The sequence below is a fragment of the Neltuma alba genome, unplaced genomic scaffold, assembly GCF_004799145.2.
Source record: "Neltuma alba isolate B1F8T4 unplaced genomic scaffold, ASM479914v2 tig00011238_pilon, whole genome shotgun sequence".
NCBI lineage: Eukaryota > Viridiplantae > Streptophyta > Magnoliopsida > Fabales > Fabaceae > Neltuma > Neltuma alba.
The window spans coordinates 1-131,594 of NW_021635957.1; the positions used below are offsets into that span (position 1 = coordinate 1).

Below are 131,594 nucleotides of genomic sequence, written 5' to 3' on the forward strand. Positions count from 1 at the left end.
TGAGTACGGGGAGGAAGAGTCTGAAGACTGGATGAGGAGTCCGTCCAAAGACTCAGGGCAAAGCAAAGCGACATCCTCGCTGCTCAGGCTCAGGCTCAGGCCTCAGGGTATGTGGGTGTGTATATAAAGTACGGCTTGATCTAAGTCCTCTCACTATTATTAGCAGAGCAGCAAATTAAACTTAGTAACAGAAGTAGATAATACTGTACAATCTCCCTGAGACAACAACTTCACAAGGAATTATATGCATTTCTGTCTCATTAATTAGCAGTTTAGTACTCTCCCGGTCGGATATAGAACTCAATTCTTGAATTGGTTTTGGTTCTAAATATAAGACCCATTTCTCATATTTATCAATTTTCTCTAAATTATCCCTATGGATACTCCCTCAATCATAATCAAGTAGAAGAAAGAGAGGGGTATTAAAAAAATGATTATAGTGTTTTAAGAAAAAATGTCACTTTTCTTATAATGAACTAATTTACCTAACTTTCTTCTAATCAAATTAGTTAAATAGGTCTTATATTAAGGATCGGAAGAGTACTATACGTGTTCTGACATGGATTACTTGTTAGAATCAAGGTCTGCTGCATTAATTATATTAAAGAATATAGAAGAGGATCATGCGGGAGAGCTTACGAAACATTTTCACATGTAATTTGTTGAATGTGTATACACACACACACACTTTCAGTTCGGCGTCAACGAGGATGAAGCATGTGGGTGGTTCGAGGAAGAGGAGCGGGAAGGAGGAGGGTTATATCCCACTGGCCTTCAGGGAGACCAAGAAAGATGCCTATTATTACTATTAGCTGATTGGACCATGAAAGTGCTTCTGGGTTCGTATTGCATTGTGAACGTGTGCTTATGTGTGTTTATATGTGCATGATTTGCCTAATAATGGTGGTTATTTTTCACTGGTTATGATCAGGTCCAGGCTGGGGAGATTTAGGAACCAGCAGAAAATTTACTTGGATTGTGAAATTGATATATATGCAGTCTCAAAGAAGCTGTTTATGTTTTGTTTGACTCCCTCAACTGATCAAAAATTCAAAATCATCGTTTTGCGTGTCGGAGTTTATTCCGTTTGGTCGTGTCGGCAGTCTTGATTAATGTATATCCTTATTGGCTTTTATATCCCTGTTCTAGTTTAACTTGTTTCAAAAGAATTATACTGTCATCTGGTTATACTTCTAAGGGTTTGGGGATCGATGACGGAATTAAAACTAAAGATATCCGGCCAGATGGTGTCATTTCTGTTACTCCTGTACATGAAATGGCACCACATCAGATCATCTAAGATGGATGGACGTGCATGCGTACGCGCCTGAGGTTTCAGCGCGTCGTCAGTGAGTATGATCTACGCCACGCTACGTCATTGCCATTTGAGAAGACAGCATGGATTGTTGCCACTTACCCTGGCTATAGTTATAACGATGATAAGGTACTTCTAACCTAATTTTTATCATGGTTAAGCGAAGTTTTCAATTTTATATTATCTCTTAAAATTTAATAACTTTTTAATTTTATTTTTTAAAAAAATTATAACAACAGAATAATAAATTAGAAATAAAAATATACGTTCACATAATAAATTGGAAAAATTACAAATAAAGACCCCTCAATATATAAAATAGCAATCAGGGACCCTGAATTTGAAAAATGCTCACAAAGACCCGGTCCCAATTTGCAATTATGAAATCATGGCCAAATTACCAAAATACCCCTCTTTAATTTTTTTTCAAAAAGGAACACCACTGCCTCGCCGGAATCCAGCCGCCAGAGCTCCGATGCCGGCGGCCGGATTCTGGCGGCTTCCTTTTTTTTGTTTTTTGAAACTGTTTTTTTTTTTTTTAAATTGGGGGGAAGTGAGGTTGGGGGATTTGATCCCCAACCTCATATTTCCCAAAATTAGGAATGACCATTGAGCAAACAAAATTTTTGCTAACATTATAATACAAAAAAATATAAGTTAACTCATTTACTCTTGTTCCAGGTGATAACAAGAATACATTTGAAAATAACAAGTTCTGATTATAAAATAACAAGTCTGGGATTAAAATTTAACAACACGTTTTTTTATAAACAACACACTCTGTTTCAGGTGATAACAACAATACATTTGGAAATAACAAGTTCTGATTATAAAATAATAAGTATGGGATTAAAATTTAACAACACGTTTTTTTTTATAACAACACACTCTGTTGCAGGTGATAACAACAATACATTTGAAAATAACAAGTTCTGATTATAAAATAACAAGTCTGGGATTAAAATTTAACAACACGTTTTTTTTATAACAACACACTCTTTTTCAGGTGATAACAACAATACATTTGGAAATAACAGGTTCTGATTATAAAATAACAAGTCTGGAATTAAATTTAAGAGCACCATTTTTTTATATAACAACACATTTTATTCCAAGTGATAACAACAATACATTTGAAAATAACAAGTTCTGATTATAAAATAGAAATCTAAAATTAAAATTTAACAACACATTTTTTATAACAAATTATTATACTTTTGAAAAATAAATTATTTATAACTTATAAAAGTATTTTAAATCTATTTAATTTGCTAAAAAAATAATTTTATCTCCAATTTATAATCAAAACTTGAAGTGTAATTTATTATAGATTAAAAATACTTTTTATTGTTCAAATTTATAAATAAAATTTAGGAAAATGACAACACACTTTTTTAATTTTTTTAAAAAAATTTTAATCTATATATCTATACAACTCATTATAATATTTTATATTATTTCATTCTTTAAATATTAAAATTTATTATTAAGTATTTAAATATTATAGTATAATTTATTATTTCATTCTTTATATTAAAAAATAGTTTTTATATTTAAAGAAAAAAATAGTATTTTTAATTATAAATTAGAGATAAATTTCATTTATAAATTTAAGCAATCAAAAAGTATTTTTAATCTACAATAAATTGTACTATTTATAATTTATAAGAAGTAGTTTGATTTATAATGAGTTGTATAGATATATAGATTAAAAATTTTTTTAAAAAAAATAAAAAAGTGTGTTGTCATTTCCCTAAATTTTATTTATAAATTTGAACAATAAAAAAGTATTTTTAATCTATAATAAATTACACTTCAAGTTTTGATTATAAATTGGAGATAAAAATTATTTTTTAGCAAATTAAATAGATTTAAAATACTTTTTATAAGTCATAAATAATTTATTTTCAAAAGTATAAAATAATTAATTGTTATAAAAAAATGTGTTGTTAAATTTTAATTTTAGATTTCTTATTTTATAATCAGAACTTGTTATTTTCAAATGTTGTTGTTATCACTTGGAATAAAATGTGTTGTTATATAACAAAAAAGGTGCTCTTAAATTTTAATTCCAGACTTGTTATTTATAATCAGAACCTGTTATTTCCAAATGTATTGTTGTTATCACCTGAAAAAGAGTGTGTTGTTATAAAAAAAACGTGTTGTTAAATTTTAATCCCAGACTTGTTATTTTATAATCAGAACTTGTTATTTCAAATGTATTGTTGTTATCACCTGCAACAGAGTGTGTGTTATAAAAAAAAACGTGTTGTTAAATTTTAATCCCAGACTTGTTAGTTTATAATCAGAACTTGTTATTTCCAAATGTATTGTGTTATCACCTGAAACAGAGTGTGTTGTTTATAAAAAAAATGTGTTGTTAAATTTTAATCCCAGATTTGTTATTTTATAATCAGAACTTGTTATTTTCTAATGTATTGTTGTTATCACCGTAACAGAGTGTGTTGTTTTAAAAAAAAACGTGTTGTTAAATTTTAATCCCAGACTTGTTGTTTTATATCAGAACTTGTTATTTTCAAATGTATTCTTGTTATCACCTGGAACAAGAGTAAATGAGTTAACTTATATTTTTTTTTGTATATAATGTTAGCAAAAATTTGTTGGCTCAATGGTCATTCCTAATTTTGGGAAGCATGAGGTTGGGGGATCAAATCTCCCCAACCTCACTTCCCCCCAATTAAAAAAAAAAAAACAGTTTCAAAAAAAAAAAAGGAAGGCCGCCGGCATCGGAGCTCCGGTGGCCGGCGGCTGGATTCCGGCCAGCAGTGGTATTCTTTTTTGGAAAAAAAATTAAAGAGGGGTATTTTGGTAATTTGACATGATTTCATAATTGCAAATTGAGACTGGATTCTTGTGAGCAATTTCTCAAATTCAGGGTCCCTGATTGCTATTTTATATATTGAGGGGTCTTTATTTACAATTTTCTCATAATTAATTAATATAACTAATTTTTTTAATTTTTATGTTAAGAAAATTAAAAAAAAAACTTTTTGGTGAGGAAAATGGAAATCTTCGGGTGACGTCGGGGAGCCCTTGCAAGCGTCTCAGCAATTCTGAAATTCTGGGGTTTTGTAAACACGAAACAATAAAATGGAGTCGCCGGGAGGTGAATCAAAGCATGAATTTTGTGTCACTCCCAATCTAATAGAAGCAAGAATCAATCAATTGCAGAGTAAATCATACTGAATCAGTCAGTCATTTAAGAAAAAGAAAATCCGCCAGCTAATAGCCACTGCCCAATGCGGCCTACTGATCAACTGCTCAGCTGATCCAAGTTAACCTAGATATGGACACCCACTCGTCTCACGCGGCCGGGAACATTCGCTCCCGTAGCTCCCAATCCCCCTCTCCCTCTCACTCTGCTTCTGCCTCTGCCACCTCTACCATCCACAAGCGCAAAATGGCGTCGGATGATCACGCTCCTCCCTTTCCCCCCTCTTCCTTTTCCGCCGACACCCGCGACGGTGCTTTAACGTCCAATGATGACCTCGAGAGCATTTCTGCTCGCGGCGCTGATTCCGACTCCGACGATGAGTCGGAGGATGCCGTTGTTGACGACGACGAGGAGGATTACGACAATGAATCCTCCATGCGCACCTTCACTGCCGCTAGGCTTGAAAACCCCCCCTCAGCTCCGCGGAACACCAAGCTCCAAAAGGATAATACGACGGTCAAGATAGAGAATTCGGATAGCGCTAAAGACGCTGCCGCAGCCGGGACTGCTTCGGTGGGAACCATTCCCACCTCGACCTCAGTTCCGGGCATTATGGTTAAGGAGGACGCAACAAAGATTTTTACTGATAATTTGCAGACGAGTGGGGCATACTGTGCCAGGGAAGAGAATCTCAGGAGAGAGGTAGAGCACTCCTTCGCCCGTGAATGGGAGCAAAATTTCCAGTGCGATTGAGGAGGGCTTTAAGTTCGCATCATAAGTCAATATCATGTGCATTCTCATATCAGCACTAGCCATTTGTCCCTGTTTCTGGATTAAATTTTTAATTTCTTGTCGCTCAATTAATCTGTAGCAAGTATTTTGTTGCATACTTGCATGTTTGACGAGAGGTCTTTTGATTCTGCCATGTATGTTTGCTTCGCATCTTTCCTTTCTGTTTTGCCTTTTTCTCGTTGTCTAAACTATTCAACGCTCCTTTTCATGGAAATCAAGATTCCTAGTTATGACGATTTGGTACCTTGGAGTCTTTCAGGAAGAAGCAGGGAAGCTGAAATTCGTATGCCTTTCAAATGATGGTGTTGATGAGCACATGGTTTGGTATTTATTCATCTTTTCTAAGAACATTCAAGTACCAGCTGGCTGGAGGAGATTTAGCTTATTTTCTAATTCTCTGTGAACATTGATATTAATGATATTCATTCTTACTACTGCTTTTGATTGGTTAGGTTGATAGGATTAAAGAATATTTTTGCTAGACAACTTCCCAACATGCCCAAGGAATACATTGTCCGACTTGTTATGGATAGGTAATGCCAGTAGTCTTTTAAATTTTAAGTACTAAAACATATCCATAGGCATTTTTAAATGGACAAGTTCTGAAATTGATTTGAGATTGTGTTTTGATGCTTGTAATTGTAAATGCTTGCACTTGCTCGTTGGATTTGCAGGAGCCACAAGTCTGTGATGGTTATAAGACGTAATCATGTTGTTGGAGGAATTACATATCGCCCATATGTAAGGTAATGATTCACGTCCATATCTTCATATTCTTCATGTTACTGCTGTATTACCTCATTTTGTTATCGGTTCGTGTAAAGAGAAAATGAGAGGTTGTCACACTTTTCTTTATTACTGTTAAGATGTCAATAGAGTTAGCATTAATTTGTTTTTTCCCCCCTCTTTATTTGCTACCCCCCCTCCCACTATAGTGTAGTCTTTTTTTGGGAGGGGGACCCATAACTTAGCCTCACTTGAAACAAAAAAACTATCATTGTATTTACTGATACTCTTGTGGTTTATGATTCATAGCCAAAAGTTCGGTGAAATAGCCTTTTGTGCAATAACAGCTGATGAGCAAGTAAAAGGTTATGGCACCAGACTGATGAATCACTTGAAACAGTATGCTCGTGATGAGGATGGATTGACACACTTTCTCACATATGCTGATAATAATGCTGTTGGCTATTTTATCAAGCAGGTCTAGTTATCAATATATGACATCCTTGTCTGGCGGTATCCTTTTTTTTTTTTTTTTAAATAAGCTAATCATGAGATATATTAGTTGCTTTTGGATAGCATATTTACTGATTTGTTCTCTTTTGATCAACTAAGGATGAAAGAGGAATATCTGGACATCGTTAGTTGGTATAAGAATTATTAATAACGGACAATCCCCTGGTTTAAACCCCAACCTTCCATCCTTTATTAGAATTTGTACCATTAGGGCCCTAAGCCATTGCAAATGGAGACCCAAATACAGAGAAAAAAATCATTGTGATATTGGAATCCATTCCTATCCAATTGACCTAATTTTTAGTATTTCCGAGAGGAATTTTTTAGAGGAAAAGTGAGGGGGCGCATGGGGTGGGCTTGTTTTAAATATCCCTTCTGTTCAACTAATGGATACAATTTTAGATTTGGCATTGATTTTGGTTTATTTTCCTTCAGGGCTTCACAAAAGAGATTCACTTGGAGAAAGATAGATGGCAAGGGTAATTTTATCTTCATTCTTGTCTGAAACATGGCAGCGGTTCTTCCCATGGCTGTATCTAACGTGAAGTGAAAGAATGTTTTCTTTTTAATTTTATTTGTCACTTCAGTATCATAATTGGTTGGGGTGTAGAGTTACCCGAATTGCAAGTGCTTAATTTTTTTTATTTTTTAACCAAAAAAAGTGATTTCATCTTTCACTATTTGTTTGTTATATACCATCTGGGGGATCATCAAAATTAATCGTCATTTCAGGTATATCAAGGATTATGACGGAGGAATTCTCATGGAATGCAAGATCGATCCAAAGCTCCCATACACTGATTTATCAACTATGATTCGTCGTCAGAGGCAGGTAACATAGTATCCATTTGGCAATTTGTTAGATTTACTTTCATAATGATTTAGATGAATTAGTTTACATGAGAGGTCATCATGTTTCTTTCATTAAAATTTTAACATATACCTGTAAGTATAAAACGGAATTTTTACACTCTAAACTCATTTCATCTTAGTCTGAACTTTTCTTTCCCATATAATATACCTCTATTAATTTTCAATGGCCTCCTCTTAAACGCACGCAAACACATGGAAAAATGGTGAGGAAGGAGTTGCCAAGCATATTAAATCTTAAGAAAGTTGGACAAAAAGAGGCCTCATCAAGGTAGATGTGCATCCACTCCCTGAAGGCATTTGGATGCAAATCCCTGATCCATCCGTGATGAGCATAAAATAAAGTTTGATGATGGGCTGTTGGATTGTTATGCCTTTAACTGGGCCAAAATGATTTTGCTCCCTGGAGGCATTTAAGAGTCCACACTTTGACATCATTTAATTGGTCAATTAGCATGTGAGTGTAACTGTGACCAAAGAATTAAGTAATGAAGTGTGATCACATGCATATTTGAGTATATTCTGATGTACGGTGTAGTGCAGAATTAAGATGCAGTTAGATGGAGTCCCATAAAAAGGGATAGAGAAAGATCGAGAAGAACGTTCAATGACGTCATTGAACAAGACCTCCTAAGGACTTGATTGTTGATAGAATACTCGTGTGAACCATGTAGCTGACCCACTTAGTGGGATAAGGCTTGTTGTTGTTGATGTTGTTGAATCTAATTTAGGAGGGCTGTGTGCATTATTCTTGTTTCTATATAAATTGGAGCATTGGAGCATCTGGTGACATTATTAATTATCTTCTTTACTAACTGTTATTCTGTAGATTTTTCAGATTTTTTTTCCTTGAGAATAATCATTATTGGTTTTACAATATAGGCTATAGACGAAAAGATAAGAGAGCTGTCAAACTGTCACATTGTTTATCCTGGATTTGATTTTCAGAAGGTATCCAACATTATCTAATCTTTTCTTCCTTTTTATTTATTTATTTTTTAAATAATTGCATTCATTCATGACTTGCTTAAAAGTCCGCCACTTTCCTTGGTTGTGACATATGTGAGCAAACTACCTGGCATGTCAGCCTAAGTTGCAAGCCCCCCCCTTTTTTCTATTGTTCACATACTATCATTAATTGAGAAACATATGACTTGTGGAATACATCATGCAGAAAGAAGCTGGTATTCCTAAAAAATCAATCAAAGTTGAGGACATTCCTGGTTTGAGTAAGTACCAAATTCCCAATCCCAGTTTATCTTGCCAATGTTCTTTAGTTGGGGTGCTTCTGGGTTAAATTATGCTTTCCCAGTCCCTGCTTTGAAACGTATGGGCTTAATTAAAATTTTATTTTTGTAAGTACTGGTCATTGTTCAGTTGTTAATAGATTTTACACATGAAGTTCTGTGTTTCCTGTGATTCGTGACATACGAAACTGGGATCTGTTTATAAACTATGTCAAGAACTGATCTGCAATCTCAATTTCTTATTCGGGCGACCCCATGCATGGTGCTTAGTTTCTTACTAACATACTTGGCGTCAAGGGGATTTCATCTTATTTTGCTTTTATCAAATCCTGGTCATTTTACCGATTTATAGATACGTATAAACGTTGGCTTTTCCCGTGGATGCGAGCAAAAAAGCGTTATGTTTAGGAATTCAGATATTGTTTAAAAACTGATCAGACGTCCGTGGTTCATGCAATTGCAGGAGAGGCTGGATGGACTCCTGATCAGTGGGGTCATTCCCGATTTAGAAGTTTAAGTGTTTCTACAGACAGCGCTGCGAATCAGAAACATTTGACTGCATTTATGCGATCACTTCTGAAGGCAAGTTTCTTGAATGCTTTATTACCTTGAATTTAAATTTTCTATTGTTTACCTTCTTCTTCTTCTTCTTCTTTTTTTTCTTGGTGATAACTTGTTTACCTTCATTCGCATCTTGAGTACATCAGTTTTCCTTTTCCCTTTCGGTTCTTTCCTTTTTCAGTCATTGCTGTTATCTTGTATACAGTCAATGCACGATCATGCTGATGCCTGGCCATTCAGGGAACCCGTTGATGCCCGGGATGTTCCTGATTATTATGACATCATCAAAGATCCAATGGGTGAGAACTACCATATCCATATTATTTTTGTTTACTTTTACCTTGCGTTTCTACTTTCTGTAAGCATGGCAACTGCTTCAACTTCAATCTGTGAATTCTCTCCTGTGGTTTTTTCTGGGGATATTTCAAGCTTTTAGTTGAAACTTTTTATATGGTTTCTCATATGGTTCGTAATATGGGGCTTTCCTAATCTTTGTTGCTGATTGTTTGTGTTGGATATGACCTAGAATGTTAATAATCGTCATAAAGGGTCTCATCTTTTGTATGCATTTAATGTGGGTGCAGATCTGAAGACAATGTCTAAGAGGGTGGAGTCTGAGCAATATTATGTTACATTTGAGATGTTCGTTGCAGATGTCAGAAGAATGTTCGCCAATGCACGGACCTATAACTCCCCAGACACGATTTATTACAAATGCGCTACCAGGCACGATGCTCCAAGTCGACTGTTTTTCCTTTCCTTCCCCTTTCCTGTCCAGTTTGATATGTAGATTAATGAATAAATAAGAAGAAATAATTATTGTTAAATAATTAATAATGGTGGCATAAATATTGTAGGCATCGTGGGTTATTGTGGAATGGGTTTGACTGAAGTCAACTTTGGTGTTTCTCACTTTTCATGTATATATATTTCAGGCTGGAAACCCATTTTCAGAGCAAGGTTCAATCAGGTCTACAGGCTGGCACCAAAACTCAGTAGCAGCCTCTGAATTCATTAGGGGTTCCTCTAGCCTTCAGCGGCTAAAGAAAGCTGAATCCCCTCCAATATTTCCTTGTATGTTGTAAAAACTTGTTCTTTAGTTGGCCAAAAAAAAATTGTTCTTTAATTTAATTTTTTGTCAAATGGGTTACCTTTTTTGTACAGTTGAGATTGATTTTATTTTAATATAATAGTAAAAACAATTAAGTTGATATAAAGTTCTAACAAATGTATGTGCAAATCTAGTTGTGTTGAAAGAGAAATACAATTAACTGCGGACACTTTTAAACAAATGTTGATTCAATTAATAAGGATTTCACTCATAATGCTCAAATTTTACTACATAAATATTTTTAAATATGTTCTTTAAATTTGGAGGTATGTTGGTGAGTTCTTGAACTCAATTCACTTAAATTTAACTAGATTTTAAAAAAATCTAATCCAATGTCATATTAAGGGAGAAAAAAAGTGATGAATTAGTGTTGAAATGAAACTCTAATCACCCCTCACAAGTGAAGGTTTGCGCTTCCGTCTTAAGATGCTCTTTAGACAGCATATGAAGGCCTTTTTTAAAATTAAAAAAGAGAGGAGTTTTACAGCTTTTGGGTGAAAAATAATCTATATTGTTGCTATCACTTTTGTTCTTTACTTCAGCGGCAAAATATTATCAAATATTACGCTATTTAAGAATCAATAATAAAATAATGTAATGATATTATCAATGTATATAACACCAAAATATCGCCTTAAATAAATGATAGAAATACGGAGAAAAAGAGCGGCATCTTCTGCAACTGTCGTTCGTTTTTGCCCTCGACGGGAATTTAATTAGAGGTCAGGGCTTGAAATTTTTGGAGTTTTCCTTCAGTTCTCGGCTTCTCGCTGCTAGGTGCATTCGCGAGTCGTTACCGGTTACCGCTTCTTCCCGAAGACTACCGAAAACGCACGGAACGTTGTTGAGCTCCCCGTTCCTTGTCCCTCCAATCATCATTCACCTGCACCCCTTAGATCCGTCGAAAATTAACCCTCAACATTATTACTCATCTCAAAACTCGAATGCAATCATACTGACAAATCCAATCGGATCATTCTGATTGCGTTCCACTCGTTCCTGCAACTCTGAACCCAAATATTTGGTGAGTTTTAGTTATCTGTGATTTAATGATCAGAACTTATCGGTAATGAAGAATTAATGTCGTAGATATTTTTATGTTCTTTGCTTGGTGTAGCGTAATCGGTTAAGCGTTTAGTCAGCTGAGGCTTCAGCATTGTTTTCAATTGACTCGGAGTCTGTTTCTTTCCTATCTAGTGTTTCTCTCACGATGTTTATGCACTTCACCCATCATAATTCGTAAGACTTGGCTGTCGTTTGGGCGTTAAATTGGAATCAGATGTCCTTTAATTATTGATTTCACCTATCAATTTTTCCCGGATTTATCTGGTGATCCTAGGTATATGAATGCATGCTAGGATTGCTGTAGGCTGTACAGCTTCTTTCAAGTAGCTGTCTATTCTGTTGGCATCTGCTTCCAGACAGCCTCCTTGTTTCCTTCATCACATTTTGGTTAAGTGATCATTCTTTGGAATAGTGAAAATCACCTCGAGCTTGTCTAAATTATTGGTGCTAATTCTAGGAGATATGGTTTAAAACGATGTCTCTTGGTTTTGTCCATATCACCGTAGGGCTACCGAGACCTTAAATAAACACTAATAAGATCTAATATCCGGTTTTGTCCTTGGGCTGCCTCCCCTGTGTTCCTTGTTTGCTAGTTGCACACGACTTCGTTCTTTATATGCCAATGCTTCTCTCATCTTTTTTGCGCCTTTTTATTTGAAGTCACATCAAATGGCCAACAGAGTTCAAATCCCCTCAAGAAATTCAGCACTCATCGCCATGATTGCAGATGAGGTGAGAATGCCATGCTTTTATAATGCTTTTCGTGCATGCCTTTTTTTTTTTTTTTTGGGCGAGATTGTCTTGTAGATTATAAACGCGTGTTAGTGGGACAGCGTAGACACTTTTCCAGCAAGTTTACCTCTACACGTATTTGCGACTTATGAAGCTTCAGCCTTAAGCTTTAAAGAGTATGGTTATTTTCGTCCTTAAAACTATGGTTTTCAAGGAAGCGGCGTTTTCTTCCCATATCTGATGGGAGATGGAAGTGAGTTTTCCAGTAGAATTGTTACGGTCTGCCAAGCACACCAAGATGGATTTTCTCTTTCCTTTTCCCTTTCCTAACTCTGTTCTTTTATACTAAACATGCCTTAGGATTTTTGAGATTTTATTTGTTGTTGGTATGCAAATCAAATTGCACCACCCAAGACTAGTCAATAAATTAATAATGCGGGCACCTTAGTGTCTTAAGCTCCTCACCGCGTTATAACTTTCCTGAGCCATTGTAGTGTTCTGCTTGTAATTATTTAACTGAATTTCACACAGGACACAGTAGTTGGATTTCTGCTGGCTGGAGTGGGCAATGTTGACTTGCGTAGGAAGACAAATTACCTCATTGTCGACTCAAGTATGCCATTAAACTTCGATTATTATATCTTATAACATGATTAGTAATTTCTAAATAACGTTTACAGTTTATAGTGGCTACATGTTATCTACTCATCTTAAATGTTGTTTAGATAGTTATATGTCTACTACATGTATTTTGTAACTGCTTTTAAGATATGTTGAGGGCATCAGCTGTGAAATTCCTACGATTAAACCCTGGAGAAGTTCCCAGTACAAAGCCATTTTACCCTTTGCTTCCAATTCAATAACAAAAGTCTATTTGATAACATCAATATTTTGATATGTAAAGCACGTGGCAACTTAGTGTGTGTGCACGGGGGAGGGCGGGCAGATGTGGGTGCATGGGTGGGTGGGTGTGGAAAGAGGAACAACTGTTATTCAAGAAGTGTCCCATTAATGTAGTGTTGGCACTATAGTATTTTTATGATCTATCTCTGCTTGTTTTCAGAAACGACTGTCAAGCAAATTGAAGATGCTTTCAAAGAGTTCACAGCAAGGGAAGACATTGCAATTGTGCTGATAAGCCAATATGTAAGTTATATTTGCATCTTCAGACTAATTCATAATTCGCAAGTGGGTAAGGCTGTTGTCCGTAGACATGCAAATCTAGTCAAAACCAGCAATAGCCACTTGTGGAAGTGAACATGACCCGCATGTTTCTGAAGATCCTCGCTGTATAATAGCTTATCCTGCACAATGATTGGATTTACTTATATGGAAACCCTACCAAAACCTTACATGATATTAGATACTGCGAAGTCTTATTTAATTGGGTCACCTAGACTTTTAATATTTCTCCTGTGCCAGGTCTAGATGCATTCTTGCTCATCAACTTTTGGGGTTTTTACTGGATGGCTCTTTTTAATACAAATTCCCTATATAAGCAGCTCCTTTTATGAACTTGTTTGGTATTTTTACACACACGCACATCATTTGTGGGATCATCTGTTGTTTTGGCTTGTTTTCCTAGAGGATCTATTCCTATCTCAAACCGCTGTCCACTGCCTTCAAAGATGAATAATGATTAATTAGCCAGTGGAAACACCCCCCAAAAAAAAAAAAAAAAACCTTGGAACTGATTTATGATCCTCTGGCTTTCCTTCATAAACTCTAAACTGTGCATGTTTAATTGAAGACCTAATCCTATATCCTTCATTATCCAGGTTGCAAATATGATAAGATTTTTAGTTGATAGCTACAACAAGCCTGTTCCTGCTATACTGGAGATTCCTTCCAAAGACCATCCTTATGATCCTGCGCATGATTCTGTCCTTTCGCGAGTGAAATATCTCTTTTCTGCTGAATCTGTGGCATCTGGCAGACGTTGAACTCGAAGCTTGTTTCATTTCACATTCCCCCTCCCCCTTCCAACGCCCCCGGAAAAAACCTTAAAAAATTCTCTCCTGTTGAATTGTAACTTGGATAATTTAGCTTTCGTGGGGTTGTTTTCTTTCCTTTTTGAATAAATTAGCATGGTGCCTTTGTATTGCATGGAGTCTGAAGAAATAAGATGCATGGTTTATGGTTCATAACTAGTGATTTGTTAAAATTTTTATATTACATAGAGATTATATTAAACAAAATAGATGTTGCTTTTTCTCCGCCTCAAATTGTCAATTTTTCACTTGAGGTTTGGTACACAATGAAGATAAGGATATATCTATATATATATATATATATAAATATATTTTTGTCATCGAATATAAGGATAATTTGATAAGCGAATGCGCGTTTAGTTTAATGAAAAATAGTGATAGCTTAAAAAATGAAGGCAGAAAAAGTGATTACAATGCTCTAAAATATAAAAAATAATGACACAATGTTTTTTAGGTAAATATGATTTTTAAAGGTAAGTTCAGCCCGAGCATAAGTAGCCGTCAGGTTTAGGCTCTTTTGCAGGAAATTACGCAGTAGGGATAAAGTTTTTAAAAAGAAATGAGTGGACTCTCATGAATTATAAATCGTAGAAGGTTCATGAATCTTAAATGTTCACTAATAAATGTTGGAAGCTTAATGATAAATGATGGAAAATTATTTATAAAGTCCCTCATAAATTGTGAAAGTTTTATAAACTTTAAATACTTAATTATAATAATAGAAAGAGTTAATTATAAAAGTCAAAAGATCAATTCGCTGAATTCTTTGAAATGTTTGAATTGTATTCATAATTTACAACTTATCCACAGCTAGTCTTCTATTATTTACCGCTAAAATTTAACGATGTATAATTAATCTTTTAAAATTTATATAATTTTCGCAATTTATAATCTATTTGCAATTAACTTTCGATTTTCAACCAAATTATGTATTGAGTTATGCATCGAGGATATTTTCATTCATTCATTTTGGATAATTTTGAAAATTTATGATATTTTAAAATAATTAATTTTCATAACTTCGCTAACAAAAAACATAAATCCATAAGGAAAAAGGTCATAAACAAAAAAAAAAAGCAAATAAAAACTCTCTAACGCGTGAAATTATGATTTGGGATCTTTAATTTGAAAAATGACAAATAAAGACCCGATCCTATATTGTAAATATGAAATTTTGATGAAACGTTTGAAATGTTCTTCAGCTAAATTATGATTTGGTTTACTGAACTTGTCATTTTCATAGTTAACTTGTCATTTGGTATACCCTCAACTAAATTGTGATTTGCTCTATTGAAATTGTCATTCGCTAAAGTAAACATATCATTTCCCATAGTTAACCTATCATTTGACTGAAGGGTATTTCAGACATTTCATTAAAATTTCATATTTATAATATGAGACCGAGTTTTCATTTATTATTTTTTAAATTGAGAATCCCAAATTATAATTTCATATATTACTAGGTTTTTATTTGCTATTTTTCTTGAACAAAAACGTTATATCGTGACGAAGGAAATTTCTTTCGAATCTCGTTGGATACTTGCTTTCCCCTCCCCTGAATCTTCTCTGCTGCCCTAGCGTCTATTGAGGACCAGAGCATTAGGATTAGCCCCATCCGTCATGGACCTAATACTGGAACTTGGCCCACGATAAAGGATAAGAAGTACAATTCGAAAGAAACTCCTGAGTTGTTAAAATCGGTTGTTTGTCGGTTTCTGAGCTTCGTTATGAACCTCCTTCTTTTGGTGTATTGAATTTATGAAATTGATTTTCGAATGCTACCTCTTGGATTGTTTTTGCAGTGAGTGCCGTAAAATGAAATTGTTATGCTTTTGTGCGAAATGTTTCGTGGCAATTCTATTTTGATTGATCACATGCTTCATTATGTTTCAAACTCCTCTCTTCTCAGAGGCTGAGGTGCCACAAGCAGTGAACAATGCTGGGAATTTCGTATGGAGAGCTGTTTCTGTTGATTGGAGCTACTGCTGCTTTGATCGGTACTTACCCGCATTTATCAAATTTATTTCTTAGCGCAATTTCAAATTACTTATCCACCAAACTGTATAATAGGCCCAAAGGATTTGCCAAGGATTGCTAGAACGGCAGGGAGGCTAGCTGGCCGAGCTGTTGGATACGTGCAGTTGGCTCGTGGCCAGTTCGACTCTGTTATGGAGCAAACTCAAGCTCGCCAGGTGCTCCCTTTTTATCCAAGGCAGTATGATGTGGATTGAATATATATATATATATATATATATAACACTACCTGATCATATATTAGATGATAAATGTGTCCCCTTTGTTGCTTGAGGTGCAGGCGAGAAAATAAATAAAAAATAGATGGAGAATAGGAATAGAAATTGTGGCTGACTTATTCTATGCGCTCGAAATTCTAGCTATCTATTTTCTGGTTTGTTTACTTTTCTGTCTTTTCATTCATTTTGTTCTCTTGTTGTGGGTTCCTATAAATATTCCTGTCAATAGCTGTATGCCAATTCTCTAGACCAGTTGAAGTCAGTTTATCTTGTCAGTGCAGTCTCCAACTTCATCCCTTCCTCTCCTTTCATTCTCTCTACTCCTCCCATCAGTGAGGAAGTGGGGGGTTCAACATAATCTTTCTTTCTTTCTTTAGAAAAGGAAAAAAAGGAGATGAGAACAATTAAAAAGCCTAATTTCTTGAATGAATGTGATGCACTTTGGATATCTTCGATCAATATTTCTGATAAAAAATATTTTTGTTAGGAGCATATCTATATATCTCATCCGAGGATCACCTTTATCCAAACTAACTTTTGGCCATGGCATTCCTTTGCAGAATTTAAATTATATTACGTTCATTTGTTATTTTTTCAGGTTCATAAGGAATTGCAGGATACAATGGCCCAGCTAGATGCCATACGGCATGAAATTCGAAGCATATCAATCATAAATCCTGGTCCTTTGACCCGGAGGCTTGTGGATAATATTGACCTCAAATCTACCTCAGATGGTATTATCTGAACAAATAATTTTAGGCATATTGTTGTATGCACTAGATTTTTACAGACATGGTTGCTGAAACTCTGTACAATTCTGCAATGCTCTTCTTATTTTATTTAGGCAATAGTAAACCAGAAAGCACTAGTTGGGAGAATAACTCAGCATCCACTGTTTCCAAGGTTTATCTTGCAGCTTCAAATAATTATATATAATGCTTTAGGATCTGATTATACTCACATGCCTACCTTTGGTTCTAGGATTCTGCTTCACTGCCTTCAGATCCATGCAATATGCATAGTCAAACTACTATTGGTCTTGCCAATAGGAAACCAGAAAACATTAGCGGAAAGAATGACTTAGTACTCTCTGTTATCAAGGTTTACTTTGGAGCTTCGAATAATTATATTCTGTTTTAGGATCTTAGCATATCACGTGCCTATTTTTGTTTCCAGGATTCTGCACTACCATCCTCAGATTCATGCAATATGCATTGTCAAGCAACTACCTATGCCAGATTGGCTGAGTCTCCTGCGATAAAGAATAACCTGTCAACTAGTAATACTGAAGTGAGGATTGACAACGAACTGCCCCTTGCTGTCATTCCAATATCTGCCGAAGATGCTGGACTGTCACCGAATCGTGGGGGTGATGATCATTTACCATTTATGTTTTCTTGTTGCTTGTCATCTACATGGTTGGCTTTTGACATCATTCTTATTCGGCTACCTCTGGTTTATCTGGCTTAAAATTACAAATGATGAATATCGGTAGTTAATGCATATAAAAAAAGTATAAGTTCTTGAAAAATGTGTGGCAGCTCTCTGGATTTGTATGATTGTGTGACCAGTTTTCTTTTTTAATTTGACTTATTTGGTATGAGGAGAAATGTTGAAGAAGTGCCCTTGTTATTGATTAATATTTAAACTGAGCAGCCCATGACATCATTGTTTTGGCAGCTGATGTGACAGGATCTGACATAGTTTTGGAAGCAATTCTAGAGGCTGAGGTAGCTCATAATGCAAAGGAATTCTTTTCACAGCCCCGAAACCAAATATGAAAGGTATGGTAATACTACGTGATACCTCATTCTCCAAGATATATGTGCTTAGATTTTAGCATCTGCAAATATAAAATTATATCAATTTAGCGGGCAGTTTTAATGAAGGCATTGGGTTAGTACTTTGTGCACGCGCGCGGGCATAGGGAATTATTAGTTTTTGGTGTTGAACTGGAAAGATGTCAGTAATAATTTGCAAACATCAATGAGGAGATGTGATATCAACAAATATTAACTTCTATGTTCAGGATAGGAAACGTCTAGGAATCTATGGGTTAAAAATTGTTGACTGTTACCTTTGAAAGAAAGGATGTGGCTGATATTCGGATATTCCTAGTGACACTGGCAATTGACAAAGTAGTCATTGGGGGCTACTATTCCTGGTGACACTATGGCAATGAAGGTTTTCTGCTTCTGCATATTAGAATGTGGCGAGAAACTGGTGCATGATGAACACATGACCTTATAACTAGCAAATCATTTAAGCAATGTGACGTCAGGGGGCCGAAGGAAGCGAGAAGCTATTCATTTTTCCCCCCGATAGAAAGCAATTCTTTATGTCAGAGTTGTTGAGAACTTTTTATTGACCTAGAATCCCTTACAAAAGCCGAGAGGATCTTATGCTTCCTAATTTGGTGTATAACCAACTTATTCAGTGTTTTGTCTAAAGTCTTGGAGATTGTTCGCATGTACTTGGAGAGATATTGTGCATATTATGTCTTGCTTTATTGCTTGTAAGTTGCAACATTTCCACACTCTCCAGATACGAACGATAGGTCTTTTGCTTGCAGGGGAAAGCGAGATATGGAAGAAGACTGCATCACAAAGAGCCCTTGCAGTACATGCAAGGGATTTGCCTTTCCGGGCTATAGTAACTAGTAGCAGATGATAAACCGTTAGCCAACATGGATAGTTGCTACTGTGATTGTCATTGGGGTAAAGCCTGGCCCATTGTATTTTTTTAATTTATTGGTCACAAGCCTAGCCCCATTAACTCAGGCTGCTGTATAGACGAAAGAAGCTTCTTTGTTATTCGGGCTCAGCCTCAGTGTCTTCTTTCCATTCGGAGTCTTGAGTCTTTTTTGCGGATCACTCTTTTATGTGCTTTTTAATTTATATCATTTTGATGTTTTTCCCCAAAAAAAAAAAAAAAAAAACGGAAGAGGACAAGGACTTTTCTGTCGGGGGGAACCCTGAAAACATTTTTAAGTGATATAGAATGACGCCCCAGTTCTCCCCTTTACCCCACTTCTTTCTACTTGTGTTTCTTATTTTCTCGAGGTGAATCAACATGAAAGTTTGACTTGTTTTTGTCTACTTGTGTCTCTTATTTTCACGAAGTGAATAAACATGAAAGTTTGACTTGTTTTTGTCCGAAGTGAAATTGATTTTTGAAAACGTGATTATTATTAACAATGTAACGGTAACAGAATTGCGTTGTACTCCTCCGGTCCTTATTATAAGACCCAATTTGACTTTTATTTGGTCCTAATTATAAGACCCAATCCATTTTGTCTCTTATATTTATGTATTTTTTTCCAAGATAATCCTTCTAATAATGATAGTTTTAGCCAATATACTTAATTAGCAAGGATATTTTAGGAATGACAACACTTATTTATTATAAATAACCAACTTAACTTACTTCCTTAATCTCCTCAAATAAGTCAATTGGGTCTTATAATTAGGACCGAAGGAGTATAATATTAGAGAAGAAGGGTGACTTTGTGGGTGAGAATTGCAGTCATACCTTTTCTTTCTTCTTTCTTATTCAAAATCGTACGGCCTGAAAAGAAAATGGGTTGGAATTAATTAATTATATTTTTTAAAAAGTGTTACTTCAATTCTAAATATAAGAGTTATTTTATAATATAATATAAAATTTATTTTATAGTGTAATTTAAAGGGAGAATTTCACTGTAGGACCGCAGAAGACAATTAATATCAAAGAGCCCCCAAAACTTTCTGAAACCTCACTGCAGGACCAAGGGACCAATCTGATATTAATTTTTAGAGTGAGATTACAATAATACCCCTCTCTTTTTATTTTATTAAAAAATAAATATTTACCGGAGTTACTGTTCTAGCCACCGGAGGTCGGAGGTTCGGCCACCGGCGCTCAGGTGGCCGCCGTCAGGGGTTCGGTCACCGGTGGCCGGAACAGTAACTCCGGCGAGACCTCCGGTGGCCGGAGTTTTTTTTGTTTAAAACAAAGTGGCCAAGGGAGGGTTTTGAACCCAGGACCCCTTGGCACACCAAAAGACTTGTAACCACCAAGCCAAGCAACCCATTCAATCATAAGATGCAAATAAAACTATATATAACAAAATAAACGCAACAGTCCAAATGTAAGTGAACAGGTGAAATTAGACGATTTACAAGTGGAATTCAAAAATTTGCAACAAAAATTAGGCAATTTACAAATAACATAATAGAAGTCATAACCCAAAATGCAAGTGTTTAAGTGCAAATGAGCAAGTGAAATTTGAAGATTTACAATAAAAGTTTATGGATTTACAACCCAAATTTGGGAAACACAAGAGAATTCACAATCCAAAATATAAGTGTTTGAGTGTAAGTGAACAAGTGAAATTAGACGATTTACAAGTGTAATTCAACAATTTACAACAAAAATTAGACAATTTACAAATAACATAATAGAAGTCATAACCCCAAATGCAAGTGTTTAAGTGCAAATGAGCAAGTGAAATTTGAAGATTTACAATAAAAGTTTATGGATTTACAACCCAAATTTGGGAAACACAAGAGAATTCACAATCCAAAATATAAGTGTTTGAGTGTAAGTGAACAAGTGAAATTAGACGATTTACAAGTGTAATTCAACAATTTACAACAAAAATTAGACAATTTACAAATAACATAATAGAAGTCATAACCCCAAATGTAAGTGTTTAAGTGCAAATGAGCAAGTGAAATTTGAAGATTTACAATAAAAGTTTATGGATTTACAACCCAAATTTGGTAAACACAAGAGAATTCACAACCCAAATGTAAGTGTTTGAGTGTAAGTGAACAAGTGAAATTAGACGATTTACAAGTGGAATTTAGAAATTTACAACAAAAATTAGGCAATTTACAAATAACATAATAGAAGTCATAACCCCAAATGCAAGTGTTTAAGTGCAAATGAGCAAGTGAAATTGTCGAATTTCACTTGCAAATCTATAAACTTTTGTTGTAAATCTTCAAATTTTATTTGCTCGTTTACACTTAAACACTTGTATTTGGGATTGTGAGTTCTATTATGTTATTTGTAAATTGCCTAATTTTTGTTGTAAATTGCTGAATTCCATTTGTAAATCGTCTAATTTCACTTGTTCACTTACACTCAAACACTTACATTTTGGGTTGTGAATTCTCTTGTGTTTCCCAAATTTGGGTTGTAAATCCATAAACTTTTATTGTAAATCTTCAAATTTCACTTGCTCATTTGCACTTAAACACTTGCATTTTGGGTTATGACTTCTATTATGTTATTTGTAAATTGCCTAATTTTTGTTGCAAATTTTTGAATTCCACTTGTAAATCGTCTAATTTCACCTGTTCACTTACATTTGGACTGTTGCGTTTATTTGTTATATATAGTTTTATTTGCATTTTATGATTGAATGGGTTGCTTGGCTTGGTGGTTACAAGTCTTTTGGTGTGCCAAGGGGTCCTGGGTTCAAACCCTCCCTTGGCCACTTTGTTTTAAACAAAAAAAACTCCGGCCACCGGAGGTCTCGCCGGAGTTACTGTTCCGGCCACCGGTGACCGGACCCTGACGACGGCCACCTAAGCGCCGGTGGCCGGAACAGTAACTCCGGTAAATATTTATTTTTTAACAAAATTAAAAGGGAGGGGTATTATTGTAATCTCACTCTAAAATGAGGGGCAGTGGCGTCATTTCGTTTGTGGAACTAATATCAGATTGGTCCCTTGATCTTGCAATGAGGTTTCAGAAAATTTTAGGGGCTCTTTGATATTAATTGTCTTCTGCGGTCCTACAGTAAAATTCTCTCTAATTTAAAATTGGAGGGGTTCATGAGTTGGGCAGTGCTGAAGAATTGGGCTCTGCTGACAAGGATTCTACATCTTCACCCTGCCGTCCTCACGGTTTTTGTATTATGATGACGAGTCTTTTGGTGTGGATGGTTATTTATGTAGCACTGGGCTCTTGACTACAAATTAAATTTTATGTTAAAATAATATTAGAAAGAAAATTAAATTATACTTTAAAAAAGTGATTTTACAATATACAAAATAAATATGTGAATAGAGTTTTATCTCGATTTAAGTGAACAGTATTTTTATATTTTTTATTGTAGCGCATTGACTTTTCAACAGTAATTGTCCTTTGGAATGACAAACATATAAATTTTGTTTTTAAGTTTATCAAGTTTAATTCATTTTCCATCAATTCTGGCAAAATTAATACTTCTCGCGGCCCCATTTGCCACAGTGACTGTAAATGTTTTTCCCTTTTTTTTTAATTAGAATGACAGATAATAACAATATTAAAGTTATAAGTAAAATATTTTTTTGAAAACTTTCATATCATTTTAAACTACGCCATGCGTTATCATATAGGTTTATTTTGGCCGAGACCCCCTGGACTAACAACAACGTCTGATATAAATAAGAGGAAAGGCAGGGTGGACCTGTAAATTATCTAAAATGGAGCCCCTTTTAGATAAAGGGCAGATTTCTCCTAAACTCGGCATAAAGCCACCACTTCCCATTGGTCTGTTCTCCACGCTCTCTGAGAACTGACCAGTACTGCTTCGTGAAAATAAGGCAGAGGAGGAAAAAAGCTACTCTGCGGGGGTTGGAAAAATTCTCTGCGCTTCATGTAGATAGGAATCGAGTCCTTCAATTGTTTCTCAGCACGACTCGTCCCGAGTCTTGACTCATGGCCAATAACCCATCCGAGGCTTCCACCGACGACTTCTTCGAACAAATCCTTGGGCTCCCAACCTTCGCTTCCATTGACTCCGGCCTGGCTGGAGCTGATGGCGGCTTGGCCGGTACGGCTTCTCCGGCTCCTAAGATGCTGCAGCTCAACTCAAGCGATGCCACCGGCCACCCCTCTGCCGTCGGTGCTGCTGGCGGTACTGGTTTTCATGGACCAGTATACCAGTTAGGCCTCAGTTTGGAGCAAGGAAAAGGAGGAAGTTATTTTAAAACCGAGGAGGCTTCGGGCAGTGGGAAGCGCTTTCGCGATGACATCGTTGATGGTAGAACTAAGAATGTAAGATAAGCTTGTTTATTGTTTCCTCAGTTTTCTGTTAGTGTTGGCGGAAATTGACTGCAATTCATCCATAATGATTCTTGCGAATATAAAAATTAAATATTTATTTTTCGTCTCTTGGTTATGACTTTCAGTTGTAAGTGAGCTTAGCGGTTTAATGGTTTTAGTTTAAGAAGGTAGATTCCCCCCCCCCCCCAAAAAAAAAAACAGAAAGTTGGTGATATTATTTCCTTTTTCTCATTTCCCATGACTTCACGGCGGAAAATTGATCATTTCGGTAAAAATTAATCAAATATATTAACTTCTCTTTCCCAATTCCTGAAAGAACAAGACTGTTTCGAAACCTTTAAGACGTAAGGTTTTAGGCTGTGCTTGATTCATTTGTGTGTAGGGAACAGTAAATGAAAATAAAAAAGCTTGTGATGGATGTACAACAAAGGGGAATCAGTTGTTAGGACGGGTTTAATGCTTCACGTACAATTTGATACTAATGAAAGTGGGAAAGCGATGTTATTCTAGAAAACGGATAGGCAGTCATGGTCTGTCTTTTGTACAGGTAAAGGTTTTGACGTGGTCTTCACAGTAATGTATCACAAAAAATATAAAATGTGTAGCAAGTTATATTATTAACATGTCATGTTATTATAAATATCTCAGATGGTCGTGTTTGGTTCAAAGTACAGCCATCGAATAGCCTTATGGTGTGACAAAGTCATACTAGAATGGAATGAAATTAATATTCGTGAGACGGAATAATCTTTGAATTGCAAATTGTTTTAAGCTCATAGAATCGTGATGTGCTAAAAGTTGAGTTACTCAGGCCCTTGCGTAAGTATTTCTGGTCACTTTCTGGGATCTTTGAACCCTAGGACATGTCATTTAATTTGGAGCATCTAAGATTGATTTTTACTAATGGTTAAATAAATGATTTCATATTATAAAAATTAGATTCTATTCCATTTTACTTCAATTTTTCTATCATTGGGCTGGGACGGTGAATCTGTTGATCAGGAAGCATTTTCTCTTACTGATCCAATGAACTGTTTGCAGGTTTTTCATGGGCAGTCTATGCCATCTAGCATTCCTGCTGCTCCACAGCCACCAACAATGCGACCAAGGGTGCGGGCTAGAAGAGGACAGGCCACAGATCCACACAGCATAGCTGAACGGGTGAGTCTCAGGATATTCTCAGAATATTTGCATGAATGCTAATTGTCTGCTTCATCATGTTTAGATCTTAAGCATGAGGATGATTTGTTTAGACATTAACATCATTTGTCCATAGATGAGGCTTATTTTTAATTATTCTTTATGTTATCTTTTGATGACAGTTGCGCAGAGAAAGAATAGCGGAAAGAATTAGGGCCTTGCAGGAACTGGTTCCTAGTGTTAATAAGGTAAATGACTTTTCTTTCATGTTAATCACCATGTAGTTAGAAGCTGTATGTCTTGTAAAACAAAATTGACGTTTCTTGTTAGTAGGCAGTAATTTGATGCCTGTAACTTAACTAATTTATCATTTATATGTCTTCTTGGCAACTGATACCAGAGATAGTGATTACTATTATCACAGGAAAATGCAGAAAATGTTATTATGCTTTGTTTTCTCATAGTGTTTCTCAATATTGCTGCCCTGTAATATTTCATTTGAAAATTAGGTTCAAATTATTTCATTTGTTCTCATGTTATTTGTGCCTCTTCAGACAGATAGAGCTGCCATGTTAGATGAAATTGTGGATTATGTCAAGTTCTTAAGACTTCAAGTGAAGGTAATTGAAGGCGTCTTTGGTTGTTGACTTAAATGTTTCTCCATGATGGAAGCTATTATGTTTTATTCTTTTTCTAATACCAATTTCTCTGAATATGTTAAAAGTTCATTAAATCCCCTAGACATCAATTGGAAAACAAATTGATTGACCTATGATATGAATATCAAAGCGAGATTCTTCACGGGGTCCACTTCTTGAGTTCTCCACAAAGTGTGAGAAACCAAGAGTTTGGAATTCTTGTAGTGACTATTCAATTTGATTCCATTTGTCTTTCAGGTTTTGAGTATGAGTAGATTAGGTGGAGCCGGTGCAGTTGCACCACTGGTGACTGACATCCCATTATCATCAGTTGAGGTATGATTATTATAGAATAAAACGAATAAAAAATTATATACAACTCTTTCTTCTTTACGGTCAGCTTCTCTGATTAGTCCATGATGAGTACATAGGTCTTTAGTAGTAACCTTATGGGTTCTACAGATGACTATAGAATTCCCTATTATCACTGAAAACTATAGAGCAGTCAACTTTTAATTGAAAAATCCGGTAGCAGGTATATAGAACTGTATCTAAATCTATTATTAAAAAATTATTATATATCTCTTCAAACAATTAATCAAATCTAGTGTTGATTAGGAAGATGGAAGTGAAGGTGGAAGAAATGAAGCAGTGTGGGAGAAGTGGTCGAATGATGGCACGGAAAGACAAGTAGCTAAGCTTATGGAGGAAAATGTTGGAGCTGCCATGCAATTCCTTCAATCGAAGGCCCTCTGCATAATGCCGATCTCACTCGCGTCTGCAATATACCACTCGCAGCCACCAGACACCTCAAGCATAGTTAAGTCTGAGACTAATCCTCCTCCATAGAAGACCTCACCCTCCTCCAAGGCCTCACCTAACACTGCTGGGACCCCCCATTTATGTGTGTTTCAAAACCCCCATAATTCCAGTCACTGGATGCAATCAAAGTCAGATGCCATAGTTGTATCTTTTTTGCCTTTCTTTTTCTGCTTTTTTTTGTCAGTGCAGGGGTGGATGTCAATGCCTTGAAAATATGACAGACCCCACCTTGTCTTGCTAAGTTTCAAGTAAAAGGAAAGGAATTGTCAAAGTTCACTTGATAAGCTCTTGCTTTTTTGGATCAATGGGTGGAGTGGGGGTAGTGGAACATTACGGGAGCGCTTTTTATAATGTAATGGTTTGTGGGACCTTGTCATAGGATAGAGGGGATGTAATTTCTCAAGAATTTGAGACGAATAATGTTTGCTTTGAAGAATGCTGTTTTTTGCGGAGTCCCGCAGAAAATGATTATACTTTTTGTTTGTTATTGGGTGGGCGTCAGCTTTAACTCAAAAGTCACCAGGCTCATCTTTGTTCTCCTGAATAATTATTGGACGATAAACCATTGTAGAATTCGAAGAAGGACGGATAAGGGTGCTGTCTTCAACGGTTCATGCCCATAAGCCATTAATAAAATAGACAGATAGGACAAACATCTCCCGTTCTACAGAGCTTCTGCCCATTTATCAAATATCAACTCAACTCGCCTATGTGCGCCGTGTCTCCACTCTCTTTTGGGTCAAAAGAAAAGAAAATTAAGATAAGAAGAGGGAAAAAAAACTCTTCAATTGATCTTTCATCTCTAAAACAATAGATTTTTTGTCCTAAGCGCATATATCCTCTTATTTAAAGTGATCTCATTTAAGACGCTATTAAGTACTAAATGTGAGTATTTTTTTTAGCAGAAATTTTTTCATACTGCTAGAGATAATGCCTATTAGTAAAAAGTAAAAGATTTTTGTTTGACTCTAATACGGGAAGCTTATTTTCCTGTTTTATTGGAAAATAAGTTCCTGACTTGTATTTCGCAAAAACAACAAAATAAAGTTCCTAGCTTATGTATACACTATACACTAGAAAACGAGAAAAAGTACCCAAGTTGATATATGGACTCGGAAAAACAAGACACCACCTTCTTATCCTTCTACTATTTAATGTTATCTAGCGTTTTTGTTTCTTGAGAAATATATTATCTAAATAGAATTTCGTACGATAAAATATTATATTTGGAAAATAGTTTATCTCGAATAAAATTTACTATTGATCATACGATAATTATTGCAATTATAAAAACATTTATATGCAATTTAAAGTTAAAATCTATGTAAGATGTCACATTTCAAGATTTTTTTTTTTTTTTGCTAAAGCATAGTTATCTTTCTATTGGAGGAAATTCTATTTCGAGACACTGTCGGGCATTAAATGTAGGCACATCTCCCAGCAAGAATTTGAATATTGGTTTGTCACGTTGTGAGGGACTAGCTCTTTCAGTTAGATCCAATCCCCGTTGGTGTCACATTCCAAGATGAGAGTAGAAGAAAAATAGAGAAAGATAGTTCCTATGGGCCTACCCATATTAACGGAGCAAATGGTCTGAAGCCCAGTTATTTTTGGGCTTAAAAGGATATCATTCTTCAACGGGCTCATAATTAGAACGGATCTATGGGCCTACCCATATTAGCCAAGCAAATGGTCTGAAGCCCAGTTATATAAATTTTGGGCTTAACTGGATTCGGTTCAACTGGCCCATAAATTGACGGAGCTATGGGCCTGCCAATGATTAAAGGAGCAAATGGCCCAGTTACATTGGTTTTGAGCTGAAAGGGATTCCAGTCTTCAACTGGCCCATAATTTGTCGGCAAAAGAATCCCACAATTTGAACGGAGCTATGGGCCTACCCATGATTAACGGAGCAAATTGCCTGAAGCCCAATTATATAAGTTTTGGGCTTAAGGGATTCCATTCCTCCATTAGTCCATAATTTGAACACGGGCTTCCTCGAGCTATTTGTTCCATTCCGAAGCCCAGAGCAATGGACACCATTACCTCCCTTCCACGCCTGAATGAGCCTCCGTAGTGTGAAATACTTGAAGATAAGTCCCTGAGGAAGACGAGAAGCAATGGGGTTGGAACAAGCAGCTAGTTTGAGAAACCTGCACATCATCCCCCGTATCCCCAAATCTCCGTCTGTAATTCAATGCCCAAACCTTTTCCCTTCCGTATACTCTCCCTACAAAACCCACTCTTATAAGTGGAATGGTTGCCTCAAGTGCTCCATGAATGATTACAAAGACCCGTTCTACGCTAATAACGATCACTCCCAGCCTCAGGTCTCGTACCCTAAGCCCCCAGTGATTCCTTGGAAGAAGGAGCTTTGCAATTCCGTCAATCTAATCGGCATCGTCGCCATTCCTGTAGAAATTAAGAACTTTCCCTCCGGCAAAGTGGTCGCCTGGACCCGCCTCGCCGTTAAAAAAAATGCCACCCAGTCATTCTGGTACTTCACCCGTTTGCTATTATTCGTGGCATTTAAACATTGTTTGCTTTCTTGTTACCTCGTGGTTAATGATTTGCTTACCGGGTGGCAATTCGTGGGGCACTTCGGCGATGGCTTTTTCATTGACTTGCTCTCTGAAATTTATTTGCTACACTTCTAAGTCTTTAGCTTCACTTCAACTTCTAGAAAAAGGGGGATGGGAACTCATAGCTTTTCCCATAGCTGTTGCTGCAAGATGTTGCTATTTGAATTCATGTTGAGTACTCTTTCAAATGAGTAATATAGAATGGGCAGGAAGTGGAAAAGGAATTCCTATGGTGGTTGGTGCCCATAAAAGGAACAAAAGCACTGTTTATCATCTGAATAAGCAAAATGTTAACTAGAGCTCTATTGCATTGCATTCCCATTCAGTTGAGTGCCACTGTGTAGTTTCTTTTGATGATTTTTTATTTTGGCTATAGAGTAACAATATACTCTAGAATGAAGGGAAAAGTAGCTTTGCGTTTCCGGCCTAAAACACTTTCTTGGGATTTTTAAGAATTATGTTTCTCAGAGAAGTTACTTTTTCAAATGAAGGATAAACTTGACATTCTGGGATGAGCTTGCACATGTTGCTTTTCAGCATGTAGAGAGAGGCCACCAAATTTATGTTTCTGGTCGCCTGGTTACAGATACTGTCCAAAGCAACTTCGGGAAACCGCAGACCTACTACAAGGTTTTGTAATTTCCTATTTTTTATTTTATGTACGTATTTGTTGCCCTTCTGCAAGTGAATCACTATATTTTAGGTCTCAAGCAGGTGTTTGTTCAGCAGCTGAATTTCATTGAAAGGGGTCAATTACCAGTATCGACAAACAATCGCGAGTCTCATTCCACGATGACTGGCAAGTCATGTATTCAATCAAATATAGTGTCCACTATGTCTCACTATTGTTTTTCCGCTTAATGGCAGGCCTTTTTTCTGCTTTGATTTCAGATAGAAGAGGGAACTCCGGTGTAAATAATAATGGCTCTGCAGAAGAATTATGGCAAGCGTTCTTTGCTAGGCCAGAGGAGTGGTGGGACAACAGGAAAAACAAGGTAAATTGTTAATTATTATCTCCTATCCTTAATATAAGAGTTAGTAATTTGGTCCTAAATATAAGACCCCAATCTATTTTGTTTATCATATTTATCTATTTTTTTTCAAGGTATCTTTATAGTAGTTGTAGTTGTTGAAGGTATTATCAAATGTAATTTACTAAAATTAGTTAACTAGTTCTTATATTAAGGATTAGAGGTAGTATCTTTTAAATGAAGAAAAGGTTTTGCTTCTCAGCTGTAATTATATTCCTCGTGGAATCTGATGCCTGTTTAAATTTTCAAGTAATCCATTGCCTACTGAATGTTGCAATTGTTTTATGAATCCCTTCTCCCTGACACCTATATGGCTATATTTTCTCTTGTTGCCTTATTTTCCCGTCTTATAACTTTGACCCTTGTTACTTAACTTGCCATTGAGCATGGGGTGTCTGTTCTCCATTTTAAGCATGTACGCTCAGAAAAAAAGCAGTAAAATAGTAAATAGTTTTGCAGTTTGCTTTATATTCATTCTACCATTTGTTATATGGATTTAGCTCAATAATTAATTTCCGGTATAATAATCCAAACAAAAATTATGATGATGACCTCATACTATACAATCACTCATCTCTTAAGCGCTATATCAACAGCAACTGATCACCAACCTCTGCATGGCACGGGTGGTTTCCTGGTTTGTTTATGATTATTATGCTTCCATAGTTATAGGAAAGCCTATTTGAATTCATGGTGCCTGAAGTTTTTTGTAAAATTTGCAGAGGAACCCAAAGTATCCTGATTTCAAGCACAAAGATACAGGGGAAGCATTGTGGGTGGAGGGCAGGTCCAATCCACCATGGGTCAAGTCCCAGCTGGAAATAATGGATACGAGGATGGAGCTTTTCCCTGATCAAAATGCTAGGATGCCTGTAAGCATGGCGGCTGCTGATGAATTCTTGTCTTTCTAAAAGCTTGTGTCAGCGGTGCCCAACGTAGCATTTGATTTTGACGAGGATACTTTGTACAGTGTGTTACACTTTGAATGCAAATTATAGCTCTACTTCAGCAACTTACATTATTCGTTTGCTGTGCCTAATTTTCTGCGCTGATTGCGCACGTGTATCTTATTTGCTGAATTATTATCGTGAACGACATCAGAAACACTGTTTTGTCTTTATAAATAAAACCATCCTCGATATATCATTTTGGACAAGTGATTATATTTACTCAGATTCGAGGGGAAGTAGTATACTTGTTAATAAATTATTAAATAATGCCCATAAGGATGCCCTCTGTCAATACAACGTTTTCGTCCCTTAAACCTTGCGTTACTACAGAGACAAGGTTCATGTTTTGATTATGAGTCATACGATGATAGTCCCTTGTAGGAAAATCTTTTCAAATCGAGTTCCTCTTAAATTCAATAATTTTAGACAATTATCGAGAAATAAAATATAGGCAAGTCATATGCCATAAGGCAGGCGGAGGTTGCGGAGGCCTAATTCTTGATAATAGAGGTACGCTGGGGGAATAGGCTTCTATAGTGTTCAGGGCAGATATTCATGTGTGGGGAAGGGGAAGATGAGATTTGGAAGGTCTCTTCTTCATGCCTGGAACGCTGGGATTCGTTGGGTGGTTATTCTGATGCGTTATGATTAGTTCAAGGATGGCGTCTTCTTTCTTGCTGGAGTCCTATGCATTGATTCAAGAGATTTTGTCCCCCTTTTATGGGTGTGCAAGGCTACTAGGCAAGTGGACAACTGTAATGTCAGCACAGAGACAGAACACAGCGTGCAATGGCAGATACTGGGTCCTCCATAACATGGAATGAATGTGTGTAGGCTGAGTTAGATAGAGGACAGTATCACCATTTTGCAGAAACCGAATCCTGTGTCTGGCATTCCCACTTTACTCATTAATTTGGTCTGTGAACCAGAAAGTCTAAATTGGAACTTTCCTCCCTGGTACCCTACTTCTGGCCTGTACGTGAGGGCCAAATGGTGATCTGTCTTCTCTTATGAGAAAAAGAGTTGACTGGTTCTATTCACTGATTGGAGTTTAAGATCTGTTCTTGACATGACTGATATCAAACTCTAATCCCGCGCTCTGTTTCTGCAATGCTACAACACAAAATCCTTTTGCACCTGCGTGCCATGTTAAGCTGTCGACTGGCTAGCTTCATGCAGATATCGCAAACGATGTGGACGAAGATGCTTCACCAAAATTCAAATATAACGCGCCCACATCGGATCCGCCAAACTACCCGAACCCTGTAGCGACCTGTAGAGGCATCTTTCTGAAGTAGGAAATAACTAAAATACAAAGCCACAGTTCCTGGGAATTGATTTTCTGCTTGTTTTTTCCCAAGCTTTCGAGTTCATGACACACTGTCCCACTGCAAACAGTGAGTTTCTAAATCATCACTTTGACCAAGAAGTCGATTTTTCCCGAAATTGCTAATATCTTTAAAGAATGATTCTTGATCATAGAAAATGACATAAAGCTTTTTCATATTCGTCGACGAACCTGCATGATCCCTATTTATTGAACATCTTGAATAAGGTATTTTACTCACACAAATTGGAAGACTCCTGATGCCTCCATCTTCTTAACTTTAAGTAATAAGTGGACCAATATATATGGTGAACCAAGGCCATGAAATTTTTACGTCTTCATGATTGTGCTGTCATTGGCAAGCTTAAACTCAAGAAATTAGCTAGGGACATTATAATAAATATACCGGGAAAATTTTTCTCCTTTACGTCATTATGGTATGAAAAGTTTACTAGTTTACGTACGCAACACAGCATCTTATCGTATAAACCTGGCTAAACTCTAAATCTTAAACCCTAGATTAATTAATTACCTGCTAAACCATGATTAGGACCATCCCACTGGTAGAATATGTAATGTAATATAATTTACGTGTCCGACATGCAAGTTAAATCCCGAAATTAATAAAATCATGAAGCCAGGGACAATTGCCATCCTGTTTGATTTGACATCCCCATGTTACCAGGAGGTCTATAGCGGTGCCATTTATTGTAATTCTCGTGAGATATCTCAAACTCATTTCATCACACACACAAATATATGGAATTATTCCTTCTTTGGTCTCATTTCTTCGTATCATCAATGCCATATACGCAAAATCAACCGATTAGCATCAAAACTGGGACATGCACCCAAAATTCATGTCTTCATTTACAGCACACAAGACCAACCGACAACAAAAGAAATTAAAATAGCTCTGCCTATTTTCCCTATAATACTATCTCTGATTCTGATAGTTCAATTTAAACTACAAACTAAATCTCATATTAACAAAGAATATAGTATAACTGGCACAAGAACAGATCAAGAACAAAAAGATTTTATTATATATCTTCTGTACAATATAATTAGCATTAATTGGCTTCTTCTTTCTTATGAAAAAAAGAAGGAAAGGGGGGCAAAAATTTTTTTAAAAAAAAAAAAGGAAACAGAAGACCACATATGGCCAAGGAAGAAGACCTGAAATCCGCCGATACATAGATATAATGGGGAGGTAGAAAAAACTGTGTGTCTCTGTTTCTCACCTAGGTATATAATATATATATCTCAGGTCGCCCTTTTGTAATTGATGCTTCCATTTGGACAACCCAGGGGGGGGGGGGGGAAAGAAGAAGGATTTCTGATGTCGCCGTGGACTGTTTGAGCACGTAGCTACTACGTAAATGCGTGGATGATATGGATATGCATGCTAAGGTCATAGACAACCCAAACCCTTAGCTTCAGATCCTTTGATGATTCTGAGCCTTTTGCAGGAGCATGTGAACATCTCCCAGGGAACATCTCCAACAAGCATCCAATCGCCGTCTTTGTCTTCATATGTGGGAACATATTCAGATCCATTGTATCCCTCTCTTTCTGAATATTCACCAAAAGTGCACTCGAACATCTTTTCTAAGGCCTTGAGGACTTGTGGGTAGCTCTTAAAAACCTTGATATCTATCTTCCTTAAGTAAGGAGCACCAGCCATGCTCACTTTCACGTACCTTCCACTCTCTTCCTCCTTCTTTTGCTGCATACTATTTTTTCTGAAACTTCGCACTGGTGGCCATCCCACTACTTGCGCCCTGCCATTTCCAAAACAACACGTAACTGTAAGACATCAGACCCCTCCAAATACATATCAAAACAATTCAAGTTCTCTGAGAAAGATAAAGAATATATATCGTCACTTACTTTGCTGGTGGGCCATGGTCTGACTCGTTTTGATCACTTTTAGCATCACTACTACTCTTGCCTGTTAATTCCTCCTCACGACTTGTTTCCTCAGGTGAACATTTCCTTTTGCTTCCAACACTGCATCGTTTCTCTGGCTCGTCGCTGCCTGGCAATCCCAACCTTAGCTCTGTGTCCTTCAGGTTCAGCTCACCCATTGATACTGAATTCTCCATTTCTTTGATCTTCAATGATGATCAAATTTAACACTCCAGTTCTGATCTCTGAGCGACGGAGAGAAAGAGGTTTTGAGTTTATAAGCACCAAGACGGAATGAATGAAGATATGAGGCAGCTTAGCCCAATCCACCCAATTTTATAGTGGCTCGCCACAACAGCGAGATAAGGGACAATAGTATCTGGATTCCCTTGCTCTCATGGGGCACTGACTCAGCAAAATAGACCTACTTTCCATTATTGCACGCGCTTCCTCACCCGCCAATTGGGTGGTGACAAGGCAGACTTTTACACGTGGGACCCACACCCGCACACGGTTTGGGCAGGCAGCGCGTGGCGGGGGAAAGGACGCGGAAGAGACGAATAGACGGTGCCCAGGACAAGGGAGACAAGGGAGGAACAAGGTCGGGCAATGGCACTGAAGAACGTGGACCAGGAACGGACGGCTAATATTCTGTTGGTGGAATTTGCCGAGTGAATCTTGGAGCGTTGGATCACGGGCCCTTCGGGTAGGAACACGGCCATGTGAACAGGGAGCGTGTCCCACGTGGATGCTATTGATTGGTCGGGCATGATCATGTGGGAGGATGCAATCAATGAGAGAACTTGATGTGAATAGGTAGTTGCTTGTAGCTACATGACATGTGAGATGGTCAGCTCCATTTTTTATTCAACATAATTATACAAACCTTTTAAAAAAAAAAAAATTGAATACTAACCATAGATCCGACCTCAGACGAGGAAAACTTAACAGATACATGGAACTGGTACGAGGTCAATGGGGATCAGGTTATAAAACAAATGAATACTTCTATATGTACATGTACATTATTAGCGTATGTACGATTCAGTTTCTGCTTTGTATATACATTGGAAATTGCAGCATGTGAAGTATGTCATTCTCAACAGTTTTCGGGTCCCCGTTTTGAAGCCTTGCGTAGAGCTAAAAGTTGATTTAGGGTTAAAACCAATTAAGTGTACGTGCGCGTGATAATTAGGATCATCACTTGATGAACAATTTCTTTCGTACTATATTTCAAATTTCAAATAGTAATGGATATATAATAGATAATACGATAGGCTTTTGTTTTATATTAAGTTTGAAGTTATCTTAGACGTATTTGCTAAAATATAAGACGGTTGTACCGGTGGAAGTGCGAATAAGGGATTCATTTGATAAGTGCATGCATGAGAAAGTTTTCGTCAGCGACAACGATATCAAATCAGCAGTGTTACACTGTAAATAAAAGAACCCTTGAAAATGAAGCTTTACCAGAAAGTTAAAGGTGGTTGCTTTACAGTAGAGAACCAGATAATTAAAAAAAAAAACACCAACTAGCTACTTCAAATGGCAGACACAGATATTAGTTGGTGATTAAGTCATTGATCGGGCCACCACTTAATAACGAGCATGCAGCACAAGACTCCAAAAACAACTAAAAGAAAGGGTTAGGCAGGTGCATTTGTTGGTGCAAGCGTGCTAAAGAAGAAAGGAAAAAGAATAGCCAACGGGGCAAGCAAGAAAATTAAAAGCACGACAAGTAGTGAAGCACTATCTGAAATCATTCACAAAAACCAGATTAGCACATATATTTCTCTTCTGGACCCAACTCACTTCTCTTGGATCGATGCACCACACACACACTCACCAAGGCCCATCAACCTTTTCTCCCATCAAAATCACTCATCATGTTTGTTTATATCACTGTTTAGTTATCTTTTGCCCTTTCACTTGGTGGAGCGGGTTGGCAAAACTGTGGATGAAACCATAAGGAACACAACTTTGGATTTATGCGTAATAAATATGGAGAAAAAGGTGATTAATTAGTCGACGAGAGGCATATATGGTGGGAGAACTGATCCACGAGAGGTACACACGTGGGATGTGATTAATGTTGAAGGGTCAGATGTGGGCCTTAAGCCACACGTGGGTGATAGAATTCGGGGGTTTAAAGACGATAAAGGAGGTAGGGAATGAAGGCCCAGAAGTTATACGTAGGACAAAAGAGGGAGTCCCCACTCCCACGTCCTCCTTGCTTGCTTGTTCCCTCAATTCTGAATTCTGATTAATGACTGTTTTTTGCCATCTCTCCGTATGCTTACCATTTATGAATTCCCATCAATGCACTTTTATGAACGTGTATATATCATGAATAGTACAGCCCCAACACAGTTAAACAAGGACGTCTAATCCCATTGGGTTTTGATCGGAGCTCAACTATTTAAGCCAATAAGACTGGTTTTGGTCAGGCTCCACTCATTTACAATATCAAACGTACGTCCTGATTAAATTGATGAGCTCACCTTCCCCACCTCCCCACCCCCCCCCCAAAAAAAAGGAGAGAGAGAAAGAAAATTGCTGAACCAGAACGGTCAATAGGATGACCTGCTGCAAATTAAGTTCAAGTGCCCTCTTTGCTTTGAAAATTTATCGTGTTATTTTGTTTTTTTTCTTCTTGTGGATTCATCTATATCTTTTAACGGGAAAAGATCATAAAATTAATTTATTAGAAGGATGTGATCTTGACGTAGCAATGCTCAAGACAAGTATTAGGTCACTTAGGTGCACGAGGGTAACATATATGGTTAAGTCAACGTAGAACTTTCTTTGCTCAATGTTAACTTTGACCATACGCCTGGTTACATGGGTTAGTGAGGGTGTCAAAACAACGACAATACCAAGAGGTGGCATAATCCTCCACATAGTTGGACGTCGAAGTTGACCATTTTATCCGTACCATTACATTGACAAATTAAAGAAGGAAGAACGAAGCAGAGACCTAAGCCCATGTTTTCTTGAAAGTTTGTTGCAGCAAGACACACACACACACACACACACAAGCGGTCCCCCATTTTCTTATTCTGACGAGCAATACTTCCGTTTATGGGCGGTTCTGAGAGATTTATGATGGATCTGCGCAATTTATGCCCCATGCTTCAGCTGAGCCTCTTTTCCTCACTATCCCACCTTTTATTTCACTTCGCTCTTAAGATCAAGCTATCAGCAAATTTTGTTCCCATTCCGTTTACTTCAGAAAAAGAACATGTCAGAGAGAAGTCATGTCAGCAAAAAGAATTTTACTTTTACTTTGGTGTAAAAGCCTCAGTCCCAGATGGTCATTGGAGACGATAGTTGACATGGCGGATATATATATTCTGTGTGTTACCAAATGTACCAAATTAATGCATGTGAAATTATGAGGGACACTAAATATTTTCATGGCAAAATTGGCCCCTGTCTAGTGCCTGAACCAGTGGCGTGCATGTGCAGAGCTGACAAGAAGTGAATGCGAAACATTGACAAATTAATAAAACCCATGGATCCGCGCGTTGGTGCCAATGGAATTTCGAGGATATGGTGAAGCCAGGGAACCTTTATTTCTGTGTGTACACTTGTGGTAACTACAGAATCGAATTTGCATTTTGTCATTGACCTCACAAGAGAATCTGATCGCATGTATGTGGTGTGTGTGATCTATATATACATGCACCAAGATCCAGGAAAGAAAAAAAGAAGAAGCAATAATAATAGGTTTTAACGCTTTATGATCAGAAAAAGGTGTAGCTAGGTCCCTAGCTATATACAATATGCCCCAATAATCCTTCTAATGTGCTCAGACTTGAGATCAAATTCTGTGTGGGGGGTTTTTCTGCTGCTACAAACGTAGGTCCTCTCACCCTTTGACCTCTATATACCATATTCATTTTAATTTAATATATAGACCTTCCTCGTTAATTAACCACCGCCCATTCGCTCACTCAATAAAATAGATAGATCTCCGATCAGTATATCATTGATCAATTATATTTCAATCAGAATAAATGGCAAACGAATCATTATTGGTCTAATCACTCTCACCATTACACACACACACACACACACAGTACCATGTCTGATCATCTCTCTCTCTCTCTCTCTCTCTCTCTTCTCCCCTTGATTGATATATCTAAGTTTTCTTCCTTTAATTTGCCCCCGAGAGAGTCAAAAACCATTCGCTCCAAAAACGTACGTACGTACTCACTGTGGCGTGGCATGACAAGTGTATTATTAGATATAATAATGAAGAGGAATCTGAAGCAAAATAGCGAAAGGTTGGGGATGAAAGAGATAGAGATATGGGGTAATTTCGGGGAGGAGGATGCAAAAGAAGGGAAATGGTTGGGGTGAGTGGGGTGCCCTTAAGCGGCGCACATGGGATAGGGTTTGACACTTGGGGTTGCATTCCCCCAACAAACTCACATGCGTCTCTTCCTCTTCCCCTCTACCAATGAATCTTACCACATGCCCCTCTCTTACACTTGGGCCCCACTTCCTCTTTTTATATTTTCCCCTCCTTAATTCATCCTTCATTTTTATTGATGTCACATAAACATACATGACAGAGAGATATATATATGGGGGGCGAACATGGCCAACATGTGTGCGTACGATTCTCGAGCAACATCGCATGAATCAATGCCACAAGATTAATCTTGATCTCACACCCTATAACTAGGAACAGTTGAATGTGCCTGTCAAATAATTGCACCTCTTCATATCTACTTTTCTCCCCACAATATCCTGTTGGCTAACCTGCTTTTACTTAGCACATAGTATAAGGGCACATCCCAACATGATCTTTCAGCTTGTCTACAAAAGCACTTTCATTTTATTCCTACGTCTATAGCAAACCTAACCCTTTAACTACTTTTTACTGGCCAGATCCAGTGACCAAAGTGAGAGGACACTTTTTCCCTCCTAGCTAGTCTCTGATATATCGATCGATCCCATTCTATTTTTCATACAAGGATTAAACTCAAGCCTTCCCTCTAAAACAAAAGAAGCATATGTGCTCATAGAACTGGATCGTCTTAATAATAACCTTTGTGTTGATGAGTTCGTTTTTATGCCACAGAACATGAATCCGAATTGCATGGTTCTTAAAGGGCGACATGTCCTCATTTCAGAAGGAAGTAACACATTAAGTTTGACAAATACTCCTGTCCATTTATTTAGACCTATAGTCGACTATTATATAGGGACCATCAGATATTCTCTTGTTTATCGAAAAAAGAGAAATACAGAACAAAAATCCTCTTGTCATCACAGATTAAGAACCGTCACTTTCAGCACTATATGATGCGTTATACATGACCGTGATTGACAATTTGAGCAATTATAAGCCAGCCCTATTCAATTAAGGCTGTTAATCTTAAATTCTGAATATGGTTAAGTGGCATTTAATGCTACAGCAAAACTTGTGTAATCACACGTCCCGTTGATTAATAACGCTTTTATGTATATATGTACCAAAACAAATTATGCAGCCAAAAGATAGGGAATTTTTTAATGCACCAGCTAGCTAGAGCATCTGTGATCATCACTATTATTATTATTTGGGGTGGGAATCGAGAATGAAAAATTCAAATTCTTAGACTCTATATAGCATTTCCTTCAAGTAATTTTTCCCCCTCTTTTGAAAAGCCGAAGATTATTACAGATAGGTGAATGCAGTGCATAGAAAGTATGTGTTGGAGCGATCAATTCAAGGAATTCGAAGTGACCTTCTTTTTTTCCTTTAAAGAGTAACCGTGCACGAGTCCACTTGGGAAGTGAAGTCCTTGAGTTTAGAAATATTATTGATCCCAGGCGTGTCATTGATCCAAGACCAATAATTGACCTTCTCAATCATTTTCGAGTTACAGTGCACCATCCACACGCACTACACCAAAAATGGTTAGTCGCTAATAATAATTGTACAAATCATCGTCTTGGAAAACCTAAATCTCCTGGAAATTTTACACTTTGCATTATAGAAATCATATACCAGCTCATCATCATCAAAATAAAGATACACAAAATCCTCATTTCCTCTTAGAAAATTGTGCTTTTTCATTATAATATATCGTGCACGCAGCACGGATAAAATAAAGGATATGTCGTCTATGTATATGAATTTGAAGATGGGAAAGGGAACAATATGCGATTTGGAATGATAGCGGAGAATGGTGAAAACATTTCTTTGAGGGTGTGAATTGATGAAACCCTACGTAGGAGTAATAAAAAATTAAAAAAGAAACAGCGAAAGGAGAGAGGGTAATAATTATATACAAGCAGCTAACATGGGGCGTCCACTTAGGACTACTTCTTCCACTGAACAATCATAGGAAGATAACATCAGGTGCCGTCAGCTATCCCAGCAAGCTTGGAAAAGTCCAGCTCACACATTCCACCACGTGTCACAAAGCTATTCCTTACCCCCAAATAAAAAAAAGAATTAAGTAATTTTTAAAAAAAAGACAGACAAGGGGCACCCCATCTGTCCTTGTATTAATGCTCAATCAAACCTTGCTTTCACTCCTTCCCCCCTATAGCATAGTTACAGTACCCACTCTGCCCTCCCCACACAAGGCTATTATTATCGCATCACATAGCAACAAAACACTGAATGCTTAGAGAGAGAGTGAGAGGTATAGAGAGAGAAAGTGTGGTAAAGTGATAAGATCAGGTGCCATGGAAGTTATCGGGCTCAAGCAGCAGGAGAAGATGGGGTTTGAGGAAACGGAACTGAGGCTTGGACTGCCTGGAAACGGAGGCTCTGGTGCTGAAGGAGGAGAAGCTGCGAGGAAGAGAGGATTTTCTGAGACTGAGAATAATGGCACTGTGGATTTGATGCTGAATCTCTCTGCTTCCAAAGAAGCTGATCATTCCACTGACAAATCCAAGGAGAAGACCCTTCTTCCTGCCGATCCCGCCAAGCCTCCTGCCAAGTATGTTTTTATCAACTCCTTTCTCTCCTACATACATATCGTCGCCCGCAGAGAGGGGGTAGAGAGAGAGAGAGAGAGTCGTCTGATTTATATATGTCGCGGCCTTGTTTAATTTTCTTGTTCTTAACTTATCTGTTATGTATACATATAATCGTAACATATAGCATATAAATGTAGAATTTAGTTCGGTAATTAGTTATGGCATGGTTAGGGCAAACTGTTGAGCATTTGTGTGGGTGTTGCGCCGGGAGGAGGGAGGGTGGGGGCGGGGAGTTATCACTAGATTATGGAATAAGATGGATAAGAACTAGTAACTGGAGGAAAATGGGAAATAATGACTCATTAATTATTAAGGAGAGAGAGATCAGGTGGATACATATAGACTATACTCTACTTTTGTAGAGATTGAATTAAATGAAACTGGAATGGTATTTTTTATCTCTATCTTTGTCGTCCCGAAAATCCTAATCAAAACCACTAGCTTCAACTATATTCCAGTACCGTACAATGCGAAAACGGTAGAAGTACATGATTTCTTCTGCCTACGGGGGGGTTTCATACTCATTCCGGCGGCGGCATTTAGTTTTGCGAGCTAGACATAGGTAATGAACTTCTCTTTAGCTGGTCATAATCTTTGATTAATTCTTTATCTGCTACTTTCGAGCACAGTATATATTAGTTAATTGAGATGGGTCTTTTCTTAATATCTTAGAAGGTGAAACTGCGTTGGGTGAGATGAGATAACAAAAACATATGAAGGAAGATGTTAATAATATATGAACATATGAGTCCCACGGATATAAATATATGGTAGCTTGAGCATTTTGTTAAGATGGAGAGTTGACCAATAAAAACAAATGAATTGAAAGGGCTCAAGTGGTGGGGTGGCCACCCGTGAGATCGTTCCGGAAGAACATGCTGGCCCAAAAGAAGAACGGAGAAGAGAGTGATCAGAAAAGCAGCCCTAATGGAAGCTTTGTGAAAGTGAGCATGGACGGAGCTCCATATCTTCGCAAAGTGGACCTCAAGATGTACAAGAGCTATCAAGACCTCTCTGATGCCTTAGGCAACATGTTCAGTTCCTTCACCATAGGTAATTAATTAGTTAGCTAGCTTATTCAGTTATGATTATTATCCAGAAATTAATACATAATGGTCAACTGTATATATAGTAATGATTAACAAAAGTGGTGGTGTTGATGATTAATGAATTGAAGGGAATTGTGGATCCCAAGGACTGAAGGATTTCATGAATGAGAGTAAGCTGATGGATCTGTTGAACAGCTCCGACTATGTCCCGACCTATGAGGACAAGGATGGCGACTGGATGCTTGTCGGTGATGTCCCTTGGGAGTATGTTCATTTTCTTCCTCTCGTCTCTTAACTAATTTCTCTGCTCTTTCTCACTACCAAAGCAAAGGCTTTACCATAAAGAATTTCTCAATAATATCCTCCATTATTTTTTCACCAGTCTTTTTCAATCACGCTTTTTATTCAGACAACTATATGTGCTCTTAGAAAACGATATATGTTCCTGATTAGCCTTTTTAGCTACAACCCAAAACCCATCATTGTATTTACTCTTTTCCATCTATTACTAATCACGCAGTACCCCCTCTCACATGATCATATACGCTTAAATTCTACAATTACTTCTTCACAATTAATTGTTATGGCGATGCCCTACGTACAGACTTATAACATGGATTGTCTTAAAATCAACCTGCAGGATGTTCGTTGAATCCTGCAAGCGCTTGCGTATTATGAAGGGAAAAGAAGCTATTGGGCTTGGTAAGTGAATTTTCTTTCGGAAAGGTTCAACTAGCCTATATATATATAGATTAATCACGGTGGTTTCATTTCTAATTATTACTCCTTCCATGCATAATAATAACTTTGTTTGGGTTGAATTGAACTATTTCAGCACCAAGAGCAATGGAGAAATGCAAGAACCGAGGCTAGATTAGGCGTGCAAACTAAGGCAAAAGCTGCAGCAGGCAGACAGATGAAGGTGTTTGGATTGTACGTAGTTAATTTCTGTATAATTATGGTTTGTTATAATGTGATATTTGGAAACATGTTGAGCAGTGAGATACCCACCAAGTATTAATCATGAAACACAAACAATAATGGTTCTTAAGTATGTTGCGTGAGACTTGTCTTTCTTATATATCTGCCTGTCTGGTATGACTTGTGAGTGCTTGCTTAATAATAAGGTTTAACAGTGTGCTTGTCGTCTGCTGTAGCTATAAATATATATAAATATATAACGTTGGTGTGTTTTATTTTGATGGGATTCCTTGTGGGATTATTGCGTAATATTCATAGTGTGTGGTACTGGAAATGTTCCCTCAGCATGTTGAATGGGGGAACAAGATCATGTGATTGATCATGGTGCATTTATAAGCATGCCCATCTCAGTCATTTAATACGTTAAGGATATTATTGCTAGTTGGTTTCAATTCTAGAATATTCAGGTCAAACTTTTGTTTAATACTTATTTTGCAGTGAAAATTAATCAAAGCAACCAATTAAGCCTCTTAATATATTTTCTGCTCAAGATGTATGTGTGAACCACACTCTATTCGTACCCAGAAATATTATAATTCCTGGGACGTTTCCCATTTGGCGATTTTGATTGAAGCGCAGAAGATGGAATTCGCGCCCTTTTGCCGCGAGTATATTTATATACGTAATCATTTAAACAAACCATCGAAAAAATTTTGAAATTAAAATATGTTTCTAATTAATAACGATTTTTATTTTGTCGTAAGGGGCCGAATGGAACTCATACGAAACTTTGTCAAAATAAATTATATATAAAAAAAGTAGATATATAGTTAAACTTATATATACTAAAGGTTTTTTTGAATTAAAATAAAATAAGTGAATTTTGGATTTGAAAAGTTAAAGTTATTGATAACAAAAGTGAGTGGCAGAGTAGTTATGCGTAAGAATTAACCTATTATAATTTAATTAGGAAACAATATATCTTAAATATAATAAAACGCGAGTTTTTCCCTCTAACTATATTGTAAATGCTGTGAGAAAACTGCTGATTAGTACACACAGCGTATTATTGGTTAACCCCAAAAAAGGTAGAACCTTTGTGAAAATAGCTTTTTACGATATTTATAAAAATAAATCTTGAAAATAAAACCAAATGATGCCGCGTTTTATAATAATGTTAAAATTAAATTTGACATGGATTGCATATTATGACGGAAATAAACAATGTAAAATACAATGATATAAAAATTTATAATAACAGGATTGCGATATGATGGATATATTTTTGCAAGACAGTTGAAAAACTCAGTTGACATCGAAAGAGTCACAAATGTTTCAGAACTATATGCTTCGATGCTTCTAAAAAAGCTTTATAATAGCAAATAGATCCCATAAGAATATTGAACCAAACAAAAATATATATATATATATTGTTGAAAATAAGTTACAACAATATTTAAAAAAAAAAGGTCAAAATAATAATAGCGGGGCCACGATGGTGGCATCTCCAATTGAGGAAGGTTGGTCGATCCCATCACAAGTTGGCAAGCTGTTTATAGAAACTTGATATGAATAATTCGCTGTCTGTTGTTATTTTGTGTATTGACAGAAAGTCACACGCAAGAAATTGGTGGCCATTGTTATGCGATTGAGCTTCAGAGGTTCGCCACTAAACAAAAGATAGAAAATAAATCGAATCATGAGATTTGGAGTCGCAGCTGAAGAGGTCGAAGGCCATGGTGGATTCGCCACTTCGACTAATGCGCTCAGATCTTGGTTCTGAATATTACCGACAAAATACGTTGAGTTCTCATTGTGAAGAAATTGATGACTATCTAGACGCAGAAAACTATGTTAACATTAATTAGTATAAAACTAAGGGTGTATTTGGATTAACGGTGACAAAACTGACTTTTATTCTATTTAACCTTTATAAACATGAGTTGGAGTAAAGGTCACTTAGTATAATTTGATTTATGTTTGGATTGGTATTTATAAAAAGTTGGTTTGATAAATTAAAACTTATTTGGATGAATAATTGAAAAGTAAGTTTAGATATAAAATAATTAAAAAGTATGAGTCTTATTTTATATATATAATATATATAATCTAATGAATTTAAGAAAAATATTAAAATTAAAGGTATACAAATAAAGAGTTAACATATTATAAGAAAAATTATAAATAGTAAAAAAAATACTTAATTGGATATATTTAACATAATTTTTGTACATATAGCCATTGAATATTATTTTATTTTATTTGATTTTACAGATTTTTAGAACTCAATTAAAAATTAGTAATAATACATATGAATTGGGTTTATAGTGTACTGTCATCATTAAATTTTATTAGTTCTTTCTTTTTTCCTTAGGATACTTTTGTAAATAATTAAGTTATTGGGTTTTTTTTAATGATTTTATTTTTTTTCCCCCAATAATACAAGGTAGCCTTTTGTCTTTTCATCACTATTATCCTTTTCTCTTCACATTGGTAATGGACTTTTACATCTGACGGAGCAAAATATAGCTTCATTTGCAGCGTGTGATGAAACAAAAAGTCAACTTAGAAAAACGCTGTACCAAACAACTAGACTACTTCAAATAAGCTATCAACCTGCGTTCTACACTTTCGTAGGCATGTTTGCCATTGCAGACGGAGATCCAAACACAGCCTAACAAGTTGATCGCAATTTTGTTCCCATAAGAAAGCCTCCTTCGTCGTTTTCTTCTTTCTGGCTGGCCAGTGTTATATCTTTTACTGGGGATGAGCGTGTTGTCCGGACACACAGAGAAATGAGAGTTTTCTTTCGAGGCTGTGGTTGTTCAAGTGCTTATTTGGTCACGTGCACATATAAGTAAAAGTTCCATTTAAAAACTCCTATACAGGGGGATTTGCTTGGCATCCATATATGATAAAATATTATTAATATTAATTACCGCAGTAAGAATATGACGACGGAGGAGGATTTGAATTTGTAACTAAAGTTTCAATCTTTTCAGTATAACATAAATAAAAATATGTAACTACAAAGGCGAATTTCACTCGAATGACAAAGGTGAAGCAGAATTTAAATAGAGTTCAGACTTTCTCATGTAACTACAACGTAAATAAATTTCGCACCAATTAAGGGGTTTAATGCCTGTTTTGTTATTGTTAACCAGCTAAAATTGAGCATTACAGAATGATATAAGTCACGCTTTTAAAATGTGACATTACATCATCCTCATATGTGAGCAGTTGTTTTTTACTACCTCCGATCCTAATTATAAGACTGTATTTGTAGATTATAAAAGAAGTCTTATAATTATGACGGGAAGTAATAATTAATTAAGAGGAATAAGGCAACCGCATAACCTGGGAATATATAATCTGATATGTGATGAGTAATTACTATGTCGTAGAGAGAAATGGAGTGGATGAAGGGCTTCAAACCTTCCGAAAGTAACCGGAGAAATAGAGGACAAAATTTGCATGCAAATGTTAAGCTCTTCTCCTTCTTCGTGTTATTTGATGCGTTGTGTTGTCGAAGTCCAGATCTCCCGTTTTTTTGGGCAATTCAACCAGGCAATTGGGTTGAAGACACACCCAAAAATCCTTCAAAAATACATTATCCCAGGGATTATTCTTTCATCATGACCCCCTAATACTTTCCTTCTGTTTACACCAAAATGAAATAAGTAAATAAATAAATTCCCTTCCTCAATTTTCCAGTTTCCAGAAATACGCAGCAAGGTGATTAATCAGAAATCAATTGACTTGATTACAAGATCAGCATTATTTTTGGACTTCATAACAAGCTCTGCATTGGGCCGGTCATTGTACTCTATCTGCATCATAAAACCAAGACGGTCATCTCTCAAGCGCGCACGAGAATTACCAGAGATATTCTTAAGCTGTAAGTGCGAAGCTTACTCGATATTCAGCAACGTCCGGGGGCTTGCCTATTAAAGATAGGGAAATCGAAGAGAAAAGGATCGTGTAACTATAAAATGCATTCTGTTCACAACGGAATTTAATAATTAATTGAATATTTATGAAAAAGCGGGTACCAGTTGATATATGTCTCTTTAAAACTCGGTGCATGGCTTTGTCGATGTCTACATCAATAAACCTTTCAAAAACAGAAAGACAGAACAAGTTAGGCATTGGTAAAAGTAAGAAATTCTGAAACAGCAAAAGCAACTGCCCCAGACTTACATCAGGTCGTCTCCTTCATGGTCTATTCAAATTACCCTTTTCCTAAATATATGCGAGGTGTGGATACACGCTCCAAACCGTGTACATCTAATAACAGTCCAATATGACTTTTCTGGTCCTAAATATACTGCGAAAAAATTCTGACTTTCAAGCACATATTTTTGTGAAGGTCAGGAGGACGCCTAAGCACCCTGATGGTTTTTCGCCTTCATGGTGTTCTGCACATTTTCTTTTCCTCTTCTTTTTCTTTTCTCTTTTTTTTCCTCAGTAGAATCTCAATAAGTCAACATTAAGAAAATTAGAGAGCTTCTATGTGATATAGAAAACATAAGGATGTATTATTATAGTGATAATTTCATCCCAATTAAGTTAATTTTATTCCCATCGTTAAAGGTTACTGAACAATTAATCATGATTATTGGATGCGGGTCTTTAGCCTTGATTTATCTCCTCTCAATTCCCAAGGCTGAAAGAAAGCTACAAAAAAAAAAAAAAAAAGGTTCAGACTCACTAAAACTAGAAATTACCACTTCTCGTCAAACAAAGATGATAACTCCTTCCATATGCCATCTTCCAAAAGCAAGTAGTTGCCCTCTACAATAACCACTTTATGCCTACATAAAAGAAATGTGCTCAAGAATTACATATTAATAAATCAATAAATAAGTTGGCTCAATTGCGAAAACTAAGAATATAAGTGCTTAAGATTTATTAGATTCACTTTACAATATTAATATTTCCAATCATAGATTAAATAATTAAATCAGTATCTGCCATGGGCTTGCTTTGTCATAGTCAACAAACATGAACCGAACAAGAAATACTTGAGTGTGTAATTTTCCATTATGGTTAACCTTGGTTTCCTGTTAGCCCCTGAATCTAAACATACCTTGTCACTATTACTATAGCCTTATGAATAACATTTTGAGATGGAGTTTGTTATCCAGGCTCCATTTTGAGGATGAATCTCATTGGTTCAAAGTGAAGTCTCGGCCAAATTAATCATTGACACGCTTTAGCAAGGTTTTATTTCATGGGAGAATTGCTATGAAGCCCCAAGAAAAGAACATAATTACTAAAAACCCCCTGTGACAACTAGAGCAGCCTGCAGTGACAAATTCTAGTGTAAGAAATGACAACTGCTTATTTGTCATTGGGACTAATAATTATTTTCTTTTCTTGAAACCTTATTGTAGTTCTCCCTTATTTCATTTCTTTTGACAAAAAACAAAAGGTTCCCTCTCCTAGAAGCAAATTCTTCCATGAAGTATTTCCTCACAGAATACACACACACACACACACACACACCAAACAATCCAATCAAGAACTTGTTTTCATCCAAAATGCATCCAATGTATACTCTGATGGTTTACATTGATTCCAATCTAAGAGCTCTACCAAAGTGCCTTACTAAACTGCAGATAAAGTAATGTCTTTAAAGTTAATATGCTTACTGCAGGTTCACAAAAATATCATCTTCCACAGGGTCCCCAATACCATGGTCAAATGATGGCGCATACACTGATCCCTGAAAACTTTGTTTACCAAAATGTCATATGATGCAAAGCAGATATTATCTCTATCAACATCAATGGCCAGCTGCTTACATAATGACAGAACCTAGAACATAATCCTTATAACTTTCAAGAGGATAAAGTAATCAATTATGGAGTTTCTAAGCCTGGAAGAAAATACCAGTAAATTACAAATTTAAGCACCCCTACCTGACTCCTTAAACTCTTGAGACATGCAAGCAAGCGTGAAGGATTGAATGTCCAAGGAGCTGATATACCAATTAGATATCAATGGCTGAAAATATGTCTAAAATTGGTAAGCAATTAAGAGGTATCTCACCTCCCCTTCTGGCATGAGCTTCCTGTGGGTCCTATTGCACAAAAAATATTCAATCAAAATTACAATCGCCCACATGATCACCAATAAATTAGGAATCTGGCTCATGAATATGCATATAACATGCACTCAATTATATTGAGATACATAAAAGTAAAGGCCTAATTAAGATAGACGGGACTAATTCAATCTCAAGGTGAAAAAATCAATGAGAAATTCGTGACAGATTAAAACTGCATTCACTTGGATTCCCCATCATTGGGAAAATGGAAGAACTAGCAATGAACAATCTAAAGGATAACCAAAATAAAGAGCACAGTAAAGAAAGGTAACCTCCATTGCATCTAGTTCAGAACGATAAAGGTGAAAACCGTCCATTGGAACCACTGTTGCAACATCAGAAGGCTTGACCTGAGAATCTAATGAAGTAGATTTCTCTGGCCATGATTTGTTTATACGACTGACTACTTCATGTGCTAGAGTACTTTTTCCGGCACCAGGAGGACCAGCCAGAGCAACCAAATATCTAAGTGGCATCATCATCAAAACAATGATCAACTTGAAAGCAATAGATTACACCAGAAAATCACTCAACAAAATATATGACTAGATAACATCTCACAAAGTGCTTCAACTATTTTACCAGCCAACCCCGAAAAGGATTAAAATAATAGAGCTACCTATACATATAATGATAATAAAGCTAGAGTACTTCAGCAGAATGACAAAATGAATTGGATCCAACACTTATCACCCAGTACCAACCACCAAATTTCGAACATAGGACTCACTTGGGAGCCCTCGCATTTTATGGTACTATGATTGTACTTGTTTTGGGAAACACATATTTATTGAACAACGGCAGTAGTCACTAGCTAATTTTAGACAGTTTATCTTGATTCCCTAAGCTAGAACTTACTTATAATTAGAGTTTGATGTCGTTGTTGCAGTAGGTAGAAGACGTTTAGCCAGTGCATCATATATCTCATCAATACAACTGTAAGACAACAGATAGAAGAAACAGAATCAACTCAACAAAAACCTCAGAATTTAAGGCACACTTTTTTCTGCAGGGGCGAATAATAAATATTCTTTGCTTCCGAAAAAGAACGTACGACAGAAAATGCTAAGAATACTGCTTCCCTCAGAAGTCTGTAACATATCCATGCCAAGAACTCTGGTTCGTGGTCCTGAAAGGAATATCATTTAAGTATAAAAGATGGTATACCTGCCCTCTACTACATGAACAACTCCCCTTTCGTCCATTTGACCGCATAAAACCTGAGATGGTAAAAGGGAGCATGTGACATCATAAAGGGACAAAATAAGCACAACTATGATGTCAACACACCAAGGAAAACTTAGACGTAGTAAGAAATACTCACCTTAAAGTGCGCATCCTTCCTTTTCCAATAGCCAGATCGCCTAGATGATAGTTGCACAAAATTCTTAGGTCGTCCGATGGACAGTAAGCAAGGATTCCACTGAGGCGTCTTAACTCTTCCTCGGTGCAAAGGCCCTGTAGATAGAAGGAAGTATACAGGCAGCATGCAGCAGAAATGGTGAGTTTTGAATTACACTATTCTGCAGGTACGTAATGAAAAGGGTAATGCACATCTGAAAATTTAATTACATAAATAAAACGCTATGAGGTCCTATGTCAGCATCGGAAGCCAAAGATCACCTCGTTTCCAGACACCATCTGTTTAGCAGGGCAAAGCCCGTATTAATTTATGTTGTTTGGTTCAATTCTATTTAGAATTCAACCGGCAGTTGACATTTGATATAACAAAGGTAGCGGAAAAGAAAAGCGATCAGTAAAGGGGGCATCGATCATTAAGAAAATGTTTTATTGGCATATATAATTAACGTATTAGAATGTTCATCTGAAAAAGATGATGCGAGCCACAATAGATGAAATCCAGTTGGTTTACAAAGAAAGAGACCTCAGACCTGCCAAAGGACATCTCCGACCTCTTCCTGGCGTGATTGAAGAGAATGATAATTCCATTGTCGAACCACCTCGGAGAAAGAAGGACAGTGCGTTTTGCCAGGCCTGACAGTGTAATGGTGGCGGGTAGGAGGTGTGATCGATGTCGATTTAGCTAATAAAATTTCATGAGGCCCCTACAACCAACAAGTCGTTGTAGTATAGTGGTGAGTATTCCCGCCTGTCACGCGGGCGACCCGGGTTCGATCCCCGGCAACGGCGCTTTGTTTTTGCGGCGTCCGATTCATTCCCCCTTGACTCTTTTGTTTTTAGCCAGCCGAGAAGGAACCCGCAAGGATTACAAGGGCACGCAAGCTGCATGAATGCTGCTAGCCATGCATAAAAGTTGTAACGCGCTGTTCAAATTTCAATGGTAGAAATTTCTGGCTACGACAAAAGGTTAAATATCCTGGAATCATAAAAATCCAATACGAAATTCCAATAAATTATTTTTTTAATTTATTTTTCAACATTTGACACTATTTATTTGATGAATTACAACTGATGTTGCAAAAATTATCGCAATTGATTTGTTAATTTAGAACCAGTTTAGCAAATAATAATTCGAGCTAGCATGAATTTCGTTTGATAATAGAAAAAGAAGAGAAGGAAAACACTGCAATATTCATTATAACCATAATTTTTTAATCAAATAATTTTCATTTCTTTTTACTTTTTTTTCAAGTAATCTTTTACTTATTTTGAATGAAATTGTCTTTCTATATATATATAAAAAAGAAGAAGAATGCAAGTATTATTTTTCAATAATAAAAACACTTCTGGTATTCTATTTTCCTTTTCAATTCATTACGCTGCAATATAATCTGTACCAATAAATAGCAACACCTGAAGCAATTGGATCAACTAAACAATTGAGGAAATCAAATTCCATTTTAGCATCGCATCACCTGAAGCATTAATTGAAGAGCAACGTCCGAAAAAATAATTTATTCTAATAGATATTGAGGAGCCATTCAGAGTTGTCTACACTGACTGCTGATCACGAGGATGATCATGAACACCAGGTAGCGGCAACAAGGATAATCAAGGGTATTAATTCTGACCCAAACAAGAGAATTAACCTATTCGGCACCTAGGGGATTCTGCATTTGGAGATTGGATGACAAGATATTACACGTATACAGGATAATCAAGGCAAGGGAAAGATCAGTCTACAATCACATTACAAAGCCGTCTCTCAATTCTCCTACGCTTTTTTGTCTCATCAGGCGACTGCAAAAGGAATAAAACCATATGTTAGGTTTAAAGTTCGCTCTATGTATGTGTGAGATGTTTCAGATTCCCAGCATGAAATTGAGATGAGATTTCTGTCTGCTAAGTTCACTATCAACTTCCAGAAACCAATGAAAAGGTTTTAGTGAAACATGAACCACAACATTACTTTTAGCATTACCTCGCTACTGTGAAAATAAGGAACCTGGATCCTTTTGGAGCCATCAGGTAGTCGTTTACTAGGTGATAGGCTTTCCATAGCAGTAAAAGCGTTGCAGACCTGCCAAAATGTTGCAAAACCAACACGATGGTGAGAACGTTTGTTGTTACAACTTACTGAGGAATTACAGTCTCATTTATTTTATTTCAAACATAAAATATAATCTTGTAAAAAACTCAAGTGATAATCTCTTTCTTGAATAGCATGAGGGGGGAAAATTATTGTATTGATGTCTGAGAATGCAAGATGTAACAACGGAAGGAAAATTCCGAAGATAAGCTCTGTTACCTGACTTTGGATAGCCCCTACTAAGATATCCCGACAACCTGATGCATGCACATTTACTAGACTGGGGCATTGAAGCAACAGTCTATCTGAAAAGTTACAAAAAACGATCAATCGTATTTTACCCCAAGAGAATCGTATTGCATTTTTAAATTCCTAGAAAAAATGGTTTCAATTTCCCCTGATAACTAGCCAAGGTACAGGGAAATGAAATGACTACCTGGATGCAAATTTGTACAAGAATTTAGATTCAGATCATCCAGTTGGGGGCAGTTTAAATATAATGCCTGTATATTAATTGGAGAGGGGAAACGATTAGGATTTAGAAGCCGGAGCGCAGACATGCAATGAACTTCAGAACAATGGAACTCACATCTAAGCCAGCACAGCCCCATAAACTGAGTTTCTTCAAACGGCTGTGTTTGATAATTAACTTTTGGTTCACAAGCGGCAACTTTATACTAGATGCTTTCGGTAATTCACGGTTGTTTTTATCAGCCATGCGATTTTCACAATTAGGATCACATATGGTCATGCCACAGTCCATAAGTTCTAGATGCGGCAGTTGAGCTGTAGCAAATTGTATGCCACCTGAAACGTAACAGGAGATTAGCAAGTAGAAAAGTGTACAAATGTGCAAGCTCGTGAAGCATTTGAACATATATCTATATATATATATAATATATATATATAAAGGGTGATTACTTGAAGTCACATTTGGGCAGAGAGCAAGTAGGAGTCTTGACAATGTTTCTGGGAATACATTGCAGATCATTCCAATGCCACTGTCACTGACGCTAGATCTGTATCCGAAGTGAGCAGTTGAACATATTTCTAAAGCAGGATAAAGAAAGGTAAATAAAAGTAGTTTATTTGAACTTCTGGTGTTTATATTGGACTTCCTATCAAATTTATTTGTTGCGCGAGTTGCTATGAAATATTTTATGTCTCCGACTTGATTGCATTTTCCAGGAACATACCCGCTGAGGTCAAGCAATTCTAGATCTGGATAGTTGGAGGTGATTGCAGCAACAGAAGCATCGGTTATTTCAGATCCAAGAACAAGTGAAAGCATTCGCAGACCCCTAACACAAAACATTGAAACAAGCTTCATCAAGCTTCCTGAGTGGATTTTGCAAGTTACAGCTGTCTAAAATGTGGCTTACTAGAAATGAAATCTGAAGACATTTAAGCAGAAGCTTGTTATATGGAATTTAGTTTCTCGTTACAAGATGTAGCTAAAACCAATGTAATTTGTTACACTAAAGAACAGGCATGTGATGGAGTATCAAAACTCAGAGCATTGCGTTTCATAAACTAGTATATGAGGAACCTAAATGTAGATAGCTTTTGCCAATAACTGCAGAACAGAACAGCCACCGTGCCAGGATTCTGACGAACCTCAACTGAGCAGCCGTAAGAGCAAGCACGGCAGCATGAGAAAGCCGAGCTGAAGCTATATGTATATTTTGCAACTTCGGGCAACTTCTTCCTAAACCATCAACCACAGTGGTGAGATCAGTGCTATCAGTTTCTTTGCGGGAAAATTCCAAGGAAATCTCTCTTAACTGGGGACAGTTAAATACCTAGAGAAAAAGCACCAATTAGACAATGATCACACCCTACAAAATTAAATAAGAAAGGGAAAGCAATCACCATCTTAGAAAGCGAGAATAGATCCGATAGCCAGACTGTAGTAAGACTTGACGAACAGAGTACAAAACCCCCAAGATTAGAACAGCCTTCCACTTTCAGGATTTTTAAGCTTTGTTTATCAGCAACAAATCGACCTAATTCTTCCCTGCACTTTCCAAATTATAAATAAACCATGTGCCCAGATAAACGAAGCATTTAATTTAGTTGATCTTGCATGACACAAACATCGTAAACTGAAATAGAATGGCCCAAAGCGCAAAAAAAAAAAAAAAACAGTTGGAAGCGAAGGCAAAAACACAAACACACGAGTCATTGAGTTGTCCATTCATCTTTGACATAAAGAATCCCGAAGGCAAAACACTGAAACACGACATTATGATATATCTACACTGGAAGGAAACATATATTACACAAACACATAGCACGACGCTCACAAATTAGGAAGCTCGTTTTCCATATAAATCTAGAACATAGCTCGAAAACAAAGGATAAAATCATGAATAATACCCATTGATACGATTGATTGCCGCATTAGATGTTGAGATCTCCATAAATTCCAGATTGGGACACGAGAATGCAATGCAAGCCAGCATCGTTGAATCAACGTTACTGCAGTATCAAGGAAAATGTGTTAGATCTACAAAATCAAAGTGGATATAAATTTAACATTTTCTTGAAAAAATTCCGTGCAGCAAGCAGCATTGTCAAAAAAGCAGTAAGTTTTAGTACAGTTCCAAGTAAATACACTAATTATGGATCTTGGTTAGGAAACTGTCTGGCAGTCTCAGTCTCATTTTAAATCCTGATTCCCCCTCCGTTACTAATAGCTCATCCTGGTATCTTGCCAGCGTTGCTTGTAAATAAAAATAATTTAGGATTTTTATCATTTTTCGTTGATAGATTAAACATCGAACTCTTGTTTTCGATCTTTCATGCCGCCTTTTATGTTTTGCATCCTGCAACATCTGATCACTAATTCCCCAGCGAAGTTTCAATGTCTTAGATTATGAAGTTTAACTTCGTTAATTTAGTTAAATAAAACAGAGTCGGCAACGAAGAACTGCTGATCTGAAGAACCGGCGAATCAGACAAACTCCACACCTTTCCATTCTAAGAGAGAGCCTCGCAAGACTTGTACACTTCTGCAAAATCGATGCAACAAACCCGAGCTGAGCTTTGACCGGAACCCTAAGCCTCAGCTCCTCCGCCGCCCTCCACACCCTTCTTGCCGTATCATTCCATCCTTTACACACATTCGCGGCCGACAAAAGCCCCGTCGGCGGCAGTCTCCGCAGCACGTCCCATAGAATGTTCACTGGCCACCCGCACGAATCCACGTTAAAAGAATCTGGATATCCAGCGTCTAGATGGTCGGGTTCCAGCGGATCGAATCCGCCGGTTTGGTTTTCGGCATCATCGAATGACAATGCCCGACGGAGATACGAATAAGGCTGTCGGAGCGGCGGCTGACGGGTTGGAGACTCGGAAACGGCAGAAAAGGTGGATACAGAAGAATCGATAGGGGTCGCAGCAGACGGAGGAATGGGACTGTTAACGTGACAGTTATGGCCCTTCTTAGGCAGACCACAGCGACCACAGTTATAGCTTCCCCGCTTTTTGCCGCGCTTGTGATCGGAGCTGGTGCCGGAAGCGCCGGCGGGAGCGACGGAGCCTGCGGTGGCGAAATTGGGCTGGTGTTGTTGCATAGCGGGAGTGTTCTGGCGGGGAAGGATGGGCAGGGTGCTGGGAGTGAAATAATAAACAGCGCGGGAGAGTTCGCGCCATTTTGGTGGCTCCCCTCTGTTCAACTTTTTCTGGTTTGCTTCCGTTACATTTAAGTATTTTACATGTACATCTGCCTGCCCTGACGTAATTGCGTGTGGAACACTTAACTTCCCATCTTTGGACTTTTAAAGAATAATGAATAGACATGACTCAAAATTTCCTGATGGCAGTTGGCACTTGGCAAGGATCGCTTTTTCTAAGGCCAAGCTAAGTTAATTTTAACCCTGATGTCACTTTTTAGAAATCTCATGGTTTTTTAATTTTGCAGTCAGTGGTTTTAGCACTAGAAAATAGATTTTCAAAATCGGTGGTAATTTTTAAAATTTATCTTCATTTTAGTTCGTCTAAATATTCTTAATTTTTGAATTAGTATTTTTAGCCCTAAAATAATGACTAGAATCAAAATGAAATCATATTTTAAAAAACAAAACTAGGACTATCAGCTTCAAATTTCAGAAACAAAAACTCTTGGTTTTAAATTTGAGGCCCAAAATCAGAAGAGAGTTAAATTTAAACTCTAATTTTATCAATCTCATAAACCAAATAACAGACATATTCCAATAGTCAAAACAAAAAAGAATGCCCTTGGGAAAAAACTCATCGTTGCTGTCTAACACATGCCTCGCGGTCAAACAAATTTAGGAGCCAATGGACTCTTAATGTTAACTCAAGGACACATGCTGCTCCATGAGACGAGAGGTTGCAAGTTCTACTCGTAATGGTATATACGCGTCTCCTCCTCCATAGGGAGAGAAAGAGTGATGTTGCAATTGTCCTCTTAGAAAAATAATACTTCCGTGATTCTTAATATAGGATCTAATTGTTAAGTTAATTTTGATCATAAATATGAAACCTATAATCAAGTAAGTGAAGGAGGGAATATATTAAGAAAGATGATTATGGTATTTTAGGAAAAACATGTCATATTTTTTATAATCAACTAACTTATCTAACTTATTTAATTTAATCAAATTAGTTAAACAAGTCTTATATTTAGGACCACAATAGTACAACGCAGACCACCAAGCACAGAGTAAACAAAGACTAAACAAAGACTAGGAAAGGAGTATAGATTCAGGACAATTACTTGCCAGCCTTCATTAAACCAGTGCCTTCCCTTATTTACCTGGAGCTCCCCTCTATAGCCACTTCCTTATCTTTGCCCTGCCTTCCTTCAGCCGCGTTCATTGCACATCCTCCTCGAGGGATTGACCGCAACCCAGGTCGCAGGCTGGTCCTCCTTTGCCTTCACACAGGAGATAGATGAGTATTAGACAGACATATATTTACGTCCAATGTCCTCCTCCGCTATACGCGCACATCCACGCCTCCTATTATCCAGAACGCTGTCAACAAGAATCTTACAATTCCCTTCCGCCTTACCCTCCCCTCACTCCAATTTATTGCCACATCCAGAGCCTTTGACCCTTTTGCCCATTTCGTAGCATTGAATAGATATTCCCTCTGTTCTTTATTATAAGAGACATTTGATGCTTATGGCATGTTTCAATATATAAGAGACACTTAAAAGTTGTCTCTATTTTTTTGTATTGATTTCCTATTTTACCTCTATTTATTCTGTCTCTAACTCATACTCTCCCTCCCTCCCACTTCTCTTTCTTTTAATAATTTAATTGTTCTTTCTCACACTCTCTCTCCTTAAATAGGGGCATTGTTGGAAAAAAAATATTATACTTTTGACATATTAATTGTTCTCAACTAAATTTAACTGTTTTTTTTATCAACGTAATTTAGTTATTTGTCTCTTATAATAAGGAACGGATGGAGCATTAGATAACTATTTGTGTTGTAATTTATAATAAATAAATGGCTCGAGCTTGGGTGACTCACGTGTAATGCACAGATTATGCACTAAATCTGTAATTACTACAAATATATCTAATCTAAGCATCCTTAATGATGCTAAACAAATATTACACCGTCCTTCTGAACTCAAGCAGCAATTCTATTAACTGCAGCTAGTATTGCTCGTGCTGTGCGAACATTATTAGCTAAGCGATTTATATCATCCTTCCTAGGGTAACCATGGCCAATTTTAGATTTTTACTCGTATAGCTTATCATTAACGCCTAAATGAACGCAAAACTTTATACTTGCTCGAAGAAATTAGGACTTGACCAAGATAACACGGCAGTCGTGGCGTAGCCAATTCCGGCGGGAATCGTTGTTATTGCTAGAAATGCCCCTCGCAGTGGTGAGAATTATCACTATGTAGCAACGAATAACTGACGCTGGACCCTTATATGTTCTTAATGAAGACCGACTAATTAATGATTGGCATCACGATATTTATGTCGAATTGTAGGTAGACCACATTTCAGCACGCCTGTTAATATACCAGTGGTCCTTAAGGCATACAAAACTTAAAAAGCCAGTTTTAACTGGATGCATGCAAGTCCGTCGATATGTATGCGCGCGCGCAAAGCATCTATAGTAGGTGTTAAATTGAAATATTTAAATTGCTGATTATATGGTTATATGGAGATCGGCTCTGCGTGAGTGGTCATATTACTTCATTTCTCACAGTGACAGGTTGTCATGCGAAGTTCCTCGGTTTCTTGGGTTGGGTATGATATGGAAGACTGTGCTTTCCTAGAGCTTGCTAGCAAAGGACAGGAGAGATCCATGTGCTCCTCGAACGTCGATGACACGTGTGTTTAATAGTCTATACGCTAAGTCCAAATAAAATTAACTGTGGCTCCTGTTCATATATATATATATATGCGCTTCAAAAGATTATGACGGCCGGCGACCACGTATCCGCCTTATGGAACCTTCTTGAGACTGATTAGGCATCATTGTTTTTACTAGACTGTCGCTCCGTGCAAATAGTTTATACTGTTATAGCTGTCATATTTTAGTACATGGATACCATATCGAGATTATCTGATTACAAAATAACCCACGTGAACTGTGTGCAGAGCAAAATTTTCATCGATGTGCTCTTCTTTCAGCAGTCTCATATATATATATATATATATATATTTGCTCCTCCAGCAGCACACCTCCTTCCCGACTTTATTGAAGCTTTGCCTCAATATCTCCAATGGCCGCTTCGATCTCTAGCGCTGTCATTCCCTTGTCCAGGCTCCAAGTCCAGGCTGACTTCCAATCCTACAACAAATCCCCAGCACCGTTGTCCCGCGCCCATAGTAAGTCTCTATCTATAGCCAAAGAATTGACTACAAGAAAATATACTACATGCCAGGTCTTGTCCGAATCCAACTCGTCCCTGTCATCGATGATCGCAGAGCTCGAGAGGGAACGAGTACGAGTTGACGGAGACGAAGGACTACAAGAAGTTGACGAGGTGCATCTCGAAGAATCGACCGAAGCAGGATTAGCTGATGTTTGGCGCGACATCCACGGCGAAGACGACTGGGTTGGGCTTCTTGACCCCATGGATACACTTCTCCGCTCAGAACTGATTCGCTACGGCGAAATGGCTCAAGCCTGCTACGACGCTTTGATTACGACCCTTTTCCAAGTGCTGCGGAAGCTGCCGATTCACCCGTCGCACGTTCTTCGAGTCCTTGGGTATGACTCAACTCGGCTACGACGTCACGCGCTACCTCTACGCCACCGCTCACATCGACCTCCCCAACTTCTTCAAGAAGTCCCTAAACCCTAGAATGTGGAGCAACAACGCCAACTGGGCAGGATACGTCGCCGTCTCTGACGACCAGACCACCAAACGACTTGGTCGCAGAGACATAACAATTGCGTGGAGAGGAACAGTGACCCGGTTGGAATGGATCGCGGACTTGATGGATTTCCTCAAACCCATCTCCGGCAACAAAATCCCCTGCCCGGACCAATCCGTGAAAGTCGAATCTGGTTTCGTGGATCTTTACACCTCGAAGGACGGTGCGTGCCGGTTCTGTAAATACTCGGCGAGGGAGCAGATCTTGACGGAGGTAAAGCGGTTGCTGGAAATGTACAGAGACGAGGAACTGAGCATAACGATCACGGGGCACAGCCTGGGGAGCGCGTTGGCTATATTGAGCGCTTACGACATAGTCGAGACGGGGTTGAACGTGAAGAAGGATAGCAGAGCAGTGCCGGTTTCGGTGTTTTCATTTTCGGGTCCGAGAGTGGGGAACGTGAGGTTCAGGGAGAGGTTGGAGTGGCTGGGAGTGAAGGTTCTGAGGGTGTTCAATGAGCACGATATTGTGCCCAAGTCACCTGGGTTTCTGTTCAACGAGCAGGTGCCGTCGATGGTGATGAAGTTGGCCGAGGCTTTGCCGTGGAGCTATTCACATGTCGGGGTGGAGTTCCGGTTGGACCACCACAACTCGCCGTTTCTGAAGCCCACCAACGATCCTGTTTGTGCCCATAACTTAGAGGCTCTCTTGCATTTGCTTGACGGGTTAGTATTTGTTCAACTATATACTATCCTTGCATCTTTCCATCAAGCTCTAATTTTCTTGCGTGCTTATATACATAGACACCATTCATCCACCCATTTTAGAATTCGATTCGTTTAAATTAACTCGTTCCTAAGTAAATATGTAGTAATTCTTTTGGTGTTCATTCCGATGTTGAAGACCAAGCTAGAGGAGGATAAAATACCGATCAAAATGTGGAAGACTAGTCGAGATCGAGATTACGATGAAATCCAGTTTCGAGGTCTCTCTGTCCAACAAATGTTGTCGTTATCGCTGAGGACAGAAACGGAGCCAAGTATAGTACATTAATATCCCGTTTCCCGGCCGTCGTGCCGTCGGGATTATGAGATGCCTCCTTTAACCAAAGGTCAAAAGTCGGAGTCTCGGATTAAGACAACGATCGGATTTCTAGAGATGCATAAGGATTAAAATGAATAAACAAATAAAAAAGCAAGTTGCGTTTTGAAGAATAGTGATTGGGGGTGTCAATTTATGAAGCGAAACTTGAAATTAAAAAATAGGTGGGTAGTTGATTAAAGGATGGGTGGCGAATAGAGAGTATGGTGCATGTATTGGCCAGCAGAGACGACGTGTAGTTGTAAATTATTGTTTACTATGAATGACGATGATGGGTGATGGGCGCAGATACCACGGAAGAGGGCGGAGATTTGTGCTAGCGAGCGGGAGGGACCCTGCACTGGTGAACAAGGCATGCGACTTCTTGAAAGATCATTACTTGGTGCCGCCAAGCTGGAGGCAAGACGAGAACAAGGGCATGATCAAGAACAGGGACGGACGGTGGATGCAGCCTGAACGCCCTAAACTTGACGATCATCCTCACGATATTCATCATCATCTCTCCCAATTAGGCCTTGCTTCCTCTGATGTTTGAACACTGGCATCAACCCCCGCGCATGTACACTTTACCCTCTGCATGTAATTTTCAAACAAGTGTCTGCCTCAGTCAACATTGTACAGAGTATAAACCTACCAAGGAATATAATAATGCCACTAGCTCCTGGATCACGTTTTGATTTTTGTTTAATGGTTGTTGAACTTATCTGATGTCTCAATCAATACACATCGGTGGTTCCTATTTAAAAATGACCACTGCAGGATTATATATTGCATATAAATTTCTTTACATGCTTAACGCCTTCAGGGATATCTTTTTTTAAAAGACCACGCGTTAGATGCATGAATTATTAAGATGACAGGTCCAGTAAGAGTTCTCCATCGGATGTTACACCTCTCCTGACGTGTTAAATGATCATCGTTTCATCAGTCCACCAGCAACTTTAGCCCCGGCCTTTTTCACATTTTACCCCAAAATCTGAAAGAATTGTATGTCGTACGCATTACATAGTTATAAACTCAAGCACACATTCTTCAATCATCAGTACCTTTTCTTTTTTAAAATCCAACCCGGGTGAATCATATATACAAAATCATTGTTGATGATGCATTAACGCGCTGGATGTATTAATGACCTGTTAAGAGTTTTGTTTATCAGGCTTGTTGGTTTTTACACGAGATACAGTCATAGCGGATGGTGAACATGCCCATGCTGCGTTGTTAACTTGTTACTCGTTAACAGGGCACCTCTTTGGTTCGGGAACCGAAGTGCCATGAAACTTTAACACTAATGACTTGTAAATCCGGACAGCTATGATCACGTGGCTGACGAGGGACAGTGTTTTAGCATTCACGTTTTAGCGCTGGCATCACATTAGCCAGGATCTGAAGCAAATCTTATTCCTGCCTATTTGATCATGTCATTAATATAAGTTATGTCGATATCCTTGGTAATATATCGAGGTTCGTTGATGATATTCCTGTCCACTGATCCTGCAAGAACCAAATCATGTTATGGTGATTTGCAGCTTTCATTCCAGATAAGGGGAATCAACTCGAATCTTGAACGGGCAGTAGAAAGATTTTCCTGCTTAAAATATGGGATTCGAAGCTTAGAACACTCGCCACGCCAAACTGCCAGCTAAACAAGCCAACAAGCCTACAGACAGATTAACTCGTTCAAGAACATTTGGCTTTAATAATATTCGCTCGTTTTGGGTATATATAGAAGGGACAAATCAGATACATAAAACACGACCCTCCCCTTGGGTTTATGGGAAATTTGTTTGCACGGCATGCTGGATCCTGCTTTCCCTTACTGATTTAATCCCAGTGATTATAATTATAACTGAGACTAGTTTTGGCCCCCCGAACAAAAAAAAAAACAGAGAGACTAGTTTTAGTTTGGAACAGAACACAGGCATGCGAGCAGCAAATTAACAGGGAAGCAATAATGAAGAAATGATCTTGGAGTTCAAAGATGAGAAATTGATGCCTGAGAATAGATTGATAAGGTTGATTTAACACAACATAAAGGGACTCAATTTCCGGAATTTCTACAAGGCATCAAACGGAAATTTAGAGGGATAATCCGGATTCCTCATCTTCTTCAAGATCCCCAACGTAGACGAAGTAGAGAGCCCAAATGAGACCGAAGACGGCGAAGAGGATCCAACCTAGAACGTTGTTGCTGAGGCCAAAGGGAAGCCCCGTTCCTTCGGTGCTCATCCTCTCATCCACCAAAGCCATGGCCGGGCTCGCCATCACTGCAGCGCTCGCGGCCGCCATCAAAGATGCCCCCATCCCCAAGTTTGACTCACAGGGCTTCCTCTCCTCCATGGAGCATCTTACTCTTCCCACCTTAGCAATTGCCGGCAACCCTATCCAACCATTTTTGCAGCATCACTTAGTTCGAATTTCAAGACGAAGCTCTGTTTAACGGCTATGAGAAATCACACGACGAAGCAACTTACCGAGAACAGGAGAGGCAGAAACCCCGACAGGTCGCTTGTGAACCAGACCTGGGCGGGCGATGGACGTGGTTGGGGTGCTGGCTGAGATGGTTGCCATTGCTCTGCCCGCTGTAACTTGCGCTGATGAATTTGGAATGCAAAACGAATGGCTAGAGTGGCTGAGAGTAAGGGTTCAGCAAAATATGTCAAAATTAATATTGTTAGTCCCCGTCACCACAAAACAAAGATAGATTGGAGGCCATTCGTTAGATAGCTATCTGCAGCAATCCAATGGCTGCTGCCCACGTGTCACATAATCCATTCCATGATCGATATTTTATCTCCACTGACAAGGCCCCAAAAAATGATGAAATTTACTGAGTTATGATTTCTGAATATGATCGAGCTTGGGATAAGGTCATGATGACTCCAGGTGCGTCCCCGTCGCTTTCCCCTACAAAAATGTAAAAACTGGATGCCTACTCTAGAATCTAGATGCTATTGCGCTTCAATTAACTTCTTTCAGCCACTGCCATCTACCGAAACTCAAGGGCTCAAGGCTTATGTTCCTCCGGATGGTCATGTAATCAAATACTCAAAATCTACCATCGTTTCTAGCTTCATGGTCATACAATAAATTAAATGCTCATGACAAAGTCAGTCAACATGCACGATGCCATACAGTAAAAAAAATTTTTTTATTGATATACACCAATACACAGTAACAAACTTCATCTGGTAACCCCCCCAGAAAAAACAAAGAAAAAAATGCATCTTTATAGGCTAAAATGGCTGCGTGTTATGCGCGTCCTGGAAGTATGAAACATTAAAAGAAAAAAATGTTGTAGCTATATATAAATTGACCAAGCATCTAAAGAGTTATGGGTGTAAATTCTGAAGTGGTATCAATGTTTTTTTTTTTTTTTAATGAACGGTACAAATGATTTTATCAGAAACAGAGAACTGCTTGAGAACAAGAGAAAAGAGTTGAGCGCAACGGCCAGGCGAAGAAGCATGCATGTTGGACCAGTCAATATTGTTACAGCCATGTGGTATTGTACGAGGTTGTCTGAAATCTCTGTCGTAACATTCAAGGATAAAACAATCGTTCTCCCGGAAGCAAACTGAATTTCATGCGGCTCCATATCTGAGTCATTCTAGTTACCATGGCCAGGGACAAGCACAAAGGCCAAAGCATAACAAATTTAAATAAAGATGTCTCTTTCACCATTGCATTTGCAGCTAACGACTGTGATCACCCGAAGTTCGGTTCCCGTTTCCTATTTCAAATGGCAGTAACGATTATGAATTGATATACATCCATAGGTTGCTTGAAAAAGGAACAATGAACTGATGATTGGAGTTGAATCTCAGGGCTATTTTCATCATTGCGAATAAAGTTTGATTCTGGAGCCTGTCCGTCAACAGATCTTGCTTGGCTGGCTTTCATTGGATGTTGAAACTGCGTTTCTTAGTTTTCGTAATCTGTACTTTACCAGGCGTACGTGCATCCATATAGATTCCTTTTTCAAGATCGAAATCTTGACATGTTAAGAAGTTGGTTTGGCCGAACGAGCAAAAGTGCATATTGCTAGGACAGGGTTCTTGATTTTACGTTGCATCTATGGAAGGCGACCTCTTGAATCATAGGTATTATGAGTGACTCTCGACATTTCAATTCACATATGACTGAAAGGGATAACTCATCATTGGCCAGGATGAACAAGGTATTTAATTTTTCTTTGTATTTTAGAGAACAATATCTTAAGATGCTCATCAAACTTATTTTCTGTAATGCGAGGATCCACGAGCAGATGCACGCATCATAGCCAATTAGTAGTCACAGGGCAAAACCCTTTCTTTCGGCGAAAAAAACACTATCTATAGGAAACAGCAAGGACATGGAAATGGTTCTTCGTCCTTGCAAAACTCGTATGAATCGACTGAAGTCTACCTCCGCCAGAAGATAAGCTCCGACGACTCTGAGCAATACCACTTTATGTTGTTCCCAACTGGGAAGTGTCTATTAATTAAACCCACTAGTCTGAATTACTTTTTGGACTTTTTTACAATTTACAAATGCTAATACACGCAGGAACTTTAATTAAACAAACCAAACAGATTTCTCGTGTTATCTAGGGTACGATACGTAAATCATGTTTACTTATCAATCACTTTATGAAGTTTGAGAATCTCAGGAGTCTTTCTCTGGATAAAGTATGAAAAATAAATTATTTCAGGATAAAGTTATCAAGATTTTTTGATTTTTTCCTGGTTATAGTGAAATATATTGAAAATAATTCATAAATAAAATAAAGGAGTATACATTAATTGATTCAGGATGTTTATTGAATAGAGCTAAGCAAATGAGTCATATTATTTATTATGAATATTATGACCCTTCATAAATTTATATATTCAATATTGCATGGGCATGGGATATGATGTGGAATGTGTGATGAATAACCATTTTCACAAAACGTATTTTTATTATCTACTTCTAATTCTAATGCTAACAGATGAGCGTATTTTGGACGGCACCACTCGCTGGCGAAATTGGCCGTCCATTACACGAAACCCAGTGCGCATCTTTGAAACTAAAGGCACTCTCGGCGCATGTTATCCCTCCCCATAACTCTAGCTGTCGTTAGTTGAAGTGTCGAAGGCGTCTTTAAATACTTGTTTGAAAACTTCGTAAGGAAAAAGGAAAACACACTCCCGATTCATGCTCTTTTGGACGAAACGAAGACGCCCCCCCTCGATTCAGATCATCGAAAACTCCCTCCTTCCAAATCCGCTAAACCCCACGTCAAATCTCCACAAATCAAGCGCACCCACTTTACAAGAACTCCCCAAAATTCTCAAGCACCTTTCTTTAGCTATCCTCACCGATCTGTTGGTACGTTTCTTCATTCCACGCACGCGTCATATGCATTTTATTCCATGCTTTCTCGTTCTCTGCCCCTCATTATCTTTCTGGGTTGTTGTGTTTTTCAGTTTAATGCAAGTGATTATAACGAGATGGACGTAAATTTGGGCTGTGTACGCGCTTACCATTAGCATGCACTGGGTGGATGATACGTAGACGAGAGGGGACTGATTGGGCTGATAACAAAACGATGGCGAATCAGGTGGTAAAAGTGAAGAGGGAAACTTTTGTAGCATGCATGACTTGCCCACTCTGCAACAAGTTGTTCAGAGACGCCACCACCATATCTGAATGTCTTCATACGTGTGAGTATTCCAATTTTCGCCTTATCCCTGCCAATCCTGTTCGTTTGTCATCAATTAGAGATTAATTTCTCAAATTTTGAATCTTTCCGGCATCTTGTAGTCTTCGCGCCCTTGGTTGTCCTTGTTTTTTCTCTTCCCGATATGGGAAGTTGTCGGCAATCAGATGCGGGTGTTTGGTAATTTAATACCTCTGTACGCCTTTTTCTTTCCCTCCATTCACCAATGTCTTGTCTGTAAAGACATGAATGGTAGAAGAAGCCCAGTGGTTTAAATTAATGTCCAATGACGCTGTTCCATTACTGTCATTGGTGTAAAGATGTTTGAACCTTTGACACTTGAAGAGTTTCGTGTTCATACTTGAAAACTTGGATTTTAGCTGCGGCAGTTTTGCATTTGAAGTGTTTCGTGTTCATACTTGATAGCTTGGATTTTAGCTTAGGCAGACGTGTGGGGGCAGCGAACATAGTATGCAATTTCCATCCACATCTTGGCCATTAGAGAATAGACCTCCAGGTGTTCGCTACTCATCATTTAAAATTCATTGATGGGGTAGGTTGTTATCTTTTGTGTTCAACTTCCCGAGAAGCCTCTTCATTGGCGAAGTTGTAAAATGTAAAGAGAGGCGGCTGTGCGTATCGACTGGGAGATGGCATTTTTGCAGTGCAGTTTAACTAATCTTCCACTGTCTGGAGTTTTCTTTCTTTTTCTACTTTTCTAGTGTGATTTTTGCGGGCAAACTTCGTCCAATCCAAGGAGTCAATTTACTCACATTTTAATGCCTTATTTCTTGCTTAATGTCGTGAGGACTTTATGAAGTAACTGTGCCCCAAAGGTTTTCTTACGGACGTTGCAAAAATATTTATTTAACAGCTTTGTCATGTGATATGTCAAACTTATATTTCTCTTGATATTTCTTAACTCACTAAAAATTTCTGATATTGTATAACTTCATTCAGTTTGCAGGAAATGCATCTATGATAAAATTGCAGATGAGGAATTAGAACATTGTCCAATCTGCAACATTGATCTGGGTTGCGTCCCCCTTGAGAAATTAAGGTCAGCCACCTGACTTTGACAGACTCCTGAGCTTCCCTTTACCCTTTTTCTCTCTTGTACTCCTTAATGTAAATTACAATGCACTACCCTTCTCTTACTTCAACATGGGCGTAAGTTGTTGAACAAGGTGTTGCTAAACAACCAGGTGTCGCTATATTGTAATGGTTCATCAACATACAAGGAGAGCTGTCAATGTAATGATGATGCTATCATGATAAGATTACATGAATTATGTTAAATTTATGAAAATTTACTGCACAAGAATCCAGTTTCTGCATATGAGGAACTTCCCATAATAACGTACATGTGAACTTGCACATAAGAAAATTTCCATGACTGTAACTTTCATTCAGTGTCGTTTTCTTTAATAATTTAGCTGGCTACAGCCCTCTTTACACATGCATTGCTAGTAGCTTCTTTTATAGAGCTTACCTGTTTGACATTTCTTATTTATGGTATCTGGTATAGAAAATTAAGGATGTACATGATGTGTAATTAGTTGCAACCTAATCACCACTTAATTTTCACTTGAAAAATTAATTGTTGCACCGAATAAGGAGGATTAGCATAAAAATAGAATTTTTTTCCAAATTAAATGCATTAGCATTCTGTATTTGTTTAAGTTATATGAATCATTGATGAAGCTGGATACTTTTATGTCCATCTTGTACTTGTAATTATATCTCATCAGAGATTTTCAAAATTTCTATTTTAAACGGATCCTGCTGTAATTATAGATTTGGACAGATTGTTTTGGATTAACCACTTATAAACCTTCTGCAATAAAACCCACAGCTAAAACACAATAAATAACAGAAGGTGCACGGTTAATTAAATAGGTGTGAACCTATGAACTGTTGCATGCTCACTTCTAGTCCTTTTGATTACCAGGCCAGACCACAATTTACAAGATTTAAGAGCTAAAATTTTCCCCTTGAAGAGAAGAAAGGAAAAAACACCTGAGGCTGTTCCCTCTATAACAATACCAGCCAGAAGAAAGGAGAGATCACTTTCATCTTTGGTTGTCAGCACTCCCAGAGTATCAACACAGGTAACCATGACTGGGAGAAGAACAAAACCTACTAGAAAGGCCAGCGGTCTGCGAGCCCCTTGTTTTGCCATTGAAAAGCCTGTAAAAAAGGAGGAATCAGTAGAAGATCATACGGAGAGTTCAAGCTCGCCAGACACTTCAAACAAGTTTACTCAGAATACCAGACAGGTGGGAGAGACAATAAGGTTTTTCTTGTTTGGCCCGTCACATACGTGTCTGTTTCCCTTGTTTATATTACTATTGGCTTGGTCCATTTTTTTTTACCTGATGGTATCTATCAATATAATTATATTATTTTTGTTTTCTATTTCGTGCAGAGTTTGTCCCCTCTTGAATCTAACCCATCCTTACGCACCAAAGAGGCAGATAGTGGAGCTGAACCATGGGAAACAAAATTGGATCTTTGGAAACCTTTGAATTGTTTAGTAGAAGTGGCAAGTAGGAGTAAATCTTTCAAGTCTAGTGTGCAGGGGTCTGATGCTAAACTAGAACCTGTACAAATAAATGAAAATGACTCTCAAGTGCCAAAATCCAAAAATAAAGAGAATAAGCGCAAAGCAAAAGTTGAGAACGAAAAAGGCGACACTGATCCTATCTCTTTGAATACAGCAAAGCCTAATAAATCACGCAAAGTTCGTCGTAAAAGGGAGCCTCTTTTCGGAGAACCAGGCATATCACCTCAAGCTGTTCTGGATGCAAACAGTGCTACATTCAAAAGGAGAACTGGTCCACTTTGGTTCGCCTTAGTAGCTTCTGAAGATCAGTAAGAAAACATAGCTTTTAAACTTTACCTAATATCTTATGACCAAAAATTTGATGCATATTATAAATGTTATATAAATCCTTTTATTTTTCTTTTGCATATGTTTTTCATGCACTAATTCAAATCTAATGTTCAGGGAAGGAGACGCACCCATGCCCCAAATTCCTGCAAGTTATTTAAGAATAAAGTGAGTTCCTTTTAGACTCAATACACCTGCGTCTCAATGTTCTAGTTTAATTTATTCCATGTTTTAAAAAGTAATAAAAGAAAAATACTGATAAGATGTATGATGTTGCACATTATTAAGTAGTAAGTATTTGATTTTTTTAACTTTGTTGATAAAGATATAAACTTGTGTTAAGTGTATTTCCATAAAGTAATTTTCAAGTAAAATGTTGAATTGCAGAAAAGGAGGTAATTACTTTGATTTAACTAGCTGTGCTTCTTCATTATTCCATCAACTGTAACAAGGATAACAAATTTCCTGGAGTAATGTCCAAATTTGTATGTTCCTATCTGATGAAAAACATTTAATGATGACCTGGAAAGATGTTGGAACAGGTTGGTGTAGGAATTAGGAGGTTGGATGAAAATTCTACTGGACTTTAATTGGAGCTCTTCTATTGTATATTTTAAGATTAATTATGCAACTAGCAATATATGAAGAAAAGTAGCTTGATGTAGTCATCTACAATTTTTCCTAAAAATTTTCATCTTCAATGTTAGTTTTAATCTGCATTTATTCTCCTGAACACACAGACATTATTCAATCTGTGTCACTTGTAATGGGGCGTGTCTTAGGCAAGGGCATCTCTCTCTTGTTTGTTTGTGTAATTGTAACCTTTAACTACCCTTGTCATATAACTTTCATCCCCTGTTACGGAGAACGTTCCCTACCATATTCTTCATTATACGACTAGTCCCCATAGATCTACTTTCCTCCGGTGTAGATTTTAAACAAAGTGCATGTATGCTTTCAAGAATTCCAAAATATTATAGATCAGCCTTTTCCCCCGATCAATAATTGTAGTATATGACCTTTACAGAATTTTTTTTATTCTTACGAAATTTTCATGGTCAAGGAATGTGAAGTATTTATATGAATATCATCTAAAGTTTCATTTCATTATCCTTCCCACTTTTCAAATAAAGTGCTCTTGCAGTCTAATGCATTCACCCAAAAAATAAAAGTACCTGAAGAAGCTGAATCTGTGACTCTGCCCGCATATGACTTTTGCAGTTTAAGTCAGTTGTCTTGATCATGAATGTCGAGCACATTTCAAAGGAATAATTCATTGAAGCTCATATCTTTGATAAGGATTTGTGCTGTGATTCTGATTCTCTACTTAGCATTGTCAATCAGTTCTACACGTGTCTGTGGGTGAAGTTTACATGAACAAAGATATATACATGCCCAGCTGTTAGTTGTTATGGAACACATGGATTAACTTAATGGTTTTAGATTAGTAATAGATGATGAGGGTCTGTGCAAGATATGTGTTTGCTGTATATTTGCCAACAGTAACAGTTCTTGAGACATAATTTAACTAAACTGGAGTATGGTGTTTAGCTGTTATGATATCTGATGTTCTCTTGTTTGCCACAGGGATGGAAGTTTACCTGTGTCATTTATCCAAAAATACTTAATGAAGAAGCTAGAGCTGAGCAGTGAAACGGAGGTGACTCTCACTCTTACTTATCTAAAACGATTTTGCTTTAACTTAGGAATAACAACCCTGGAAGTTTAGCGTTATGTTTGGTTCTTGTCATGCATACTTTACAATATTTTTTGCCTCCAATGGTGTTTAATATTGTCTGCTTCCATTTATTATTCACAATCCAAATGTCATTTAAGTTTTTCTGCCTACCTCCTCAGTTCATTACATGTTTCATTACTAAAAACCATGTCCTCGTAAGTTATAAATATCCTCACATCCATATCACTTACAGTTCATAGAAGTATCTTCCTATTCATTCATCATAACTGTCCTTTGAGGTCCGTACTTTCTCAATGTTAATTTTGGTTCGCTTACCATCTCAAGTGCCTACAGCCAAGTTATGGTACATATTTATAATTTATCTCGTTTGAAAGAAGTGAGAGATAAGGCTCTAGGCCATGGGGTGCTCATTTGAAATGCAGGTTTTTAAATGGAAGAGCAGCTGAACTGCATCTGAAATGCTTCAATTCTTGATAGGCCAAAATTCATGGCAATGACCCAAATTAATTGCCCTTCTATGGTTTTTGGCGCTGCTGACGGGCGGAAATTCCTTGCTTGTTATTAATGTCTAAGCAAACAAATGATGCTAGTTCACAAGTTCCATGTTTGCTCATTACTTTGTTTTGCAGGTTGAGATTAAATGCATGGGGCAACCAGTGGTCCCTACGCTACAACTATGTAGTTTGGTTGACTTGTGGCTGCAGACAGCATCTACGACACAGCGAATTCCCGCAACAATTGGGTCCTCGGCCAAGGATTTTGTAATGGTTCTAGCATATACGCGCAAGTTTCCACACGTTTGATCTGCTTCTCCCACTGTGTCTCCATCTCTGTATTTAAACTAAGCGCATACAACTCTTCCTTGCCTCCAAATATGCTGTCGCCAAGTTGCCAATAGCGGCACTGTTGTGGTGTATACTATAGGCACTAAAGTTATGGACACATTTTCTGTCTTAACATAGCGTAGCATGGTATACCCGAACTCTGATTTTTCAACAGTTTGGTTTCATTTTTATTCGCTCGCTATTTCTTCCAACTATTTGACGATTGAACACTTGACAGCAAGCTATATTTCTTAGATCTATCCGCGTCATAGATACAGGATCCATACTTGACTGCAACAGATGATTTCTTGGATTTTAAAGAATTGTGTCGAGTATGTTGTAAAGCAAGATCTCCAATTATTACAGCTTCCAAGTTATGCATCTGTAAAGTGGTGAGGGTTCGTTCGTGATTGAACCCATTGCAAGTTTGTAACGGAAGGTTCGTTCCCCGGTGAGCCCAGAGAAGTAGAAGGAATGGCTTCCTTAGTTCCTGACAACATTTTTCTTAAGCAGAAGCACGTGGGCGGGGGAAGGTTTTAAGGGGAATAAACTTTCATAATAAAAACCTTTTGGCATGTGAGAATTTATATGCTTCCTCCGTCTCTTATTCCTTGTCATCATCATACCGGAGAGCAAAATTTATATAATATCTTTTATTCTAAATATAAGAATAAGAGTTAGTAATCAATTTGAATAGATTAAAAAAATTAATTACATTAGTTATTTGTAATAAATAAATATTATTTTTTTCTAAAATACCCTTGCTAATCAAATTTATTGGCTAAAACTATTATTATTACAAAAACTATCTTTAAAAAAATGAATAAATATGAAAAATAAAATAAATTAGGACTTAATATTTATAACCGAAATAAAAATTAAACAAGATATTATATTAAAACCTACAGTATTATGTAAATTTTTTTTCTTTTTTTCTCGCTTTAATGTCACACTATTTTAAATCGACACTACCCCTATTTAACGCTCATCTAATACAGATATTATTGAAAATAAGTAATAATTATATTTTAAAATTTCAAACAAATCATATATTTTGAAAGGAGTGAAAATTCTAATCAGGGAAAGTTAGTAGAGGCGCAGGAACTGTTAAGAACATATTGGAAACCTCAGTGCCAACAAATTTTCTTGTTTTCCTTTTTATCACAAAACAGTACAAGACATATAAAATCAAGTCTTTGTATGGCAGTAACAAGGAGGAGAATATGAGTCTCAGAAGGTGCTTGCCCTGAGATTCCACTGTAGAACCAAAATGAAAAAGCATCGGCTTTTGGTAGCCTTTCTGAAAGCAGCTATTCTCATTTCTTCCTTTGCTTCCTTCAACTGCTTCTCATTTCCAAATAGGGCCACCCAAAACTCACATGCTCTGCCCACATAAAGCATTCCAGAAATTATAGGTCACGCCAGGGTGGAACATGTTCTTCCATACTTTGGGGAAACAAAAGCACTGGATATGCATGATAATGAAGTAGACACCCATACCATTAAGAACCAGAATAATTGACGCTTCAAAGAACTATGGACCTATCTAACTTTGCTCAAAATAAAAAGGCAAATACCCAAACCCATCTCCAATACAAGCGAGGAAAAAGAATTTGAGACGCCCCAAATGAATGGGAAATACAAAGAAGAGAGGATTGATTCTATCACAAAAACAAGCCTCTCAAACCAGGGCATACATTGAATAAGAACTCAAACTGCAAAATGACTACCCTATCCAGACAAGTATATGGAAAACAACTATAGCAAATTTTTATCACTCGCGCTAGAAGGAATGCACAACACTTTACCTTATTTAAATCGTGAAACTCCACAATCCATTGAACCCAAAACTGACAAAAGAAAAAACCTAAACCTTGGGGTACCCTGTTCGTCTTGGGGGGCTAGCTACAACTGAGAGTAGCCCTCCATCGGAGGCATCTTGCTCATCCACATACAAATCTTCCGTACTCCTGAACGCCGCGTGCAGTCCGACAACTGCGAGCCCAATCAAAATTGAAACCAAGACATTCAACCAGACGCCGGTGAGAATCAAGGCCACAATGGTCACCAACCCAAGCGCAACCAGCATAACCCGGTCGTCAATTTGGCGATTGAACACCATCACCGGCTCGTCCCGGAAGAAATAGAGGAAGAACCAGGCGACGAACACCACCAAGAAGACAATCAACGATATCGGGTGCCAGAGAAGACTAAGGAAGAGAATTACGAGAACAATAAGAACGTAATTGACGCGGAAGTGACTGAGGTTGCGCTTTATGCGCATGGTGGCTTCTCCAAAGGTGAACGGGCGATTGAAGGAATAAAGAGCGAAGACCTCCTCCCATGGGCGGCGAGTGGCGTAAACGGATTGAGCTGTTGTCCTGACGCGTGGGCCAAGGTAAGAACCAGGGGTATTGGAGGTTGAGGGAAGCGAGCTGTAATTCGGCATCGATGTGGAAGACATTTAGAGAATGAAATTCGAAACCAAAGTCTAAAGCTTGAAAATCAATTAATCAATCTAGCAGAGACGGATTGGAACCCTAACAAGGAGAAGTTACATCCATTTCAGAGCGAGGGGAAGAAGAAAATGAAGGAGCTAAGGCGCTTGGCTTCGGGGAAGCTCTGATTTAACTGACTTCAGTTGCCAACTGTGAAACTTGAGAGGGCATGAACGACGCCGTTTCATGTGACTCAAAGAATGAAATGCGCAGTGATTGTCGTTTAGCGAATCGTCGTCGAACCGGGTCAAATCAAGAGAAGTGGAGTGGTTCCCACCGGGTCTCTGTCTCAGCGGGACATGATTCCACGTGGCGGGATAGTTCCCTAAATTTATTACAGCGAAGAAAAGGGGTTTTTTTTTTTTTGGTTGAGCCTTTTCCATTTGCTGGGCAAAAAATTAAGTATAATAAAATTTAAAATAAAAGCTTAAACAGTTTTTTAATAATAATGTACAAAATACGTAGAAATTTTATCTTAACTTTTATAAAACATGTTATAAGCTATTTATATCGGCAGAACTATCAGTCTGTTTGTCTGAAGAAATAAAATTCTTAAACAATTGTTTCGATACAAATAACATTCTTTTTCTGTTAACTGCTGTGTAGATTTTTTGTTTGCTTGCATAATTTGATTTCAACTTCCATTGACGACTCAAACAATCGTATGAGATTGAGAGCAATCGAACGCATTAAAGGCGCCATAGGATTCCAAGATTTCAGAGGCTTCGACTGCGGAAAAATAATTATATCAACACAGGAAGAAGGGGAAGGCCTTTCACATATCATGGAAAAACTTGTAGGTGTTGACATCTTCCACTATAAATCTGACAGCTCCTATGCAACCCAAGACGGCCACAACGGAGAAATAGATGGCTATAAAAAGATTCAGAAGCCGCATCATAAGCCTAATGTTGGTGTTCTTCGGCATATTTCCTGCCTTGAGGTAGGCTAAAGCAGGGAAGACAAAGTCTAGAGGAGTGAACCCAATTGCCCCACATATTGACACAAAATCCCCAAAAAAGGGCATAGCTGCGGCAATCAGAGTCACAAGGACCATGTATATAGAAGTAAAACAAAGCCTCACAAGGTGACTTCTTATGGAGAAATGGTCTGTAGATTTATTACTGGACACCACTCTTTCCTCAAAATAGGCATATGTTGGCCTGCAGTATATCTGACATAAAAACGAGGGAACCCCATTAGAAGAGTCTTTTGAACCGTTGAAGATTTATGCACAAAGGGACCGTTGGCCGAGGACGGTGTACCTGAAAGCATCCTGATATTTGAATTGCTGCAAATAAGTTAGCCATAATGACAGTCCATTCTGGTTTAGACAGCGAAGCTAAGATGTAAGGCTGAACTGCTGATCCAAAAGCCCAATATCCAAAGAAGGCCAGCTGCCAGTAACTCAAAATAATGACACTATATGCTGCTGATATACCTTTGTACATGTTCTTCTTTGCTGGTTCTCTCACCGTATTCTGGAAAGGGATAGGTTGTTATTGATAGCTCTTTTATAATTTGATCATGAAAGATTAAAATTTGAACAATTTAAGAAAGTGACCCTGGCAAACCAATAGAGGAAGACGAGAAGAATTAATAGATACCTGTATTTCTGGAAGCATTGCATCTCCGAATGAAAAGGCAATGACCCCAAGGGCATTGATGGCCTTGAAGAACTTGGAGGCAGAACTACCTTGCAAACTGTAACTTACTGATTTTCTGTCACTTTTCTTCCCTGACAGACGTTGAGATCGAGAAAGCTAACTATGTCATTGTCTTGAAATTATGACAGGAAAAGAACAGAAAATTTTCACCACCCACGAGCTTAACTTACCATTATAAATAGTGACACCAATTGTTGTAGCAGCAAAGCCAATTGTGCTGAAAGTGCACAATGCATTAACCCATCTGAGCGAGTGAATGTCAGGGAGCTGGGAGAGGACAAGTTCAAACACTCCAAAGAACACAATAAAATGCTGCAGAGTCAATGTGCCAGCCTCGTGATAGTGTTTGTAAACTGCCTGCACAATATACATACATCCATGAAATACAATTCCAGAAGCATAAAACCATTTAAACAGGCAGCATTTTACAAAACATTATACAAGATTCATCACCGACCTTAAGGCTGCTACCAGCAGCAATTTGAATGGCAATGTTGTTTCCCAGAGAAGCTACCTGCTGGAAAAAGGCAATAAACCAGTACCCCCAGGAACCTTCAAAAATCAGTAATTTAAGAGTATTATCACGAAGGGCATCACCAGCAGCGAATGTAAATATAAAGCCAAGATGACCAACCAAAAATACTATGTGCAAGATTTCTGTAGGTAAGGTGCTTCTCCCCATTCCATTTCCATAAAGAAGCGATCAATATACTGGAGTACCAGGTGGCTAGTGTTGCAAGCACCAGGCTAGTGACACCTAAAATCAACAAAAAGCACCTAGATAATGATTGACAATTTGTTTAGAACGTTAGGCAAGAAAACATGAAAGGCCAATATCATTAGTCAAGGTAAAGTATTCACTTGGTTTCGATGTGATGAGAGTTCGCCTACCATTAGATCGCTTTAGATTATTTTACATAAATTTTGAGAATACAGCTAAAAAAATTGGACCTTTTGAAAAACCGAGCTTTCTATCAAAAAGACTTAAGAGCCACCTTATCTAAAAATAAATAAAAGAAGAAGAAAATTGTTTATTGAATTTAGAAAATAATTATATTGATCATGACTTGTAAAAACGCAGCTTCTTATAAATTTTATAATTTTATAATTTAGGATATGCATTAATATAACAGTATATCTTAAAATTTGGCTTGAGTAGAGTTTAATAACGTCATGATATATTAGTATGTTGATTGATGGGAATAGTTATTAAAAAAAAGGACTTATCATCCATGTAGTTGCTATCATAAGTCTTTCTCTTTTAATACAAACTTCGAGCTGATATGAGATAGAGCATAGAGATTTCTATAACTTGTGCATCTTGTTTTGTTTTTATTTTTTTATTTTTTTTATCCCTCCGTCGATGAAATTAAGATGGTTTTTACGTTTTGTACAAAATTTAAAAATTAAACCAAATAAACTATAGTAAGTTGTTTTTTGCCTTTAGAAGCGCCTAATAGGAGGCTGTTAGTTAAGTAAACGGCGGAAGCGGAAGAGGAAGAGGAACTAACCGAGGGGCCAAGCAAGGGAAGCGAGAGCAAAGGGCAGAGGAGCATAAGCCGCAGGTGTCGCAATGGTCGTCGCTATATGGAAAGCTGCGTGCTTCCACGTCCCTTTACTCGCTGCTTCTTCTTCTTCTTCTTCGACCTCTCTTCCCGGGGATCTCATTTCAACAACGCACCTCTGAATTTTGCTTCTTCTTCTTCTTCCCCTATCACTTGCCGCTATTTGGATATGCATACCAATGCTTTTTTTCTTGACTTATTTAATCCCCAAGACATGGTGGGTTCCATAACTTTGAAAATCATGCCACGCAGTGCCGCCAGAGAAAACGATCCGATGAGAATGATGGCACTCGGCATTGTTTCCCAAGTCAAAACGCAAAGTCGGATGCTACGACTCTCGTCTCTACTGTGTTGGGCTCCATTAGAGGACCGCCCCGGCCCACTAACACATTAAAAAGTCCTTTTCCTATGACAAAAATGAAGGGGTTACCAAAAAAAAGGAGAAACATGAAGGGGAGGAGAAGGGATAAAATTTTTTAACGAGATCAATTTAAAAAAATAAAAAATGAGGTTAAAAATTTTTCATTAAATTTTATTATTTTTTTGTTTCATATTTTTTTTAATTTTTAAATTTTTACTTCTCTAATTTTTTAAGCCAAACTCATTAAAATTTCATCTTTTTTCTCTTTTCTTCCATTGTCTAAACTGTTGAGCCCAAAGAGGATTATGAATGCACAAATGATGGGCCGGACCTTTTATTTTTTCCCCCTCTTCCGGTCGAAATCGAGTGGAGCTAGCGCTAGTTCGGCCACGTACACGTGATGGGCATTACCCGACGGCTCCAACCGACAAAGCAGAGAGTGCAAGAGTGTATTCAGATTAGCAACGGTAAAATTGATTTTTATTTTATCTTTCTTTTCAAATACTCAATTAGAATAAAAATTAGTTAGTTTAACGTTATTTATATTTAGATTATTTTTTTATTAAAAAACAGTTTAATAAATTAAAATTTGTTTAGATGAGTAATAAAAAAGTAACTTTACATAGAAAATAACTAGGAAAAAAAACATGAATTTTATAACATATATCTCATATATATAAATTAACAAATTTAAGACAAACAATAAATTAAAATAAAATTATGAAAACAAAAAGACTTGATGTATTATTAAAAAAAAAAAGAACAATACTCATGTGAAGTTCCTTGTATTATTATGTTAAGTTCTCCAATTTTACATAGTCGTATGTTCTATTTTTAAAACACTTGCGTTTAATGGTGTTTAATTATAAAATCACATAAAAAAATAAAACATATGACTATATGTGATTGGAGAACTTGACATAATAGATATAAACAACTTGACCTGAATATTTTTCCTAAAAAAATTTATAAGCATTAGAAAATTATTACTAGCAAAAAAAAATCAAATTATTAAGTCAATGTAGGACCTATTTAAATGTCATTCTCTTTCTTTTCATCCTTATTTATTTCTCTTCCCACGGTAGAAACTCAATAAGCCCAGATTTTCGACTTTGGCAGTGCCGGGCTTCTTTTTTTTTGCTGCAAACACTCATTAGAAAAAAAAGTTAATCCAAACAAATATAAATGTTAAAGCAACCCACTAGCCGACTTTTCACATTGTTTAAGGCATGTTTGTTGGTTTCAACTCCAATCCAAATACACGCTAATTCAGAAGCCGCTGTTGGTCTAAGTAAAAGCCATACAGGTTAGAAGTCACGTTTGTTTTGGACGGGGGAGTTTGACAAGTCTTAAAGTACTTAGAAAAAATATTTTCATACAAATTAAGATAAAACGTTTCTATTTATTTTATAATCCATAAAATCACTTTCAAAAACTAGTCCAAAAACCTGAGCCACATCTACCAAGTATCGTGATGTCCTTGAATGATATATATTGAACAGTTGAAGTGTTTTTCCATGGATTTATCTTCTTTCAAGCATCTCGATCCGTATGACGTCTGCAGCTGCTTGGGTCCGAGTTGTGTGCTCGTGTGCGGGAATGGCATCTGTTCGAGGACTTGTTAAGTTCTATTCATTGTAACACCTACCCTTTAAGCTACTTAATTAACCAATACTACTATAAAACCCAATTAAATCTGGGTTGTTGCGATCATCTTATTAGAGCAGTTAATTCATATGTGCCATAACAATAAAATAAGAATGATGCTCTCCCGGGGAATCTCCAGCAACGAAGGAATTAACCCAGTGGCACTATAATTTGCTGATGCATTATAACATCTTCATATTCTTTTCAGTCTTGGAAAGAGAGGATCGATGACAAGTTGTCCATTGTTAGTGGTGCCGATTTATTTCTTGGTGTTAGGACACCAGAGGATATTTTCACTAGACTGAGGATCCTCATTGGTGGCTGTGAGAAGTTTAACGGTTCTAAATTTTTTCTCCCAGGGCATACTACCTCCAGTTTTAATTATAAGATCACAGGATCTTATAATTAAGACAGGAGGTAGTACGACAATGAAAGCAAATTGTGGCCCCCGGGATCAATGAAACGAGATGGCATTGCGCGAATCAGGCGCGTAATACCGCACCCCTGAACCCCAGTCAAAAGTACAAGGGAGAATTCACCTTTTAAGATATTTTTTCCTAGCATTTTTTGGATTCTCCAAATGCAGGCCTTTTTGAGATTCCTAACTAGGTCTTTAACCTAACTTTTCTTTTGGGCTACCAAGTTCCACCTCCTCCAAACTAATCCGGAAAGGCATCCAATTCCTTGTGGGCTTGACCAGAAACAGACACACCATAAACAATAAGCCTCCAGGATTACAATCTATTTCGAAGTAGAACCCATGGACGAGTAGTTGGCACCAAAAAAAAAAAAAAGAACCCATGGACGAGTAATTAACAAGCACATCTACATTTATATGTACACGCACGAGCGAGTTTTTGAACCTGAACATCACGCACACGCCAATCTGTCCACTTCACGGCACATGAAATGAACACTCGACGTTGCAACCGCGTTGAAAAATTAGCATCGTAAATATGATTGAATTTTGTTGGCAATGAAAGCGACGCAACGGGGAGCCCCCGGGAGAGGCGCGGCTTCAGAATCAATGACACTTTCCGAATAGCACGCACGGCAGTTCTACGTGAAAGGCAATTAATGCAGTGAACATCGATGAATTGTCGTCGGCATGGATTCAACGGTAAGGTCACTAGGTCAGGGAACCCTACAAAATGAAAACAGTTATCTTAACCATAATTTAAGGTTCTAATCATGGACGTACGTGAGTTGGACAGTGTGCTAAACCTGTTTGATGAGCAGATCCCGAGGTTGCCCAGGCTGCTTTTGCCTCCTTTATTGGTCCATTAAAAAGTTAAAGCGTCGTGAAGGTAAATCCATGTGCCATGAAAAAAGCTTGCAAAATTGTACCCTTTTCCCTCCGCCATGACCATGAAAGATGGTAAAGAAACAAAGGGGCTTGGAAAAAAAAAATATTCTGCAATGACATAAAAGCAAAACAGACGAACAGAATGTTATTTCGGTGGGTAATGTGCCAGGAGGACAAAGTGCATTGTTTTGCTTTTAGATTATTGTGGTTTGTTCCAACTTCAGTGGGATCCTGGTCCCTATGCGAACTCTCTATACTATTTGCTGCTATATTATATTCTCTTTGAACTACAAGGAGCGAAGGGTATTCTCCGGGCTTGTGGACTCTCACTTTCGTGACCTGTGAATCCTGAAACAAGAAGCATAAATTATCGAACCTGAGGGAATAGAGAATCAAGAGACGAGCAAGATATGCTCGGAAAAAAGGAAAAGAGGAAATGGAGGGTGGGGAGCGAGGGGTCATAATGACTCGGTTTCATATATGGAATCTGAGAGATGCTCGTATTGATTTTGAGAAGGGTGAGGATTAAGAATATGCCTCTTTTGGCCTCTGCGAAATTAAAATTAAGTATAGAATATCTAAATGTGTGCGTGTGTGGCTCTGCCACCTACATAGTCTATGGAACAAGCTCGCGCGTTCAGCAGTAGATTCGTGATTGAACGTGTATCTCGCTAACGTGTGCCAGAACACGAAGAAAAACAATGAACTCGTTGAACTGATGATCTGACTTTTCCAATCTTTCTTTCTCAGAAGCTTTACCTAAAGTTTGCTTTTGGTTCTGTATAAAGATCTACGTATGGTGTATTTAAAAAACTAAACAGTAAAATTATTCAGCCGAAGCAAATGGAAACCACGGTGATTTCTTACTTTCACCGTGCATTTATATGGAAAGGGAATTAAGTTTATAGTATTACTTCGGTGCTTCTCACTGTTCTTCGGTGCTCTCAAATGTCGGTTGCCCTTTTTCGAGTGGCTCAGATCTGCAATGTGACAAAAGTGGGGTGTGCGATGCGTGGTCGATTTGTTTCCCCACGAAAGGGAAATAACATTGTAATTCTTGATGCGTCTTACAGGTACGTTTGGTTTGAACTTTTTGAGGCCCCAAAGAAACCGTTTTGTGAGGCAAACTGTTGGTAAGTAATTCCTCCTCTTCTAGTCCTAATTATAAAATCTCATTTGTAAACTATAAACAAGATCTTATAATTAGAACCAGAAGTAGTATTATTAGGCATTTTCCTTAATTATGATCAGAGAATCTATTTCACATACAAGTTTTGGGATATTAAAAGCCTAACTATTTTCGATATACTACCTCCGTTCATTATTATAAGAGTTTGTTTGGCTTTCAATTTTGTTATAAATATAAAAACCCAATTCATTTTGTCTTTTATATTTATTCATTTTTTTCATAGCAGCCCTGCTAGTAGTTGCAGGTGTTAAAATTTTTATTAAATGGTAATTTTAGCTAATATGTATGATTAGCGGTATTCTACAAAAGATAACACTTATTTATAACAAATAACTAACTTAACTAGTTTTTTTAATTTTTTCAAACTAGTTAATTAGGTCTTATATTAACGATGAGAAGATTAGTATGATTTTTCAGTTCGCAATAATGCAGTTTTGATGAATGAACGTTTTATTACAAATTCATCGCAAAAGGAATCTTCAGCGTGAAATATACCATCTCAGGAAAAGCTTATAAAAAACGATTATGTGACTGAAGCCTATTATTGAATATTACTGCTCCCATCACAATTTAATCAGTTCTTCTTCTTCTTCTTTTTCACTTGACTTGAAGCCCAAAATATGAATTCATTTGATAATATCTAGAGAATTTAATACCTGGTTTGCACTCTTGCCTTTCTATATTATTAAACTTTATAAATAAACAATTCATTATTATCAATATAATATTTACTTATAAAAAAAAAACTACAGCACTTATCCTCCAAAATCCAAATACTCATAAACAAAACAGGAGGGACTACATGTTTAATTGTTTATTATCCCCGAAAAAACGTATCAAGTTTAAATGGGATGACGTACGCTTGAGTAAGAGGTAGTTATCAAGATACTGAAGATATTAAAATAAGCTTTATGGGTATTAAGAAATGGAATTCAGTAATCAGGCTTCCGTGTCTGATATTTTATATCAAGTGAGAGCGACACTAGTACTACCAAACGAAACAGGCATTGCTAATTATGAAGATCCAGCCGCTACTAATATTTCACAAACAATACAAGTAACGGCATGCCATAACCTAACCCCTCGGTTTTATTTAATTTTGTTTTGAGTGGTTCGTGATATATTGTAATCCTTGGTTCATGACACGAACCTTATCTCTCTTTTAAAATTTTTAATTACTAAAACTTCAACAAATACGTACTTTTTAAATTTGGCTGCTAGTCACTGCCCTGTGTATCTTCTTCTACGTGGTCTTCACGTAGGAATCCATCTTATCCACTTTTTTTTTTTTTTAAAACATCACACCTCAATTTTTTTTTTCATTATAGCAAAAAATCAGAATCACAGCCACATGTTTAGTGCTCTGCGAGACTTTCGCGTACAGATTTCATATTTTTTATTTTTCAGTATTTAACTCTTATACATGGAATTTTGTAAAATTAGAATGAAAAGCATTAATGTGTAATAAAGTATTTCGGGACGCATTTGCGCTAGTAGAGAGGATCATGGCCATTTAAATACACCTGGATGCAGAAAATATCTTCAAATGAATTATTCTAATCACCTTAACATTATCTAATCCTAATATAATAATGTTAACTATCAATTAGCAGGATAACGAAGAAGAGCTGTCACGGCAAATTAGCGATACATTTTATAAAATTTTAAAATCCATCTCAAATTTTAAGTTACCAAATTGCAGCATCAAGTAAGGATGTATTAAACCAATGGGGGTTGGTCCAAGTGGTAAGCAGCTTGGTACCGCTTAAGCGAGGTCTCGAGTTCGAGCCTCTGCGTATGTAGAAATCTCCGTTGGGAGACTCACCCACCACAGCCAGGTGCGCGACCCAGGTCGGATCTAGATGTAGTCGGAGCAAAGCTCCACTGAAACTGGGTGGGCAACCTAAAAAAAAAAGTAAGGATGTATTAAAATTATATTGGTTCCACTAGCCATGCTTTTAAGAATCTTTATACTCATATAATTCTAAATGTAAGGCTCATTTTATAGTATAAATTACATTACAAAATAAATCTTATATAGAGTTTGAAAATTTTTGATGCGTCAATTTTAATATAATTTGTCTTGAATTTTTTTTGATTGAAATAATAAAATGAGCCACAGTATATTATAATATGAGAGCATTATTGTTAACACAACATTTCGTTTTCCCCCCCTGTATTTTTATCTTGTCCGTCCAAACAAAAAAAAAAAAGAAAGAGAAATAACATAATCTCCTCTTCTCTCCTTTATTCATTTTTCCTTCCATTTTTTTGATCTTCTAAACTTTTTTGCCCCATCCAAATGGATTATCACACCTTGCAAGATGCACGCTTGGGACTTGAGAGGTGATCAGGCACAATATTAGCGACTTAGAAGCAAGAAAGTCAACGAGGTGGGACCCAATGCTATTGGTGTGGCGGGAGACAGAGACAGTGTTCTCACGGCGCATGATAGCAAGAGGGCTGCGTGGCGCAGTCAAACTGGAGCACTACCTTGGGTTGCGAGTCGGGATTTTTGGTGGGTGTTTTACACGCGTCTACGTGTGATTGGGTCGTAACGGCTATATTGTGGCATGGACCCCACTGTTTGGCGGACATTTTCTTACGCGCCGCAGACTAGATGGATCCTTCAAAGCAACGCTAATCACAGCTCTCTCTTGCATCTTTTGTCTTGGCCTTTCCCTCCTCACTGGATTTTGCACCCCAGGCCTGGCCATGCGTGCCCGGAAAATTTAAATAATTAAATATTCAATTAATATCAACTCTAAATCAACTATACTAATGAAAACATAGACATTTTAATCTCCGTTTAATTACCGAAGAGGGTGTTTACTAGATTTTACATAATGTACAAAAATCTATTTAATTATTTTAAATTAGTGTCACTCATTTTGATCTCTGTTCATTATTTTAAATTTATGCTTCAATAACTTCTTTTATAAACTTATATACTATATTCCATGTAATTTTTTTTTGATGAAACATCAGGGTATCCACCGGCGGACCCGGTGACTAATTCCTTCGCTGGCTTATAGGCACCTCGATGGGTGGGACAGCTGGCCCAGGGTTTTAAAGCTTTTCCATACCCAAAGCAAGGATTAAACCCTCGACACTTGATTAAGGGAGGATGAGCCCCTACCACTCAACCACACCCCGGGTTTCCATGTAATTTAATTACAGAAAAAATAATTACAACGATGCATTTTTTTTTTTTGCCGACGATACATGAACTTTCAATGATGCGATCTGCATCTCATTTATTTTCTTTGATTTTACCAAGCATACTGCATAAAAGTATAATAAAAAATAACCCAAACCTAAAATTTGAATTATTGTTGGTTAATTAAAAATAAAATAAAAAATGAAAATAATTATTTTTTTACAAAGAGGGAAAAAAGTTGCATGTTATTATTCCAAAAAATATAGAAAAAAGGGGACTTATTAGTAGAAATTAAATGCTTGATTTTATATTGTTATAAAATTAAATGCTCGAGCTGATCTCAAAACTCGTAATAAAAAATGGTTTAAGAAAAACCCGCCACAAATCGGGTTGAAAATTTGCCTGATATTGATGGGTGGGCCCAAGCATATTAGCAAGCATGAAGATTCCGAGGAGCTTGAGAAGTCCAGATTAGGGCAGTGCGTGTAAGAAATTAATGCCTCAGTGCCAATGGCGAAGTAGTGGAAATGAAGCTGAAGTGGTAGGTCTTATAAAAGATTAATTAAAGTTGAAACGGAAGAAGAAAAAGAATAACAAAGGTCTTCGGATGGGACCCCCTTCAAATCTGTGACAGAGACGGCGGTTTTCTTTCAGTTCCTCTTGAATCTTGTGTGGTGCCTTCCTTTGCTTAAAAAATGTTTGTTTGGGTGAAATTAAATTATAATTTTATAAAATAGTTTTATAAAATAGTTTATTTGATGCAACACCCCCCTTAAATTCCGTTTCTTCCATCCCCCTTCACTTTTTTTCTCATCTTTCTTTTCTCATTTTCCCTCCTAGCTCCTACTCCCCTGTCTCTGATTTGTGCATCTACACTATAAAATATAATATTATGTAATCATGTTGAAGAAACTAGGAATATAATATGATTTAAATTGCAAGCTTCGTACTCTTATGGTGTCTGTGATTTCTCAGAGCGAAGCATAGTCTTCTCTTTCGCACCTTTCAATCTCAATCCGATGGAAGAAGAATCTAGGGTTTGATAGTGCCAAGTTCATCAAGGTCCGTCCTTTGATGCTTTTCTCATTATTTTTCTTACTGGAAATCGGGTCGATTTCTGTACTTTCCCAGATTTTGTGTAGACTCCTTTTCCCCATTATTCGCAGTCCCAGTGGATAATTGCTGCTCATCGCTGGGTCTTCATTTTCCTAGCCTTTCATGAGCTGACAATTTCAGACTTAGATTGAAAAAATCCACCGTTTGGCTCGTTGTCTTACGTAAATGGGATTCTTCGTTCCTGTGTCTTATAATTTGGCGCATGTGGTCCAAATGTCTTCTATATTTGTAAACATATGGGATTTTCTGGGTTTCTGATGTTCTTATCTTAAGTTTCTGGTCACCTGAGCTTTGAAGAATTACGTTTTTACCTTGATCTCTCTAACTGTTAGATTTAGCTAGAAGCTAATATGGAGGAGGTTGAAGAAGCCAACAGAGCAGCCGTTGAAAGCTGCCATAGAGTCCTAAGTCTGTTGTCTCAGCGCCAGGATCAGGTTCCTTATGGCAATTTAATGGTGGAAACAGGCGAGGCTGTGTCCAGATTCAAGAAAGTTGTTTCCTTGCTCAATAATGGTTTGGGTCATGCAAGAGTCAGGAAGCTCAAAAAACTTCAAATCCCTTTTCCTCAGAGTATTCTTTTGGACAATCCAAATTCCAAATCAAACCATTGTCCCAAAAATCTGCTGTCTCTGCAACCTAGCTCTTCTGACAATTCAATTCAGGAGTTGGGCTCAAATATTGGAAACTCACTGTCTCTAGGGAAACCATCTTTGGAATTGAGTTCAAGTGGCAAAAATCCCCTACACCTTACCCCTTCAGCGTCATCTCCGCACTATCACTTCCTTCAGCAGCAGCAGCAAAGAATATTGCTACAACAGCAACAAATGAAACACCAAGCAGAAATGATGTTTCGAAAGAACAATAGTGGAATCAATCTGAATTTTGATAGCTCTAGCTGCACACCCACAATGTCATCCACTAGATCTTTCATTTCTTCCTTAAGCATAGATGGAAGCGTAGCTAACTTGGATGGGACTGGGAGTGCCTTCCATTTAATTGGAGCTCCACACTCTTCAGATCAGAATTCACATCACAAGAGAAAGTGTTCTGGCAGAGATGAAGGCAGTGTGAAATGTTGGAGCAGTACTAGATGCCATTGCTCAAAGAAGAGGTCAGACTTATTCCTCCCACAAGCGTGTCTCGATTTGATTGTTTTCTTTTTCTCCCGAGTTCTGCGATTAACTCCCTTGTATTAATGGCGGTTCCTTGATGGAAGAGTTTGATATGTTTTTGACATAGCTTGTTTTCTCCACAGAAAGCATAGAGTGAAGAGGTCAATCAAAGTGCCTGCCATTAGCAACAAGCTTGCTGATATACCCCCTGATGATTATTCATGGAGAAAATACGGGCAGAAGCCAATCAAAGGCTCTCCTCATCCTAGGTATGTTAAATTCTGTTTTCTCCGGGTTAACTGATTCGAGTGGACCATGAATTGTGAGTGGCGTATTTATGATGTAATAAATTTTTTTTTTCAAGGTCCCTGAACCGTTTGGTTAGTTGGTGTGAATTTATAGTTCGACTTCTAGGCATTTTAGTACATACCTCGCATCTGTAATTCTATTCTGTGCCCTGTTTGTTGAAGATACAAAAACTCCTTTCTTGTGGCATTTTGATATTGCCAGCATAAACTCGTTCTTGCAAGGTTTTTTGCTTTCATTCGCACAGTTCAACAACGAGAAGTAAGTTGAAACTTGGGTTACCGGTTTCATATTGAACAATTTTATTTTAATCTTAGAGCATGAACTACAAGCTTTATTATGAAGGAAACTGAATATGATCCCTTTTCATGCAGAGGATACTACAAGTGCAGCAGCATGAGAGGGTGCCCTGCTAGGAAACACGTGGAGCGGTGCTTGGAAGACCCTTCGATGCTAATTGTTACATATGAAGGTGAGCATAACCACCCTAGAATATCAGCACAATCTGCAAATGCATGATTCAGTTTGGATCGTGTCGGTGCTGTACATAGTCGTAACTTGTAAGTGGTGCAAGCATGGATTTGGGAGGTTTGGCTGATGAGCGATCTAGTTAGGAAGTGAAGATAAGAAGCAGCGTCCAGAAAGCAGATATCTGTAAAATGGGTAGTTTCAAACGGTAAGAACCATGTCGTTTATCACAAGCATGTTATGAACAATTTAGGAGATTCTCCAAGAATGGAATGCCTTTCAAAAAAAGGTGATATTTTGCCTTGATTACCATGAAGATCTTGTAGTTTGATTGTGAGGGAATATCTTTAGTCTGACATATATGCATCAAAGAAAGCATCTGCTAGTGAGCATTCGTGTCCTTCCAGGTGTACTCTAATTTAAGAGTAGGGTTAAATATACAGTTTTTCTCGCAATATCTGATTACCGGCTATCGCGTCTGTTCCAGTATTTTCTCTAATCGTAACAATCGTGTTGTTGATTCTGCATCCGAGCAGCTTCTGCATATATGGTGATCGGTTATGCTAGGATTGAGCAGGAGGAGCTAAAAGTCACAACCTTTCGATGTGTGCATATTGCCAAACCTTATTCAGTTTGTTGTCCTTGATATATGAGTGTGAATGCTTTCAGGTCAAATACATTGGTTACATTCCCAATGGAAAAAAGGCACCTCGGCTTGTTATGCTTAAACCAGAAATATGCTCTTGTGGGTAATATGATAACCTATCACGGTCAGCATAGTGGGTAGAACAAAGCAAAGGAGAACGAGACAATTTCTCGGGTTAAACACTTGAGAAACCATAAACTATGTGTCCATATAATGGAACACTTTCGAAACTACGAACATTTCCTACCTAAAATATGCAAGGGGTAGGTGCATTACACCATCCTGCTGTCTCTAAATTTCGACAACCATATAAAATAACGTGCGCACGCGAAGTCTATTGCATCCCAAGGGATGATCAATAAATGATAAAAATTCAACATCAAGATCATGAGTTGATTATTGCAAGCTGCTTAGTGTATTCGTTACTCTGCAAAAATGATGATAGAAAATGATGTTCCAATCACGATAGCCTTCATGGTCAAAAAAAAAAAAATCACGATAGCCTTCATGGTCAAAAAAAAAAAAATCACGATAGCCTCCTGAAATATGATAGTAACAGATGTTAGGGGATCAACATTTTCCTTAGATATCTCTAATTTCCCAAGGAAAATAACTGCGGTTTCTCTCTCTCTGTTTTTTTTTTTTTTTTTTTTCAAAAAAAAAATGCATGTCTCGCAAGTATTCTCAACAGCATCCAGAGTAAGCAGGTGGTCTAAAATGTATACCGAATGATCCTTAGCCCCGTTAATGGGATCAATTTGCAGGCAAAGGGAGGATAGCAGAAAGAGTAGGAATCGTGTATGATCTCCTTCGGGTAAAGCTTGCCCTCAGGGTACCATAACTGGAGCTGGACCCAATACAAAACCAATGGACAGCAATGGTTAAATCCACCGCCGGCAATTTGCCCTTCGTACCCAAAATCTCTCCCATTCAAATTGGTGAAACGGAGCTGGTCTATAAGCCCAATCCAAACTTTCTTCATGTGAATGTAGTTCTCTCTCCCTACCTTTTATTTGGAAAAAAAAAAAGGACAATAACATGCATGTATGATATGGTATTACATGATTTTACGAAGATAGCTAGAGAAATAGAAATAAATACAAATTGAACGTCCCATAAGTATTTCATTATCTTCGTACAGACAATCTTTTTGAAAACTTGTACTAAAAAGTAAAAGTAGATACTCAATAGTTCAAAAATAGGCTTTCGGTGCCTGTGAGAACACTTTTTTCTTCCCAAAAAAAAAAGGGAACTAAGCTGGGTTGCACCTTTGAAAGCAAAGGCCAAGAGAGACAATAGGCCTATTTGAAATGATTTATAAATAGTTTTTTAATTATGATTTACTGAATACGAGATAAATAGATAAGAAAAGTTATCTCAATTTATGTAAAACGTGTTTATAAGTGATTTTAAACGTGATGATAAACATGCACCATGTTATCATTAGGGCACGGCTGGTTCAACGAATTTGAGCCTCCAGAATGGAGAGGAGGGTTGGATTCTCTCCCTATGAACGCTTGCTCCCCCCGCCTTAAAGCAGGATATCCATATTTTACTTCCAAGGATGGCCCACATGATTTTTCACAGGTTGTGATCGATTAACTCGGAACTGATTGGGTAGCCCTTTTTTGTTTTTAAGAAAGACCCAAAACCAAATTAGTCCAAATACTTTTAAGCTGTGTTTGGGTGACACCCCAAACCATGGTTTGGGGACCCAATCACCCAAACACCCACCCAAAAACTAAAACCATGGTTTTGAAAAAAGCAAAATTTTTTTGCTTTTGGAGAAAAAAAGGAAAGTGTGAGAGTCTATAGGATATGTATTTGTTATTTTTTTATAAACATATTTAATCTTATATTTTATAAATATATATACATATTAATTATTATTAATTATATTATTTTATGTATTATTAATTATGTTAATAAAAAATATATTAACAATTTTGTTCCTTCAAATTAAAATATATCATAAAATCTATTTTTCTGTAATTATCATATTAACTTATGTCTTTTTTTTAGTAATTTGTATATATAAAAAATGCTTCTGATAACAACTATCCAAACACTCTCACTTCTCAAAATCACTTTTTCAAAAAATCTATTCTTTCCAGAATTTATTCTTCCCAAATCTATTCTCCAGAATCACTTTTCCAAATTACGGTTTGGTTTCATCCAAACACATCCTTAATCACCAACTGGGAAAAGGAAAAAAAAAAAGAAAAAAGAACACCCCCCGGGGGGCCACTCGAAATATTATGCTGTGTGACCCGAAAAATAAGAGAAGACAAAAGAAAATAAAAGAACATTGCCATCGATAAAAAAATATGATTTGTTTCCGGAATCACTTGATTTAATGATTTTAGACAAGCATTGCATGATAACTTTGTATTGTTACTATAGCAATGATTAATATAATTATTAATACTCCTCCGGTCCTACATATAAGACCCTTATAGACCGGAGGAGTACATCAATAATATTTATTAGACATCACATTATTTATTTATTTATTTATTTATAAGACATGATAAATTATATGACTGTGCAAGTCACCTTTATTTGTGATTTATCATTGGCAATAAAACATGGGATGCTGTGAATCTTTGGTCATGATATTAAAATTGGATCCACTTCAACCAGCCAGACTAATAATATAGTCAATCACTTGATTTGTTCAACAAATCAATTAATACAAGATTGACCTGGCTCAATTTAGCCGGGTGGTCATGAATCATAGTCAAATATAAATATTTTTGTATAGTATATAGTTAAATTAGATTATTTCAATCATAATATTCAACTTGGCTTTTTATTCAATTGCAATTGAGGGCCTATTTGAAATAGTTATAAGTAATTTTTTAATCATAATTTACGAAATATGAAATACGTACGTGAGAGGAGTTGCGTCTTGACTTATGTGAAACGTGCTTATAAGTGATTTCTAACGTTATGTCAAGCAGGGCCTGATTTAGTGGCACTTAAATTATTACGTTAACCACTTTAATGACTGGCATGAGTTTTGATGCTACACTAAGTTTGAGGTTATTCTCGTATTAACTGAATTGATCTTTGATAAGCTAAATTCTGATTTACTTAGTCGACCAGTCTGACCAGATAATCAATCATTAGTTTAACCAGTAGGTTTGATTCCAATTTCAATTTATGCTAAATACTCATCGAATCTAAAATATTTGAACTGCGGAAACAAGTGTCTCGATATCCATCGATAAGGGATAAGCACTGTACCAAGTTTAAATTTCACGTCTCACGTATATTTTAGCAAGAAAGTCACAATGGTACGAAGCTTTAACATCAAACGAACATAAACTCCTAAGGAGCAAGTAGCAACCATCAAAAACTGGATAGGATTTCAATCACAACCTTTTCAGCCTACTTAGTCCTGTTCGGTTTGCTAAACATATTGATTTTCTTTGGAAACGGAAATGAAATTACATCTCATAGCAAATGATTTTCCATCAAAATGATGGAAATTTATTTCTTGAGCGAGGATCGTGGAAATTGGAAAATAATGGCCTCACATAGCCGCCAAACTCGTCACAGATCTCTACGGACCTCGCACGAAAATATTTGCTCGACTCAATCATGTTTCTACGAAAAATTTAATAAGAAATCCTGTTTGTATTCAAATGATTCAACATCCATCACACTTGAAAAACTTAAAACGCTTGAAGATGAGCACAAATCAGAGGAAGATGCAAACACACACTAATAAGATTATTCCCAATTAAGGTTGCAACACAGGGAATTAATTCCATCATCAATATGCAAATTAATTCCCTTAACAATCATTGATCATGACAAATGAAACCATTCCATTAATGTTGCCAGTGACATCTAACGTTACACAGAAAATGCATGATTCGTCCATTGACAGGTACGTTGTACAAAAGCATTTACCACGTACATCTATACCTAGCTACGTGTAGTGTTTCTGCCTTTGATTTAACTTTGAACTCTCATGCCTTGATCAGAATTTCAAATTCATCAGGGAAGAAATCAAAATGGACAACTATCAAGTCGCGCAATTCACTTTATTAAGTGAGAACAGCATCCAAGTTTATAGCAGGCTTGAGGACATAATTTATCTTGCGAAGAACCTCAAAAAAAGACCACATCTTGTTGTTTTGTCTCGATCCTTAGCTTGATCATTAAAGGGTCTGCATTATCATGATCCTTCAGTGTAATCCATGTTTTTTTAAGGAGCCATGAGTTTAAGAATGAGCCAGTTGTGTAGGATACAGAGCTGACGACCTCAACTAATCTACTGCACATAGAGCAGAGCAAATGTTGCATTTTAGCTATAACAAGGATGAGTTCATTGAGCGAGGTTGAAATAATTTGTTCCATGTCTTTAATTGTAACCAAGAGCAACATCGTCCAATAAAACTGACTGAAAATCACATTCCTATTCCACAGAATACATATCCAGAGTATTCTCCTGATATATTCATTCAACCTCAGAACAGTCGGGACCAAAGAGTCTAATTATTAATCTTCGATGTCATGCCACGAGACAAGTCATACACAAATGGCTGCTTCGTTTTTGACTGGTGTGCTCAACAAGAGACTAAGTTAATAACAGAAATAATTATCTGTAAGCAGATCATCTAAAGGAATCATTAGTTTAATGTGATGGGGTTGGTTGCTCTTGCCACCTCCATTTCACTGTGAATTGTTCATAACAATTATGCTAGGCAACAGACAGATAACAGACAAAACTGCTATAGCTTCGTTTTTAACCGGGTGAATTGCTATAACTGGCTTTGACTGTGAGATTTTACGGTTTAGAAAGGCGCTAATGCCATGGAGAAAAAGCAAGTCTACTGCCAGCCAAGTAGTAACGGTTGCAAGTTACATTAAGATATTCCACTGGCCCGTGTCGTTAACACTAGTGTAAAGCTTGGTTAGATTTACATACAGCGTACCACATACAGTGTAATTGTTTTCATGTATAAGACAATACAATCCATATCCCTGTTTATATGATATCTCAATTAATCTGCACATAATGAACAATATCACAATAGATTTACTTTTAAGCATATTATATGGCTTTAGGAGAAAGTCGTTAATAAATATAACAATGCATACAGTACACATGAACTCGAATTAATTTGTATTCGATAAATAAATCAAATACAAGTGGAAAAAACACCTGGCGTATTGTAGAATTGGAAGACGGTGATAAGCAAATCAATGGGATATACAAGGGACTGGCGTAACATAGCATCCAATTTGGCAAGATCTGCCCATTAAAGTTGTTCCTTGACGTTGGGAGTGTTGGCATCATGAATGGGAAAAACTTACTGTGCTTGCTGGGTTTTAGGACTGTACAAAATGCGCATTTCTAATGCCATTGATAACTTATAAGACTGTGTTCTTCAGATGGATTGTGATCTGAACATGATGTTACAAAAGGCTGCGTTCTCTAAGCACTGATCATTGCTATAATGGTCTTCTCCCAAGTACATGTTCATCCTTGGTCACTTTCTAACCAACGGTTCTATATTCAAATCTCATCAGATTTTCATGATTCTTGATGCAATGGAATCCTTTGTTAGCCTATTATCACAAGTGATTAATTAAATTTCACTCTGTTCCAAACTAGTACCCTTCATTTTACAAAAACCCTGATAACATCATAGAAAACCCTAGAGATGACCACTGTGGCTTCAAACCCAAATTTCTTAAAAATTACCCATCCGTTTTATTCGCTCAAGTACTCTTTAGAAAGCTCACATAATAAGCTACAATCTGGGAAAAACCTCACTTAAAACTAATGAGTATATCTCAAAATATGATTAAATGAATCAAGCTTAAAAGCACACCCAGACAACCGGAACGCCCCCATTCTGCGCAGCCCAGCGCTCCACGCCTTCTTATTCGGTGTTTAATAGCCGTGCATATTATTTCATCCAACGGGCTATATTCAAACTTCAACCGGGCAGCAATCCGTGTCAGGGCCCTCTTGACCAATCAGAATTCAGTATCGAGGCACCGTCTTACATACACATGACTATTTAAACTACCAATACTCTCACATTTCCTCTCACAGCAAAACTTCCAGCGGCAACGTCCTTTCAACGAACGTTACCCCGAAATTTAGCTCTGAAGAATTGAGCTCGCGTCGCTTCGAAGCCCTCATCCGATCTCAGGTTATCCTTTTTCTTCAGTCATGTCGACGGAAGAGCCCGCTGTAGTTGTGGAGTCTGTACAAGAACTAGCTGTTGCCGAGCCAGCCGAGGAGAAAGAGGCCGCAGATGCTGGTGGCAAGACCAAGAAAGCCAAGGAGCCAAAACCTAAGAAGGCTGCTGCTCCTAGATCTCGAAACCCTCCTGCGCATCCTCCCTATGAAGAGGTGTGATATCAATTTCGCTTTCCTGGTAGATTGTACAGTAGTGCTGATGCCGTTATCGTGCGATGGGTCTAATTTTGAATTCAATTTGGATTTTGCAGATGATCAAGGACGCAATTGTTACGCTGAAGGAGAGGACTGGTTCTAGCCAGTACGCGATCACCAAGTTTATCGAAGAGAAATACAAGCAGCTTCCGTCCAACTTCAGGAAGATTGTGTTGCTCCAATCAAAGAAGCTTGTGGCTGCCGGAAGGCTCGTTAAGGTCAAGGGATCATTCAAGCTTCCCTCTGTTAAGTCATCGGCGCCGAAGGCATCTGGGAATTCTGCTCCTGCAAAGAAGCCTGCAGCTGCTAAGCCTAAGGCTAAGCCAGCTTCTAAGCCGAAGGAGACGAAATCAATCAAGGCGGCCACTAAATCGCGTCCCAAGCCCAAAGCAGTCGCCAAGTCAAAGCCTAAAGCGGCTACCAAGCCGAAGGCCGCTCCGAAGCCCAAAGCTGCTCCGGCGAAGCAGAAGGCTGCACCGGCAAAGCCTAAGGCTGCTGCCTCTAAGCCAAAAGCTGCTGCTAAGCCCAAGGCTGCCGCAAGACCAAAGGCCAAGGAGAGACCGGCCAAGGCGTCTAGGACATCGACCAGGACATCGCCGGGCAAGAAGGCCCCTGCTCCTAAACCGGCACCCAAGAAAGCTGCGGCGTCCAAGAAAGCTCCTGCTAAAGGCGTTAAGCCTAAGAGTGTGAAGTCTCCAGCAAAGAAGGCTTCGGCAAAGAGAGGAAGGAAGTGAAGGGGGGATCAGAGCCTAGTGTCTGTAGGGTTAGTCATGTAAAGTTCCTTGTCGTTGCTTTGTAGATGGATCAACAGATGTCCCTAAACGTTATCGAATTTCATCAGTTTTTTCTTGGTTGCTTGAATTTTTTTCCCCTCCCTTTTCATATCTAAGAAGTAGACATATGATCTAGCCTATTGTAGTTCAACGAGTTCTGATAAATGAAATTACAGTTTGAGGGTTTCCTAATATCATAGCATTTTGGAACCGGTTAGTGTGGTGACTAAATTAGTCCGTCCTATAACACGCCAACACGGTGGCGATGATGCTTGATCGCCCTGCTACTTGAATTTTGGTAAATTGTATACATGAGTGTAAGCACTAAACGACTGGCACATGATCGCACTTCTGTAATGTATTAACATTGGATGCTGTCCATTAACCGGAATTATATATATGATTTGCGCTTAGCAGTAGCACATTTGATTTTATGAGCAGAACGATGTTTAATATGTTATGTAAACAACGAGGGGTTCACATGGTAGAAGAGACAATTGAATTCTATGAAATCGTGTAGTTCCAACGCTAGATTTCTCTCTTTATCAAGGCATACTGTGTCTCACATTATGTTTTTCAATAGCCTCCTTGCATAATCGATATTCGATATTCGATGAATTTTCTTGGACTGCATGCTAGATTATAGTATGCGAAGCAGGAAAAGTTTTATCAAGATGAAGATGAGATGAGAAATAGAGGTGCTCGGTTTTGGTGAGGTATTGTGTCGTACATTTTGTTGCAGGCAATGCACTTCTATCACATTATGATAGATATTCTTGGTATATTGGGGTAAATGGTAAAGTGATGGAATGGGGAAATTAAGTATGGGTGAGCGCTTATAGTTTCCAGTTTTCAATCAGGTTTGCTGGTATTGCGCCTTTTGCAGTTTTGCTTCGTTCAAAATGTTTTAGCCCCGTTTGGAATAACTTGTGGCAATAACAGTGCAGAAAATGAAGAGTCAAATTATTGATGCTTTAGTAAGGAATTATCTGTGGCGATTCCGTCTGAAATTGTGCATTGTATTGACATTAATGCTATATTGCACCATATTAGGAATGTTTATATGTTTTACTTAATGCATACTTTGCCTTGCCATCCTCGACGATTAATCATTTTCTGCTAATCATGCGTGGATTCGAGGCAGGTTTTTTTCTTTAAAAACGTATTATCCATACATGGTCACATAATTCCTTTGCAAAACATGTGTAGAATTTTAGTTAGGCTCTGTTTGTTTTTGGTGGGTTGTGAATATGATGATAACATGTCTTGATTGATGCAACTTAACGATATTGCCAAAAATAGTGGTGTGGATTTTTTCTGTTTTTGTATGTTCCATTTTCAGACAACAAAGAGCTTGCTCACTTGAGTTCATAATTTATCCAAAACATGAAGTAACAGGGTGTCAGAAACATAGGAGTGGGAGCAAGTTTTTATCTTCCCTATCCCTGCATATCGGTCCACTGAATTGAACTTCTTTATGTCATGCCAAAATGGAAGTATGTAAGAAGCGTGGTAGCTATAATCCTGCTGGCTCGGCTTTGGAGAGGCAAAACATAAAAATGATACCGAGTCCTTTTTATTATTTCAGTGCCCTCTAGTTTAGTATTGCTTGCCAGCTGTTTGCAGGTGCAGACTTATTCCCATCTGGCAGGAGCCTGTGGTGATGGCCGAGGCACGGTTTACCTCTTACATGGGATGTTGTATGATGGTCAAAGAATTTGAGAAGAATTCTTGCTGTTGCCCGAAGCTTTTGTTGCAGTAGCAGGCTCTTTTTTCCTCCCTTTCGTGTAAAAGCTGAAGTCACAGGATTGACACCTGGTATTTTGTAATTGCAAGCGAGGCAGAGTGATTGTATTGCGAAAGATTAGGAGGTTCATTGTTAGAAGTTGTTAGGGAATAATGGCAAGTCTATGGGATGGTGTTTTGTGGTGAAGTGGGAAATTGTTCATAAGATTAGATGGCCCTCAAAAGGATTGCAAGGTTGTGTTGGTAAGTATAGCGGTTGTCAAAAGGGCATTCAGATGGCACTACGCTTTTGGAAGAATCTAAGAATGCCAATTTCTTGGTGACAAATGCCATGGCCATTGAAGGGAGATTCTCAATACAAGGAAGGTCCAATGGGCAAGTTGGTCAAGTTAAAACAGAGCTGAGATGGCTGATGATTATTAGGATGCGTTTGACAGCTTAATCTGTCGGTTTAATCTGTGAGAGAACTATTTGTTTTGCTGCTAATTCGAGTCGCTGCTGTCTTGTGTTGCTTGAGCTGGTAAGCTATTAAGGGTTTTGACTGAGTAGCACTCCACCGTTAGCTGTAGCTTTCATTGCGATGACAAGTGCTTGATTTTACATGGTTTAATATCACTCCTTCTCCGCTCATGTTTGAATTTAGTTATTACTCACTGTACCTTAGTATGCCAAAGGATTAACTAACTTATGATGGGTCATTACTGAACAGGAAAAAAAAATATGAGAATGGTGGATTTAACTTGGGCATTGATAAAGTAGTGAAGAGGGTTAGCTGATATCCCTACTGAAACTGAGAATTCCAAAATCTTTTACATAAGAGTTTATCTACTTTATATATTCCTTTTTCCTAGTTGATGATTAATGTTATGGATGACCATTTTGGGTCAGTTTGGTTTTAGCTTGTTTTCTTACAGAAGGATTTTCCTGATGCGTGCATGTGGTCAGGTGTAAGGGGTTGTAGGAGACAAGCATTAGGTAATGGTACTACTGAACGTAAGGTGATGTCTGTATTTGAGGGACAACTCATTAGGTTTGAGATGGAACCTACTCATCCTAGAAGGCCCAATTTCTTAAATCCCTTTGATAATGGAATTTCCCTTTACTCATTCTTTATGAGGGAAGGTTATCATTTCTATGAAATATTGTTCCTGCAGCTTTCCGTTATGAGCCAAAATCCATTGAGAAAATGTGAGATATAAGCTCGAGTAAGATTGGTAAAGACTATGAAGGTCAGTTTGTGGTTACTTTCAGTGCGAGAAAAACTCTAGTAGAATTGGCCTTGACAGCCTTCTTTTTTTTTTTTTTTTGCCCTTTTGTTCTTTCAATAGTTAGGGAGGTGATGGCTAATTAAGTTTATTTTTGACAGCTTTTTTTTTTTCCCCCTTTTGTTCTTTCAGTAGTTAGGGAGGTGATGGCTAATTTAGTTGATACACGATATCAAATGGATATAGAATTCAAGTGTATTTTGTTCAAAGAAATGATTCCCATATCTAATTCTATAAGATGTCCTTGAATGGGACTTATTCTGAGAAATTACATTCATAAGAGATGGATCAGGCTATGTACACTTGAGTTTAACTTTGCCCTGCCTTTTTTTTTTTGGAGAAATATTTGGAGTATAATTTGTCTACCCTCTAGATGCATGTGGTGGGCGTGCCAATGGGCATATGCTGATTTGAAATAAAAGAACATGACCAAAAAATGATAGTTTTTCATAAATAAATTAATTGTTAAAACAAGTAGCACAACTGGGTGTTCATTAATTGATTTCTCTCAATGATTTATCTGTTTCTCAGGCTGTGCGAAGATACAAATTTTTCTTGGACACGAATTTGAACTTCATGAAGCTCCCAATTCATGCCTTTTCTTCCCCTCCCCAAGATTTTAAACGTCATCCATCCTTCATAAAGTAATGTTTCAATTTTTCAACCTTTTTAAATGCATATTTGAGCTCCTGTTGGATGGTCGACATTAAAGGCGATAAAACAATGTCTTTCCATATTGGTCTGACTTCAAAAGCCGGGTTAGGGCGCTTGGAGAGTTCATATATGGATTCAGCTTCCTCGTTCAATCGAGCAACCCTCTTCAAACAGTCAATTTCATCTTGATCAACCAGCAATGTCTTGTTTCTATCTTTGCACCTTATCAACTTCACAACATTGAGCACTTCGGTGAGAATTGCTGAGTTGACATTTAAAACAGTGATTACTTTAAAGGAAAACAAGTTTAAATATTGAAGGCTAGATTCGAATTGTACGTATATCTGAAAATGACAAAAGAAAAAGATGAGTGGAGCATTCTCATTGTGCACCTTGTTGGGTGGGCCTTCCAATTCCAATGCATTTGTGCTGCATTATTGGGGCATTGCTTCCATGTTGGTGGTAAGTCAGAAATGCTTCAACAATTCTCTTCTGGGACTTCAATTGATGACTTTACTCCTATTCCTGTTTTTCACATGTCAGTTCTTCTGTTCACATTCAAAGTTATCTGTTAAGACAATCCATTTTGGATTGGAAAAATTGAGTATGAAACTGTAAAAGGAAATGTTATTCTTGGTTATATTATGTACCTTGTACCTGCAACAACTGTAAGGTATGCCCTAGCTCTATTCCTCCAACTTGTTCTGGTTCTTCATCCTCTATTCGTTCCCCATAGTTTTCAGTCACAGTGCCATCTTCATCCACTTTGTAGCCAGCCCAAGCTCCTGGGTATTGTTATTGTCTGCGCAAGAAATGGCACCCAAGAGAGTGTGTCATCCATAAATGTAAGAAACTGGGTTTGCTGCTGAAATAAGAAACAACAATGAGATGCTGAAGGAATATGTTGCCAAAATCAAAGAGAGGCTAGAATTTTTATATTGCCAAAATCAAAGAGAAGCTAGAATTTTGAAGGGTGGGAGATCTGTAGACAATGCGCTCTATAATAGTGTGAAGGGCAACAGCCAACAGGCTGGTGAAGCGGGAAAATGGGTAGAGACGAATCACTTATAATACCTGAGAAAACAACACAATGCAAAGGGCACATCTGTGTCTAAATGTATAGTAATGGTCATGGTCATTGGCTCGCCTAATGTTGTCAGCCATAATGTTCTGATTAAAGGTTATTACGAAAGTTTGAAAATAAAGGGACAAAGGTGCTGTAATGCTGCTAATATTTTGAGAAGAGATGATTCGTGAAAAATGAAATGCCACCAGCTTGAAATTTTAAAGTAAATTTGTCAATGGTTAATACCGAAGAAATATATCATGATTCAACCATTGAATGAAATATTGTGTGACTCGCTGATGGGTGGCCCAACAGTCAAGACAGTGAAATTTTTTTTTTTGTTGTGTTCATTCAAGGAGGATGTACTTGATGCGATCCAAGATTGTCTTCCAGAGTTCCGGCCTTCCAGTTCCAGGGCTTTTCTTCGAAACGTTTTTTTTCTGTTTTTTTTTGGACCAGAGGCTTCTGTCCAGACTAGAATATTTGACCACCTATCTCTAGGCGCCTTACTCGTGTTCTCTTTGGCTATTTTTTAAAAAAATTACCCAGAAAGTTGATTATATTTCTTGGATGCATCAATTTGGATAACTAACGAAGGAAGTGATAGTTAGAGATAGCTGACCCAAATAATTAAATCTGAGGTTAAAAAGGGAGGATCACAAATAGCTCCCAAATAAGGAAATTAATGATTTTCTCGATCTTACTTACAATAAATTTCTATATTTTTAGGTTAAGATTCACGGGTATTCTTATTCTTCCCCCAAAAAAATCCATATAGCCATGAGACTTAATGCCGAAACATAGTTAACATTCTATTAACAGAAACTAATCATTTTTCTCATAGATTAAAAAAGTATTTAGGTAAAAATTAAACCATGATTTTAAAAATGATTTTGTGATATACAAAATAAATACGTAAAAATAGTTTTATCTCAACTTATATGAAAATGCTTTTTAAAAGTGTTTTTGAATCATTCAAACACCTCCTAAATAGCAGTACCAAGGCTCATTGCTTGTTTTTCTCACTCTCGAACTGCAAAGAGCGCAAACTACCTAAAATAGAATTATGTTTAGATTATAACACCAGAAATCTATCTGCTACTACCTTGTTGATAGTTGATGAAAATTGATCTCAATGGTGGCTTCAGGCTAGGTTAGGTATGAGAAAAGCGGGTTCAAGCGGTGGCCAAGCGGATGGTACTGACACTGATACAATTGGCATGTGAAGTGGCAGGTTTTGCAGCTGCCAGAAAAGCCTGGTACCATGTTGTATATAAGCTTTATGCAGTGTATTGTATGAACTGACTTGGAGAGATGATTAATTGATCGTGGAATCTGATTCTATGGAACCCTCTGCTTCTAATTAATCAATCATGGCAACTTTGGGGATCAAGACAACCAGAGCCCTGTTTCTGGTTACCCCACCTCCACATCTGAATCTGTGTTGGGCCGACAATTTCTTTTTCTTCCGATTCATCGTAGCTTCTCTCTCTTCTCTCCCTTGATGATGGTTATATTGAGAATTTAATAGACTCTTTCTTACTGCAATCAGGGGGAGCCCTAAACCAAGAAGATTATGATCAACACACAGTCACTTGTATGAGCATTATGCTAAACTATTGGACATTGGTTAAGAACTTACACCGTACCCAAACATGTTTTGCATGCTAAGGGAGACAGGTCCCTAAGAGCTGAGTTTTGCTTGCTTCTGCAGGAGATATCTGGTCTGGCCTAAATTTTAAATAAGCTAATGGGGTTATGTCATTGTATAGTAGTATTTGTTGAGTTCCTGGCGACTTACACAATGCAAACAAGTGAAAGAAGGTACAGAAACTCTTCTGTTTCCCCTCTCGAAGACCGTGTGAGCCGTCCTTTGGTCTTTCATCTTTTGGTCACTCGTCATGGTTGAGATCTAGATTTCTTCTGCCTCATATCTAACGGCTTATTTGGGACTTTTCTATTTTGGCTAAGAGCCGAACTAGGTGTTGAACTTGTATGGTTTTCTGTTTCAGCCGACTTTGCATAACCATAAAGCCATAAAGGAGAAGAATTGGAGCACTGTTGGCTGCAGCAATTTCTATCTCCGTCACTGGTGAAGCATGCCGATCAATTATTACTGTCGCATAGGGACATATTGATGCTTCAGATGTTCCTCATGTACCTGTAGCTGCAAAGGATGATGTCAAGACTACAAGGCTCTGTGTTGAAACATGCAGTGATGACTGATGAATTCTGAGGAATGTCAGAGGAAGAGACAAAAGAATTGATGAGAAAGAGAAATTACTTGGTTAACAAACATCTCAAACATTTTTCATACTTTTTCTTAAAACTGATCGGACGCTCTGGCACTGATTATTTTATTCGGACGGGTTGCTTTGTATGGCCTCATATATCTTTTTGTTAAAGAATCGGCTTGTTTAGTATGCCTATTCCCAATCTTCGTGGTCCCGTGAGAGTGCAGAATTCGAATGTTGGCCTTCAGACATGCAAAATTCAATTTGGGCATAGTATAATGAGCTTCTATATTCAGAGACCCTTTAAACCACAATTCCATAGTAATTCGCACGTCTGAATTTTGTTAAAATTTCAGCCCTTTGGGGTCATTAAGTGGCAGTTAATGACTGCTTATCTCTGTTTGGCAATCTTCTGTGTTGTTTCGAGTGACATTAATTACTGTTGTTACTCTTTACTTGTTCTTTCCCGACATTGGAAACAAGAAGCTCTCAACCAGACCCAGATAATTGGATTAGTTGCAGGGGACACTTAATCATTCAGCTAATTAATACTACTATAATTATCTTATTAATACTAATTAAAGAGGATCTAGAATATAATTAGGATTCCCCAGCTTCATGCAAGCAATTATATATGCACTTCATAATTATGATCTCAACAAAACCTGTCCTTGGATATTTATGTCTGTTGGTCAGTTTTTATTACGTCAGACATAACAACTGAGGATAAATTCTATATATGCTAATAGAAGTGCCGTGCAGCGTTGCAATCTCTGGTTATTCGTCAGATTAGATGAACTTCTACTTTTTTTGGCAGCAAAAATACTCTTATTTGTCACCAATGGTTACCTTATTAAACAACTTCCTCAATATCTGAAGGATATGCAGCAAGCGACATGGTGAACTCTATGATCGCGTCTCATGAATGGTTCACTGCAAGCATGCAATTCCATCAATAAAAGACAATGCGAGGCAGATCTGACCCACATGAATAATGAGCTTCACGTGTAAATCCAATCCATTTATGATGTTTCGTATTGTTAATACTAAAGTTGACCTATAAAGGAGCGAATATGAAATACCTGACCCACCAGGGACGAATAGTTGGACGTGAACAAAAGATAAGTGATGATGAATTCTGGGGCAGATTGAAGAACCTGTCCCCTAACAAAACACAAACAAAGCTCGCACGGCAGAACCAGCATTGTTTATACCAATTCAAGTCCACAGGACAATAAACCTACCCGAAAAAGAACCTAATCAACCACTAGTCAGTTAATACAGTGCCTAATCCCATGATTATGAACAAGTTACGCAAAAGATTCAAGAACTCATCCGTTGGAATCCCACCCCCTAGTAGCTGGTTAATACAGTTCATTTTGTTTAAACTTGTGAGCATGCACACGAGAGATGAGGACTTACCTGGATTCTCATATATTGCTGATGAATATTCTTGTTAAGAAGGAGAGGAACACAGAAAGGTTATGTTTTGTGTGTGTGTGTGTGAGAAGAGAATAGTGTGTGCTTGCGGTTGACTGATATGTAGCTGAGGGGAATGAAGCCTGGTCCGAAATCACTCAGAAGAGCTTGTAACATGTGTTTCCTGCATGAGAGATCTCGAGCCAGACGACATTCCCCACAACATATATGAGAGACAGAGGAAGGGTTGGGTTGGGAGGGGAGGGGGGAGAGAGAGAGAGAGAGATGATATGGCTATGCATTGATATTTCATGTGGGTTATATATAGACGTGAAAAGTTTGGGAGCAGATTCTTTGATTTGGAGTCCGCCTTTGCACAACTACTTTGCTTTTCACACGATGGCCTCTCTTTTAATTTAATTAAATCACTGCTTCCATTTTTGAGCCGTTTCATATTTTCTCTGCGTTTCGTTAGTACATGTCAATTATTTTATCCCCACTCCATCGCTTACATTCAACGCTTCTTCCTTTTCGTTTTCTTTTCAGTTTCTCTGGGCATTTTTCAACGCTCCTTTTCTTGCACAGGGATTACCCTATTCACTTTGGACAATGCACATTCACAATCTAACCCTACTAAACCACCAATCCCTCTATTTTCAATTGTCCTTTTAAAACTTTTATTCTTAATTTTATAAAATGAGGGAATATATAAGAGATAATTAAAAACATCAATTTAAACATATTTCAATTGATATAATAACAAACATATACGATTTAAGTTATTGAGTGACTTTTTTGATCCTTGTATATTACAACACTAACAATTATTTTAAGAAGACAGCGTGCCCCGAAGCACATGCATAATTAGGGAAACTATATTGAATAGTTTTAAGGTTGCAATTTAACTTGTCTCTCTATTTTTTTTTGGGCCATCTAGGTTCCTATATGTTTCTGGGTTTCTCAGTTTTTAGGATTGCAACAATATGCCAAACTTGAGCCTTAAGCTTTAACACAGAAAGCTCGTTTGAAAGTGTGAAGCATACAATATATATGGTGAGATGAGAGAGGAGAATAAGCGGTGAAAAAGAGGAAGGCGAGCACAGACACACACAATCAAATAATGCGCCGTCTCACCGTACCCTAATTTGTGGTGCCTCTTCGTGACATGTTAATTATATGCACATCAAAAGAAGGAAGGGGGGGAAGTAGAATTCTTTCATCCTGTAAAGTTGCCTTCTAGTAAAGTAACGAGAAAAGATTGTTCGGGGTTCTTTTTCTTTTTTAATCAGTATTCAGTCACCTCAAATTAGTTACAGAGGAGACCAGCCTATCACATTTTGTATTTATGTTGGATATTTGAATATTTTTGAATTTAGTCACTATCTTTTCTTCATATGGTTAAAAACCCTTTTTATCCAAACAAGAGTTTATGATCTCATGTTAGTTTGATTTATCTTAGTCAATTCTCAGTGTTCGGACTTCAGATCGACCTTATCTCTTTTTCTCTATGTGCGGTACTGTCTAAAGTTATAAAAATTATAGAGTTTCTTCTGATGAAAGTCACTAAATTCAGCTTAGAAACAAAATTTGTAGCTCAATTGAAAATTGTGAAGACAGATTTATGGGTGAAGACAGTGTGCAGACGCATCCTGAGCACATAAAAAGGAAGATAAGGAAGAATTCGACCTATAGTACGTTTGAGGACATGTGAGATCCAGCTAAGGCAAATATGGACCATCATAATCCTATGGATCGCGAATTTCCACCATTAATCAGTTCATTATCAAGAATCAAACCTATCTGAAATACGGACAAAACCATGCATGGCCCAGAAATCTATATACAATTAATGTGAAGGCAAAATACACAGTAGACAGCCTAAAATAGGTTCACATTGGAAAACATTTGTAGGTCAAAATGAGCTTTTGAGGGGGCTGCATAGGTCCGGAAATGCTGGCAGAATAAAGCTTCCGTGATAAAACTTCCAAGAGCAACGGATAAATCTTGCAGTAAGCAAGCCCAGAAGAAAAAGACAGATAATCATGACCTCTATGCTATTTTTTTAAATTTTTTTTGCTGTAAACCAACCTAAGAGTCAAAATTCCTTCAGTACAGCACTCTGTTTCCACGTCTCCAACTATGTTCTCCTTGAAAAAGTGTCTTCTGGTCGGGGTGAGCATCATTGAAAGCATCAATAATGCTTTCTTTGCTGGTAAATTACACTCTGAGGAATAAAATGTGCCATAACAACCACCTTTCACAAGCCAATCTTCGGATGCTACAAGAAGAAGCTATTAAGTGTCTGAGGACTATGGGCTTTTGTTCTTCTACGTTCATTTGCTTCTTGGTTTCTTTTCAGGCCAAACAAAGTCGTTGCGTCGGCATTAACTCAGGACTTTTTTTATGTCTGTTCACTTAAAAAACAGCAAAAGACAGCAAGTTGCTCTGATATTTAACTTAGATCGCAATTTCATATGCTTGTCTTTGACTTTAAATTGCAGATCCCAACAATTCCAAACTCTGTTATAAGAACGATGCTGATTTGCGGCATTTAACTTTTATGATAAAAAGCCAATTGAAAAGCTCCACATTCTGCACGGAAACTTCGAGCTTGCGTTTGAGATGGCTTTGTCTGATCAGAGTTTGCGTTTCCAATTAATTCAACACACAGCTGGAGCGAAGGGCAAGAGCACTATAATATATTTATCCATATAAGACTTTTGGCTATTCTTGCCCCGAATCTTGCATATTAACAGCGATAATAACAATGAAAATTTAAATTTGCGTGCAACAGAGTCAAATAGCTTGTCAACACTTCTTTTTAATATTTAAAAAGCAGCATATGTTAATTCTATATTTAAAATTTTTTAAAATGTATTAAAAAAAAACTTGAGATCCATGTTAATCCATGTCGAGTCAGCAGTAATTAAATTACATGTTTGCATATCCTCCTAAACCCAACCCCTATACCCCCAATTATGTATTTAGCAGCGATCTATTTTCTTCATTTAAAAAAGCTGTTCAAAATTTTCTTTTGCAATTTTATAGCTTGACTATAGTTTTATGAGTTTTTTTTTCCCGTTTAAAGATTTTTTTTCGGTTGAATACTTGGAAGAGACTATGTTAACGGGGACGGGGGGAAATCCAACAGGTTATCCAATGCGAAAATGAGAAAATTTTTAAGTTAAAAAAGGAAAAGAAGGGGGGGGGGGGCTCTCTAGGATAACTGATATATAATCTTTTCCATTCCAATGCAGTATAGAAATTTTAGACAAAAAAAATCACTGAAAAACGTATTTACACCAAACTAAAAGTCGAATGAAGTTTCGGCGGTCGATACGACCATGAACTCAAAGACAATACCCTCTAGCCCAACACATATGACTCAAAATTAGACAAATCTTACTCGTGAATATACGCTAAATCACGAAGATGAATTTCATAATCCCTATTCAAGATATTCAAAGCCATAAAAACAAAATTTTTCCTCTGCACCGCCAATAATTTTTCACGATACACTGATATGCAGTTGCCCCGGGTGGGGAGGAATCCATGTCTAAGCTTGGATCCTCCGCAGTGGTGAAAAATTAGGATCTGTCAAAGGTGTTAGAATTTCGGCCCAAAACATTATTAAAGGGTATTGGATATCAGAGCAATATCGTATCGCTCCGTTTTCAAATGCAGCGATCAGTTAAAATAGTCGATAAGCAGCTAACCACGGGATTCCGTATACTTTTCCTCAATGCAGTGCCTTTTCAACAATCATTCCAACGCAACCAAGACGGAGGATGAACTCTTCTGCAATAATAACTCACTGCAGGGCTTGTGCTAAAATGAAGTGAAAGCAGAAAGCGCTCTGATAATCAGGGGGGAATTGAATCGCTTTTAATTTCAATGGATTTCATCCAAAAATCTGTCAAGAAAGCACTTTCTCCTCCAGCTGGGGAAATTTGAACCTGGGCAACAATTCAGAGGCAACCTTATTGAAGGAGACATGTTTGAGCTGATTTCTTTTTCCGATGACCACATCATTTGACAGAAATACTATTTCCCGAGCATCCACGTTCTTTTCAAGTAGGTCATTCCAAAATTCATCATCCACGTTAAGGTTTGATGATCGCAATATATCTGTAACTTTATCCAGTGTAGCTACATTCCTACCAGCTCCACAACCCATTGCAGTGGCAGCGCCCACTGCATTTGCTATTGCTAACGTATTAACCATCGGCATCTTATTTATAAAACCGTATGCAATGGGAGCTACAAAACTGTCCCCACATCCAACGGTGTCAATAACATTGGCCTGATAACATTTTTAAAATCCAATTAGTTTGCACCAAGATAGAGAAAGCTAAAGAGAATAAATATAATATCTATATATATAAACATAAAAAAAGGACTCTCAAAGGCCAAAAAGAAAAACATCAGAAGACATGAATTTACTTAAAGTTATTGAGAGGGAAACAAAATAAATTGTACACATTAAGATATGTTATACTTGAAGCATATCAGAATCAATAATGGGCATGATTTTCCCATGTTTGCATTTGCATGTAATGTTTGATTTATTTAAAAGGATCTTTCAGCACAAGACAAATTGGTGAAGGAGCAGAAATTAGAGGTCCATGCAAACCATTTAGTTGGGTATATTTGGTCATACAGTTATTTAAAAAAATACAATTTTTTCTTCACAAAATTAGTTTCATGGAAATAGCATTTTAACAGAAACCCAAAATGAGAAGATCATACCTTGAATGCAGGCGCACAAGCTATACTCGACTTAGATATTAGGAGTGATCCTCTGGAACCTATTTTCACAATCACCCATTTTGTGCGGATCCCTCTTTCAAGCAACTCTTGCCCTGCTAATATTGGATTTCCTATGCCAGTTAAAGATTCAGCCTGTCGCATCATACAGTAACACCAAATATGTAGTTAAATGCAACCGTAGCAAGTAAATCTAGTCCATAAATTTTTTCAATTTTTCACGTGTTGAGAAGATACAAAGCAGGGAGCAACCAGTTCAAAATAAGCTTGAATAAAGTGGCATTACATGGAAATCAATTCATAGCCACTACTCAGGTAAAAGTTCTCACCCTCCCAGTAATAGGAAATGCAGAACAGAAAATGCCTCATAAGAAACTAGAAAATTAGCTAGGTAAAAGCTATCTAAAAGCAGCTAGAAATGAAACCTCGTCAGAAGTTAGAAGAAGAACATCACTCATCCTCAGAAAGTGGTGAAGTGCTCTTTGTTCTTCTGATGTCCCAGTTGAAAGACTCCTCCCACGTGGCCCAGGATCAAAGAAGATTGCTGTGCCAGCTTCAACAGCACATTCCACTGCCGAGATTAGTAAACCAGGAGAGAGCTCATCGAAGCCATATCCATTACAAAATAAGACTTTTGACTTTTTAATAGCCGCCTTTACTTCTGTGGACAATTGCTTCATCCAATGAAATGCAGGCTCCTTGCTAAAATCAGCCGGACTAGCAAAGAAAGCATGCTTGTTAAGGTATTTGTAAGGCAAATATGAGAACAAATTAGTGACAACTATTAGGTGACATACAACTTCAATATAAAATGTTACCTACAAAAACCGTGTTTTTGTAAAGGATCAACAAGAACCCAGCATAAAAGTGTTTCATGTGAGGCACCGGCGACGCTGGCAACATCAGCGTTATCACTCATTTGTACCATCCTAATGCCCTCATCATCAAGCACATCAAGCAAAAACTTCCCATATACCTCATTGCCCACATGACCAATTGCAATGCAGCTAAGTCCCAGTCTTGATGCTGCTATAGCCATATTGCAGTTCCCGCCAGCTTCCCAGTATTTCTAGATGGAAAACCATAGAGTCCAAGATGAAACAAAAGATATCAAAACAATGAGAGAATGCATTAGCCCTTCACATTAACCAATACATTAAAAAGCTAAAGATATTGTTTTTAATGCATTCTCATTGTGTGATTATAAAACTAAAGACTTTTGATGTAAATAATATGTTCCATGGTGCTTAAAATAATCGATGTAAAAAATATGTTCCGAACTCATGGGCATCGCAAATCTAATTTCCCGTCGTTTGTGTTATGTGTATTCAGAGATAAGCTTAAAAGACAACAGATGTCAACCAGTAAACAGGAGTTAGAATGATCGCAATGTTCAGTAAATTTGGAACTCTTCTATTCAACACAGAATAGGCATAACCACTCGGGTACACTGCAGCTTCTCCTGGAGAATGTTTTTGCTTCTTATTCCCCTAATTAATTCACTTTTAAAAAGAGATGCTTTCTTCGCAATGTTTGTTGTTTCATACATATCAACAAACCACAAGAAAATCCACTATAATCAGCATAATCAGAAGACTGATCAAACTTGCCTTTAACAAGCATCTCTACAACATTTGCATGAAAACTGGCTTTGATCAAGCTAAAAATAAGAGGCAAGAGAGGGGGTTAGTGGATCATCAAGGAGTTGAATTGAAATTTCTATCCTCGCGCACCGGTAGCTTCAGCAACGAACTAAATTTCCAAGTCCCCGCCCACTCGTTTATATTGAACAAATGGAGCAAACCATATACTTTGTTGGAGATGGATAGTTAAAAAAAATCATACTTTACACAGAAATGAAGTCACCCAGACACCATGCTTACTTAGTAACAAATAAAACAGGAGTATAAAAGACATACATAAAATGAAAGCTTCAGAATTTCTTTTTTTTTTTTTTTCCAAAGTAGATTTTGATTTGACAACTTTAACTGGATAAGGTAGAGTCGATAGCACATAATTGCAGTATAAAACAAATATAAGATGAATTTGAGGGAAGGTGCCAGCGGGAGAAGATACCTTGTCAGGTGGAGAAGCCGACAACTGTTTCATGAATGCCATGCGTTCCTCGACGGAGGGAGGCGGCAACTGAGGGACGTTGAGCACAATGTCGACACACAGGTTCCCCAGAGTCGCAACATCGTTATCCTTGATCACAGAGCTCCTCAACTTCCAATCGTTTTCGGTAGCGTAGGGAACAGAGGCGATTGAGGCAGAGAAGAGTCTGGGCAGAGAGATTTGGACGCCGTTGCGAGCGAAAACGGAGTGGGGGCGAGAGAAAGGGGAAATCAGGGAAGGGTTTCGACGACATGTGGCGGGTGAGGAAGGTCCATGGGAGGCAATGGAGGTTTTGAGGGCTTGTGGATGGAGATGCATTCAGCCAAGCCAATAACGCGTTACGATATCCCGGTGAGGCTAGCGGAAAGGAGGGAGGCGACCTCAGAAACATAAACAGATTAAATTTGCCATTCGCAGAAACGAGACGGAGAAGCCCAGCGATATTCATCCGATGACCATATTAGCTGATGTGTTAGACCCGTTATCACCTCCTATTACTTTCTCCTTGAATAATTGCGTAATTAAGTTGATTCTCCAGTTAATTTTATACAGATATATATATGGACTATATATAAATTATATGCATTTTTTTTGCCCCCATAGGCATTACTAGAAAAAGTGTCCATTTAATATTATGCGTAAAAGTTAAGAAAATTACTGCATAAATTAAATTAGGGTTAAGGTGCGCCCAGCACCCCGAACTATTTACTCAAGTGCGTCCGGTGGCCTAAAATAATTTTGGGTGCATCCAGTGTCCTAAACTAATTAAAATGGTGCGTCCATATCCCAGGCTAACAGAAATGTTATGTTTAACTGTTAATTTCCTGATTCAGTTTAAAGTTGACCCCAGATATTCTAAATGGTAGACATATGAACATTTGATGTGTATTATTCTTACTCAAAATTGAATTTATTTCCTTCCTCTTCTTCTAAATAAATTGACTTTTGAGTAAGAATAATACACATCGGGTGTCCATGTGTCTATCATGTAGAATATCTGGGATCAACTTTAAGTTAGTCGTCAGGAAAGTAACGGTTAAACATAACATTTATGTTAGCTTAGAATATGGACATACCATTTTAATTAGTTTAGGACACTGGATGCACCCAAAATTACTTTAGGCCACTGGACCCACCTAAATAAATAGTTCGGGGTGCTGGACGCCCCTTAACCCATTAAATTATAAAGCTATACTTATGTCTAAAGAAAATTAATCTCACATTAAAATACATGGTATGCTAGTTGACGCCATTTTTTTTTCTAATTTTGTAGGGAAAAAATGTTGATATTTTTGCTCTGCCAGTCAAACAATAATTAATGAGAGAAAAGTTATTAAGAAAATAATACGTTGCTGCAATCTTCAAATTATAATTACTTTAGAAAGGTAAATTTTGAGATTATAATTAAAATTTTATCATTAAATACTTTTTTCCGAAATGACGTGATTATGAATATAAAAATGTAGAGGGGGTAGCTTAGAATATGGACATACCATTTTAATTAGTTTAGGACACTGGATGCACCCAAAATTACTTTAGGCCACTGGACCCACCTAATAAATAGTTCGGGGTGCTGGACGCCCCTTAACCCATTAAATTATAAAGCTATACTTATGTCTAAAGAAAATTAATCTCACATTAAAATACATGGTATGCTAGTTGACGCCATTTTTTTTTTCTAATTTTGTAGGGAAAAAATGTTGATATTTTTGCTCTGCCAGTCAAACAATAATTAATGAGAGAAAAGTTATTAAGAAAATAATACGTTGCTGCAATCTTCAATATAATTACTTTAGAAAGGTAAATTTTGAGATTATAATTAAAATTTTATCATTAAATACTTTTTTCCGAAATGACTTTATTATGAATATAAAAATGTAGAGGGGGATTCATGGACTCGACCTGTCTAGGTTCTAGCTCTATGTTGGTAATCTTGAAAGCGTCCCAAGCCAGCAGTTAACCAGAATTATTGGAGTGAATTGGTAGCATAATAGCCTGAATAAAGAATAAACTCTGCCCTCATCCCTAAAGCAACATTGAAAACGATTTCCTCTCCCAAGTCGTATAATTTTAATTCTTTGGTGCAGCGAGCACTGAGTCATAAAAGAACATTGACAGATATTAACATCCAAAGCAACGAATAAACACACGAAGAGAACAAATACCTATTTATCTGATGCCGTTGTTCAGCGACGTACATCTACGTGCACGCATGAACCAGCAACGAGCAAACCTGGAAAGACATAAGGAACATGGAGAAAAGGTTTGTTTGGTCATTACGTATTAATCGTTGGCTTTTCCAAAGCTGAGTCTCTCTCTCTTTGTTTTTGTTTTCCATTTCCGTTTATAGAGAGCCCTTGTTTCATATTTGTATATATGTTTTGTCAGGAGCCATTGCTGCGCTAAAAAGAATCTACCTTTATTACATAATGGAATATCGTAGCTGATCCTCTTACTAGCAACGAAGATTTTTGATAAAATTTATAGAGGCTGAGGTGCAACGAAGATTTTGATAAAATTTATAGAGGCTGAGGTTTACCCTATGCGAGCATAACCAAACTAAGGCAAGAGCCGTTGATTTCAACGGTCGCTCTTCCCCCCCCCCCCCCCCCAAATCAGTGAAGAACCAGCATTACTTACAAAGCCGTGCCTTATTTTTTGTTTTTCATTTATTTGTAATTGTAATTTCATTATTTTATTTTTTTTTCCCCGTTTCGGTTCAGGATTATTCTTATTTTATTTCCTATTTTTCTGAAGAAAAGTAAAATAGAAGAGAGAAATTCTTCACCATCTTTCCTCGTAATTTTGATCTCTCCCTCTTCTTCCTCTTTCTCATAAGCTGCAGAACAGGTACGTGCGTTTCGCTATGTCTCCGATGCAGATATGCATGAACTCCATGAATAATAATATGTCATCTGTGATTTCCAAAACAATTTGCTTGGGTCCAGTCCACATTGTAATTGAGATCGGCATTATGTTTGATTTATTGACCCCTTGACGTATTCAGTGTCTTTTAAAACTCGATCAAAACTCGATCATTGGAAATTTTCTATCGTCCTTTCTGCTTGGCACACAAGTCTCTCCGGTCATTAATTTTCCAGCAGTTTGTTCGTCTCCATATCTCACCTCATTTGTTTCTTATATCTATGAATAGAAGAATTCGGATTCTTGAACTCATTGTGTTTGGCCCCCAATTGATGATATGATCTTGGGTGTGTACTCATGATTACGTATTTAATATGGATCACCATAGTTTTATTGATTTGTTTGAGGAGTAAGTTTTATCATCTCCTCCGTTCTTTTTTTTTTCCCCTGGAGTTTTATCATCTCTGACGTTTAGTTCTTTTTTTTAAAAAAAAAATCATTGTTCAGCAGAACGTACTCATTAATTGCATGCATTGGCTTGGATTTTAATACCATTCCGAATGTTCGTTACGTTCTTCTGGCCATATAGCCCTGGCTCATTCTGATTTTCATGCCACGATCCACATCAATCATCGGGATATAGTTTTTGGCTTTGAATTATTGAGAGGCTGGCTTTTAACTAGTGGCTTGACCTGGCGTGGATCTCGTGGATTTCTGGATCTACTATATGGTGGATATGGCAAGCAGTGGAACCACATTTGTGAAAACACAAAGGATACAGGGCTTTTCTACCGTTCTCACATCTGCAGCTTGTGAGTGGTTTTTGCTATTTCTTCTTCTTTTCAATGCCGTTATATCATATCTGTCGACGAAATTTGCAAGATACTGCGATCTGCAAACCCCTTGTGTGTTGTGCTCCAGAATTGATCATGTCATAAGTGGTGAAAAGCAGAAACTAGAATGGCATCAAAATCTACTTTGCGGCGATCATAGATCACAAATATCATCTCTGGTATCATGCCATATTCATGATAAGGTTTCAGATGGTCATGGGATGTGTGATGATTGCCTCATGTCGTTGGCCCCTGACGATAAAACCCACTCCAAAACTCATAGGCTATTGCTGGGTAAACTGGGAACAGCTCTTGGTAATCATGGATCTCAAAGTTCATTGCCCACCAGAGATATGTTTGCCACTTCTTTGGGCTTAAAGCCATGTAGCTGTTGTGGTAAGTTTTGGAACTCAATGCAGAGTTCTCAAAGATCGCTCCTGCTGAAATCTCCCAGGATAACTGTTTTCAAGCCAGACTTTCATTTGCCAGATATATACAGGAAAAACTGCCGAAACCACCACAACAGCAACCTCAAGAAGATATGCGATAAACCTTCTTGCTTAGGAAGGTGCATTTCTGATTCGATGTCCAATTATGCCGAATACACCGAGGTGAAACTCGCCTCTGATTCTGAATCTGAGGTCGCCTTTTCTGACGATGAAGATATTGGTAGTCGAAATCATGAACACATTGAAGCTAGGAACAATCTCATGCCCCAATTTACAGCAGCAGCTCCATCAAAATGCCTTCCAAGTGATTCAAATCCTACAAGGCCACACGGTGTTTCCTTTGAAACTGAGCCTTTGATTTTATTTCCATGTGTGAAGCCGAACGTCAGCAGTGGCTCTGATGTCAACTCCACGGTTTCTGATGCTGTTAATGACTATGGTTTTGGAGAAATTAAATGGCAACAGCCCAATCAAGAGTCGTTGACTTCCGAACTACCTGAGCTCATTTCACTAAATGAGGTTTCACCGTCATCTGATGTTGTGGGTGCTTCTAGCCAAGATCCAGAAGGGAGTAAGATTACTTGTCGTTCTCAGAATTCTCTCCCTGCTGCACTGTCTGAGCTTGTAACTTCGGATACTACTCATTCAATGGCTGGCACATCACAAAAGAGTAATCCTTTTATGCTTTGCAATTCATATATTTTGCTATATGAATGCAGATCTAAAATGTCTGACATTTCCATTTTGAAACTTTTCCAGGTGATGCTGATGATACACAAGCAATATTGAGGAAACCTTAGAGGAAAACAGCTACAATTGCACGTACATCCACTGAAACTGCGCCATGTGGAAGTGACTCAGCGTTTTCAAGTCGTAGGAATGATGAGTCAAGTAATGTTAATGAGCTCCCTATCAAAAATGAGGAAAGAGAGGCACCTAGTTTGGTCCACGAAGATCGAAATCCAACTGAAGTTAATGCAGAAGAACAGAAGCAATTACATTCACCTAATTCTTCTCCCCGTGGATCCAGTATGTCATCAGTTGTTCCCACCACTAACTATGTTAATGCCCTTGAGATGCAAACCGATACTTCAAGCTCCAATGGAATTCAAGAACTTCAGAAGGCCACTTCAATAGTGTCTGTTGTTGAATCTCTCGAAGGATGCAGTGTCAGTGAAATTGAAGGGGAGTCGATAGTTGATAATTTAAAGCGACAGGTTGAGCATGACAAGAAATGCATCAGTGCTTTATATAAGGAGCTGGAGGAAGAAAGAAATGCTTCTGCAATTGCTGCAAATCAATCTATGGCTATGATCACCAGGTTGCAGGAGGAGAAGGCGGTGCTCCATATGGAAGCCCTTCAATACTTGAGAATGATGGATGAGCAAGCAGAATATGATGGAGAGGAATTGGAAAAAGCTTATGATCTACTGGCAGAGAAAGAGAAAGAAATACAAGATTTAGAAGCAGAATTGGAATTTTATAGGTTGAACATGGAAGATGAACCTGTGGGCCATGATATGCAGAAGGAAAGATGTGATTTGAAAGGAAAGGACATCACGGTACAAAATTTTAATGTACCTCCCATCACCATATCTTCTAATTCAAATTTGGCCGAGTTATCTCAAGTCACTGATGAATCGGTGGCTCATGAAACCTCATTAGAATTTGAAGAGGAAAAGCTGTACATTTCCAATTGTTTGAGTAGCTTGGAAAAGAAGCTTCGTCAAATTTCTGGCAACGGTATTTCTTTCAATATGCCGAGTGATAGACCCGAAAACTTTGAAGAAAGTGAATCTGATCATCAGCAAGGATCTTCCAATGGTGAAGGACCTCGATTAGACAGTCAAAAAGATCATAATGTCTTGTCGTCTATAAAGGAAGATTACAAGACTTCTAACGGAAGTATTACAGATCAAGATGGCCCAGTGGCTTCAAAGAGTGAGATCTGTTCTCCATGTGAAGAAAACAACCATTCAGTATCTGTTGGGCAAAAAAATTCCATGCAAAGGAAAAATGCTGATTTGGTTTCTATTGAAAATGAAATATCAGACCTTAACGAACGGTTGGAAGCACTTGAAGCTGATCATGATCTGCTAGAGCATATATTGCATTCACTTCGAGATGACAATGATGGACTACAATTTATTCGAGACATAGCTCATCAATTGCACGAGCTACGGAAACTTGGCTCTAGAATAAGATGGTAAGCTCCAGAGAAATAATTTGGGTTTTTAATGATATTTTTAATGATATAATTGAACTTCATCTTCATTAGCCACAGGGGGCATCATCTGTAGCATTCAATTGATTCTGTTATTGATATTCTAAAAACATTTTGTCGGCATAACTGATATTGTCCGCTTTGCAGATGTATCAAGATAGGGATGTTGACAGAGAAAGAGTCGTAGTAAATCTCTTGCAGTGATTGGACAAGGATGACCATTAATGTTTGTTATTTTTTCTTGGTTTTGCCTACCATTTGTTAAGAAACAATCAGTCAGAATGGCTTCGAGCACAGGGAGATCTTTGCCCCGACATCGAACAGTTCCTATAAGCACAAAATAGTAGCAGTAAACTTGGGCTATAATGGATTCATGTTAATGGAATGTGGGTGAGCTGATGATATTTCTGTAAGTCCATGTGGTGCAAATCACTTGCTTTGCAAATCGGGAGCCCTAGCTGACTGAGTTCACCAGTTGCCCCAGCGGTGGTTACAAGGGAGGACAGCCCCAATTTTGCCAAAAATAGTCTGTAAATTAATACGGTCGTTTTTTAAGAAAAGGAAAGACAGAAAAAGGAAAGTGGAAGGAGGGTGAGGCAGAGATTGCCTAATAATTATAGCACATTGGTTAGACAAGATGATGTATAACTACATCGTATTTTATTCATACTATTCTTAGAATGATAATTCCATTTAAAAAGAAAGAAAAAGAAAGAAAGCTTACATATTCGAGCTTTTTCTCTCAATTTTTCAATATCTATAAGTTCAGATAATTGTTTGAACAAAAGCAATGTGAAAAATTGAATGGTGTCGCTATTCACTAAATGTATATGGTACAGTATTATGTCGACTACATGACAGCTAAAATTAACCCTAGATCATGGATTAACAAAATATAGGTACCTCGTGAATTATTTGAAAATAAGCACTATGCATGTATATTAAGGTAAGTACCTGAATTTTCCCAACACTAGAACAGTAGTGAGATGATCATCTTTGACCGAAGAATCGTGTGGACAAATAATCCAACTTTTTATTTGCTTTGGTTATCGTGATGCGCACAACCTTTAACTCCAGCGGTAAAGGTCACACCAAACAAAGACACTTTTCAAGAGACGGAGATGAAATCAAAGACGGATTTCCCCATATTCGCGACCAGCTATTGTCTAGCAACCCCCAAAAAAAAAAATTTGTAACTAAATATAAAATTTTAATTCATTTTATTTTTAATATTTATTTTTAAAGTAATTTATATAAATTATACTACCTCTTGTCCTTAATATAAGACCCTGTTTGACTTTTATGTTTATCCTAAATATAAGACTCCAATTCACTTTGTCTCTCATATTTATACATTTTTTTTTCAAAGTAGCCTTTCTAATAATAATAATAGTTCTAGTCAACACATTTAATTAGCAAGGATATTTTAAGAAAGACAACACTTATTCAGGACAAATAACTAACTCAACTTACTTTCTTAATCTCCTCAAATTAGTCAACTGGCTCTTATAATTAGGATTGGAGGTAGTAGTTGATATAAAATTTAATACTATACAAAAATATTTTTAAAAAAATTCAAAACACATTTATTAATGGGAAAATTGTAAAAAAAGACCTTGGAATTGCAAAAACGCAGATAGGGACTCTTGACAACTTCACTTTGGGTTTTGACAACTTCAGGGCATATTATTCTTGTCAAAACCCAAAGTGAAGTTGTCAAGGATCCCTATCTGCGTTTTTACAATTCCAAGGTCTTTTTTTGCAATTTCCCCTTTATTAATTTAACAAAAGACCTATTGACATCAGCAGAGTCGTCAGAATGATTGGAGACATTGATGAACTGATGCCAGCGTGTCAACAAGTTCGCCCGATGTACTAATTAATGATTAAGCCGCGTCCTCCATACTTCCGCATCTCAAGTTTGACTGGTTTTGCTCACCTGCGACGTCACTTTATTTACAACTTCTATTTTCCTGCTTTTGTTCTGGAAGCCAGAAAAACACGTTTAGCTTTACTTCTCGAAGCAGATAAAAAAACTTTTGGTTTCAGGGCTTTCACATTTCTGAAAACACATCCCTGTTTGATCTTTGCTTCATACTGAATCATCATTACCTTCAACCAAACCCATCTATAAATATCAAAGCATGATTCCTTTATTTATGCACCGAAGCAAATTACTACACATCTCCCTCAAACTGATCCACATTATCATTTCCTTTGCTCCTAATTAGCACCAGCCATAACCGCTCAATGTTCAACATGACTATACAACTCCTGGCTTCCTTCCTCTTCTTCTTTTGTCTCCCCGTCATTTTCTTTATCCTAGCGAAAGCTTCTTCTGGTGCTACTGCTAACACCAAGAAGAACAGCCACAAGAAGGTCGTCCCGAAATCATACCCTCTAATTGGTTCCTATTTAGATGTCGTGGCAAACTCTGACCGTCGTATCCAGTGGCTCTCCGATATTGTCCTCATATCTCCAGCTAACACATACATCCTCCGCCGCTTCCTGGGCCAGCGGAACGTCATTACCGCCAATCCCGCCGTCGTACAACACATTCTCAAGAGCCGTTTCCCAGTTTATCAAAAAGGCCATGCCTTTCGCGAAACGCTGAAAGACTTTCTGGGCAACGGAATCTTCAACACGGACGGCGACAACTGGAAATTCCAAAGGCAAGTCGCGAGCCATGAATTCAACACCAGGTCTCTGCGTAAATTCGTCGAGAACGTAGTGGAGACCGAGCTCAACGATCGCCTCATTCCCATTCTCACCATGGCGGCGGCCCAAAAACAAGTCCTTGATTTACAAGACATCCTCCAACGATTCGCATTCGATAACATTTGCAAAATCGCTTTCGGGTTCGATCCGGAGTACCTGACGCAGTCATTGGGTCCGAGCAAGTTCGCCAAAGCTTTCGACGATGCCACCGAGATCAGCAGCAGAAGGTCCAGCAGTTACGCGCTTCCCTTAATCTGGAAAATACAGAAGCATCTCAACATTGGATCCGAAAGAAGACTTCGAGAGGCAGTTTCCGAAGTGCGTGAATTCGCTAAGAACATAATTAGAGAGAAGAAACGAGAGCTTGCCAAGGGGGCTTCCCTTGAATCTGCCGATATGTTGTCACGGTTCTTGAGTTCGGGGCATTCGGACGAGGAATTCGTTGCGGATATAGTCATTAGCTTCATACTGGCCGGCAAGGACACCACTTCTGCTGCTCTAACATGGTTTTTCTGGCTCCTTTCGAAGAACCCAGAAGTGGAGAAGAAGATTGTGAATGAAGCAAGAGAAAAGTCGGAGTCCCCTTTGTACGATGAAGTGAAAGATATGATATACACACACGCAGCATTAAGCGAGAGCATGAGGTTATACCCGCCAGTGCCGATGGACGCAAAAGAAGTAATGGCCGACGACGTTTTGCCGGACGGAACTATGGTAAGGAAAGGGATGATGGTGACGTATCACGTGTACGCCATGGGAAGAATGGAGAAGCTGTGGGGCGACGACTGGGCAGAATATAAGCCGGAGAGATGGTTAGAGAGAGAAGGAAACGGTGATGCGGAGACATGGAGGTACGTGGCGAGAGATTCGTACAGCTATCCAGTGTTTCAGGCGGGACCAAGAATATGCTTGGGGAAGGAAATGGCGTACCTGCAGATGAAGAAGGTGGTGGGTGCGATTGTGACGAGATTTAGGGTGGTCCCGGCAATGGCGCAGGAGGTGGAACCACAGTTCGTTTCCTTCTTGACCTCCAAGATGAAGGGCGGCTTTCCGGTTAAGATTCATGCTTTGGCTTAAACATCATATAAACCAGAATATGTATCTCTGCAAGTTCGCATTAAGAACTTTACTTCTCAATAAGCTAGTTGGGCAATGATCAGATTTATTGCTGTACTTCCTAATACACTAGTTATCCAAATTTGGCTTGGTTTGTTGTGCTCTTCTATTCGCTGAGCTCGAGAGCGTTATCACTCCGACAGTCCGGCCACGTCGCAAACAGCAGGTTAAAAAAAGTATGTTTCTATCCATAGAGAAAAACCACGTACGTTGAAAGATTGAAGAAGAGACCCTGAAAAGACTATGCTTCTTCGGACATTTAATCAACAAAGACTTGAATCTAAGTGAGAGTGAAACTCAGCTGTCTTCTATGTACGTTTAGAATGTTGGCTAACTTTTTAATTCCTTTTTGATGATCGTCAAAGAAAAGGATGAATGGCATTCTATTAACGCGTGTCATTTATATCTCTGCGTATGCACGCGTACGTAGAGGGTCCGGTTTTTCACAGGTCCCTGCGCAATATTTTTACAGTTCATCTTCTCACCTTCATAAACGCATGTGTGCGCTCTATTATCATCAGTCCACGGTGAAGACTATTTTTGCACATCAACTTCTGACCCGGCTCTTCGCAATTAAAAACTCGACACTGTAATTCAGCAAATGTATCTGTCTTTATCTAGTTTTTGCCCGACACCCACACACACACATATATGTATAATGTATATCGGCCCTGTCTAGAATAATTTATAAATAATTTTTGAATCATGATTTACAGAATACAAGATAAATACGTGAGAAGAGTTTTATCTAAACTAACACAAAATATGCTTATAAATATTTTTTATCATTATCCCAAACAAGCCCATCACCCCACCAATGCAACGCCCCCGCCTCATGCATGTTATTTATTTAATCTTTGCATCTCAAATGAGGTAAATAAAATACTACTTTAATAATGACTTCAGTAATTTAACAAATAATGCACGATTAGTTATTTGGGCATCGAAATTGAAATCCGTTTACCCTTTTGCATCAGCCACACGGGAGGCAATTATTAAAAAGACAACATTTCTGACAGACTGAGATGGGATATGGGCCAATGAGATCATGGCCCAATATCAAGGTTAGGCCCACCAAAGATGATGACGTCTCAGAAGGAAGAACGGACCGCCATGTTACCACGTGCGTGTTGACTGTTGACTGTTGAGGTTCAATTCCCGAATGTAACGGACAAGACATGAATGCACTTTGCACTCTATCTTTAGTTTTTATTTTATTTTATTTTTTGGGTAATGGTCCTCAGTAATTAACGTTGGACCCTCCATACATGGGATCAAAGCTGGCCCCACAGTGACCTCAACCGATGTTAAATCTTTTGTGCCTTTATTGAATAATGATGATGATATAACCGATACACTTACTTGACACATTCTACGGGAGCATGTCGCAAGTAAATCCCCAAAGTCAATTTTCTCAATTTCAAAACACCTCCGTTTATGTATCCAGGTCTTCCACGTGGTTTAAATGCGCCTTTCATCCGTTTGCCTACCATGGGATGCTTATCTCAAATTTGGATGTCCATCCATATTTTGTGCTTTTTATTCTCATTATTTAAATTCGTTTCCTTTTTCTCCAAAAATATCAACTCAGAAAATAAAAAACCCCAAACTGAAACCATTCAAATGAGATCTGTGTGGCTAATTTATATGAGATGTCAAAGGTAACTAGAGCCATCGCCGAAATGAGAGTGGAGGCGGAGATCCTATTGGACTTTGGTTTTTCATTATTTGTGAGTGATAGTATGTTGTGATGGCTTAACACACCGACTAAGAGGTTAATCTCTGGCAAGATACAAAGAGGACTAAATCATACAGAATCTCCCGCGTGGTCGGATAAGGTTGTGTGACTGGGAGCTTAAAGTCTATGAGCTTGCTTGTCGTTTTGCTACCACACCCATGCACGCCACAATTAAACGCCGTCGGTAGATTCTCTTGAACCATTCATAATTCTCAATGGCCACGCATCATACTAACGTTTTTATTTGCCAGTCAATATTTTATACAAGAATCTGTCCCATCTAATCAAGCTAACTATATCTCATCCACAAAAAATATTCACAAAATAAACGCTTAGACATCGAAACATGATGAATTATATGTCTGTGCATCAAGTGCAGTGTGTGCCATGAAGATGAAGAATGTGTACGACCATCTTTTTAAACATAATGATTGAAAAAATGTGATCATTTTTAGATGAAGAGTTCAAAAATCAGGAGCAGCAAAAAAAATCTCAATCATTTTGGGGGGTGCGGCCAATAACGAGACTGTTCATTGTAGTCGGAGCCGAAGGGGGTGGCGTGGCGCAATCGTCTGAAACCGGAAAGCACACGCTGCCGTCCAACTTTACCCGATGATTTGACGGGCTTCGATGGATCGGTGTATGGCTGCGAAGAAATTAAGCCCCTGTTCCTTCACGTTCTGTCCATATCTCTGTGCTCGATTTTTTCCATATGTTTAATTAATGTCATTATTATGCATTGTTGGCCAACAAACTTGTAATTTTACATCAATAATTAAGATGAGATTTGAACTTGAACAGCACATGAAAGTGATACATGGCGAGAGATGAGGAAGCGGTTAGCCGTTACTGTCCAGCGCAAAACGTTCACTGACAAAAGGCAGGAAGGATCGTTTTCAAGTCTGACCAGCAAAACAAGAACTATAATAAAGGAAACTGTCTAGGACAGAGAATAAGCCGCATTGTTTACTCCCGACACATATTACTTGTATCATACGGATATCCAATGCAATAAACATTGCGTCCAATATAATTTTACTATAAATAAAAAATGAATAGTAGATATAGATAGACAAAAATCTATATACGCTGCACATATTATGCAATAATGCTATTTTGAGGTCTTAGTATAAGAGCTCATTTAATTTTTATTTTAGTCATAAATATAAAATCTCAATCCACTTTGTTCTTTATTTTATTTTTTTTAACGATAATTTTTATAATAATAACAGTTCTAACTAATACATTTAATTAACAAGACTGCTTTAAAAAAGAAAATACTTATTTATTATAAATAATTAATTTTCTTAATTTATGTAAATTAGTCAACTAATTTTTATATTAAAGAGTTAAGAAAGGAAGTATTTGAAAATGAATACTGTTGTGACGAGCGGTAGTGCGGGTTGAAGTTGAAAACTTGAGCATGTCAACGACGCTGGCCTGCAGCCACGTGACGGGGCTTTGTGCATAGAGATTTCGGCGGACGACATCGCCGTTTTTAAAAAGGTGATGATTGCATGAGCCAAAAGGGATGGATAGGACTATAGGAGTTCGGAGCTGCGGCTTGTATAAGTTATCATTATCAGCTATGTGCGCTGCATAAACACAAGACAAGTAGCTAAGATATATTTGAAGGAAGCAATTAGACAAGGGAATTAAATCTGATACTAATATATATACACGCTTCTCGTTCGAAATGTAAAGTCCATTTTATAATATAAAATTATACTATAAAACGAGTTTTACATTTTACATTATAAAATAGGTATTATATTTAAGATAAGAAGAGTATATATAAATCATACACAATAATATATATATATATATATATATGTACATATTAAAAAGCAAGAGAGCGGGGCAGTGGAGGGCCTGGCACGGCACCAGGCAGGGCGGAGACTACAGAAATTGCGGCGCTGCTCTTACTTCCACTATCTCTCATGTTTTTCTTATGCTTCACGTGTATGTAGGAGGCTCCCATCCCCCCGCCCCCACCGTCAATATCACATCACCTCCGTTTCCTTAGCATATACTAGTAGCAGTACTATACTTTTCATATCTACACATCAGTATAATTTAGTTACATGATTTATATCTTCAATTTGCACTAAGTACAGTATCCGTGTCTGTGTGCGCGCCCACTGTCTTACCCTGTTACCCCAACCTTTGCTTCTCCCCAGTTCCTAATCCTTTACTACATCGCAGATGGTGTACGAAATTCTAATTTTTTCCCCATCAAATTGGAACAATCAATACACACACACACACTCCCTCTGTCATCAAACAACAAGTCCTTTGGAGTTTTGACTATATGCTGTCAAACAAAACAACGATCACTTGATAGTTTTATCCTTCAATAATAAAAGAGAGAGACACTCATATATAGAATATTAAAACACGAGCTAATTAGTAGTCTTTATTGTTTTGGTCAAATAATTAGTCGTATTATTAATTTGCGTATATAATTTTAAACTATAGATTTTGGTCATTGAAGAAGCCAAATGGTTTCTATTAAATTATAAGAACTAATGTTTTTAAATAGAAAGAAACTTGTGGGACCAAGACTAAAATAAAAATAAACTTGATGGACTAAAAATTTTATTAACACAGTAACTATTGTGGGAATTAAAATTAAAATTGGCTTGCATAATCTATTTATATTCAACCTCGATTTTTTGAGCACGTGTTAGGAAAATGACGTTTAGTGGCACTTGTTAGTCGAATGGCCTTGAGTGAGAAAATAACTGGACGTGGGTGGCGCCATGACAAAAGTAAAACTACCGTGTGTGTAGGGAAACATTTTGGCTTGGAGCAGATTTTTTGGTTCAAAGCAGCCCCGTGGAGAGCCAAGTTTCAGTATATATATAGAGAAACGAACTCACATGTAGATACAATGCACTGAATGCAGTGGTTATATTACATTACTCATACCATTTGTTCGAGGCAGCATGGAACTTGATTTTGGACTTGTCGTCTCCTCGTTTCTCTTGGGACTCACTCTTCTTCTCTTGTTCTTATCCTCCCGCAGAGCCCACACCACCACCCACCCTCCCTCCTCCGCCGTCATCCCTAAAGCTTATCCTCTCATTGGCTCCGTTTTCTCCGTCGCCTCCAACAAACACCGCCGTGTCCTCTGGATCGCCGACATCCTCCGCCACACTCCCTCCTCCACCTTCACCCTCCACCGCTCTTTCGGCTCCCGCCAGGTTTTCACCGCCAATCCCGCCGTCGTCCAACATATTCTCAAGACCCACTTCCCCATCTACCACAAAGGCCATAATCTCCACCGAGCGCTCGGCGATTTCCTTGGGAATGGTATCTTCAACGCCAATGGTGACAACTGGAAGTTCCAGAGACAGCTCTCCAGTCACGAGTTCAACACCAGATCTCTGCGTAAATTCGTCGAGACCGTCGTCGACGCCGAGCTCTCTGACCGCCTCATCCCCATTCTCTCTTCTGCCGCAGCCGGCGACCCCGTTGTTCTTGATTTGCAAGATATCCTCCAACGATTTACATTCGACAACATTTGCAGGATAGCGTTCGGCTTCGACCCTGCGTACTTGCTGCCCTCTCTTCCAGAAACCAAGTTCGCCAGGGCTTTCGAAGAGGGTACTAAGCTCAGCAGCGAAAGGTTCAACGCTGCGATTCCTCTAGTCTGGAAGATCAAGAAGCTCCTCGACATTGGGTCAGAGAAGCGACTCCGAATCGCTATCTCGGAAGTGCGCGACTTGGCCACAAGAATCGTCAGAGAGAAGAAGCAAGAACTTCGAGAGAAGGCCTCGCTGGATTCAGTGGACCTGCTGTCGCGGTTCTTGAATTCCGGCATCTCAGACGAAGATTTCGTAACGGACATAGTGATAAGCTTCATATTAGCGGGTCGGGACACAACGTCGGCGGCCCTGACGTGGTTTTTCTGGCTGCTGCGGAAGCACCCAAACGTGGAGAAGGAGATTATAAAGGAGATCAAACAAAATCAGACGCCCACGTCTACGACGAAGTGAAAGACATGGTTTACACGCACGCCGCGCTGTGTGAGAGCATGAGGCTGTACCCGCCGGTGCCCGTGGACACAAAAGAAGCGGCGATAGACGACGTGTTGCCGGACGGGACATTTGTGAAGAAAGGGACGAGAGTGGCGTATCACGTGTATGCAATGGGAAGGTCCGAAAAGCTCTGGGGCTCTGACTGGGCGGAATTCCGACCGGAGAGGTGGCTGAAGGTGGTGGAGGGGCCGGATGCGGAAGGCACGAAGTGGAAATTTGTGTCGACGGATCCGTTTACGTACCCAGTATTCCAGGCGGGGCCCCGAGTGTGTCTGGGTAAAGAGATGGCGTTCTTACAGATGAAGAGAATAGTGGGCGGAGTTCTGAGGAGGTTCAGGGTGGTGCCGGCCGCGGCGGAAGGGGTGGAGCCGGTATACATTGCGCATTTAACGTCGCTGATGAAAAATGGGTTCCCTGTGAGGATCGAGGAACGAAGCGATATCGCCGTTAATTAATGTTAGGCAAGCATATGCAGCTATTAATTCTATATGGTTGAAAAATACATATGGATTAGAGTGTTAGGCTGCGGTCTTGTGTGTGATTCAGAAAACCTGGAACCGTGTGAACATCGATTGTGCTTCATCATTGTCTCTGTCTCATGTGTCGGTAATTAATAAAAAACGTGTTTGATCGTTTCATGGTGCTTGCTGGTAGTTGCCGAAGTGGTTATCCTTTGCTAGAAGAGGGAGAACATGTCTTTTACTTTTGTTTTTGACTATCACGTACTCCTCCGGTTTAAAATATAAACCAAAATTTATCCATTATATTTATTAAGAAATTAATTAAAATCAATTTAAAACAATAAATATAAAAGGCATATATTTATTTTTTCTAATATACTTTTATTAGTGAAAAAAATAAGTAAAAGATGTAATAAATAAATTAAAGAGGAAAGAAAATATATAAAGGTAAAATTAGAAAAAACTCATTAAATGTTTGGATAAAAGTGAATATTATCTTACTCCTCCGGTCCTTAATATAGGACCCAATTCTTGAGTTGGTTTTGGTCCTAAATATAAGACTCATTTATCATATTTATCAATTTTCTCTAAATTACCCCTATGGATACTCCCTCAACCATAATCAAGTAGAAGAGGGAGAGGGGGTATTAAGAAAGATGATTATGGTGTTTTAGGAAAAATGTGTCACTTATATCATAATTAACTAACTTACCTAACTTCCTTAATATAATCAAATTAGTTAAATGGGTCCTATATTAAGGACCGGAGGAGTATAAAAAAATTAATCCTTTTAAAAAAATTTAGCTTATATTTTGAGCCGGAGCCGGAGGGAGTAGTGATTTTAATCGTTTTTGTTAAAACTGTTTTCATCATCATGTTGAGGGGTGCTGAAATCGGACCAGAATCGAATCAAACAGGGCTTTCATCTGATTAATAATCCTTATCCAATAATCACATCCACTTCAGTTGACCTTTTAAATGAGTACTTACTCTAGTCCTATATATAAAGTTTACTTTTAGAAAAAAATCTGATTCGAAATACAAATTTTATTTTTAATTTTGTCCAAGTGTTCATTACTTTTTTCTCCTATTTTGCCTTTAGCTAACTATATTTAATACTCTCGCTCTCTAATTAATTTTATCTTCATATATTCTTTTTTATCATTTTTTTTATTTGTTGTCTCTCTCATTTATTCTCTTGATAAATAATAATAAATTAAAAAATATTTCTAATATATTTATTACTTTCAACTAATTGTACATATTAGTTTGTTAAACATAATTCAGTTATTAAAAGTTTATATATGGGACGGGAGGGAGTATTTATTATGTTATTAACTCAACGGGGCCAATTCGTTTTAGAAAGGAAGAACACCTAGGGATTCCGAATCAAACTAAATTTGACGCACCCCCCACGTGCACATTATAAATTATGCGTAGCATTGCGTTGAAAAAGTAGTTAACATTTGTGGACACGGCTATTAGTAAATTATTTAAAAATTGACTTTGTTGTGGAATAATGGATTTTATATTTTTAATTTTCATGACGATGTAAATTTTATATGTCCGGGAAGAGGTCCAGATACTTCATGAGATCCAGGCATGAATCTGCGGTTCTAGCATCCTAGTCCATGAAATGTGAGAGAACGATTGCTGTGAAAATATGACATACGGGAGGATATGGGGGGGACAAGGCAAGCATATGACAGGGGGGAGAGGCAGAACAACAAAGCAGAAACGACAACTTCTGTTGGTTCGAGGATGAGTAACGCGGGGGAAGAGGGCATAGCTGTAAGCCTGTAGCTAGCATGGAGGTGGGTGTGATGATGATGCATGGTTCACTGCACGCCAGTCCTCCTATATAAGACACACGGATCTACATCTGTCGACAAAAAATCCATGTATCTACATATGTATATGTATATACACGCTCACACACGCTCACACACATACGATTCTAATTCTTATTATAAATTACTTGTATTCTAAACCCATAAATTAAGAAATATATTAAATTAATTAGTTTTTTCTCATTTACTCTTACTCCCTCCGTTCTTTATTATAAGAGACAAATAACCGAAGTACGTTGATAAAAAAACAGTTAAAATTAGTTAAGAACAATTAATGTGTAAAAAGTATAATTTTTTCCAAAAATGCCCTCATTAATAAGGAGAGAGAGCATGAGAGAGAATAATTAAATTATTAAAAGAAAGAGAAGTGGGAGGGAGAGAGAGTGTGAGTTGGAGATAATAAATATGGATAAAATAGTAAATCAACACAAAAAGTAGAGACAACTTATAAGTGTCTCTTATATATAGGAACATGCCATAAACATAAAATGTCTCTTATAATAAGGAACGGAGAGAGTATTAAATAAAGATATGAAGAGGGAGAGAGAGATGGACGTGTTTCGAGAAGTCATTGTTTCAGACTTAAATTAATAAACTTTTTATTAAATTAGTAGGGATAAAATTAGGAAAAAAATTAAGTATACTATAAGTGATTTATATTTTGAAATAAACTTTAGAGTATAAGTGACTTATAACCAAAAAACAGAATGGTACATATTTACACCATGGATCTGTGGTGGGCTTTCACGCAGGGTTAGGTATCCCCACGACAAAACCTGCTTCCCAGGCTCCGCTTCTCGCACGCATTTCCAACGCAACTCGCCTTGCTGGACAAAAAGGAAGACAACAGAATCGGAAATAAAGTAATTAAATCTTCTTCCGTGCGAGGCGTTAATTTTAGTGAAAAGAATTTCAGTTTCAATTCTCTAATTTGTGTAAAATAACTACCTTGACCGGGCTCGTTCTGGAAAAATGCTTTGGTCTGCTAGTAATGGGATATTCTGTACTTTATATAAAATATTTGGGTGCAGTTAGCGAGGAAAGAAAAAGCACGTGTCGGCTTAGAGGGATGTGCTTTCAACAGTTTGATTTAATTAAAATAAATGATCTACACACATAAATATTTATTTATCTTCAATGGGTCAAAGTTCAAAAAAAAAAGCACGTGGCATATGAAGTTGGATGGCCATTCTTTGCAAATAATAAGTAGCAGAAATAAAATAGATTGAAGTGTTATATTATACTGAAATAAAAGTGAAATGAGCTCATTAAACATAGTAGTATTCTATACAGCATCTCACTTATTTGTGTTTTTGGTCTTTGAATGCTATGTGACGTGACTGACACGCTGACGTTAAATAATGATAAGCATTCACACAACTAAGCATAAGATTTGGTTGATGGAGGAATAGGATTATATATGGATGAGAATAAGAAGAGGGGGGGGGAGGAAAGGGTGGCAGGGGGAATAAGAAGAAAGGAAATGGTAGTAAGAAGGAGGCACGTGGGGGAATTGAAGAAAAGTAATGGAGGAGTAGGGCAGGGCAAGCATATGTATGTGCGGATGGTGTAGTGCGTGGTGTTTTCTAGAGATCACTAGCCATTGTTGAGTGTGTTGGCAAACACAACAAACAATATTGTTTGCTTTTTACACCCACTCGCTCCCAACGAACCATGAATGAATGAATGAATCAATCAAGGATGGCTTCCGTCAAATCAAAACCTCATCGATTGATTCCCCCTGATCATCACATGTATCCTGTCCCTTCCGGCGACGGCGACGTGTGAAGCAGAGCACACCTCCTGATGCTCGCCGCACCGTCCCCAACACAAAATATTATTGCATCACACAGTGCTAGTGCTGCTGTATTCAGCACGATGCATATTTGTATGTTTGCATGTATATAAATGTCCACTTCATTCATCATTACTATTTCTTGCGGTGCCCACCCTCTCCATAAA

At 37.7% G+C, this 131,594-nt stretch overlaps 21 protein-coding genes, 1 long non-coding RNA gene and 1 other non-coding gene across 32 annotated transcripts; 15 read left to right on the forward strand and 8 right to left on the reverse strand.

Annotated features, from left to right (window-relative positions):
- The first annotated feature begins 4,419 nt into the window (after nucleotides 1-4,419).
- Nucleotides 4,420-10,427, forward strand: LOC114762608 (histone acetyltransferase GCN5-like). 3 transcript variants are annotated; one of them, XM_028952120.1, is made up of 13 exons: nucleotides 4,422-5,192; nucleotides 5,542-5,606; nucleotides 5,735-5,815; nucleotides 5,957-6,028; nucleotides 6,318-6,486; nucleotides 6,957-7,000; nucleotides 7,254-7,353; nucleotides 8,274-8,342; nucleotides 8,566-8,620; nucleotides 9,102-9,220; nucleotides 9,405-9,498; nucleotides 9,784-9,925; nucleotides 10,135-10,427. In XM_028952120.1, the coding sequence occupies exons 1-13, from the start codon at nucleotides 4,623-4,625 to the stop codon at nucleotides 10,196-10,198; spliced, it is 1,644 nt and encodes a 547-aa protein (XP_028807953.1). In that variant the 5' UTR covers nucleotides 4,422-4,622; the 3' UTR covers nucleotides 10,199-10,427. The 3 variants fall into 3 exon arrangements, with proteins under 3 accessions (XP_028807951.1, XP_028807953.1, XP_028807952.1); XM_028952118.1 differs by having other exon boundaries at nucleotides 4,420-5,192; nucleotides 9,381-9,498; nucleotides 9,784-10,427; XM_028952119.1 differs by having other exon boundaries at nucleotides 9,784-10,427.
- A 661-nt stretch (nucleotides 10,428-11,088) lies between these two features.
- LOC114762613 (V-type proton ATPase subunit F) lies at nucleotides 11,089-14,300 on the forward strand. Its single transcript, XM_028952126.1, has 5 exons — nucleotides 11,089-11,334; nucleotides 12,036-12,107; nucleotides 12,639-12,720; nucleotides 13,171-13,253; nucleotides 13,886-14,300. The coding sequence occupies exons 2-5, from the start codon at nucleotides 12,045-12,047 to the stop codon at nucleotides 14,048-14,050; spliced, it is 393 nt and encodes a 130-aa protein (XP_028807959.1). The 5' UTR covers nucleotides 11,089-11,334; nucleotides 12,036-12,044; the 3' UTR covers nucleotides 14,051-14,300.
- A 1,435-nt stretch (nucleotides 14,301-15,735) lies between these two features.
- On the forward strand, nucleotides 15,736-19,210 carry LOC114762612 (sec-independent protein translocase protein TatB). 2 transcript variants are annotated; one of them, XM_028952124.1, is made up of 9 exons: nucleotides 15,736-15,899; nucleotides 16,008-16,095; nucleotides 16,169-16,290; nucleotides 16,949-17,084; nucleotides 17,195-17,253; nucleotides 17,332-17,451; nucleotides 17,527-17,719; nucleotides 18,031-18,134; nucleotides 18,923-19,210. In XM_028952124.1, exons 2-8 carry the CDS (start codon nucleotides 16,035-16,037, stop codon nucleotides 18,129-18,131), a joined length of 792 nt encoding a protein of 263 aa, XP_028807957.1. In that variant the 5' UTR covers nucleotides 15,736-15,899; nucleotides 16,008-16,034; the 3' UTR covers nucleotides 18,132-18,134; nucleotides 18,923-19,210. The 2 variants fall into 2 exon arrangements, with proteins under 2 accessions (XP_028807957.1, XP_028807958.1); XM_028952125.1 differs by having other exon boundaries at nucleotides 15,736-15,845.
- A 3,694-nt stretch (nucleotides 19,211-22,904) lies between these two features.
- LOC114762610 (transcription factor UNE12) lies at nucleotides 22,905-26,479 on the forward strand. Its single transcript, XM_028952121.1, has 6 exons — nucleotides 22,905-23,382; nucleotides 24,433-24,552; nucleotides 24,714-24,779; nucleotides 25,086-25,151; nucleotides 25,428-25,505; nucleotides 25,788-26,479. Exons 1-6 carry the CDS (start codon nucleotides 23,044-23,046, stop codon nucleotides 26,016-26,018), a joined length of 900 nt encoding a protein of 299 aa, XP_028807954.1. The 5' UTR covers nucleotides 22,905-23,043; the 3' UTR covers nucleotides 26,019-26,479.
- Nucleotides 26,480-28,082: 1,603 nt separating this feature from the next.
- LOC114762611 (protein OSB1, mitochondrial) lies at nucleotides 28,083-30,760 on the forward strand. Its single transcript, XM_028952122.1, has 5 exons — nucleotides 28,083-28,488; nucleotides 29,065-29,203; nucleotides 29,288-29,372; nucleotides 29,465-29,568; nucleotides 30,327-30,760. The coding sequence occupies exons 1-5, from the start codon at nucleotides 28,112-28,114 to the stop codon at nucleotides 30,513-30,515; spliced, it is 894 nt and encodes a 297-aa protein (XP_028807955.1). The 5' UTR covers nucleotides 28,083-28,111; the 3' UTR covers nucleotides 30,516-30,760.
- Nucleotides 30,761-32,902: 2,142 nt separating this feature from the next.
- LOC114762620 (auxin-induced protein 22D-like) lies at nucleotides 32,903-34,100 on the reverse strand. Its single transcript, XM_028952135.1, has 2 exons — nucleotides 33,775-34,100; nucleotides 32,903-33,665 (listed from the first exon to the last, which is right to left on the reverse strand). The coding sequence occupies exons 1-2, from the start codon at nucleotides 33,987-33,989 to the stop codon at nucleotides 33,296-33,298; spliced, it is 585 nt and encodes a 194-aa protein (XP_028807968.1). The 5' UTR covers nucleotides 33,990-34,100; the 3' UTR covers nucleotides 32,903-33,295.
- Nucleotides 34,101-40,363: 6,263 nt separating this feature from the next.
- On the forward strand, nucleotides 40,364-43,028 carry LOC114762625 (auxin-induced protein AUX28). The gene is made up of 5 exons (XM_028952141.1): nucleotides 40,364-40,739; nucleotides 41,609-41,832; nucleotides 41,957-42,092; nucleotides 42,469-42,530; nucleotides 42,664-43,028. Exons 1-5 carry the CDS (start codon nucleotides 40,483-40,485, stop codon nucleotides 42,699-42,701), a joined length of 717 nt encoding a protein of 238 aa, XP_028807974.1. The 5' UTR covers nucleotides 40,364-40,482; the 3' UTR covers nucleotides 42,702-43,028.
- Nucleotides 43,029-46,102: 3,074 nt separating this feature from the next.
- On the reverse strand, nucleotides 46,103-50,835 carry LOC114762618 (putative uridine kinase C227.14). Of its 3 annotated transcripts, none has more exons than XM_028952131.1 (12): nucleotides 50,754-50,835; nucleotides 50,186-50,319; nucleotides 50,029-50,081; nucleotides 49,720-49,797; nucleotides 49,134-49,326; nucleotides 48,804-48,834; nucleotides 48,674-48,732; nucleotides 48,404-48,477; nucleotides 47,477-47,563; nucleotides 46,802-46,863; nucleotides 46,665-46,693; nucleotides 46,103-46,579 (listed from the first exon to the last, which is right to left on the reverse strand). In XM_028952131.1, exons 1-12 carry the CDS (start codon nucleotides 50,809-50,811, stop codon nucleotides 46,493-46,495), a joined length of 945 nt encoding a protein of 314 aa, XP_028807964.1. In that variant the 5' UTR covers nucleotides 50,812-50,835; the 3' UTR covers nucleotides 46,103-46,492. The 3 variants fall into 3 exon arrangements, with proteins under 3 accessions (XP_028807964.1, XP_028807966.1, XP_028807965.1); XM_028952133.1 differs by having other exon boundaries at nucleotides 50,747-50,794; XM_028952132.1 differs by lacking the exons at nucleotides 46,103-46,579; nucleotides 46,665-46,693 and having other exon boundaries at nucleotides 47,461-47,563.
- A 105-nt stretch (nucleotides 50,836-50,940) lies between these two features.
- On the forward strand, nucleotides 50,941-51,012 carry TRNAD-GUC (transfer RNA aspartic acid (anticodon GUC)). Its single transcript has one exon. It is a non-coding gene; the product is annotated as a tRNA-Asp (tRNA).
- A 711-nt stretch (nucleotides 51,013-51,723) lies between these two features.
- Nucleotides 51,724-55,924, reverse strand: LOC114762616 (F-box/LRR-repeat protein 17-like). The gene is made up of 11 exons (XM_028952129.1): nucleotides 55,286-55,924; nucleotides 54,692-54,793; nucleotides 54,185-54,329; nucleotides 53,930-54,114; nucleotides 53,509-53,613; nucleotides 53,234-53,331; nucleotides 52,902-53,119; nucleotides 52,749-52,815; nucleotides 52,532-52,617; nucleotides 52,205-52,303; nucleotides 51,724-52,023 (listed from the first exon to the last, which is right to left on the reverse strand). The coding sequence occupies exons 1-11, from the start codon at nucleotides 55,888-55,890 to the stop codon at nucleotides 51,958-51,960; spliced, it is 1,776 nt and encodes a 591-aa protein (XP_028807962.1). The 5' UTR covers nucleotides 55,891-55,924; the 3' UTR covers nucleotides 51,724-51,957.
- Nucleotides 55,925-59,014: 3,090 nt separating this feature from the next.
- LOC114762617 (phospholipase A1-Igamma1, chloroplastic) lies at nucleotides 59,015-61,482 on the forward strand. The gene is given in 3 exon segments (XM_028952130.1): nucleotides 59,015-59,458; nucleotides 59,460-60,359; nucleotides 61,024-61,482. Coding segments are annotated over 3 exon segments (1,569 nt in total). The 5' UTR covers nucleotides 59,015-59,036; the 3' UTR covers nucleotides 61,271-61,482.
- Nucleotides 61,483-62,669: 1,187 nt separating this feature from the next.
- On the reverse strand, nucleotides 62,670-63,416 carry LOC114762619 (photosystem II reaction center W protein, chloroplastic). The gene is made up of 2 exons (XM_028952134.1): nucleotides 63,207-63,416; nucleotides 62,670-63,113 (listed from the first exon to the last, which is right to left on the reverse strand). Exons 1-2 carry the CDS (start codon nucleotides 63,301-63,303, stop codon nucleotides 62,812-62,814), a joined length of 399 nt encoding a protein of 132 aa, XP_028807967.1. The 5' UTR covers nucleotides 63,304-63,416; the 3' UTR covers nucleotides 62,670-62,811.
- A 2,434-nt stretch (nucleotides 63,417-65,850) lies between these two features.
- On the forward strand, nucleotides 65,851-72,241 carry LOC114762606 (E3 ubiquitin protein ligase DRIP2). Its single transcript, XM_028952115.1, has 8 exons — nucleotides 65,851-66,084; nucleotides 66,183-66,419; nucleotides 67,376-67,475; nucleotides 68,367-68,694; nucleotides 68,844-69,289; nucleotides 69,426-69,476; nucleotides 70,896-70,968; nucleotides 71,637-72,241. Exons 2-8 carry the CDS (start codon nucleotides 66,260-66,262, stop codon nucleotides 71,808-71,810), a joined length of 1,332 nt encoding a protein of 443 aa, XP_028807948.1. The 5' UTR covers nucleotides 65,851-66,084; nucleotides 66,183-66,259; the 3' UTR covers nucleotides 71,811-72,241.
- Nucleotides 72,242-72,888: 647 nt separating this feature from the next.
- On the reverse strand, nucleotides 72,889-74,541 carry LOC114762614 (PRA1 family protein E-like). Of its 2 annotated transcripts, none has more exons than XM_028952128.1 (2): nucleotides 73,640-74,541; nucleotides 72,889-73,088 (listed from the first exon to the last, which is right to left on the reverse strand). In XM_028952128.1, exon 1 carries the CDS (start codon nucleotides 74,293-74,295, stop codon nucleotides 73,699-73,701), a length of 597 nt encoding a protein of 198 aa, XP_028807961.1. In that variant the 5' UTR covers nucleotides 74,296-74,541; the 3' UTR covers nucleotides 72,889-73,088; nucleotides 73,640-73,698. The 2 variants fall into 2 exon arrangements, with proteins under 2 accessions (XP_028807961.1, XP_028807960.1); XM_028952127.1 differs by having other exon boundaries at nucleotides 72,889-73,215.
- A 318-nt stretch (nucleotides 74,542-74,859) lies between these two features.
- On the reverse strand, nucleotides 74,860-77,802 carry LOC114762621 (GABA transporter 1-like). 2 transcript variants are annotated; one of them, XM_028952136.1, is made up of 7 exons: nucleotides 77,508-77,802; nucleotides 76,631-76,753; nucleotides 76,454-76,548; nucleotides 76,167-76,353; nucleotides 75,937-76,067; nucleotides 75,595-75,810; nucleotides 74,860-75,503 (listed from the first exon to the last, which is right to left on the reverse strand). In XM_028952136.1, exons 1-7 carry the CDS (start codon nucleotides 77,734-77,736, stop codon nucleotides 75,105-75,107), a joined length of 1,380 nt encoding a protein of 459 aa, XP_028807969.1. In that variant the 5' UTR covers nucleotides 77,737-77,802; the 3' UTR covers nucleotides 74,860-75,104. The 2 variants fall into 2 exon arrangements, with proteins under 2 accessions (XP_028807969.1, XP_028807970.1); XM_028952137.1 differs by having other exon boundaries at nucleotides 76,454-76,513; nucleotides 77,508-77,801.
- Nucleotides 77,803-86,037: 8,235 nt separating this feature from the next.
- LOC114762627 (probable WRKY transcription factor 21) lies at nucleotides 86,038-88,683 on the forward strand. Of its 2 annotated transcripts, XM_028952144.1 has the most exons (4): nucleotides 86,038-86,286; nucleotides 86,673-87,451; nucleotides 87,596-87,721; nucleotides 88,133-88,683. In XM_028952144.1, exons 2-4 carry the CDS (start codon nucleotides 86,691-86,693, stop codon nucleotides 88,275-88,277), a joined length of 1,032 nt encoding a protein of 343 aa, XP_028807977.1. In that variant the 5' UTR covers nucleotides 86,038-86,286; nucleotides 86,673-86,690; the 3' UTR covers nucleotides 88,278-88,683. The 2 variants fall into 2 exon arrangements, with proteins under 2 accessions (XP_028807977.1, XP_028807976.1); XM_028952143.1 differs by having other exon boundaries at nucleotides 86,038-87,451.
- A 6,268-nt stretch (nucleotides 88,684-94,951) lies between these two features.
- Nucleotides 94,952-96,261, forward strand: LOC114762624 (histone H1). Its single transcript, XM_028952140.1, has 2 exons — nucleotides 94,952-95,254; nucleotides 95,353-96,261. The coding sequence occupies exons 1-2, from the start codon at nucleotides 95,072-95,074 to the stop codon at nucleotides 96,028-96,030; spliced, it is 861 nt and encodes a 286-aa protein (XP_028807973.1). The 5' UTR covers nucleotides 94,952-95,071; the 3' UTR covers nucleotides 96,031-96,261.
- A 3,436-nt stretch (nucleotides 96,262-99,697) lies between these two features.
- LOC114762628 (uncharacterized) lies at nucleotides 99,698-100,290 on the reverse strand. The gene is made up of 2 exons (XR_003742270.1): nucleotides 100,127-100,290; nucleotides 99,698-99,964 (listed from the first exon to the last, which is right to left on the reverse strand). It is a non-coding gene; the product is annotated as an uncharacterized LOC114762628 (long non-coding RNA).
- A 7,623-nt stretch (nucleotides 100,291-107,913) lies between these two features.
- On the reverse strand, nucleotides 107,914-113,252 carry LOC114762607 (5-dehydro-2-deoxygluconokinase). Of its 2 annotated transcripts, XM_028952117.1 has the most exons (6): nucleotides 113,238-113,252; nucleotides 111,297-111,692; nucleotides 110,039-110,289; nucleotides 109,646-109,937; nucleotides 109,203-109,355; nucleotides 107,914-108,756 (listed from the first exon to the last, which is right to left on the reverse strand). In XM_028952117.1, the coding sequence occupies exons 2-6, from the start codon at nucleotides 111,651-111,653 to the stop codon at nucleotides 108,370-108,372; spliced, it is 1,440 nt and encodes a 479-aa protein (XP_028807950.1). In that variant the 5' UTR covers nucleotides 111,654-111,692; nucleotides 113,238-113,252; the 3' UTR covers nucleotides 107,914-108,369. The 2 variants fall into 2 exon arrangements, with proteins under 2 accessions (XP_028807950.1, XP_028807949.1); XM_028952116.1 differs by lacking the exon at nucleotides 113,238-113,252 and having other exon boundaries at nucleotides 111,297-111,804.
- A 1,485-nt stretch (nucleotides 113,253-114,737) lies between these two features.
- LOC114762623 (probable myosin-binding protein 4) lies at nucleotides 114,738-116,282 on the forward strand. The gene is made up of 2 exons (XM_028952139.1): nucleotides 114,738-116,152; nucleotides 116,242-116,282. Exons 1-2 carry the CDS (start codon nucleotides 114,928-114,930, stop codon nucleotides 116,280-116,282), a joined length of 1,266 nt encoding a protein of 421 aa, XP_028807972.1. The 5' UTR covers nucleotides 114,738-114,927.
- Nucleotides 116,283-116,314: 32 nt separating this feature from the next.
- On the forward strand, nucleotides 116,315-118,024 carry LOC114762629 (myosin-binding protein 2-like). Its single transcript, XM_028952145.1, has 2 exons — nucleotides 116,315-117,688; nucleotides 117,854-118,024. Coding segments are annotated over exons 1-2 (1,176 nt in total). The 5' UTR covers nucleotides 116,315-116,513; the 3' UTR covers nucleotides 117,855-118,024.
- A 1,876-nt stretch (nucleotides 118,025-119,900) lies between these two features.
- LOC114762626 (cytochrome P450 94A1-like) lies at nucleotides 119,901-121,824 on the forward strand. The gene has a single exon (XM_028952142.1). The coding sequence runs from the start codon at nucleotides 119,957-119,959 to the stop codon at nucleotides 121,499-121,501; it is 1,545 nt and encodes a 514-aa protein (XP_028807975.1). The 5' UTR covers nucleotides 119,901-119,956; the 3' UTR covers nucleotides 121,502-121,824.
- Nucleotides 121,825-126,193: 4,369 nt separating this feature from the next.
- On the forward strand, nucleotides 126,194-127,957 carry LOC114762622 (cytochrome P450 94A2-like). The gene is given in 3 exon segments (XM_028952138.1): nucleotides 126,194-127,244; nucleotides 127,247-127,774; nucleotides 127,806-127,957. Coding segments are annotated over 3 exon segments (1,584 nt in total). The 5' UTR covers nucleotides 126,194-126,226; the 3' UTR covers nucleotides 127,844-127,957.
- The last annotated feature ends 3,637 nt before the right edge of the window (nucleotides 127,958-131,594 follow it).

What these genes read in the sequence shown, in the direction of transcription:
- LOC114762608 (XM_028952118.1), top strand. Translation starts at nt 4,623, where the DNA reads ATGGACACCCACTCGTCTCACGCGGCCGGGAACATTCGCTCCCGTAGC. An exon ending in GTCCGACTTGTTATGGATAG is followed by an intron (nt 5,816 to 5,956) that starts GTAATGCCAGTA and finishes TTGGATTTGCAG; the next exon opens with GAGCCACAAGTCTGTGATGG. An exon ending in TGAGGACATTCCTGGTTTGA is followed by an intron (nt 8,621 to 9,101) that starts GTAAGTACCAAA and finishes ATGCAATTGCAG; the next exon opens with GAGAGGCTGGATGGACTCCT.
- LOC114762613 (XM_028952126.1), top strand. Translation starts at nt 12,045, where the DNA reads ATGGCCAACAGAGTTCAAATCCCCTCAAGAAATTCAGCACTCATCGCC. An exon ending in TCGCCATGATTGCAGATGAG is followed by an intron (nt 12,108 to 12,638) that starts GTGAGAATGCCA and finishes AATTTCACACAG; the next exon opens with GACACAGTAGTTGGATTTCT. An exon ending in TTACCTCATTGTCGACTCAA is followed by an intron (nt 12,721 to 13,170) that starts GTATGCCATTAA and finishes GCTTGTTTTCAG; the next exon opens with AAACGACTGTCAAGCAAATT.
- LOC114762612 (XM_028952124.1), top strand. Translation starts at nt 16,035, where the DNA reads ATGCTGGGAATTTCGTATGGAGAGCTGTTTCTGTTGATTGGAGCTACT. An exon ending in TAGTACTCTCTGTTATCAAG is followed by an intron (nt 17,452 to 17,526) that starts GTTTACTTTGGA and finishes TTTTGTTTCCAG; the next exon opens with GATTCTGCACTACCATCCTC. An exon ending in ACTGTCACCGAATCGTGGGG is followed by an intron (nt 17,720 to 18,030) that starts GTGATGATCATT and finishes TTGTTTTGGCAG; the next exon opens with CTGATGTGACAGGATCTGAC.
- LOC114762610 (XM_028952121.1), top strand. Translation starts at nt 23,044, where the DNA reads ATGGCCAATAACCCATCCGAGGCTTCCACCGACGACTTCTTCGAACAA. An exon ending in TCTTAAGACTTCAAGTGAAG is followed by an intron (nt 25,152 to 25,427) that starts GTAATTGAAGGC and finishes TTTGTCTTTCAG; the next exon opens with GTTTTGAGTATGAGTAGATT. An exon ending in TCCCATTATCATCAGTTGAG is followed by an intron (nt 25,506 to 25,787) that starts GTATGATTATTA and finishes AGTGTTGATTAG; the next exon opens with GAAGATGGAAGTGAAGGTGG.
- LOC114762611 (XM_028952122.1), top strand. Translation starts at nt 28,112, where the DNA reads ATGGGGTTGGAACAAGCAGCTAGTTTGAGAAACCTGCACATCATCCCC. An exon ending in AATGCCACCCAGTCATTCTG is followed by an intron (nt 28,489 to 29,064) that starts GTACTTCACCCG and finishes TTTCAAATGAAG; the next exon opens with GATAAACTTGACATTCTGGG. An exon ending in GTCTCATTCCACGATGACTG is followed by an intron (nt 29,373 to 29,464) that starts GCAAGTCATGTA and finishes CTTTGATTTCAG; the next exon opens with ATAGAAGAGGGAACTCCGGT.
- LOC114762620 (XM_028952135.1), bottom strand. Translation starts at nt 33,989, where the DNA reads ATGGAGAATTCAGTATCAATGGGTGAGCTGAACCTGAAGGACACAGAG. An exon ending in GACCATGGCCCACCAGCAAA is followed by an intron (nt 33,666 to 33,774) that starts GTAAGTGACGAT and finishes TGGAAATGGCAG; the next exon opens with GGCGCAAGTAGTGGGATGGC.
- LOC114762625 (XM_028952141.1), top strand. Translation starts at nt 40,483, where the DNA reads ATGGAAGTTATCGGGCTCAAGCAGCAGGAGAAGATGGGGTTTGAGGAA. An exon ending in CCCGCCAAGCCTCCTGCCAA is followed by an intron (nt 40,740 to 41,608) that starts GTATGTTTTTAT and finishes ATGAATTGAAAG; the next exon opens with GGCTCAAGTGGTGGGGTGGC. An exon ending in GTCGGTGATGTCCCTTGGGA is followed by an intron (nt 42,093 to 42,468) that starts GTATGTTCATTT and finishes ATCAACCTGCAG; the next exon opens with GATGTTCGTTGAATCCTGCA.
- LOC114762618 (XM_028952131.1), bottom strand. Translation starts at nt 50,811, where the DNA reads ATGGAATTATCATTCTCTTCAATCACGCCAGGAAGAGGTCGGAGATGT. An exon ending in GGAAGGATGCGCACTTTAAG is followed by an intron (nt 50,082 to 50,185) that starts GTGAGTATTTCT and finishes TTACCATCTCAG; the next exon opens with GTTTTATGCGGTCAAATGGA. An exon ending in ACATCAAACTCTAATTATAA is followed by an intron (nt 49,327 to 49,719) that starts GTAAGTTCTAGC and finishes GATGCCACTTAG; the next exon opens with ATATTTGGTTGCTCTGGCTG.
- LOC114762616 (XM_028952129.1), bottom strand. Translation starts at nt 55,890, where the DNA reads ATGCAACAACACCAGCCCAATTTCGCCACCGCAGGCTCCGTCGCTCCC. An exon ending in CTCTCTCTTAGAATGGAAAG is followed by an intron (nt 54,794 to 55,285) that starts GTGTGGAGTTTG and finishes TTGATACTGCAG; the next exon opens with TAACGTTGATTCAACGATGC. An exon ending in GAATTGCTTGACCTCAGCGG is followed by an intron (nt 53,332 to 53,508) that starts GTATGTTCCTGG and finishes CTTCGGATACAG; the next exon opens with ATCTAGCGTCAGTGACAGTG.
- LOC114762619 (XM_028952134.1), bottom strand. Translation starts at nt 63,303, where the DNA reads ATGGCAACCATCTCAGCCAGCACCCCAACCACGTCCATCGCCCGCCCA. An exon ending in TTCTGCCTCTCCTGTTCTCG is followed by an intron (nt 63,114 to 63,206) that starts GTAAGTTGCTTC and finishes ATGGTTGGATAG; the next exon opens with GGTTGCCGGCAATTGCTAAG.
- LOC114762606 (XM_028952115.1), top strand. Translation starts at nt 66,260, where the DNA reads ATGATACGTAGACGAGAGGGGACTGATTGGGCTGATAACAAAACGATG. An exon ending in GTCCCCCTTGAGAAATTAAG is followed by an intron (nt 67,476 to 68,366) that starts GTCAGCCACCTG and finishes TTTGATTACCAG; the next exon opens with GCCAGACCACAATTTACAAG. An exon ending in TTACTCAGAATACCAGACAG is followed by an intron (nt 68,695 to 68,843) that starts GTGGGAGAGACA and finishes TATTTCGTGCAG; the next exon opens with AGTTTGTCCCCTCTTGAATC.
- LOC114762614 (XM_028952128.1), bottom strand. Translation starts at nt 74,295, where the DNA reads ATGTCTTCCACATCGATGCCGAATTACAGCTCGCTTCCCTCAACCTCC.
- LOC114762621 (XM_028952136.1), bottom strand. Translation starts at nt 77,736, where the DNA reads ATGCATATCCAAATAGCGGCAAGTGATAGGGGAAGAAGAAGAAGAAGC. An exon ending in TCTTGCACATAGTATTTTTG is followed by an intron (nt 76,549 to 76,630) that starts GTTGGTCATCTT and finishes TGATTTTTGAAG; the next exon opens with GTTCCTGGGGGTACTGGTTT. An exon ending in CAATGCTTCCAGAAATACAG is followed by an intron (nt 75,811 to 75,936) that starts GTATCTATTAAT and finishes ATCCCTTTCCAG; the next exon opens with AATACGGTGAGAGAACCAGC.
- LOC114762627 (XM_028952143.1), top strand. Translation starts at nt 86,691, where the DNA reads ATGGAGGAGGTTGAAGAAGCCAACAGAGCAGCCGTTGAAAGCTGCCAT. An exon ending in TGCCATTGCTCAAAGAAGAG is followed by an intron (nt 87,452 to 87,595) that starts GTCAGACTTATT and finishes TTTTCTCCACAG; the next exon opens with AAAGCATAGAGTGAAGAGGT. An exon ending in AAAGGCTCTCCTCATCCTAG is followed by an intron (nt 87,722 to 88,132) that starts GTATGTTAAATT and finishes CTTTTCATGCAG; the next exon opens with AGGATACTACAAGTGCAGCA.
- LOC114762624 (XM_028952140.1), top strand. Translation starts at nt 95,072, where the DNA reads ATGTCGACGGAAGAGCCCGCTGTAGTTGTGGAGTCTGTACAAGAACTA. An exon ending in CGCATCCTCCCTATGAAGAG is followed by an intron (nt 95,255 to 95,352) that starts GTGTGATATCAA and finishes TGGATTTTGCAG; the next exon opens with ATGATCAAGGACGCAATTGT.
- LOC114762607 (XM_028952117.1), bottom strand. Translation starts at nt 111,653, where the DNA reads ATGCATCTCCATCCACAAGCCCTCAAAACCTCCATTGCCTCCCATGGA. An exon ending in TTCTTCTAACTTCTGACGAG is followed by an intron (nt 109,356 to 109,645) that starts GTTTCATTTCTA and finishes ATGATGCGACAG; the next exon opens with GCTGAATCTTTAACTGGCAT. An exon ending in CTTGTGCGCCTGCATTCAAG is followed by an intron (nt 108,757 to 109,202) that starts GTATGATCTTCT and finishes AAATGTTATCAG; the next exon opens with GCCAATGTTATTGACACCGT.
- LOC114762623 (XM_028952139.1), top strand. Translation starts at nt 114,928, where the DNA reads ATGGTGGATATGGCAAGCAGTGGAACCACATTTGTGAAAACACAAAGG. An exon ending in GGCTGGCACATCACAAAAGA is followed by an intron (nt 116,153 to 116,241) that starts GTAATCCTTTTA and finishes AAACTTTTCCAG; the next exon opens with GTGATGCTGATGATACACAA.
- LOC114762629 (XM_028952145.1), top strand. Translation starts at nt 116,514, where the DNA reads ATGTCATCAGTTGTTCCCACCACTAACTATGTTAATGCCCTTGAGATG.
- LOC114762626 (XM_028952142.1), top strand. Translation starts at nt 119,957, where the DNA reads ATGTTCAACATGACTATACAACTCCTGGCTTCCTTCCTCTTCTTCTTT.